Consider the following 142,404-nt stretch of genomic DNA (forward strand, 5'->3'; position numbering starts at 1 on the left):
GATATAAAGCCATGTATGCAATGTGCTATGTTTCAATTTGTGTAAAAAATAGGAATGTATGCACATGCTTGCACATGGCATTGGGTAATTCTGGAAAGATTTACAAGGAACTTGCAAGAACAGCAGACTGTAGCAAGGCTAACTGGAGGACTACAGGGAGGAGGAAACTTTCATGTCCTTTTTTTCTCTTTTTAAAATAGACTTTATTTTTTACTGCAGTTTTAAGTTTACAAATAAACTGCACAAAGTACAGAGGGTTCCCCGTACCCCCACTGCCCTCCTAGTTTCTCTTATTATTAACATTTTGCATTAGTTTGGTAAATTTGTTAAAATTGATGATTCAATATTGATACATTATTATTACCTGAAGTACAGTTTACATTAGAGTTTGGTCCCTGTAGCACATTCTACAATGAGGTGTAGCCACCATTACAGTATCATAGGAAATGATTTCACCCTCCTAAAAATCCTCTGTGCTCCACCTATTCATCCCTCTCTGTCCCCAAAACCCTGGCAAACACTGGTCTTTTTACTGTTTCCATAGTTTTTCCTTTCCCAGAATGTCTTATAGTTGAAACTATTTTTTACTTCCTTTTGAAATGCTTGAGTTTTTGTTTTGTTTTGTTTTGTTTTTTGAGACGGAGTCTCGCTCTGTCACCCAGGCTGGAGTGCCGTGGAGCGATCTCGGCTCACTGCAAGCTCCGCCTCCCGGGTTCCACGCCATTCCTCTTCCTCAGCCTCCCGAGTAGCTGAGACTGCAGGCGCCCGCCACCACGCCCGGCTAATTTTTTTGCATCTTTTAGTAGAGACGGGGTTTCACCATGTTAGCCAGATGGTCTTGATCTCCTGACCTCGTGATCCACCCACCTCTCCCTCCCAAAGTGCCGGGATTACAGGCGTGAGCCACTGCACCCGGCCAAGTTTGTTTGTTTTTTACCAGGTGTGTATGTTACTTTAATAAAAATTAATTTTTATTTTCATCAAACGAATACATGCTCATGTTTGCATGTCTGAAAATATCTTTATTCTACCTTACATTTAAATTATAGCCTTTGCCGGGCGTGGGGGCTCACGCTTGTAATCCCAGCACTTTGGGAGGCTGAGGCGAGTGGATCACTTGAGGTCAGGAGTTCAAGACCAGCCTGGCCAACATCATGAAACCCCATCTCTACTAAAAATACAAAAATTAGCCAGGAATGGTGGTGCACGCCTGTAATCCCAGAGAGTTGGGAGGCTGCGGCAGGAGAATCTCTTGAACCTGGGAGGCAGATGTTGCAGTGAGCTGAGATCATGCCACACTGCGCTCCAGCCTGGGTGACAGAGTGAAACTCCATCTCGAAAAAAAAAATACATATATATATATATCCTTTGTGGGTAAGATTCTAGGTTGAAAAATCATCTTCCCTTGGGATTTTGCTGGCTTTACTGTCTTCCAGCATCCCGGGCTGCTGGAGGGAAGTCAGGTGTTCTGACTCCTGGCCCTTTGATTGGGACGGGCCTGTCTGGACATTGTCCCATGCTGTTCCTCATCTCAGCAACTGTGGGCTTCCTCAGTTTGTACTCTCCTGGTCCCTAGCTCCAGGATGTATTTCTATGTTATTTCATTGACAGTTTCTCAATTAGCACTTTCATGTTCTCTAGCTGGAGGATGTGTCTTTATGTTATTTCATTGACAATCTCCTTGCCTCCATTTTCTCTTTCTAGAATTCTTTGTTTTTTTTTTTTTTTTTTGAGAGGGAGTCTTGCTCTGTTGCCCAGGCTGGAGTGCAGTGACGCGATCTTGGCTCACTACAAGCTCTGCCTCGCGGGTTCAAGTGATTCTTGTGCCTCAGCCTCCCAAGTAGGTGAGATTACAGGTGTGCACCACCATGCCTGGCTAATTTTTGTATTTTTAATAGAGATGGGGTTTCACTGTGTTGGCCAGGCTGGTCTCGAACTCCTGACCTCAGGTGATACACCTGTTTCAGCCTCCCAAAGGGCTGGGATTACAGGTATGAGCCACTGCGCCCAGCCTAGCTCTTTCCTTTTTAAAAGCTTATTCCTAGTTTTAAAATACCATCGTATAAATATAGGATTTCTTTTTTAAAGTTCCATTCATCTCCTTATTTCAGCTGTGGTTTTGGTCTGTCACATTGGAGTCATTCCTAAAAAGCCTGATTGAAAGCTTCATGGGAAGGTGGGGCCCTGTTCATTGGTGGGCTGTGTTGTAGGGTGATCAAGTAGCGAGGCTGATTTTTGGTTTATTTAAGTGATCCCAAATGTCAGTATTACCTACATGTCTTTTCTTTGGGCCTATACAGTTTTTCCAAAAAAGAATCCTCAGAGCTTTTGTCACCACCAGGCTGTTTGTGTTCTGGAGGCCAAGTGGGGTCAGGAGGCTGAGAGCCACCATTTAGCACACAGACTTTGACTTTACCTCCCTGTATGAGCCTTTTGGCCTTGCCTGTTCCATTCCTGCAGAGCACACTCTGGTTTCCTGCAGTGGTAGAGCATTTGAGGGGGCGTTCTCCAGTGTCCCCAGCTTCACTCCGTCTCTCCTGCACCTTGTGTCTCTTGGTTCAGAGCCTTTTCAGGGTTCAATCAATTCAATTCTCTTACCCCCCGCCACACCCCACTGCAGGGACTCTGCTCTGCTCAGTCCGTTACCACCATTGCTTCCCCACCATCTTTCTCCTTGTGAATTTATACGTTTTTATTCCTTTGCTGTTGTTTTAATGGGGTTTTAGGAGAGTTAAAAGAAAAACTTGGCCAGGCACCGTGGCTCGCACTGCAATCCCAAAACTTTGGGAGTCCAAGGCGGGAGACCAGTCTGGGCGACATAGTGAGACCCCATCTCTACAAAAAAATTTTCAGGCCAGGCACGGTGGCTCACACCTGTAATCCCAGCACTTTGGGAGGCCAAGGCGGGCAGATCACGAGGTCAGGAGTTCAAGACCAGCCTGGCCAACATGATGAAACCCTGTCTCTATTAAAAATAATAAAAAAAATTAGCCTGGTGTGGTGGCATGTGCCTGTAATCCCAGCTACTCAGGAGGCTGAGGGAGGAGAATCACTTGAACCCAGGGCGGAGGTTGCAGTGAGCTGAGACCGCACCACTGCACTCCAACCTGGGCGACAGAGCGAGACTCTGTCTCAAAACACATTTTTTTTTCAAAACTAGCTGAGCGTGGTGGTGCATGCTTGTAGTCCCAGCTACTCAGGAGGCTGAGGTGGGAGGATCACTTAAGCTTGGGAGATTGAGGCTGCAGTGAGCTGTGATCACACCACTGCACTTCAGCCTGGGCAGCAAAGCGAAACCCCATCTCAAAAAAAAAAAAAAAAGGAAAGAAGGGAAGCCTTAGATAAATTAAATTTAACGGAGCTAACTGAGCAGATGAGCAGAGAACAATTTGTGAATCCGGTGGCCCCTGAACCAGAAGAATAGGTTGAGAGAGACTGGAGCTGCCATGTGGCCAAAGAAGATTTATGGACAGAAAAAGGAAAGTGACAGAAAGAAAACAGAAGTGAGGTACAGAAGCAGCCAGATTGGTTGCAGCTTCGAGTTTGCCTCATTTGAACCTGGTTTGAACAGTTGGTTGCCTTTGATTGGCTGAAACTTGGTGTTGGCACAAGAGTAGGTTATAGTTTGTCTACACATCCAGTTAGCTCACTGTTCACTAGGGAGGAGAAACCTTTAGGCCCAACTTAAAACACATAAGGAGGCAGCTTTGGGCTAAACTTAATGATTTTCCCTTTTTAGTCAACGTCTCAAAACTTTAGGCATTGATGTCACCCTGTCACCATCATAAATGTACTTATTTGGTCCCAAATCCTACTGGGAAATAGTAGAACAGTGGGTTTTCTAAGGTGGATAAAGGTGAGAGTATAGGGGACCTCCTTGTGCGGGAATCTCCTGTTTACAATAGAAAAACAAAACCTGGTCTGTCTTAGGACCTATCTGCTTTCTTGAAGTTTCAGTTTGATTATGTCACATTTATCATGAATGACTCCATTTTGGTGCGGTCTGTTGAGGCCTAGTGCACAAGCTGAGTCCACCATGGCAAATGCGACAGGAGTGGGTGGGGATAAACATATGGATCTAATCCACCATGTTTAACCAGAGTCTATGAGTTACTTAGAAAGACAAATTACTACATTTATATATATATATACATATATATATATATGCGCACACACACACTTTTTGGGAGGAGGACATAATTTAGCCCATAACTATATCCTTCCCAAATTCATATGTTTAAACCCAGCTATGGTCTGTGTACTCTAAATTTCATGTGTTGGAAATTTAATTTCCAATGCAACTGTGTTGGGAGTTGGGGCCTAATGGGAGGTGTTTAGGTCATAAGGACTCCGCCCTCATGAATGGATGAACACTGCTATAAACAGGGCTTGTGGCTAACACCTATAATCCCAGCACTTTGGGAGGCCGAGGTGGGAGGATTACTTGAAACCAGGAGTTCAAGACCAGCCTCAGAAACATAGTAAGACCTCCATCTCTGTGGAAAAAAAAAAAAAAAAAAGCTTAGCTGGGCATAGTGGTGCATGTTACTTGGGAGGCTGAGGCAGGAGGATCCCAGCCCATGAGTTGGAGGCTACAGTGAGCTATGATTGCACCACTGCACCCCAGCCTATGATTGCACCACTGTACCCTAGGGTAAGGCAAGTGAGACCCTGTCTCAAAAAAAACAAAAACAAAAACAAAACAACCAACAAAAAAACTACCACTAGATGGAGACGCTGAGCACAACCCATGTCCATTACTCTTTAAACTTAGGGAGTTCTGTAGTTTTTCAAGTAACAATGCTGTGGAATTATTTTTCTTACCTACTTTCATCATCCCTTGTTGATTTGTGGTTTCATCCTCAGAACTTCTTGGCTGGTACTGAGTTATCAGGATTGATTCACATTAGTGTCACTAAAGTTGGTATACAATCTTCCACTGCTAAATTTGACTGCCTTTAAAAAAGATTTAAAAATAAAAAGAACTTCTCCTAATTTCATTCTAACCAGAAATCATGCCAATTTGTTGCACTGGTTTTATATGCCATGTGCCTATTTGTTAGAACCATAAACCAGCTCAGATCATAGAAAATGAGTGGCATCTTAGCCAGTGGAAGGCACTTAGGGTAGTTTAGATGCTGTGAAATTAAATGCCTTTCAAGTGTTCTTTTTAAAATTAATTTGTAGTGTATTATTGAATGTATCAATAATATAATATATTGTATATTATCATATTACACATAATATAGTATATTTAATATACTAAGATTTAGTATATTAAAATTTAATTTTAGCATATTATTTATAGAATGTAGTAATTTAATAGAACATTATTATGTAGTAAACGTGACATTGTTTTAATTTCTAATAATTTCCAAAAATAAACCTTCTTAAATCCCGTTAAGAAGATATTCTCTTCTCCTGTTTTAAGAAAGTGAAGGCAACCCAGTTAGGAGGCATCTGGGACTTTCCTGGCCAACTCTGAAGGCATCAAGTTGAACCATGACCCACATTCGGTCTTGGAAGCAGATGAGAGGGTAAAGAGTTGAAGCCAGGTCTACACTCTGAATCCTCCAAGTCACCAAGTGGTTTCATGTGAAAGGGGTCTGGGCAGGAGTGAGCTGAGGTTAGCGGTGGTATTTCAGTGATTTGGCAAATGTGCACAGATGGCTCGTAAACCGCCCCACATGCCACCCACAGGAAACTACCGCATGACAATACGCCTGCTTCTGCCGCATCACAGACTTAGCAGAGTCTGTTCAGAATCTCCTTGCATTTCCAAATGAGACTTGGATGTTAGCAGATATTAAACCCAAGAACAGGTACGCCTGGGCTCTAAATTCATCTTCTGACTTAAGTTGAAGATAAAACCTGATACCAGATTGGAGTAGAAAGAGACACAGTATTGTAATCATAAATGAGATTCGACCTTAAAACAGTAACAGAGCAAATTTCTAATTAAAGTGGAGCATGTCCTCTCTTGACTGAGGCACCAAGACGATTTGTTACAGATTGTTGCTGGCAGTGTACAGTCCCCAAGACCAAATCACCAAGAGGCACGGTGGTAAGCGTGGTCAGCAAGGGGCGGAGCGCCTTCCTCCCGCCAGCAGGTGACTCACCACGTCATGTCCTCCTTGGCGTAAGAGGCGCCCTAAAGGTTCTTGCGTTCCAGTTATCCTAACTGGAATACTGTTCCTGAAAAAAGAGTATATTTAAGGGCCTGCTACCTATAATCAATCCTTCAAGGAAGATAATCATAAACAACCTTTCTTCCAAGTTTTTGTTCTTTGCCTCACTTATATGCTCATTTAAATTGTTCTCTAAGAAAAGGTGGTATTTCCTCTCACTGCAGGTTCTACCAGACTCTCATCACCTGCTTGCCAAGCAGCAGCCAAGGGAAAACAGTTTGAAATTTACTGCTAACAATTGGTTCACATACATACCGGGTACGGGGGACTCTTGCCTGTAGTCCCAGGTACTCAGGAGGCTGAGGCTGGAGGAATGCTTGAGTCCAAGAGTTCAAGTCCAGCCCAGGTAACATTGTGAGATGCTGTCTCTTAAAAAAAAAAAAAAAAAAAAAAAAAAATTGGTTCACACTGCTGTATAACGCATTGGCAGTTCAGTGTGGTCTAATCAAATTAGCTAACCATGGGATTGCGCTTACATTTGCTCATTCATTTTAACCATAAACACTTACTGAATATGTACCACGGGCCAGACACCTTTCTAGAGACTGGCTATATTGTAGTGAAAATACAGGCCAAATCCCTGCCTTCGTGTGGCTTCTATCGTGGTGGGAACTAGACAAAAACTGTCCAAGTGAGTAAATGAATCAGTAATTTCAGGTAGGTGAGAATGCTATGAACAATATAGCTGGGTAGGGGCTGGAAGGTGATGGGGTAGGCTCAAAAAAGGGCCCCAAAGAGCCCCAAAGATATCCAGGTCCTAATCTCTGGAACCTGTGAATATGACCCTGCATGGCAAAAGGCACTTTGCACATGTGATTAAGCTAAGAATTTTGAGGTGTGGATATTATGGTGGGGAAATACAATTAAAAACAAAATCTCCTGTTAACCGAGAAAACCTCTCCACAAAAGTAGAAGAGATATAAAGGTTTTATTCTTGAATAACCATTAAACCAGGGTGAGATGCACATCACAGGAAACCCAATAAGAGAAGGCAAAGACAAAAAGAAACTTCACTCTTTTATACAGCCACCCACCACACACACACATGCAACTCACCACACACACACACAACCCACCACACACACAATCCACCACACACACACACGCAACCCACCACACACACACAACCCACCACACACACACACGCAACCCACCACACACATACACGCAACCCACCACACACACACAATCCACCACACACACACAATCCACCACACACACACAACCCACCACACACACACACAATCCACACACATACACACAACCCACCACACACACACAATCCACCACACACACAACCCACCACACACACAGTCCACCACACACACACAACCCACACACACACAATTCACCACACACACGCACCACACACACAACCCACCACACACACACCACACACAAACCCACCACACACACACAACCCACCACACACACAACCCACCACACACATACACGCAACCCACCACACACACACACAATCCACCACACACACACAATCCACCACACACACACGCAACCCACCACACACACACAATCCACCACACACATACACACAACCCACCACACACACACAATCCACCACACACAACCCACCGCACACACACACGCAACCCACCACACACACACAATCCACCACACACACACAACACACACAGCCCACCACACACACACAACCCACCACACACACAACCCACCACACACACACACAATCCACCACACACACACAATCCACCACACAACCACCACACACCACACACACCCACCACACACACACAACCCACCACACACACACCACCCACACACACACACAACCCACCACACACACAACCCACCACACACACACACACACCACCCACCACCACACCACACACACACACAACCCACCACACACACAACCCACCACACACACAACCCACCACACACACACAACCCACCAAACACAACCCACCACACACACACACAACCCACCACACACACACCACACACATACCACACACACACAACCCACCACACACACAATCCACCATACACACACACCACACACAACCCACCACACACACAGACAACCCACCACAACAACCCACCACACACACACAACCCAACACACAACCCACCACACACACACAAACCACCACACACACCCACCACACACACAACCCACCACACACACAACCCACCACACACAACAACCCACCACAACAAAATCCACCACACACACACAACCCACCACACACACACAATCCACCACACACAACCCACCACACACACACAATCACCACACACACACAACCCACCACACACACAACCACCACACACACACAAATCCACCACACACACAACCCACCACACACACACACACAATCCACCACACACACAGCCCATCACACACACAACCCACCACACACACACAACCCAATACACACACACACAACCCACCACACACACAAACCCACCACACACACACAACCCATCACCCACACACAAACACCACACACAATCCACACACACACAACCCACCACACACACACACAACCCACTACACACAAACACCACACACATACACAAACACACAAACGCACCACACACACTCCACACACACACAACCCACCACACACACACACAACCCACACACACAAACACCACACACACAAACACCACACACACAAAAATAAGTGACTCACCCTCGGTGAGCAGACTGGACAATGCCATTTGTCACACTTAGTTCATTCTAAATTCACTTGGTAATTAGGATAACCACTTGTGTTTGCTAATTGCCTTTATCCAAAGGAAAAATAAACTCATATCTTATGATAGAGGATAAGATTACAATTTAGAGCAAAAGTTAGGAGACTAACCCTCTCCCTCCAATGGAGACTGGGAGATAGGGACACTGTCTTCCTTGATGTTTACATTTCATATACATACACACACACATACACACACATATGTGTATGTATATATTTTAGAGACAGGGTCATATTCTGTTGCTTAGGCTAGAGTGTAGTGACACAATTATGGCTCTCTGTAACCTCAAACTCCTGGGCTTAAGCGAGCCTCCCACCTAAGTCTCCTGAGTAGCTGGGATTATAGGTGTGCACCACCACGCCTGGTTACTTTTTTTATTTTTATTTTTTGTAGACGAAGTCTCACTGTGTTGCCCAGGCTGGTCTTGACCTCCTGGCTTTAAGCAATCCTCCCATCTCAGCCTCTCAAAGTACTGGGATTATTGATGTTTGCATTTCAAAGAGCTAGCTCTCAGGTCCTTGAGAAAAACAGTTCTGAGTTGTAAAGCTGCCAAAAGGTTTTTTCTTTCTTTTTTTTTTTTTTTTTTTTTGAGACGGAGTCTTGCTCTGTCCCGCAGGGTGGAGTGCAGTGGCGCGATCTCGGCTCACTGCAAGCTCCGCCTCCCGGGGTTCACGCCATTCTCCTGCCTCAGCCTCCCGAGTAGCTGGGACTACAGGCGCCCGCCAACACGCCCGGCTAATTTTTTGTATTTTTAGTAGAGACGGGGTTTCACCCTGTTAGCCAGGATGGTCTCCATCTCCTGACCTCGTGATCCGCCCGCCTCGGCCTCCCAAAGTGCTGGGATTACAGGCTTGAGCCACCGCGCCCGGCCGGTTTTTTCTTAGCTTTTAAAAATATTTATGTACATCTCTGCCCAGTGTGGTGGCTCACGCCTATAATCCCAGCACTTTGGGAGGTCAAGGCAGGAGGATCACTTGAAGCCAGGAGTTTGAGACCATCCTAGGCAACATAACCAGACCTTGTCTGTACAAAATTTTTTCAAAAAATTAGGCAGGTGTGGTGGTGCATGCTTGTAGTCCCAGCCACTTGGGAGGCTGAAGCAGAAGAACCACTTGAACCCAGGAGTTTGGGGCTGCAGTGAGCATCACTGTACTCCAGTATGGGTGACAGAGTAAAACTCTGCCTCTAAAAAATAATAAAAATATACAATAAAATAAAATAAAAGATTTGCATATATCTCACATGGGCAGATGAAGATTCACAATCACAAGCTTTCTAATGTAAATGTGCTAAGAAAAGGGGGTGTTGGTGAGGAGCATCTCTGCCTTTTTTCACCAGGAGAAGAAAACTTATTTTTCTTCTTTTTGATTTGTATTTGCTTTTACAATCCTCCTGGCTATCTGGGTAATTACATGTGTCTTTGTGTTGGCGGGGGTGCAGGGGGAGATTCAGCTGCAGCACAGGCCGGCAAAGTGACACGTGTAGCAAGATGCTGTGCTGCGGGCTTGGGAGATAGAGGGAGGGGCCTCGAGCCCAGGAATGCCAGGGAAGCAACTCTTCCAGCCAGAAAAGGCAAGGAAGGATTCTCCCCTAGAGACTTTGGAGGGAGTAGGGCCCTGCCGACACCTTGACTTTGGCCCAGTGAAACATTCTGGGCTTCTGACTTCCAGCCCTGTAAGATAATAAATGCCAGTTATTTCAGGCCGAGCTGGTGGTCATTTGTTAGAGCAGTCCTAGGAATCTCATCTAGGTGTGAAGCTATTTTAGAGGAGTTTGTTGGGAAGCCTGTTTTGAGGCGAGGAGACTTGAGCCAAAATCTGAATACAGTGAAGAACGGAAGCCCATGCGGACCTGGAGGAGGATCGTCTAGGCAGATGCAGCAGCAACTCCAAAGGCCCTAAGGTGGAAATGAGTGGTGGCCGCTGGGGCAGTGTCTGGCAGGCCCATCCAGGTCTGCAGGAACCCTGCAGGCCATGGCTGCGGGTTGGATGTTAGTCCAAATGTTAGCAGGAGGCCTCAGAGTTCCCCAGCAAGGGAGTTGCCTGATCTGATTCATGTTTAAAGGGCCAAGCTGGTTAAGTGGAGACAGGACTTTATGGGGCCGGAGCGGTGGCAGGAGGAGTGGCTGGCCACTGCTGCAGAGTCCGGGTGAGGGAGACTATGGTGCAGGGGTGGGGGATAAGGGTAGGAAGCAGGCCTCACCGTTATGGGGCACACACATGTACCAGTTTCCTCTGCAGGAAATCTGAGCCATCTACCTGATACTCATTTTACCAGCTGGATTCTTTTAGCAAGAGACTCTGGGAACTAGATATGCGGCAGGAAAGCATCTTGTGTGGTGGAATTTGGGGACTGACATTTGATCTCAGCCCAGGGCTACTCTTACAGCGTGTGTCCCTGTCATGCATTATACATGTTTTCATGCACTTAAAGATATTTTTAGAACTGCAGAAGTAGAAGCACTTTGATCTTTTCCTGAATAATTTCCACATGACTTAGCAGGCCTCCTTCCACCTGAGATGGGAAACCTTAGAAAGTGAGCGGGCCTTCTTCAGTGTGTGCCACTGTAAGGGTTTTTCCTCAACGCCCCTAGATTTGTGGTTGGAATGGACTCCTGTTACAACAGACAGATTAACAGAGAAAAACCAGTGGAAGTTTATTAACATGTATATTTCACATCTGCCTGGGAGACACGCAGGAATTGAGTAGTTCTCAAAGAGGTAGCTTTGAGTTCCAGCTTGTATAGCATCTTCAACAAAGAAAAGCCAAGTTTTAGGGAAGTGACAGGACAAAGGAAAAGAACTTTGAGTGTCTAAGGGGAGAACTTGTAGGAAGGTAAGTAACTGGCAGATAAATAGAGTTAGTAAAGCGCCTTCATGTCGATTCCTCTGGTTCCAGTTCTAGGCCATGAGAGTCTAAAGTTGTCTTCAGTGATTAACTTTTCCCTGGTTGAGAGAGGGAGCAGACACCTTTTATCCTTCTAAATCTATATCCTGCATGTAGGCAAGTGGAGGGCAGAGAGCTTTCTTCCATTTACGTTTTCACTGCCTTCACTCAACAACGCTTCATCTTTCGGGGCCTCCCCAGCTGCGTTCTCTTGGTGCCCTCCAGCTGGGAAGGCTCAAAGGATGGGAAGTGTGCACAGCAGGTACCTGTGACTGCCACCAGTGAATTGCCCCTCCTCAGGGTCAGTGAGGGATGTGCTTTCTGCTTCCTCCCCAAACTGCAAACCCCTGGAAATTAGCTGCGTGAGAGTCTTGCATATTTGCCGTAGGGATGCGGCAGGAGGTAATGGTGATGATAGGAGGGAAGGTTCATTAGAGCGAAGTTTCCATCTCTCCTCACTTGATCCTCAGTCTCCTCCAGCTTTTCCATAGTCATCCATCCCGAAATTATCAACAAGCGCTTAGTTTTATTTTGTAGTAGGTACAAAACCAAGAGATATTTCTGTAGTTAAATGAGCGTTAAAAGTCTTCTCAGCACCCTCTCACATTGTGGGAAAACTGCACAGACCACCTCTGCCTGACTCATGATGAGGCCGGGCACCTGGCACAGTGGCAGATGGTGGGCACTGATTAAATATTTGTTGGATGTATGAGCAAGTCCTGTGGGGGGAGCTGGAACCATATGTCTGCAAGAAGTGGGTGCAGCTTTCCATCTTCCAGATACAGGGCCACTTCTAAACAATACTTGGGTGTCTTCATAGAGGATCTCTGGAGACACTGTTCCTGTTACCCCCTGGCATGCCAGCCCACTTTGCATCTAATCTGATAATGGGAGCCAGGCACTATTGGAGGGGAAAATTGATCCTCCCAGGGGCCCTATCAATATTCGCTGTCCAGTGGGCCCCTTCCTGTCCAGCCCTTTCTCCGGCTAGCTTGTCAAAAGCTGAGACCGTCTCCACTGGGCTGGGCCATTGGGCCATTTGGCTGGTTGCTGGGCCATCCTCTAAGACATTTTGAAGGGTGAAGTCTCAAATACCAAGGCCTTAAGCTTCCTGCTGGCATAAAGGCTCAGGAATCCCTTCACAACTCCTTCGCCACTCATTTTCTTTCTGGAGAGTGAAGGCACAGTCGTACTTAGTTTCCTCTGGCTATGCCTAAAGAGGAAGTTACAGCAGCTGGTTAACTCCTGACTGGGAGAAGAGACATTTCCTCTAATGGAGGCTGGGGAGAGAGAAAGAAGGTTAGGGCCTTGTTTAAATGAAGAACCTTTCTGCTATGAAAGACGGATTACAGACAAGAAGAAGATACTTCGTGAGTCTATGAAGGAATTCTCCTTCGCAGGCTCTTGCAGGAAGGTAGGAATCAAGTTGAATTTTAGGAATGGAGAAGCATTAGATGTCCAAACTCACTCGTTAACCCTGGGAGATCCCACGCTTACTCTGTGCCCGGGCCAGCACACATGCAACTTTAGTGGTTAACATTGAGGACAGAGGGGCACTGCTTGGGTTCAAATCAGCCACTATCCAGCTGAGTGGCCTTGAGTAAGTTCCTGAACATTTCAGTGTCTCGGTTGTTACATTTGTAAAATAATGACCAGAAGAGTATTGCATAGGGTTGTTGAGTGGATTAAATGAGATATGTATGTGAGGAGTTTATCACCCAGCCTGACACAAAGTAAAGCCTCCCAAAATGTTAACTATTAAATTACTAAGTATTTAGGTAAAAACTGGAGCATCTTCTTCTTGTACTGTTGGTAGAAAAATTCATTCTTCCATAACTACTAAACTTGGCCTGTATTCCACAATATGCTATGACCATATTTTCAGAACCCCCAAATTATATGATATGACAAAGATTTTTTTCATATTTGTGAATTTTATTTTATAAAGTATAAAAGTTGGGCTGGGCACGGTGGCTCACACCTGTAATCCCAGCACTTTGGGAGGTGGGGGTGGGCCAATCACCTGAGGTCAGGAGTTCAAGACTAGCCTGGCCAACATGGCAAAACCCCATCTCTACTAAAAATACAAAAATTAGCCAGGCGTAGTGGTGCATGCTTGTAATCCCAGCTACTAGGGAGGCTGAGGCAGGAGAATCACTTGAACCTGGGAGGCGGAGGTTGCAGTGAACTGATATTGTGCCGTTGCACTCCAACCTGGGTGACAGAGCTAGACACTGTAAAAAAAAAGAAGTATAAAAGTTAAGTAGTTAATGTACAGATCAGTCAACTTGACTCGGACAGGTAAAATAAGACCTGAATGAATGGAGTAGAGAGACATGAATCTTAAAGACAATCACGTTTTTAAAATATTGACAAGAAATTCTAAAGTTCATTTTGTTACAAAACTGAACTGGGGTCTACTTGCTCGGCGCAGTAAGAGGAAACACCAACACTGAGGTTTTGCATCTGGAGAAAGGACATTTATTTGCAGGGCACCAAGCGAGGAGAAGTGGGTCATACTTAAGATCCAACCTCTTCAATGGCTTACAAGCAAGGTTTTTTTTTTTTCCCCCAGTTGGAGTCTAGCTCTGTGGCCCAGACTTGAGTGCAGTGGCGTGATCTTGGCTCACTGCAACCTCCACCTCCTGCGTTCAAGTGATTCTCCTGTCTCGGCCTCCCGAGTAGCTGGGATTACAGGCTCCTGCCACCACGTCCAGCTAATTTTTGTATTTTTAGTAGAGACGGGGTTTCACTGTGTTGGCCAGCCTGGTCTCGAACTCCTGACTTTGTGATCCGCCCGCCTCGGCCTCCCAAAGTGCTGGAATTTCAAGTATGAGCCACTGGGCCTGGCCACAAGCAAGGGTTTTTAAAAGCAGGGGTAAATTTCAGGAAAGGAGAAGTTATGGGCAAAATTATGAATCGATACATGGAGGTTATGCACTGGTTTGGCCTCAAAGGGCAGGGTATCTTGAGGGAGGGGCCTTAAAGGTCATATGTGAATTCAAAGACTCTGATTTGTGGTAAGTTAAGGAAGCAAAGCTTTGTCTAAAACCTTGGGGTCAGCAGAAAGGAATGTTCAGGTCTGGCCCAACTTCCATCAGGATCCTCAGGAAGAAACGCAGAACAAAGAACAGCAGAGTTCAGTCCTCAGCTCCCTCTTGTCTGAGGTCTATAGTCCAGGGCATCCATTTGGGAGGGGGGCCCAGGTTTCTGAAGAGCAACTCAGGGACATATATTAAGATGTTATCTTTAGTTTCTATAGGGAACCAAACATTTTGTGACTCTAACTTCCTTGTTTTAAGCTACAGTTACCTTCTTGTTTATTAGGTTGCTAGCTGGGTGCCTGGAATTTCCCTTGAAGGAATTCAAGGTTTTCCTTTATTTCCATGCTTGCCCCCTCCCCACTTCCTGCAGGCCTCTAAGAGGGGTGCTGGCTCCACGTCAGTTTGGAAGAATAAATGAAGTGATTCTAGCCAAGAAGTTATGAAGAATAAAAAAACCCAGAATCTTTGTGTAGGGGAAGTACTTAAACTACCAGCTACCAAAACTTATTTTCTGTGATAAAACTAAAGACATTAAATGTAGTTTTAGGTTGGGGGTAGTCTCTGTAAACATAACTCTAAAGGCAGAAACTGTAAAGGAAGACTGCTAACTTTTGGCACATTAAAGCAAAACTTTCTCGCCGGGCACAGTGGCTCATGCCTGTAATCCCAGCACTTTGGGAGGCCGAGGCGGGCAGATCACGAGGTCAGGAGATCGAGACCATCCTGGCGAACAGAGGGAAACCCCGTCTCTACTAAAAATACAAAAATATAGCTGGGCGTGGTGGCGGGCGCCTGTAGTCCCAGCTGCTCAGGAGGCTGAGGCAGGAGAATGGCATGAACCCGGGAGGCAGAGCTTGCAGTGAGCCAAGATCGCGCCACTGCACTCCAGCCTGGGAGACAGAGCGAGACTCCGACTCAAAATAAATAAATAAATAAATAAAAATAAAACAAAACTTTCTCATGCTCACTTCGAGACTCAAAAAAAAAAAAAAAAAAAAAAAAAACTTCTCATGCTCACTTCGGCAGCACATAGACTAAAGCAAAACTTTCTCACATCAACAACTGAAAAGGTAGGCCGGATGCAGTGGTTCATATCTGTAAACCCAACACTTTGGGAGGCTGGGGAGGGAGGATCACTTGAGCTCAGGAGTTTGAGACCAGCCTGGGCAACACAGTGAGACCCCATCTCTACAAAAGAAAAACATTAAAATAATTAGCTGGATGTGGTGATGTGACCCTGTAGTTCCAGTTACTCAGAGGCTGAGGTGGGAGGATTGCTTGAGCTCAGAAGTCCAGGCTTCAGTGAGCCATGATAGTGCTACTGCACTCCAGCTCAGGTGACAGAGTGAAACCCTGTCTCAAAAAAAAAAAAAACTTAACAAGTATGAGGAAACACGTCTGCAACAAACATGACAAGTCTTTAATACCTGTACTTTATGAGTGCCCCCCAAACAATAAACCAACTCCCCAACTTTTAAAATGGGCAAATAGAAAAGTAGGCAAATGGACATAAACAAATTCACAAGAGAAAATAAAACTGGCAAAAAATAACCATGTGAAAAAACAATCCAGCTAACTAGTACTCTAAGAAATGCAAGTACAAAAGATGAGAAATAACCATTTCCAACTAAATTTTTTTTTTAAAAGTCTGTGTTGTCAAGTATATGGAAAATGGGCATTTCTCAGGGAAAACTAATAAATTTTCCTGGAAGATAATTTAGAAAACATTTAAAAAATATACTCCTTTTATACAGCCATAAATAATCATGTTTAAAAGAATATCTAATAAAATGGAAGAAAATTCACAAGATCGTGTTAAGTGAAGAAGGCAGAATACATCTTTGCAAGGCATTATTCCAATTATGCCAGACATGCCATGAATATACACAGAGAAAACACCGGAGGCAACATACCAAAAATACTAAACGTAATTGACTCTACTACTAGGTAAAACTGAGTTTTATGTTCCCCTATTTCCTATGTATGCAATAGATTTAAAAAGTGTTTTTACGACTAATTACACAATTCAAAAATTGCCTGTGTTGAAAAGCATGAAAGTACACGAAATTGTACTACCCTGGAAACCCCAGGAAATGTTTAGTTTGGAAAGCCAGGGCCACCTGCTAGTGGGTGAGTCATGGGCACAGGCTAGCACCTGCCACCGCAGACGCCACACAGGCTGCTGCGCCTTTCCAAGCGAAATGCCCCACGTGCGCCAACGGCCACCTCGGCCGTCGCCCTGCGCATGGCCCGCAGCCAGAGGAAGCCCAGCAACTTCTGCTCTTTCTTAATTTCTAGAAAAGAGGGAAGAGAGGCCTTTTCAAAGTTCGCAGGATCGGGCCTTTTTGTGCTCCACTTCGGAACAAATCGGAAGCCAGGGCCTTCCAGGTGCGCCACCGCCGTCCCGGGACCGCCGCGGCCGCAAGCGTCCGCACTGCGGCCGCGGTGCGAGGCCTGAGAAAAGCACGGGCCACGACGCTCCGGGGGCTTGCCGGAGCCCTCTTTGAAGTCTCCCGACGAGCTCCCAGCCTCTCATAAGCCAGCAAAGGCCGAACAGCCCCGGTGACCACAGGCCAGCCACGCGGTCGCCCGGGGACGCGCGTGCTCCGCAGGGACAAAGGGTCGGGAAACTTGAGCTCCGGCCAGTCCCAGAGAGACCCGGGCTGGTGGGTCGCCATGGCAACGGAGTCGGACCCTCCCAGGCCGGCCGCCCTGGCGCGGCAGCTGCTTGGGTGACCCGGCCCGCTCTCGGGGGGCCCCGCGCCCCGGCCCCGGTAGTCCCTCCCCGCCCCCAGGCCGCGGCCGCGGGAGCCGGCGACTGACCCTCGGCAGCTCCTGTAGTCACGTGGCGCTGGGAACCCGGCGGGGGGAGGTTGGGGACGGGCCTGGCAGTTGTGAACTCGAACCTGCCGCTGTCGCCGCGGCGGGGCGGGGAGCGGGAGTGGGCCGCGGAGGCCGGCCTTCGGGCTCCATGGACGGGCGCCGCGCCCCTGCACAGCCCGCCGCAGAGGTACGGCCAGGGCAGGGGCGCGGGGCCACCGCGGGCCCGTGGGGGGCCGCTCCACCTGCGGGGCGCGTGACCGTGAGTGTGCGCGACCGTGTGTGAATGCGCGGGGGGGACGCTGCTGGATCTGCGGGGGTGGGGGAGCGCACCTGCGCACAGGCTCCGCGAGCTGCGCCGTGCGTGGGACCCGAAATGGCTCACTCGCAAGAACGGGACCCGCGTGCCCGGGAGCGTGGACGGAGGACACGCATCAGTACAAAAGGGCGGTGTGGGGCTACTGCCACCCGCGGCCAGCCACGATGCGGAAGGGGATTCTGACCGAGTCCTGGTCACACCAGCTGGCCCTGCGCAGCCCCATGGGAAACAGGCCTGGAATTCCTGTCGGGAGGAGGCTGGGGGAAGGGGAGCCAGCAGGGATTCCAGAGTTCCTGCCATAGGCCGGCCTTTGGCCATCAGGGAAAGCCCAGACTCTGGCAACAGAATGGAGAATTCGTTCTGTGACCTTACCAGGGAAGAAAGTGACCCCTAAAGACAGCAGTGTGCTTCCTTGTTGAAGGGGCACATTCATTTATTAATCCAATGTCCATTAAGGTCACTCTGCCAGGCAGGATGTGGGGCTTATGGCTGGTGCGTGTGGCTTTGTGGGGGGAGGGGTTGTGGCTGGTGAGGACACAAAGCTGACTGCCCTAGAGGAGCTCAGAGCCTCACTTCTGTTTTCTCTCCCCTCCCCACAGGTAAGGCTGGCCTCTCTGCAGTCAGAGGTCTGAGCTCTGCCATGGGGATAGGGGTGTCTTTATTGCTGCAGTTTTCTCTGACACCTGGGGGCTACCAGAGTGTGGGCCGAAGCAGGCGCTGCAGCCGCGGAAGTATCCCCAGGAACATCCCCAAGAGGAGCTGGAAAAAGCCTCATCCCCAGCTCTGCAGTCTCCAGGGTAGAGTCTGGCCTTTGCTGTGCTCCCAAACCACGCCACAACTGGGGTGCACAAGCGTCCCCATCCTGGCGGAAGGAAATGGCCCTTTCTCATATCCTGGGGTCTTCCCTGTGCACAGTCTGACACTGGGAATGAGTGACCTTTGTGTTCCCTGAGAAGAGAGAGTGAGCTCTAGGGAATTTAGAAGGATGTGTCTGGAGCTTGTGAGCACGCACAGAAGGGCCCTTAGGAGCCCAACTGCTTCCTTCCTCCTTCCGCGGAGGAGGCTCCTGTGCAGGAATCTGGGGTCCCCTGAGCTGTGGAAGAGCTGAACATGAGGCAGCCCCTGGCGAGGTTGGGGCAGGACCGGGCAGGGGACTGAGATTGCAATCTCATCTTCCCTCCTCTTCTATTGCCCCAGTAATCTCCAGCACCCCAAGGGAGGCAGAGCTGGTGATCAGGCCCTGAGGGCAGCAGGCTGTGGGTGTTCCTTGGATTCAGGGAGAGCATTCCTTCCTGCAATGTCCTAATTTGTGTGGGTGGAAGAGGGCAGGCGGGCAGAATGTGGGCACAGTCTGGGCAGGCGGTGGTCTGGGGTTAGACTGCTGGGAGTAGCACCCAGGGCTCTGCTCCTGTTCCCTGAGAAGGGCTGTTCTCACTTGTCCTCCAGCCTCCTACGGAGACTGCAGTTAGTGATGCTGAAAGTGCCTCCCCTGTGGGGCTAGGAATGAAAAGCTATAGAAACTTTTTTCTCTGAGATCTTTGCAAACCCAGGCGTTTTAGAGGAAAGAACACTGGCCTGGGAGTTTAAAGACCTGTTCCCTAGTCTTGGTTCTGCTGTTGGCTTACTGTGTCACCTTGGGGAGGGCTCATCATCTTTGATGTCTCACAGTTGCTTCATCTGTTAAACAGGGAGCTCAGTGTCTGTTTGTCCAGCTTCACAGAGTTGCTGTGCAGCTCAGATGTGGCATAGGAAATAGCAGACACAGGGAGAGGGCAGCAGGAAAGTGCTTGGAAAAGCATAAGGCACTGTAGGGAGCTGTGGCCACATTTTCTGGTGAGTCCTGTGGCAGGAATGTTTGTGCATTCAGCACTGGAGCATTTACTCCCTGTCTGACACTGGGGTAGCTGCCATGAGTGGGATTCTAGTATCAGAGTCCCTCCCTTCTGGAAGTTTCCAGGGCAACAAAGACATAAGACAAACATCCTTGAAATGTTATCTAAAAACCCAAGATTGAAACAATACATACCACACAAGGAAACAGGAGAGTAGTCTAGCTCCATGAACAGGGCTCTAGGGGTTCATAGATGGCAGCTCCTGTCTGGGGCCGAGGTTGGGAGGGGAGAAACAGGGGCAGAGTGAGTTGGTCTCTGGAGTGACTGTGCTTTTCCACCCTCAGCAGAGGAAGAACCGATGCTGGAACGTCGTTGCAGGGGCCCCCTGGCCATGGGCCCGGCCCAGCCCCGACTCCTTTCTGGGCCCTCCCAGGAGTCACCCCAGACCCTGGGGAAGGAGTCCCGCAGGCTGAGGCAACAAGGCACGTCAGTGGCTCAGTCTGGTGCCCAAGCCCCAGGCAGGGCCCATCGCTGTGCCCACTGTCGAAGGCACTTCCCTGGCTGGGTGGCTCTGTGGCTTCACACCCGCCGGTGCCAGGCCCGGCTGCCCTTGCCCTGCCCTGAGTGTGGCCGTCGCTTTCGCCATGCCCCCTTCTTAGCACTGCACCGCCAGGTCCATGCTGCTGCCACCCCAGACCTGGGCTTTGCCTGCCACCTCTGTGGGCAGAGCTTCCGAGGCTGGGTGGCCCTGGTTCTGCATCTGCGGGCCCATTCGGCTGCAAAGCGGCCCATCGCTTGTCCCAAATGCGAGAGACGCTTCTGGCGACGAAAGCAGCTTCGAGCTCATCTGCGGCGGTGCCACCCTCCCGCCCCGGAGGCCCGGCCCTTCATATGCGGCAACTGTGGCCGGAGCTTTGCCCAGTGGGACCAGCTAGTTGCCCACAAGCGGGTGCACGTAGCCGAGGCCCTGGAGGAGGCCGCAACCAAGGCTCTGGGGCCCCGGCCCAGGGGCCGCCCCGCGGTGACCGCCCCACGGCCCGGTGGAGATGCCGTCGATCGCCCCTTCCAGTGTGCCTGCTGTGGCAAGCGCTTCCGGCACAAGCCCAACTTGATCGCCCACCGCCGCGTGCACACGGGCGAGCGGCCCCACCAGTGCCCCGAGTGCGGGAAGCGCTTTACCAATAAGCCCTATCTGACTTCGCACCGGCGCATCCACACCGGCGAGAAGCCCTACCCGTGCAAAGAGTGCGGCCGCCGCTTCCGGCACAAACCCAACCTGCTGTCTCACAGCAAGATTCACAAGCGATCCGAAGGGTCGGCCCAGGCCGCTCCCGGCCCGGGGAGCCCCCAGCTGCCAGCCGGCCCCCGGGAGTCCGCGCCCGAGCCCACCCCGGCGGCACCTCTGAAACCGGCCCAGGAGCCGCCGCAGGGGGCCCCGCCAGAGCACCCGCAGGACCGGGCCGAAGTGTCCCCCTCCCTCTACAGCTGCGACGACTGCGGCAGGAGCTTCCGGCTGGAGCGCTTCCTGCGGGCCCACCAGCGGCAGCACACCGGGGAGCGGCCCTTCACCTGCGCCGAGTGCGGGAAGAACTTCGGCAAGAAGACGCACCTGGTGGCGCACTCGCGCGTGCACTCCGGCGAGCGGCCCTTCGCCTGCGAGGAGTGCGGCCGCCGCTTCTCCCAGGGCAGCCATCTGGCGGCGCACCGGCGCGACCACGCCCCCGACCGGCCCTTCGTGTGTCCCGACTGCGGCAAGGCCTTCCGCCACAAGCCCTACCTGGCGGCGCACCGGCGCATCCACACCGGCGAGAAGCCCTACGTCTGCCCCGACTGCGGCAAAGCCTTCAGCCAGAAGTCCAACCTGGTGTCGCACCGGCGCATCCACACGGGCGAGCGGCCCTACGCCTGCCCCGACTGCGACCGCAGCTTCAGCCAGAAGTCCAACCTCATCACCCACCGCAAGAGCCACATTCGGGACGGCGCCTTCTGCTGTGCCATCTGTGGCCAGACCTTCGACGTCGAGGAGAGACTCCTGGCCCACCAGAAGAAGCACGATGTCTGAGACGGTGGGCGGGGCCGTGTTGGCTGAGAGAGGGCTGGGGTCCTTCGTGGTGGGAGTCGCAGTGGGCTGGGAGTGCCTGCCTGGTGCTGGAGTAGGGGACAATGTGAATCCCAGAGCGGATAGACGACGCGGGGAGTGAGCTGGGTGGGCCCTGTTAGCGAGAGAGGTCAACCCCGGTGGCCAGGGAACCCACTTCCAAGCGCAGGGACGCCGGCCTCCAGCTGGTGTGTGCTAAGGCTCCGTCCTGACTGCCCTGTGCCCTGGAAAAGTAGCAATAGCATCCGCCCCTTAGAGCCCTCTGGCTAGAGGAGCCACCAGTGGAAAGGAAGACCCTCCATCCTCTGGTATTAACGCCTTAATGCCCCTGTCTTTTACTGTAAGTTACTTCAGATCATTTTTGGAAGCAGGCGTGGTAGAGTCCTGTAAATGAATGCTCTGGGCTAGATACAGCTTGGAGAACCTGCTGGCCTTGTTAGACAGTACTTGGGCCTTTGCCAGCAGCAAGAGGTGAAGCCAAGCCACTCTTACCTCTCCCTTCCGCTCCCACCTGCCCCCTGCGTAGGCACCCAGACTTGGAGAGACCCATCTGCTGTTAGTACTTCCATCCTCTTCCTTCCCAAAGAGCAGACCCCAAGGCGTTTACTCCTTGGTCTGTCTCGCTTTATCTGTCGCCCCTCCCAGCGCTGAGAGCCTCCCCTGGCTGTCAGCAGCACTGTGTCCAGGCTCTTGTCTGAACACCGCAGCCCCTCCTTTGCTCCTTGCAGAGCTCAGCATGTCATGGCAAGGACTGCCGCATTGGTGATGGAGGGCCAGCTGAGGGGAAGTTACCGGTGAGTTTCCTTTTCTCCATTTCTAGCATATGGATGCCTGGCCTCTGCTTGAGCACTTAGGTGACAGGAACTTCCCCACCTCCTGAGGCCCTGGATGATTCTAATTGTTAGAGATTCTAATTGTTAGAAATCCTTCCTTATAATGAATGAATTCTGCTTTCCTATAATTTCTACCTATTGGGCCTTGTTCTGTTCTCTGGAACTAAACAGAACAACCATTTACCCCTCCTTTTCAAACTAGAGAATAAAGATTTGGTTTTAGAACTGGTGGCTAGGGAGTGTTCCTTTTTCCTGGGGAGCTGCGACATGTCAGGAGGAGCAGCATGCTCTCCTCCCTAGAAGGACGGGGGGCTGTGGGTGGGGCTCTGGCCACAGGCCACGTGCCCAGCTTGCTGAGCTCTGGCACCCTGCCTCAGTTCTTCCCTGAGCATACCCAGGCAGTTGGGCTAATTCTCTGGGTGGTGGGCCCAGGCTCCAGAGAACTGTGGTGGGTGGAATGCTCTCAGCTTGGTTCCAAGATTTATGTTCTTGGTCACTTGCCCTCCTAGGTGGGCCCAGCGACACCTAATCTTTCTCACCACCTGGGCCTTTATGAAACTCCAGCAAGCACTATGAGCTCTTTTGAGGGGTGCTGGGTGTTAAACAGACTTTGGTTATACCTGGACTGTGCCTCCAGTAGTTCTTCAGAGGCTGGACAGATGAAGGAGCCTCTGGGAGGAGAGGCGGTTCCCTGCAGCTAAGACAGCACGCAGCTTCCACACTCCACACACCAGGGGTTCAGCCTTCTTTGAGGTTGTTGTCAAACCCAGCCTGGGTCCACTTGCCCAGTGTTTGCAAAGCCTAACACGGACAGTGAGATTTGCAGCCAGAGAAAGTAAGGCGTTTATTGTAGAGCACCAGGCGAGGAGAATGGGCAGTGAAGGCTCAAACTCCCTGATGGCTTATAAGCAAGGGTTTTTAAGGCAGGGGTGGGGAGGTTTCAAAGTGAGTTAGAGGCTGAGGAATTTCTGGAACTTCCTTATCCATTTTCTGGTTCCAGTCTGTCGGAGGTCTACGTGCTGGCATTGTCACGTAGTGACATTGGTGGGGGTCCTGGCTCCTGAAAAATAACTTAAGGATATATATGTCAAGATGTTATCTTTAGGCCGGGCATGGTGGCTCATGCCTGTAATCCCAGCACTTTGGGAGGCCGAGGCGGGTGGATCACCGGAGGTCAGGAGTTCAAGACCAGCCTGGCCAATGCAGTGAAACCCCATCTCTACTAAAAATACAAAATTAGCTGGGTGCGGTGGCGGGCCCCTGTAGTCCCAGCTACTAGGGAGGCTAAGGCAGGAGAACTGCTTGAACCTGGGAGGCAAAGGTTGCGGTGAGCTGAGATCGTGCCACTGCATTCCAGCCTGGGCAACAGAGTAAGACCTTGTCTCAAAAGAAACAAACAAACAAACCCAAAAAAACAAAACAAAACAAACCAAAAGATGTTATCTTTAGTTTCTATGAGGAAGCTAACATTCTGTGACTATTAACTGAGTGACTATTGTTTAAGCTATTATTACTTTCTTGCTTAGCGGGTTATTCATTCATTTCCCCAATTGCTGGTTGCAGAGCTAGCTAGGTGCCTGGAGTTTCCCTGGAAGGGACTCACATTTTTCTTTATTCTCATGCTTTTCAAGTGATTGGCAGAACCCAGCAGACTCCTAAGTGGGGTCTGTGAGGCTGGACGTGGTGGCTCACGCCTGTAATCCCAGCACTTTGGGAGGCCGAGGCAGGTGGATCACCTGAGGTTAGGAGTTCGAGACCAGCCTGACCAACATGGAGAAACCCTGTCTCTACTAAAAATACAAAATTAGCCAGGCATGGTGGGCATGCCTGTAATCCCAGCTACTCGGGAGGCTGAGGCAGGAGAATCACTTGAACCCAGGAGGCAGAGGTTGCAGTGAGCTGAGATTGTGCCATGGCACCCCAGCCTGGGCAACAACTCTGTCTCAAAATAAATAAATAAATAAAAGAAAAGAAAAGAAAAAAAGAGGGTCTCTGCTCCATCTCAAGGTCAGGTCAGACTTTTCAGGTGCCAGTTGCTAGGCAGGAAAGGGGGGCTGATTTGATTCTGTCCTACAGTGTTCCTGGCCTGCCTGCTGTAGGACTCCAGATTTCTGTGAGCAGTCACTCTGTATGCGTCCCTGAATTGGTGGTTTCATACAAATTTGAGTACCTCTTTTTACCAGGCATTAATAGTTCTTTTCTTGCCTGTGTTAGTAATTTCTGCATATATCTCCAGCATTTAGCACAGAGCACATAGGAATAACCACAATTTGTTGACGCGAGTGGCACCTGGTGAAGTTTACCTAAATTATCTCATGTGTCCTTGTGTGGGAGGGAGTCTTCTTTTACATATGAAAACATTTGCCCATAGTCATATAACTGGTAATCACCAGAGGCAGATTCAAATTCAAGTCGTCTGATTCCTGAAACCTGTGCTCTTGACAACCGCTGTGTGCTTAGTGGATGAATGCTGTGTGCTGCTGTTTTTGGTTAAGTATTAAATGCCAACTGTGTGGGTGGGGCTTAAAGTGTGTAGGATGGAAAGAACAGCTTCAAAGCTTCATATTGATTTATGGGGTTATGGAGCCACTTAAAAACCTGTGTAATTGATGGCAAATTATCTGTCAAAGCCTGGGAGCAGAGGGTGTGGTCTCAAGAAAGCCCCAGTTACATTTTTTCTCTTTGTGGGAACACAGGGTTTCCAGGGAAGGGGAGATGGCCAGGAAAAACTAGGTCGATGTCTGGAAATGATGGGCAGGGAACAGGGGCAGGTCCTTGGGTTGGCATCTAGGTTAGTATTGGAGGCATTAGGAACAAGGATGAGGGTGAGAGGGGATCTGACCAGGGGTCCTAACCTTTTGAAAAGTCCCGTTTAAAGGAAATAGTCTGGGATATGGGGAAAGTGGGGTGTGGGTGTCCTCAGTGCTTTGCTGCCCACTGCTTGTTGTGGGGATGGGAAAGAGAGGTCCAAAGGACAGAAAGGTCACACAAGTGGCCTTGAGGGGGCTGGTAAAGCAGGAACGGAGTCAAATTGTGCATGGTTCCTTCCTGAGTTCCTTGGTGGGTGGCCTAGTGGTTCTCAAGCCCTTGCTCTGCCTGGTTCGTCACCACAGCAGTCACTGGGGAGGACTGCTTGGGTTGTAGGAGTCTGCTGGCAGGAGCTGCCCATCTCTTCTGAAGAATCCACAATTTTTCTTTGTTTTCTTCTACAATTACAAAAGCATTAAATTATCTTTAAAAATAAATAATTCAGATAATAATGTGAACGTTCTCCTTCATTCCCCTATTCCACTCCCAAAATCCTTTTTGTTTACACGGTGAAAAGTTTTGAGAAGTATTCTCCTAACATTTTTTTTCCTGTGTATTTGCAAACACATATACAGCCTCTCCCCCCGGTTTTTTTTTTTCTTAGTGGAAATAGGATCCCAGAGGTTCTCCATTCTTTCCACCTCTGAAATACCCTTGGTCATGGGATGCCAATCTGGAGGAAGTCTGCTCTGTAAGGAGGAAACAGGCCCAGAGGGTGGAAGTGACCCCCACCGGTGGGGGTCCTAATTTCTGAAAACCAACTCAAGGACATATGTCAAGATGTCATCTTCAGTTTCTATAAGGAAGCTAACGTTTTGTGACTCTTATTTGGGTACTATTGTTTAAACTATTACTACTTTCTTGCTTAGCAGGTCATTCATTCACTTCCCTAATTGCTGGTTGCAGGGCTAGCTAGGTGCCTGGAATTTCCCTTGAAGGAACTCAAATGTTTCTTTATTTTCGTGCATTGAATGGGGGGCTGGTGGCAGACTCCTAAGAGAGGTTCCTGCTGTGTCTCAACACTTGTAGCCAGTGGCAAATCTGGAACTAGAATACTGGTCTCAGAAACAGGAATGTATTCCACAAGCCTTTGTAGGACCTCTTCTAGGTACTCTTCTAGAAAATAAGCCAGGTGTGGTGGTGCATGCCGGTAGTCTCAGGTGTAGTCGAGGTGGGAGGATCCCTTGAGGCCAGGAGTTTGAGGCTGAAGTGCGTTACGATTGTGCCTGTGAATAGCCACTGTACTTTAACCTGGGAAACATAGCAAGACCCCGTCTTTAAAAAAATAAACAGGAGAATGAGACTCTAAAGTGTTGATAGCTAGTGATGTGTGGCCTCTTTATAGGGTGTGTATGATTTTGTATTTTACAAATCCTTCCATATATAACCAAATTAACGGTAAAAACTCAGTAAGGTATGCAGGCAACTAGAAAATTATTAACCCTATTTTATAGACGAATAAGTCAAAGTCCAGAAACAGAGAAGTATCTTTTATAAAAAGTACACATGAAGTTAGTGACAAAATCGAATCTCAGTCCCCAGTTCCTGCTGTGCTACCGAGGCTAAACCGCAGCCGGGCCTGTGGCAAATGTTTAATCCGCTGTTGACTGAAGAAAATAAGTTCCGCCTGCCCAACAGCAACCATTTGCAGAGTCTCAGGGGCCCAGCTTCTGTCTGTATCTACCTCGTGCCCCAGAGGCAGCTTCTAGCAGCTCCGGAGAGCATCCTGCCAGTGGGAGTTGACCCAGCTGCGCCCCCCTTGAGGGAGAAGTGTGAGGAATTTCCTTACAATGGGGTGGGGAGTTGCGAAGATACTCCTTCCTGAAGTTCTGGCAGTCTGGATCGGGTTGGCAACTGGGCGGAGATGATTCCGCTCATGGGAACCCTACCTAGTAACCCGACCTAGTAACGTAACCTCAGAGCGGTTCCTCAGCTAGAAAACAAAGGGATTAGGCCGGGCGCGGGCTTGTAATCCCAGCACTTTGGGAGGCCGAGGCCGCAGGGTCACTTAAGCTCAAGAGTTCGAGAGCCGCCTGGGCAACATGGCGAGACCCCCGTCTCTACAAAACATTTAAAAAGTTATTAGGTCGGGAGGATCGGTTGAGCCACGGGTTCGAGGTTGCACTGAGCCATGATCGCGCCACTGGGGACAGAGCGAGACCACCTCCCCGAAACAGAAAACGAAGGGGTCGGGTATAATGATTTCTAAGGTCCCTCGTAGTGACCCCTAAAAGTTATCACACCCCACGGTGGGGCTGTCGCGGCTGAGGGCAGCCACAGCCTCAGCCGGGGTTTCTGTCCGGGCCATGATGGGTCCCCAGCAGGGAGAAACAGCGTCCGGCGCTCTGTGGCGCTCGGCGAACGTGCGCTGAGTTCAGGCGTTACAACGGGGTCGCAGGCTGAGTCCAGGCCTGGCAGGGGTGCCAGGACGCCGCCGGCCATCTGGGGCCCGACTTCCCAAGGTCTCCTCCCCGCGGGCCAGCGGCCCCGCAGCCGGCGGCCAGCGCGTTCACGGCGCCCGGGCCTTGCGCGCCCGCCGGGGGCGAGGTCAGCCCTCCCCCCTCGGCTATTGGCTCCAGAGAACAAAGGAGCCGCCCCGCGGGCTGCTCCGATAGGGCCGGGCGGGTCATCTGAGCGGCGCAGCCAATGGGGTGGCTGGGCGGCCCCGGGGATGGCTAGGCCCGCCAGCCAATCAGACACCCGTGCCCGCCCCGCCTGCCCCGGGAATGGCCAGGGCCGGGAGCCCGGTGCCCAAGTCGCCCTCGGGGTGGCAGTTCCCGTTAACCTTAGCCACAAAGTCAAAGGTATTTATTTCCCCGTCGCCTCCCTCCGAGTCCCTCTGCATTTTGGGCGGGGAGGGGCGGTGCGAGGGATGGACCAGCGCCCGGTCCCGCTCCTCCCGTGCTGCCTCCGCCCTGCCCGGGCTGGAGCGGAGGGATGGGGCGGGGGTCTGGGGTGCCCCGAGCCCCGCGTGTCCCCCGAGCCCGCGCGTCCTCCGAGCCCCGGGTCTCAAGCGTTTCCTCTGCCCCCACACAGCCGAGGGGAAAGGGGCGCGGCCGAGGGTGGGGAGGGCGCCAGGCCAGGGCAGCGAGGTTAGGAGGGAGGCTAGTGAGGACGGAGGGAGGACGCGGTAGCGTAGAGGGTCGCCCGCGGGCGGCCCCTCCTGGGCTGTCCCGTTGTTCCGAATTCCCCGTCCCTGTCCGCCTCCCTGATAGATCAGTTTCTGGGGGCAGGAACCTCAGTGCTCGCTGCAGTGACAGACACATAGTAGGTGGCCAATAAATGTGTGATTAAACGAGCGGGGATAAGGATTGGGGGTGGAGATAAGTGAGAGGGAAGCACCGCAGAAGTTGGAAGTGTGTGGTGTCGGGTGTGGCGGAGAACTCTCCAGGAAGATGGGCACAGCAGCCGCGAACTCGGTGGGGCGGGGTGCGGGCATCCCCTCTGTGAAGAAGGTTGAGGATATCTACATGTGGAAGGTGTGGAGATGGGTCCTCCTTCAGCCCTTTGAGCAAGACGATCTGAGCTGGGGCTGGGTGTGGTCAGAGCCCCAGGGGTTGGAGGCGGGACGACAGTCCAAGGCTTCACAGCTAACTGTTCCCACATTCATCTGTAAAATGAAGAGATTAGATGGCAGTTGTCTCCTTTCAGCTTGAAGGTTCATGCTTCCGTGCTTCAAATCTGTTTTGTACTGAAATTTCTTTTATTTAAGTGTTCCCTTATGACAGTTTTTATTAATGGATTACTGTGTGTGGGGCCTGTACTGGGTGCAGGGGAGAGAGAAGGACCCTGTGTTAAGATGCATGTAGTCTTGTGCAGACTAACAAAATATTGATGACAATGATGATTACATGTAGATGGTCCTAGGTGCACAGGTTAAACAGAGAAGGGGTTCCTGGCTGAGCCTGGTGTGTCCAAAAGGCTTCCTGGTCAAAGCGATCCCTAATCTGGGCTGGGAAGGGGAGAATTGAGCAAGGGCCTTCCAAGGTTGGTCACAGGGTGCGAGGACACAGTGAGTTCAAGAGCCATGAGAGGATGAGGCGTGTCGGGGTGCAATGGGGAAAGATGAGCAGAGTTGAGTTCTCAGTTCCCTCTTATCCGAGGTGTGCGTGCCAGCAAGTCCATTTGGTGAGGGTCTGGGTTTCTGAAAAACAGACATATGCTAAGATGTTACCTTTAGTTTCTATAGGCAACCACACGTCTCGTGTGGTCTAACTTCCTTGCTATTGTTTTAGCTACGATTACCTTCTTATCAGGCTGCACATTTACTTCTCAGGACCAGCTAGGTGCCTGGAATTTCCCAGGAAAGAACTCAAGATTTTCCTTTATTTTCTTGATTGGAGGGCACAGCAGGTGCCTGAAGGGGTCCCTGCTCCATCTCGCTTTCCTTTCCCAAGGTCCTTTGAATGCAGCAAGGGATGGAAACGTGTTTATTAATTGAAATGTGACACCTGTTCAGAGATTGTTAGCAGCTGGGTTTATCCTCGGCCTTCAGCTCAGATCCAGGCCCTGACAGGTTCCTGAATATTAGAATTGGGGCCGAGGAATGTAAGTGGAGCTCTTGCCTCTGAAGGGAGGTGGGTGAGGAGGAGGGGGCCAGGCTTGTGGGGCAGGGGAGGTGTGGGTGGGACAGTTCCAGCAAGGGTGTTTACCTCTGGCCGGTGAAGGAAGTCTTGGAAGGAGGTACCTCAGGATCATGGCTGGGGTTGAATTGGGGACCTCTGGGAGGTGGGCAGGCATAGTGGATAAGGCAAGTGACCTGGCTGCATGCAGATCAGGTCTCCTGGGAATGTTGAGGGGAGCAAACTGAAGCCATGAAACCAGGCTGGCTGTTCATACCCTGAGGTACAGTTCTTATAACCCTGAGTGGGGAGCGGGTGATGGCAACAGCAATGACCTAAATCGAATTTGTCTTGTACCTTGGGAATGTCTCTCAGAGTCCTCTCACACTGTTTGTGTCCCACCATCCCCACCCCCCACCGCCCCCGCACCACTTGATATAATAATTCTGTACCACGAGCAAGCGTTATTTCCATTTTCAGGTGGGGAAACTGAGGCCCAGAGAAGGAAAGTGGTTTGCCTGGGATCACGTGGCTAACCAGAAGCCAACTCAGTCTCAGTCCCTGTCTGGGGCCTCTCAACGGCTTTTTCCACTATGGCCTGCTCTTCGGGTTGGACAGTGGCCTGCCCTTTCCCTTGCTCCCCTCCTCTGTTCCCTCCCCAGATTGAGGGCTGGGGTGTTTGGGAGACTGAGGTCTGAAGATGGTGGAGTAGGAAGAGGGGAAGGGTCAGGGCTGGGAGAGTGGTCACAGTGGGGGTGGCCTTGTGCTGAGTGGGATCCGGGAAGTTGGAGAGGAGCAGGGTGGGTCATGGGGGTGGGACAGGGGAGTTGTGGGAGGCTTCAGGGTGCCTGACGCTGGGTGTGGGGATGGAGGCCTCCAGGTGGGGGAAGGGATGCCCACCTGGTTTGGGCTGGGACCTCTGGGAGGGGCATGCAGAACCACCCTGGTAAGTGGAGGGCTCTGGAGACAGTGCCACAACCAGAGCCGTGGCAAACCCTCTTCCTCCTGCAAGGTGGAGTGTGGAGGCTCCTGTGTGGCACTGGGGGCCTCTGAGATTCCCAACTGGCTGGAAGGAGTGATGGCTTAGGAAGAGTGAGCGGCAGCGGGGACACTGGCAGAGAGGCTTGTACAGACACTGCCCAGTGCATCCAGTTCAGGCTTGCCGCCCTTTGGTACTCCTCCCAAACTCAGGGAGCAGGTATTTCCGTTCACCTGCGCTATCAGGAACCTGAGCTCAAAGCGCTGCAATGACTGGCCAGGGACTAGCAGTGGCTCAGTGGTGGCTGGGCTGGGACTTGGGGCTCTTGATTAAGACATGGGGTCCTGAGGGGAGGGACCAGGAAGGGTGGCTTTGAGAAGGACATCCCTGCCAGCCTCAGGCAGTGGGCTTCTAGGGAGAGACTAGGGCTGAGGAGCCAGCCAGGTGGTGGCTCAGGGTCACCCAAAGATGGCTGAAGGGGAGAGGGCCCGCTGCATCCCCTTGGGCCAGAGCCCACAGGCCAGGCCCTGGAGGATCTTAGGCTGCACCAGTCTTGCTGGACACAGGCTCATTGTCTCTAGGGCTTTCTGTCTTGCTGTAACGTCTCTCCAGCCAGCTGCAGCTCCTGCTGACCTATCCCACCCCAGCGCAGGTCATCGACGGTGACTCATGGCCCCAGCTTCCTGGCTCGATGAGGGTATCTTGCTTCTGTTTCTACCTCTCTGAGTTCTTTTCCTTGGAGCAAGTGGCCCTGATGGGCTGGCCATGGATATACAAGGATACTTGTGGCTTTGCATTTCTGTGTTCGTAAGTGTGCTGTGCAGTGATTTGTGCTGACCTGGTTCACAGTGGCACATTTGTGTGTCTGTGGATCTGTAGGTGTGTCTGTGAGTTTTAAAAAATATCTCACATTCTTTGTATTTGCATAGACAGTTTTGCAGGTGTTCTCATGTAGTTTTGTGTCTTTGAACTTTTGTTTACTTAGCTGTATTTAGATACGATTGTATCTGGGTGTGTTTGTGTGTGGTTTAGCATTTACATCAGTTTCTCATGTCCCTATGATCATATATTTAAATTAAAAACATCTGCTATTAATTGAAATCAGAGGCAGAGAATACCATTGCCTGGTCCTGAGGGATTTCTTAATAGTGACAGAAGACTGGAGCCTGAGGAGCCACTTCTTGGGTCGTCCATTGTTTCATTCACTCATCCGTTCATTCTTTCAAGACACATTACACACCTTCTGCATGTGAGGGACGTGCAGGCATGGGAGCAAGCCCCCGCTCCCTGGGGCTAACCTGAGTGAGGGGTCTCGCAGGGAGAGAGAACTAGGTGAGGACATAGCAGTCAGGTATGGGCTGGGGGAGAGGGCAGGGAGGCGCTGGGGACCAGGTGGAGTTGGGAAGGAGGAGGCCATAGAAAGGGGCAGCATGGCAGGGAGGCATTGGCTGGGCATGGGCTGGGACTGGGGAGGCCAGTTTCTGTGGGGATCGCCTATGGAAGACCAGCTGAGCTGTGCCCAGCAAGTGAGGATCTGCTGGGACCTCAGGGCTGAGAAGGGCCTGATACTGGGCCTTTGGCTGGGGTTTGGAGAGCTGCCCCCACCCCCAAAAGCCTTAGCTCCTGGTGGCGGATCCTGCTCCCGCTCCACTAGCAGCAGATAATACCTGCGGCGTGGTCTGCTTCTGACTGCCCGACCTGGGGCGCTGAGGCTGTGAGAGCTGTGCTGGGCTAGTGGGAGGTTCCAGGGGCCGCGATGGGGAGGACCTTGCCTCTTTCTGGCCTGTGGCCTTTCTCCTCCCCCAGCTGCTGTCTGGCCTTCCCACCGCCAAGTCTCTGCCACAACCAAAGCTCCTTTGTTGCCTCCCCCTGCCCCGGGCCTCTCCACCTGCTGCTAGCTCAATCCCCTCTTTGTGTGGTTGGTCCTCAGTTGTCATGGCAGCTGGGCCCAGGCTGAGGCCTGCCCACTGTGGGGCTCTTACTGAACTGCAGCCTGACCCGGTGCACGGAGGGCCGGGCCAGAGCCAGGCGTGGGAAGGGGACCCCTGTGTGTCCTGCTCCCCTCAGAGCCCGAGGGGCAGCAGAGAGGAAAGGTGGTCCGTTAGGGGTCCGGGGGCCCTTGTGCGATAGACAAAGCAGCCTTCCAAGACTCGGTGTGGGCACTGGTGGCAAATGGCGCATCTGGCCCTTGATGCCTGTCTTCCTGCTGGGGCGCTTTGCTGGACAGCCTGCTCACCTGGCTCCTGGGTGTCTCCAGGTGGCCGAGGACGTGTCAGGATGGTAGGTTAGGAGGGGCCCGCCATGCGCAGAGCAGAGCGAAAGGCAGAATAGGAGAGAAGCTTAGGGTGGGGACGTGTGTGTCTGGCCAGCCTGGAACATGTCACATGGAGGGCTTTCCTGGATTTTGTCTGTAGGACACTTGCCGTGCTATTTCCCAGACATAGCCCACCTGAGCACACAGGTAGAGGCGGGTCCCCAAAGACTTGGCCTCCCCTCATTCCTGTCCTCTGTGTTTCCCCCTTGAATTTCTCACTTCTTCCTCTTGGGTCCTCTTCCTTCTGTCTCCACTTCTGTTCTTACATAAGCCACAGGCTGCTTCCCCTCGAGCCCTGGTATGGCCCGAGACAGAGGCACCGAGGCTCGAGGGAGGAGCTGCTCTGGGAGGTCCCGCACAGTGGAAGGCCTGCTACTACCTGGAGTGGCTGTTAGGTCCTAATACCTCTTGGGAGGCAGGGTGGGTGAAGTAGGACTGTCTTTGATTTGCCTTGGGGGTCTCGCTCTGTGGAGACCCAGGCCCATCCTTCTGTCCTCCTGAATTTCTGGCCTGGGATCTGCCCTCCTCGGTCTGAGTTTCCCTTACCAAGGTGGCTTCTCTGTCCACTAGCCCCTCTGCGCCTCTTTAGGTGGATGTTAAGTCCAGTTGGTGAGAGGTTTCCCAAGATGTGGCATGTGGAAGCTCACAGAGTGGCCCCAACGGAGGAGGGTGGCGTGGAGGAGCCCCCAGCACCCATCAGAGCCCCACCAGGGGCCCCTCCCACCCCCTTCCCCACTGCTCACCTTTTCTCTGCACCACAAGCAGGTTCTAGTGTCTGTAAGAAACCGTGGTAGGCATGCTTACAGACCCCTGTTAGGGAAATAGAATTGAAAACAAAATCTCTTGCCAACCCAGAAAAGCTCTTTGCAAAAGTAGAAGAGAAAAACAGCTTTTAAAAGATTGAGTGTGCATGAAACCAGAATGTGGTGCGCACCATAGGCAATCCCCTGAGAGACTGCAAAGATGGGGAGCTCTCAGCCTGCAATCCCTGAGCGACTGCAAAGAGGCGGCCCGTTACAGACATGTTCTCAGGATGAACAGCAACCAGCCCTCCAGCAAGAGGACTGGACATTACCACTTGTCACACGCAGGCAGGTCGTCCTAAATTCACCTCGTAATTGGAGTGACCATCTGTGTTAGCTAATTGCCTTTACCCACAGGAAAAATAAAGTTCTCATATTTTTATGACAGGAGATAGGTTTGTGATTTGGAGCCAGACGCCTGCTGAAGTTAGGCTCCTACCCTCCCATGGAGACTGGGAGGCAGGGGTGGTGTCTTCCTTGATATTTAAATTTCAAAGAAATGGCCCCCAGGACCTTGGGAAAGACAGTCCTGGGTTGGAATGTTGGCAGAAGGCTTATTTAGCTTTTTTTTTTTTGAGACAGAGTCCCACTCTGTCACAGTCTCAGCTCACTGCAACCTCTGCCTCCTGCGTTCAAACAATTTTCCTGTCTCAGCTTCCCAAGTAGCTGGGATTACAGACATATGCCACTACACTCAGCTAAGTTTTGTATTTTTAGTAGAGACGGGGTTTCCCGACGTTGGCCAGGCTTGTCTCAAACTCCTGACCTCAGGTGATCCACCCACCTCAGCCTCCCAAAGTGCTGGGATTACAGGCATGAACCACCACCGCGCCCAGCCTTATTTAACTTTTGAAAAGATTTATTTCTACTTGAGGAGCATTTACTGCAAAAATAAAAAATAAAAAAAGATTCACATACATCTCAAAAAGACAGAGATAGAGCTTATTAATTAGAAGTTTGTAAACAAAATGCTCTTGAAAAAACGGGATGTCTCTTCTTCTCTTTGCACCAGGGAAAATGACTTTCTGCATTTTCTAGATTCATATTCACCCCTCCCGCCACGTCTCTTGTCAGGGTCCAGATTCCCAGTCTGGGTGTGTGCCTCCAGTGTCTGGGCTCTGAAGGGGACCTAGGAGAGGGAGTCTGGGTCTCTGTGAGGCTCTCGGCGCCTGGGGTGGGTGTTTCTGTGAGGGTGGCCGAACCAGGGGCCCTGGGAGGAAGGGCTGACTGAAATCTGGAAGAGCCCCTCCCTGAGGCAGCCGGAAGGATGAGCTGCGCATCTCAGTGGGGCAGCCATGTCTTTCCTCTGCTGGGGGTACAGGTGCACGGGACCACATCCCCGTCCTCAGGAGAGGTGCACCCCCAGCGAGGAGGAGATGAGTCTTCAGCTGCACAGCTCCTGGCCAGGCAGGGCAGCACATTCCTGCCACCTGCGTTTGTTACGGGCCCTCTGTGTGCCCGGCTCTGCTCTGGGCCCTGCGGATCCGGCGGCAAGCATGAAGAGCTCCTGATCTTGCTGTGGTGGGGAACAGACAAGTTAAGATCATGTCAGGTGGCAAAAATGTTAGAGAGGAAACAGGAGGTGGAGTTAGACTGTATATAGAAGCGCCAGGGGCCGGCACGGTGGCTCATGCCTGTAATCCCAGTACTTTGGGAGGCCGAGGTGGGTGGATCACAAGGTCAGGAGTTCAAGACCAGCCTGGCCAATATGGTGAAACCCTGTCTCTACTACAAATACAAAAATTAGCTGGGTGTGGTGGCGCACACCTGTAATCCCAGCTACTTGGGAAGCTGAGGCAGGAGAATCACTTGAACCCGGGAAGTGGTGATTGTAGTCAGCTGAGATCGGGCCACTACACTCCAGCCTGGGCAACAGAGAGAGACTCCGTCTCAAAAAAAAAAAAAAAAAAAAAAAAAGCACAAGGGATGCCTGCTCTGAGAAGGGGACATTTAAGCTGGGAGCTGATTCAAGCGAGGGGGGCAAGCCAGGTGGGGATCTGTGGTGAGGGGACAGCCAGGGCAAAGGCCTGGGGCATCCACACAGCAGTGTGATTTATCCCGTCATGTTCCAGGCACAGAGTGAGCCATTCAGGAAATGCTCAGAAGACTTGGGCATAAAAACAAAAAAAGAAGGCCGGGCGCGATGGCTCATGCCTGTTATCCCGGCACTTTGGGAGGCCGAGGCGGGTGGATCACGAGGTCAGGAGATGGAGACCATCCTGGCTAACACGGTGAAACCCTGTCTCTACTAAAAATACAAAAACATAGCCGGGCGTGGTGGCGGGCGCCTGTAGTCCCAGCTACTCAGGAGGCTGAGGCAGGAGAATGGCGTGAACCCGGGAGGCGGAGCTTGCAGTGAACCGAGATCTCGCCACTGCACTCCAGCCCGGGCGACAGAGCGAGAGACTCTGTCTCAAAAAAAAAAAAGATGAATCCTAGATCAGTGAACTGGGCATGGGCTCAGCAATGTCCAGTTGACCCTGTGTGTTCTTGTATGGAGATGGCTGGCCCCGAAGCTCCCTGGAGGGGTTTGTGCTAGAACATGGATGGGGAGTTTGAAAGAGGGGGCTGGTGACTGAGGAAATGTGTAGGGCCGTTCTATGGATGGGGACTTTGAAAAAGGGGGCCGGTGACTGAGGAAACGTGTAGGGCCATTCTGCCTTCCGGGTGCATCCCTCATGGCCAGTCCCAGACATGTCTCTAACCTTACTCCAGGCTCCTGCTTCTCAGGTGTGGCGTCCATCACATACTGCCCTGCGAATGTTAAGGGTGTGGGCTCTGGTGTGGGAGTTAGAAGACCTGGGTTTTTGTCCAGCTCTGCCGTTCATCACCTCCATGACTCTGGGCACATCGGGGGTCCTTCGTGGTCTCAGTTTCTTCTTTTGTAAAATGGGAATTATGGCTGTTTTACCTTCTCGGCAGGTATGCATACAATGAAAGAACCCCTGCCTATGTCGAATGTGGCTATGGATAGAAAAGCTCTTTGGAAAAGAGAGTGCTTTATGGGATGGGAGGGGGGCTGGGGACCCTGGTTTTGTCCTTGTCCCACAGGCCCATTCTCTTTCTTCTGTTTCTTTTTCTGACAGATGGCAGGAAAGGGACACAGCTGGCGCTGATGCTGGGAGGTCTCCAGGGATGGAGAGTGGCCTGGCTGGCGACGGCACAGGTAAGAGAGAAGAGAGAGGAGGCAGGGGAGCCGGGGTCTCCTCTGCTGAGGTCGCGTGCCCTTATCTTTTCTGAAGCCAGGTGCGAGCCAGTGCCCTCAACCAGTAGCTAGTACATCCCATTGATGCAGAATTTCAGGGTGGGGACCAGGGCTCAGACAGCCATGTCAAAGAATAGAACAATGTCAGAGGGTATGGGAGCTCAAAAAATGGCAAAGCCTGGTCCATTAACTTGCCTGGCAAGGGGACACATGTGCACCCATGCCTTGTAGAAATTGAGGTGTTTTTTACGTGCTAGAACAGGGAGTTTGTGGGTTACACTAATTAGACATGGAAAACTAGCACTCTAGGTAGGACGGTTGGAACAAACCTGTGGCTCATCAGTCAGGACATTGTCTTCAGTCCATTAACGCTTCCTGGGAGTCACTCAAAGTTCAGGGTCCTTATTGGCTAAGCCGCTTAGAGCTGGTTGTGATGAAATACATGCTGCCAGTGGAAAATTTGCCCGCATAGCCATGTGCTTTTGGCTGGAGCCCCTGCTCAGCGTCCCTGTGCCTGGGGTGGAGCAGCCCCTGGCGTCTGTGCGTAGCACTTGCAGCCCTTCCTGGCATGCCCTGTCGCGTGTGGCATGTGGCCCGGCTGTAGAAGGGCTCTAGGCCCTTCGGCAGGTTTGAGTCCAGAGCACGCCGGCTACTCTTGGGAGCCCTGCCCTTTGGCAGAGTGTGACTCGGGTTTCTTTACCTCCCTCTCCCCTCCCAGGGGCATTGCCCCATAGACCCCAGGGCCCCTGCCTCATTGCCCCTGTGGGAAGAGCCGCCTCCCCTCCCAGGAATATCATGTCAGGAGACCCAAGACTGAGACGAAAATCAGGCAGCGGGATAAAAGAGAAATGTGGCCGCAAGTGCAAAGCATGGCAGTGTGGTATGTGCACACAGGCCCTCAGGGAGCCTAGCCGTGCAGCTGCGCACCTGCCCGAGGAGCCAGGTGGTGGCAGGAGCACCCTAGCTGCATTTGTGTTTTGGAAAGTCCATTGGAACTCAGAGCTCATGTGCCCAGCGTGCTATAGAAGGCCCTTTCCCCAGATAGACTCATATGTGGGATCCTGAGTCATTGTGAGGTTGCTCTGGTTGATGTGAGCTGTGGAGTCTTCTGGGGCCCTCTCTCCTCTCTATGGCAGCTTCTGGGGAACCCTGTGGTTTTACAGAAGAGTTTGAAAAACACTAGCCTAGACTCCTGGAGACACGGAGGCACGTGGGGACTGGCCAGACTGAGGGAACCACTCATCTGGAGGACCCCATTTTTCAGACAATTGACAGCTTACCTCTTTGAAGCAACTTTTAATTTTTATTTGTGTGTGTGTGTGTTTTTTTATTATGGCAAAATATACGCAACAATTACCATTGTAACCATTTTTAAGTGTATGGTTCAGTGGCATCAGTACATTCGGTGTTGTGTAGCCATCACTGCCATCCATTTCAGAACATTTTCATCACCTGGGAAACTGTACTCATCAAGCAATAATCCGTGCTTTGCACCTTCTAATTTTATCTGAACCATTAAAACCTAAAACATGATCCTTTGCATGATGACTGAGGAGCGCTGCCATTATTTTGGGACTCTCCACGGGCAGGCCAGTGGCTGCGCTCTTCATAGGATACCTGAACCCTTGGGAGTGTGCCTGGGGCTGCTGGAGCCCCAGCACACTCCACCTCAGCTCCAGGGCCTCCAGGAATGTGTGCTGGACTTAGCACCTCGCCCAACCCAGTCATTTGCATCCGCCAGGGGCCCTTCAGCAGGTGGATGTGACAGCACTGTCCTGGCATCCTGGGGCTTTCTGGCCCACAGTCATCTTTCTGGCTGGATTGGGCTGAGGGGGAGCCAGCCATCAGCCACCTGATGGACACAGCACAACCACTGGTCTCAGATTGGTGTGACTCATCCTGGATCATGCCTGTGTGTATACATAGAGACATATGGTTTAATTTTTTATGAATTCAATCAGATGATTCATATGGTTTTTCAACTTGTTTTTTGTTTTCTCTTAAAATGTTTTGAGAATCTTTTCATATTGGCATACATAGTTCTTTTCCATTCTTTTTACTTGATGCATAGTATTCCATATTATGAAGGGAACTATTTTTTAGGATAATTAAGTTATTTTCCATTGTTTGCTGATTACAAAGAACACTTCAGTGAATATTCCTGGACATTCCTCTTTACGCTTGTATGTCAGTATTTCTTAGGTGAACACGTGGGATGGAATTGCTGGCTGGAAAGGGTCAGAAGGCTCTCCACACTTCTAATTTTAATAAACACTGTCAGATTGTCCTCCACAAATTCTGCCTCAGTTTATGCTCTCAGAATACCCATGTGTATACTTGTTCTCCTTGTAGTGTCCACGCATATTGTAAAGTAGAGAGGTATTATTGATTTTTTAAATTTTTGTTGGTATGCGGGGTTGAAAGATGCTACACTTTTAGTTTGCAGTTTGTTGATGACTAGTGGGGTTGAACCTCTTTTTATCACGTATAGGAGTCTGTTTTATAGTCTGGATACTAAGCGTTTGTCTATTCTATATCTGCACATATTTTTTCCTGGACTTGCACTGTCCAGCACGTGGCCTAGCCACACAGGACTCTTCTAGTTTAAGTTTAGGTTTAAATTAACTTAAGTACGGCCAGGCGCGGTGGCTCATTACTGTAATCCCAGCACTTTGGGAGGCCGAGTTGGGTGGATCACCCGAGGTCAGGAGTTTGAGACCTGCCTGGCCAACTTGGTGAAACCCCATCTCTACTAAAAATACAAAACTTAGCTGGGCGTGGTGGTGGGCACGTGTAGTCACAGCTACTTGGGAGGCTGAGATAGGAGAATCACTTGAATCCCAGAGGTAGAGGCTGCAGTGAGCCAAGATTGCGCCATTGCATTCCAGTCTGGGTGACTGAGGGAGACTCTGTCTCAAAAATAAATAAATAAATAAATAAATAAAAATTAATTAACTTCAATATAATTAAAAATGTCATTTCTTAATTGCACTAGTCACATTTCAAGTGCTCAGTAACCACGTGTGGCTCAAGAGCTCAGATGTAAACTGTTTCTGCTATTGCAGAAAGTTCTGTGGGAAAATGCGGCTCTAAATTCCCATTTCTTTTTTCTTTCTTTCTTTTTTTTTGTTTTTGAGATAGAGTTTTTGCTTTTGTTGCCCAGGCTGGAGTGCAGTGGTGTGATATCAGCTCACTATGACCTCTGCCTCCCTGGTTCAGGTGATTTTCCTGCCTCAGCCTCCTGAGTAGCTGGGATTGCAGGCACGTGCCACCACACCTGGCTAATTTCTTTGTATTTTTAGTAGAGACAGGGTTTCACCATGGTGGCCAGGCTGGTCTTGAACTCCTGACCTCAGGTGATCCTCCCGCCTCGGCCTCCCAAATTGTTGGGATTACTGGCGTGAACCACTGCACCTGGCCGGAATTCCCATTTCTATTGGACTTATGTTTATAGTATCTTTTGTCATACAGATGTTTTAAATTTAGTTTTTATCTTTTGTATCCTGTTTAAGAAGGCTTTTAATTACCTCTGGATTCTAAGCAAATTCTCCTAATTCTTCTAATACTTTCATTTCCTTTTTTTAAGCTGGCACTTAAGTCCATCTGGAACTGATTTTTATAAACAATCTGCACTATGAATCTAACTTAAATATTTTCCCCAAAGAGAGAGTTGGTTCTAAGTCGATGAATAGCCTTTTTCCATTCACTTGGAATATCTCTTGTATCATGTATCAAACGATTCTGTTCCATTGGCCTATTTGTCTATTATGTGTACTGTACATTATTGTAATGATTGTATTTAGCATTTTTACTTTTACTTTTATTTTTTTGTGGAAAGGAATCTGACTTGCAGCCTTAAGTCACCAGGCCCACCATGGAAGAGCCATGCCAATAACAATAACAACTGTGTCAGTCGAGAGCTGGGTTTTATTTTCTTTTTTTCCCAAATAGATCTCTCTTTCTCTCTCTCTCTCTCTCTCTCTCTCTCTCTCTCAGTGCAGTGGCATGATCAAGGCTCACTGTAGCCTCAGCCTCCTGGGCTCAAGCAGTCCTCCCACCTCAGCCTCCAGAGTAGCTGGGACTACAGGTGTGCACCACCATACCCAGCTAATTTAATAAATTTTTTAGACAGACAGGTGTTGCTATGTTGCCTAGGCTGGTCTTCAACTCCTGCGCTTAAGCAATCCTCCTGTGTTAGCCTCCCAAAGTGCTGGGATTATAGGCAAGAGCCACTGTGCCTGACCTAGACTTTATATTTTAGAGCAATTTTAGCTTTACAGAAAAATTGTGAAGAAAGTAGAGTTCCCCTATACCTTAGCTCCAGTTTCTCCTATTATTAACATTTTGCATTCATGTGGTACATTTGTTATAACTGATGAACCAATATAGATACATTTTTATTACCGAAAGTCTATAGTTGACATTAGGGTTCTCTCTTGGTCTTGTACCTTACATGGGTTTTGACAAAGGCATAATGTCCTGTATCACTATTACAGTATCATACAGAATATTTCACTGCCCCCCAAGTTCCCTGTGCTCCACCTGTTCATCTCTCCCTACCCCCGCAACCCCTGGCTACCACTGGTTTTTCAATTCTCTCAGTAGTTTTGCCCTTTCCAGAATGTCATATAGTTGGAGTCATACAGTGTGTAGCCTTTTATGTTGATGTCTTTCACCTAGAAGTTTGCATGTAGGGTACCTCCATGGCTTTTTTGACTTAATGGCTTACTTCTTTTTATTGTCGACTAATATTCCATCATGCGGAGTTATCCCTTCACCCACTGAAGGACACTGTGGCTCTTGCCAAGTTCTGGCAGTTAGGAATAAAGCTATACAAATCCATATGTAGTTTTTTGTGTGGACAGAGGTTTTCAGCTCTTTTGGGTAAATACCTAGGAGAGCGACTGCTGGAATGGATGGTAAGCCTGTATTTAGCTTTGTAAGAAACTGCTGAACCGCCTTCCAGAGTGGTGGCAGCATTTCACATTTCCACCAGGAAGGAAAGAGCCCCTGTTGCTGCTCAGCCTCACTGTGTGCACACGCCAGCGATCTGGATTCTAGCCACTCTCATTTATTTTGTTTTTATTTTTTTGAGACGGAGTTTTGCTCTCATTGCCCAGGCTGGAGAGCAAACGGTGTGATCTCGGCTTGCTGCAACCTCTGCCTCCTGGGTTCAAGTGATTCTCCTGCCTCAACCTTCTGAGTAGCTGGGACTACAGGCATGTGCCACCACACCCGGCTAATTTTGTATTTTTAGTAGAGATGGGGTTTCACCATGTTGGCCAGGCTGGTCTTGAACTCCTGACCTCAGGTGATCCACCCTCCTCGGCCTCCCAAAGTGCTGGGATTACAGGCATGAGCCACCGTGCCCGGCCAATTGTAGCCATTCATATGTGTACAGTGGTAGCATTTTTGCTTTTAATGTCATATAAGCCAAATTCTTCTTTGTTCATTTTTAGGATTTTCTGGGCAATTTGTATAGATGATAAATTTTACAGTTTACTTAAATAGGATTACACTGAATTTAAACATTATTTCAGAGTGAAGAACATCTTTGGCTTCTCATCTAAGAATATTATATATTGCTCCTTTTCTTTAGTTTTCTTTATCTCTTTAGTAAAGTTTAATAGTTTTCTTTATATAAGTTTTGCATGTTTATTAGGCATATTTCTAGTTACTTGTATTGCCATTTTTTAAAAAGTGATTTTTGTATGTTTTTGTACTGGGCAATCTTGTTGAACTCTTATTTCTATTTCTCAGTGGATTCCCTTGCACGTTCCAGGTTGTTAATAATCATAAGCAAATGGCAGCTTCCTCTCCTTTCCAATGTTCATGCGTTTCTCTTTGTTTTCCCCTCTGCCTTGGCTAGTTCCTCAAGGACAGCCGACTGATTTCAGGGATGGTGAGCATTGCATTTTGTTGCTACCTGTAATGGGCTTCTAATCTTTTGCCTTTGGTTATAATGTTCGCTGTAATTTCTAGAGTACATTCTTTGTCAACTTAGTTTCCTCTATTCTTAGTTTGCTAGGAGCTTTCTTCTCTCTCCCTCTGTCTCTCCCTGCCTCCCTCCCATCTTCCTCCCCTACCTTCTCCCTCCTTTGATCCTTCCCTTCAGAAATAATGTTGAATTTTATCACATGACTTTCTCACATCTATTGGGAGTTTTTTCACTTTTAATAAGGTAATGTTATAAATTATATTGGGCCATCTTTGCTTTCCTGGGGAAAATCTCAGCAAGGTTAGGGTATGTTATTATTTTAATACCACTGAACTTGCTTTGCTAATGTTTGTGTCTATGTTCAAAGAATGATAAACCTTTTGCCCACCTCCATTCTTGTCTTGATACTGGAGTTGTGTTAACCTTGTAGACCTTTCTTTCCCTTTGCTCCTATTCACTGTAATAGTTCATATAAGGTGGAAAAAGTCCTTCCCTTGAGGCTTTAGCAGCACCTGTTTATATAGTTACAGAGCCTGTTACCCATTTTTGAGGTACGCTGAGATGTTCTTCTAAGTCTCTTTTAGTTGTTTATGTAGTCAGATTTTCTACCTACTCTTGGGTCAGTTTTAGTTTACATTTTCTTGCAAAATCTTCTATTTCTATAGATTTTCAAAGTTATTTATATAAAGTCCATATTTGAGGATTTTCAGAATCCTTTTTGCGGCTACATGTCCCTTATCTATAATCTGTTTTTATCTTTATTAATGCCGTTCTTCTACTTCCTTTGGGTTTATTTTGTTGTGTTTGTAACCTTGACATCTGTTTAAAGAGTTTTCGCTTTTCTTTGTTCACAGCTGTTTTATTTCACCTACTTTTGATTACATGTAAACCTTTTTGGAAAGGTGCGTAGATCACAAGCTCTATAAATTCTTATAAAGCAAACATTCCCCTGTAACTAGCACCCACATCAATGGAAAACATTGCCAGAACCTCAGAGCCCATGTTGCCTTCCACCCACAGTGCCCTCTGTAATAGGGCATTATCCTGACTTCTAACGCGTGGGTTCGTTTTGCCAGTTTCTCCTCTTCACATAAATGGAATCACACAGTATGCATTCTTTAGTGTCTGTGGCAGATGGTTTCTTTATGGCTTCTTATTCTGTGAGCTGGGAAAACAAAGTGCCTCTGTAGACTTGTGCATGGCCCAAGGTGTGGGCTGGGAGCAGTGGGTGTGGGACCCCCATGAGTAAAGTGGATTGGATTTAACACAAAGGCAAGGCGACACCTCTTTTGGGTGCTGAGGTCTTTCTGGCTCTTGGTTTTATTGAAGGAAGATGAGTTGCCAGACAGCCAAGGTCCCAGCTGGTGAAGGGCTCCCCCACCATGGCTTCTGCCTTGGAGCAGGGGCCCCGCCAGTATAGACGGTGCTGCAGTGACCCAGGGTTTGGTCTCCCCGACCACTGAGGGAGTGGGCATGCCTTTGCTTAGAAAGCTTCCAGCACATCGATCCTCTTAGAAAAAGAATGGTATGTTTTACAGCTTGGCCACTTTCTCCTTGCCCCCTGGGTCAGCAGATTTCACTGGATCGGTTTCTTTAGCCGTCTCTGCATCTCCTGGGCCTCAGGGTGGAGAAGGCAGAGCAGCCGGTGCCTTGGGGATCCTGTGGCCTGGGCACCTGAGTGATTCACTTACGGTTTCTTTCTTGTATTTTTCTCCTTCACTCCTTTCTATATCTTAACGTGCCCTTGTTGTCCTTTCTGCCTTCCCTACTCTTTTTTCTTCTCTTGCCCCTGTTTTCTTCTGTTCGTTTAAAAATCTTTCCCTTCTGCCTTTTCTCGTGCCCTGTTTTCAGCCCTTCTCTGCCCTCCCGCACCCCTTCCCTCTCTCTCGCTCCTTCTCTCCATCCCACCCAGCGGAGCAGCAGTGACCTCTCTCCCTCCTCTCTCTCGCTTGCCTCTGGCAGGAGCTGGGCTGGTGATGAAGGTCAAGCAGGAGAAGCCGGAGCGGCTGCTGCAGACGCTGGCGCCGCAGGCCATGCTTGTGGAGAAGGACAAGGAGAACATCTTCCAGCAGCACCCCGGCCTCCCGCCACGCCAGACTATGGGGCGGCCTCGAGCCCTGGGGGGACAGGAGGAGTCTGGGAGTCCAAGATGGGCCCCTCCCACTGAGCAGGATGCGGGGCTGGCAGGCCGGGCTCCCGGGTCAGCCTCCAGCCCCCTGAGCCCCTCGCTTTCCTCCGGTGAGGGTCACTTTGTATGCCTGGACTGCGGGAAGAGGTTCAGCTGGTGGTCGTCCCTGAAGATCCACCAGCGCACCCACACCGGGGAGAAGCCGTACCTCTGCGGCAAGTGCGGCAAGAGCTTCAGCCAGAAGCCGAACCTGGCGCGCCACCAGCGGCACCACACGGGCGAGCGACCCTTCTGCTGCCCCGAGTGCGCGCGGTGCTTCAGCCAGAAGCAGCACCTGCTCAAGCACCAGAAGACCCACTCCCGGCCCGCCACCCACTCGTGCCCCGAGTGCGAGCGCTGCTTCCGTCACCAGGTGGGCCTCCGCATCCACCAGCGCGCGCACGCCCGGGACCGCCAGGGCTCCCGCGCCGGCCTGCATGAGCTGCTTCGGGACGCGGCGGCGCGCCGGGCCTGTCGCCTGCGGCCGGGGCCGCCGCGGGGGCGCCCCGAGTGGGCCTGGCTGGGGCTCTGCCAGGGCTGGTGGGGCCAGCCCGGGGCCCGGACCACGGTCTCCGGCCCGGAGGGTCCGGGCGAGCCGCGCCAGTTCATCTGCAATGAGTGTGGCAAGAGCTTCACCTGGTGGTCGTCGCTGAACATCCACCAGCGCATCCACACTGGCGAGCGCCCCTACGCGTGCCCTGAGTGCGGCCGCCGCTTCAGCCAGAAGCCCAACCTGACGCGGCACCTGCGCAACCACACAGGTGAGCGCCCGCACCCCTGCCCGCACTGCGGCCGCGGCTTCCGCCAGAAGCAGCACCTGCTCAAGCACCTGCGCACGCACCTGCCCGGCGCCCAGGCCGCGCCCTGCCCCAGCTGCGGTAAGAGCTGCCGCAGCCGCGCTGCGCTGCGCGCCCACCAGCGCGCCCACGCTGTCGCTGAGCCCGCCGTTCCGGCCGGGGAACCGGGCGACCAACCGCAGGCCGAGGCCATCCCGGGCTTGGCCGCGAGGCCGCGGAGCTCCCAACGGTCCCCGGGGGCCCGGGACGCGCTGTGGGGCCGGGGACGAGCGGGCCTCGCTGGGCCTGGCGAGCCGCGCCAGTTCATCTGCAACGAGTGCGGCAAGAGCTTCTCTTGGTGGTCAGCGCTCACCATCCACCAGCGCATCCACACGGGTGAGCGGCCCTACCCGTGCCCCGAGTGCGGCCGCCGCTTCAGCCAGAAGCCCAACCTGACGCGGCACCGGCGCAACCACACGGGCGAGCGGCCCTACCTGTGTCCCGCGTGTGGCCGCGGCTTCAGCCAGAAGCAGCACCTGCTCAAGCACCAGCGCGTGCACCGCGCGGCTCCTGCGTGCAGCCCCAAGGAGGAGGCGCGCTAGTGGACTGGACCTCAGCGGACCCGTGGTGGTGCGGGGGATGTTTGCAGGGTGTGTGTGGGGAGTGGGGGTGGCCAGGATTGCTGGCTCTTAGAACCCCTTAGAGCGGGACCAGTGGATTCCTTAAGGCTCTGAAGGGCTGAGAACAGTTCTAGAAGCGTCCCAAAGGGTGCTGGGAAAGGTCCCAGCGTGGGTTGAGGGAGGAGGGAAGATCAGAGTTCCTCACCGCGGGCCGGGATGTGATCACCCTCTTCAGAGGTTGGACCTCAGGCTTCAAGCACCGAGTGAGGGGTCTGTTGGGGACGCTGGGAGAGTCTCTGGTGTGAAGTTGCTTAGGTCTGGACTGGTCAGCTGTGGCACCAGCCGGTCCTGCCCACGCTTCAGGATGGCCGGGGGCTGCCCCTGTGGGAGAGTTGCCAAGACTCGGTGATACCAAGGATGGAAGCCAGAGGCTGTGGCAAGGGAGAGCCAAGCAGATTCCCAGCACCAGGGCCAGTGCGGGCACGTCGTAGACATCCAATAAATATTTTTGGAAGGAGTGAATGGTTCGATGTCCTTCTCCATCCCTGCCAGCCCCCTGCCCAAGGTGTGTGTGTGGTTGGGCCCGACTCTAGAACTGGTATGCGTGTGATGGTCAGGCAGGCATGAGCGGGGTGCGCTCTGCTGAGGCTTGGCTGCTTGAGGAGGTAGCTGTGCAGGAGAGAGCCAAACATACTGCTTCTATTCCTGTCTGGGGCATGTCTGAAGTGGGCTGGCTGTCTTGACTGGCTTGGATCCTTATCAGTCTGGTGTTGCAGAAGAGAAAATGGACGGAATATTCCACATGGTCTCACTTTCCTTTCTGAACCACCCTTGCTGAAGCCCGGGTCTGTGTGTGCTTAGACATCCGTTTGCCCCAGGCTAGGAGCACAGCACTCCCCACACCCAGTTCGTGCCGGGGGTGTTTTCTCTCTTCCCCTCTCCAAGTCAGTTTAGTGTCTTCCCACATAGCCTCCTCGGCCTCCTGCCCCCAAGAGGTCACCCCTCATGCCCTTCCAAAGCAGGGTTGGCTAAGTCCCTGGTGCTGGCAGAAGAGCCCAGGACTCCAGCCCAGGCTGTGACCTCAGATGGTATCTTCCCAGAGGAGAGGAGGGAATTGGAGAGGGTGGTAATGGGTATTGGGGTGCCAGGGTTGGGTAGCTGGGAGGTAGGAGGAAGAAAGGACTCCAACATGGCTCTAGAGAAGGAAGAAGTGCACTTGCCCCCTTCTCACATTCCAGATCCTTCTCTGCATGCAGAGAAGTGTTACCTTCTGGGAGCTGCCATGGTTCAGCCTGGCTTCTGGTCACTGTTCTTTAATCCTCTGTTTCTGGAAAATACTCCAGTTGTAGATCTATGGAAGGACATATGAAGGTGACGGGTGGATCCGGAGGACCGCCCTGACTGTTATGGCTTACCAGGGTGACAGTGCTGATGATGGTTAGCACTCAGCCAGGGCTGCTGCATCCCCGTCCAGTTCTTTGATCACAAACCATGCAGTGTGAAATCACACGGGGTGTTGTACGCCGGGGTTGCTACCACCTACTTGAGCATTCAGCACTTAGGACCACAGGAAACCAAACCAGAAGGGTTTTCCTGGGCACCCTCCACCCGACACCAGCCCTAGGGGCTCCACTGACTCTAATGTCCTGCCGCTCTCCTGGAACTCCCTTTCCATCCTGCACTGACCCCAGGGAGTGCTTGACTGCCTTGCAGCTCATCAAACCCTGCTTTAACCAGGGGGGAGGCTCAGGAGTCATTTGCTTTTTTCTCTTTGCCACTTGCCAAATTCTGAAATCAAGTTGAGCAAGTCCACCCACTTCAGGCCTCACTGAGTCCCGTCTTTCATTCCTGGGTTAGAGAAACACTGCCCGCAAGGACAGATCTGTGGAAACACTAGGTCCCTGTGAATCAGGTGCCGGAGGGTGCAGCAGATGCTGAAGAGATCAGTCCTGCAGGAGCATCTTTACAACAGAACGTGCTATTTTCCAAAAGCGGCCTGTTTAATGATCAAATCAGTCAAATAGCTGTGCTGGTAGGACTTGGGGTTAAAAATGAGGCCTAATTGCAGCTTTTTTCTCCAGCACCAATTCAGGAGAATGCCTGCTTGCTGACCCCAGGTGACTGAACCTCCCACAAATGGGTGCTTTGGGTCACAAAGGGGACAGGGTCAAATCCTTCAGGCAAAGAATGACTGAGGTGTGTGACTCACTGACCAGGCCGGGACTGCACGGCATTCATTCACTAAAGAAGCCTGCTGTGTGCCAGGCATCATGCTCAGATGCTGCCCGAGACACAGCCCCTACCCTTGAAGAGCTCAAGGACCTTTATGGAAAATCATTTTGATACACACAGGGCTTGGGACCAGCTATATGTTCAACTATTTAAAAAATGGTTCCCAGCCCCAGCTCTCTTAGCAAGGCTTTCTAATTCATTATCTCATTTAATCTTGCCATGAGTCAGGCAGGGCAGTAACACATAGGAAAGGAGGGTGGGGGTGGGGATAGTGTGACCTGTACACCAGGTCCTGCTGCAAATTGACAGCAGATCCCAGGCCTCATGTTAGCCCAAGCTGCTTCTCCTGTCACATTGTAGCCTTCTGCGAGGATGGGGTGGTACTGTCCTCCTGTTTTCATTCTCTTTCATTTTAAAATGATAAACCTGGGTCAGAGGATATTTAGGAAGAGGCACTGTCATTAAGTCCAAGACAAGATGGTCAGATCTGTTATCCTAGTGGGTTACAGTCCAAAATACTCTGGAGCATGCTGAGATTAAGGTGGTTGCCAAGGGAACAGAAAACCGCCATGAGTAAATAAATCAAGACTTTAAAGGATTTAGATCGGGTCTATGGCCAGGTAAGTGCAGACCTTTGTATCCTTTCCAAGGCCAGGTAAGTGCAGGTCTGCCGTGGGGATCTGTAGCCACGTGGTCACAGATGTGGAAACATCCTGCAAACGCAGCCACGCTGCTTCGTACAGGCGGTGCAGTGGCTGGCATGGGGAGCCAGGTGAGCTTGGTGATGTTGGGGCTTCTGGAACTGCCTGCATCATCCTTGTATTTCTTTGTTAGGAGCAAGTCTGGAGCTAAGAAAAATGGTGTAGGTTCTCGGAAAATGGTTGTTTTTTGGCAAGGGACATGAGCTTCAAGTCATCTGGTAAGGCGGTCAGCTTCATTGAGAGGGTTTGGTGTCCCACTGCCGAGTCCCAGGGGAGCTGCCTGACGGAGGGTAGACTGCAGTGACCAGAGGCAGCCGCTGAGCCATGCAATACACAGGCCGAGGGAGAGGGCAAGCCCCTAGTGGACTTGGCAGAGAGAAACTGGTGGGAGTGGGGGATGTGAAACCTTTTGTTATTATTTTTCAGTGGTTTGAATTTAGTAAAGAAATATCTTTGACCTTTAGGCAGGAGGAGGAGTATTGGGGCCAAAAATAGTGTGTGTTCACGTATCACTGTTCTTCCTGGATTGTGGCAGGGGCAGTGAGAGAAGGAAATGAATGGACTCCCTTAAGTTATGTCTTAGGCTAAAAAGAGAACAGCCTCTCTTGGGTTGATTGGGTTTGGAGGAGGTGTCCTGAACAGGCTGTTCAACAGAGGACTTTTCGTGATGATGACAGCGCTCTATTTCTGTGCTGTCCAGACCATAGCCACTAGCCACATATGGCTATTGAGTATTTAAATGTGGCTGGTACAGCTGAGGAACTGAACTTTATTCAATTTTAATTAATTTAAATAGCCCCGCATAGCTACTGGGCAGTACAGCCCCAGGGATGATAGGATGACACTCCTATTGATAAGAAGCTAGAAACATTGTTTCTTTTCCCTTCACCTTCTCCCCTCTGCTCACCACCTCCAGCAGAGCCAGATAGTTCTGGGGTTCAATTCTGGCTTTGTCATTTAAACCATAGGTCCTTGGGCAAGTAACTTATGTAAAGCATGCGGTATAGTGCCTGGCACACAGCAAGCACTCAGTAAATGGTAGTTATTGTTGTTTTAATAAACTTGAGTGGTTACTTGCAGAGCAATTGTGCCCATGGAAAGGGAGAAAAGGGTTTTTCCCTTGTTTAGCTTAACCCACATAAAGAATTAACCATCCCCAGTGTGAAGCAGGCCTGCTGCAAGTTTAAGGGTTTGAATTGATGTCATAGGTCACATCCTGGGTTTTAATTCCAAGGAAAGAGAACTTTGGAGCAGAGGAGGCCTCACGCTGAGCCTCACGTCTTCATCTAGGTCTCTGCAGAGCAACTCAGCCCTCAGTTATGGCTGGGGCGGCAGCTTTGCCTGCACCTCCTCGTTCCTTGCATTGCATCAGCTCTCCTTCTCCTCCAAACCCTTGGGGCCATCTTTTCTCTCTGCACTGCCTGAGCTATCAGATGTAGCTTGCAGAGGAGCATATGTTCATTCAACAGACGTTGACTGAGGACCTATTATACGCTCGACGCGTGGGACAAAGAGATGCTAAAATAGTCCCTGCCCTTTGAAGTTCATAACCTGGTGCGGAAAACAAAAGTATGCTAAATTCCAAATCTGGGATCAGCATAAGGTGCTTTGGAGAGAGAGATCAGGCTGCTGTCCAGTCCTGGGGAGATGGGAGAGGCTTGTCAAGGGGGAGGTGGTTGCCCTGCTGAGTGAGGAAGCCCTGGGGACGCAGCCCCGCAGGTGGAGCTGGAGCATGCGGGGAGCAGGGTCTGGAGCTGCTCCGAGGAGGCCCATGGGGTGATCTGTTTGTCCACCTGTTGTGCCCCAGGGTGACTACAGTGCAGAGTCTGGGACAGGGTTCACTTGAGCTACACGTCTACCCATGGTCTACAGGAGCCATGAGCTACACGTCTACCTACACTGGAGCCATGAGCTACACGTCTACCCACACAGGAGCCATGGTCTGCTGTTCTCCAGGACGCCTTGGTTGTGGGCAGTGCAGGCCTTTGTTAGGGTCCAGAGTCCAGCTGCCATATGGATCTGTCAGGATAGTGGTGATCCCTGTGCCAGCCACTGCGCTGCCTGTATGAGGAAGCATGAGGCAGGGCTGTGTTTGCAGGGTGTTTCCATATTGGCACTCTATCGTGCTCACTGCAGCACCTAAGAATGGGGTGAGGGGGAACCTTGGGGGAGACAGGGGAGGGGGGTGTATGTGCACGAAACTAGAGAAGTGAAGTGCCTGAGCTCAAACCACCGTGGCAGAGCAGAGAATGGAGGCCTCTGGGAGCCCTTGGCTTCCCCGTTGAGACAGGGCAGGTTTGAGGTGGTACTGCCCGTGTCTGTGTCCACCCCCATCCCCTAGCTGTGTTCTTTTCCTTTCTATTTTGGTTCAGCTTACCTAGAAATGCTGCTAAAAATATGGGAGACATCCTCAGGCATATTATTGATTTTGCTTTTGAAAAACATGGTGTTCACCGAGTGTCCCCATTTCTCTTATGGTCTGCAAAGGAGATGAACACTGGGGGCTCTGGCAGGTGACAGCAGGGGCTGGAAAGCTGGGCAGTGTTGATGTGCTTTGAGTGGAGGCACGGGTGGGGTTGGTCATCAGCACCTGGGGTGCTGGTGTCACTGCATGAGAACTCAACATCTGTCCTATGCACTCATTTCTTTGTCTTCCCAGTATTCCCTCCCCGTTGTCTCTGTTTAAAATGCCAATTTCCTTGGGACGTGGAACTCCTAAAGTCCAGCAGTGAGGTGTCTCCAGGAGCAGTGAAGGGATGGGGTGGGGGTTGGGGTAGGAGTGGATTCTCCAGAGGCCACAAGCCAGACGGGTGGGGCCTGGTGGGGCAGACTGGTCCACCAAGCGAGCTGTGAAAGCAGGCAGGCCTGACCTCCAGGCCTTGTGTTGGGAGGAAGGGGCTGATTTTACAGCCTAGGGCCTGCCATCTGGAATTCTTCAGTTCCCAGGCTCCAGAAGGCACAGTGGGCACCTGCAGAGCTGCAGAGAGGACCCTATGATATCGGGAGTCCCGCATCTCTCAACGCCCTCCATCAGGGACAGCGCCACCCCAACTGCCACATCCACTGTCTGCTGCAAGGATCCCTGCCTGGGCCTTGGAGAGAGAGTCACGTTTCTCTACCTGGCAGCTATAGAGAGGCCACAGAGAAAAAAGCCTATTTAATGTTCTTCTACCACTTGTGACTTTTAAAATCACTTTTCCTCTCAGGCCTCTGTTTTTTTGTCTGTCAAATGTACACCCTCAGGCACGTTCTCACTGGGGCCCAGGTTTTTACTTCCCTGTAGTCACACCCTATTTATGTCTGAGGGTCTCAGTCCCAGGGCAGGTGCAGTGGAACGCAAGCTGGGTCACGGTGCCGTGTCCCCATCTGGGCTCTGCTACTTAGAGCTGTGAGTGTTGGAGGAAGCCACTCTGTGTTTCAATTTTATTTTCCCTTCTATAAAATGGGATAATAATACCCACACAAGCTAGGGCGCACATGGTTATTGGAAGGTTCCCACGAGATCATACATGGAAAAGGGCTTTGTAAAAGGCAAAGTTATATCCGAGTAAGGGACAGTATCATTAAATGGCAGCTGGAAGCTGTAATTTGGTTCTGCCCTCTCACGCCCGCTGCTACTCCAGACGTCGTAAGTTGCTCTTTTATGGGATATCTCTGGCTTGACTGCGGGTTCTGAGGAGGTGGGGTCAGCAGGGGCCTGATGTCTTCTTCCTTTCCCTCTGGTCACTCTAGTGATATAACCCAGGCCGTATAGTCAGGCAGACTGGCGAAACTGTCAGCGAGGGCAGCTCCTCGATTCGGCCCCTTTGACTCTTGTCTCCAGTCCTGAAACCCTCGCCCAGGGCCGCTCCGCCGCCGGGCTCCGGCGCTCAGCCCCTATCACCCGGGGAAAGGCCGGCGCCTCCGTCCGACCCTCTTTCCTGGTCGCTGGGGGCGGTTTGTGGGCCTGGCCTTGGGATTAGGAAAACAGGGATGGTGCTATAACGGCCGAATGCAGGCCTCAGGGAATCCAGAAAGGGGGAATGTCTGGGTCGGCGGATCGGGGGGCTTGAGAGGGCCCGCTCCCTGGGACGTTCAGGCCCCAGAACCGGCCTCCGCATGGTCGCCGCTCCGGCCCGGGCGGGCGCAGCACTAGCAGCCCCGTTTTCCGCCAGCCGGGCTGCCGAAGAGTTAGACCTCCCAGCCTCACGGGGCTGCTGTGCGGCTGCGACGACGCCGGCGACTGCGGCGCTGCAGCGAAGACGCAAGGCTCGGGAGGCGGCGCCATGTGAGTCCGCGCGGGGCCGCGCTGGGGCCGCGGCGGGAGGTTACCGTATTTACCGAGGCCAGAGCCGGACCCTCGGGGGCGGGTCACTGCGGGCGCGCTACCGTATTTGCCGGGTCCCGCGCAGCTCCTTTCCGGGAGAGGGAGCGCCGCGACTTAATTACGTATTTATCCAGGGTTGCGTGGCTCCGCGAGGGGGCGCTGCGGCCGCGGGGGGTGGGCTGCATTCATTCCCTCTGGGAGCTGGGGCTTGCAGTCGGGCGGGGTGGGTTGCGGCAGCAGGGTGGAGGCCTACGTATTTTCGTGGGGGTGGGGTTGCGACGCAGAGTTTACCATATTTCTCCGGGGTTGCTCCGGCCGCAGAAGTTGGCAAGGTTGTGTGTAAGGTCGGGTGGGGTGGGGTGGGGTCAGCTCTCCCGATTAATGCAGCTATTTGATAACAGCAACGTCGCGGGAGGCTTGCCGTCTTTATGGGGGAGGGGAGAAGGGGCGCGGGAGTCGCTGCGGGAGAGTTACCGTATTTGCGTTGAGCAGCGCAGACTGTAGAGCAAAGATCTGCGGCCGGAGACCGGAGGAGCAGGGGCTCAGCTGGGCTGTGAGTGTGGCATGGGATGAAAGAACTTGGGGGAGAGACGGGGGGCCTCTCGGCGTGCAGGCGGGGCCTCAGTCAGGGGTATAGCTGGGGAGAGTGAGGAGGCTGCCCAGTCACAGGGCCAGGCTGAGATTGGCCAAGGGGACTTTGATGATCTGTCTTTGCAGATGTCAGTGCAGCTGCCTGTGGAAAAGACTTGTGGGTGGGGTCTCTTGCAAGTAGGACTTGTCTCCTTCCCCAGGGTCAGTTCCACCCTGGCCTCGAGGGTACGGGAGACAGAGGAGGTGGCCCTGAGACCCCACTCTGCAGATAGGTTGACTGAGGCTGGAAGTGAAGAGAGGCCTTCGGGGAGGTCCAGTGGAATATTCAGCCGGCTTCCCTGATGGGGTTGGGGAGAATGGATGAGGCAGGCCTTAGGGCCCTGCAGGAGCCCAAGTTTTGGTGGGGGTCGTGGGAGTGGTTGCAGTAGACAGTGCGTCTACAGGAGAAGTGGCCCTTTGGAATGCATGGCTCTGTGACTGCTGCGATGGTGGCAGTGGGGTGTGTGTGTGTTTTGAGGAGTGTTTAGTTGTTGAGCAGCTAGTACATTGAAAAGAGCTTTCAACAGTGAGACAGGAGACTTGAGGCCTAGTCCAGGCTCAGCTTGCTCTGTGACCTTGGCAAGGATGTTGACCTCACTGAGCCTCAGTTTCCCCATCTTTAAAGTGGGGCTCAGTAACCCTGCTCCGCCCCTTTCTCAGGGCTGTTGTGAGGACAATGGGAAACAATTTAAGAGGAACACAGTGCCCTGGGAAGAGGATCCTTGGGAGAACCAGCATGAAGGGAGCTGGGTTTGGGGGTGTTGGCTGGGCACTGAGTGTGCTGCTCAGCCCTGGGCCAGGCTTTGCTGTGAGGATACCAAGAGGAATCACGCTGAGACCAGTCCCCCTGGGAGCCCACACCCTGGTTCAGTGACTTGGAAACCTTTTGAACACATGCCTCATTTCGATAAACAAAGAGCTGCCGCCTTTAATGTTTAACTGAGGTCACTTTCAAGTTTACAGGGTTGTGTTTTTTTTCCTGTTTTAAGCTTCGCAAAAATATCTTTAAATCATTGATAATGCCACCCTTTTCTCCAAGTTTGGGGTGCACTTCCCTACCTCCCCCTGTCCTTGAGATCTGGTTGGAGGGATAAGACAGTCTAGACGAAAGTAACTGAAAATCCTAGCTGAAACTGAAACTGAAAATCCTAACTGAAACTCATCACCATCTGTCTAGTGTCTTGTGTGGCTGGCTGGCATGGTGCTAGGTGCTGGGGTTGAAAGAAGGCAGCTCTGTCCTTAAGGTGCTGGGAGTCGGGGTACAGAGGTGGCATGACTGACCCTCGTGCAGTATGATGAGTGAGAGCCACATGGTTGTGTCACACGGTGTTTAAGCCTGGGGTGGAAAGGTCAGGGAAGGCTTCTAGAAGGTGCCCTTGGGAAGGGACTGGAAGGAGTGTAGGCCGTGCTTAAAAGGCAGTGGAGGAAGAAGAACACCAATTCCCAGCAGGGGAACTTGAGCTTGAACAAAACGGGGCGAAAGGTGGAGGTTGTGGAAGGTGAGTGTCCCTGCCAGGCTGGGGGCTGGCTAACCCTCGGGTTCCCCGACCCCTCTCTCTCCACCCCCCACCCCCGCCCCCGCTTCTGTCTCCCTAGGGACTGGTGATTGCAGCTGGAAGTGCCCATGACCGAGCTGGCGTCCTCCGGGGGCGGGTCCCCTGCGGGGGACGGGGAGGAGGGTCTGGGGGACGAGCGAGGCCTGGTCATCCACCACCCTGCGGAGGAGCAGCCCTACCGCTGCCCGCTGTGCGGCCAGACCTTCTCGCAGCAGCCCAGCCTGGTGCGGCACCAGAAGGCGCACGCCGGAGCGGGCCGCGCGGCTGCCTTCGTGTGTCCGGAGTGCGGCAAGGCCTTCAGCGTCAAGCACAACCTCGAGGTGCACCAGCGCACGCACACCGGGGAGCGGCCCTTCCCCTGCCCCGAGTGCGGCCGCTGCTTCAGCCTCAAGCAGAACCTGCTCACGCACCAGCGCATCCACAGCGGCGAGAAGCCGCACCAGTGCGCGCAGTGCGGCCGCTGCTTCCGCGAGCCGCGCTTCCTGCTCAACCACCAGCGCACCCACGCGCGCATGCCCGCGCCGCACCCGCGCCGCCCCGGCGTCTTCGGGGAGCGGCGGCCCTACTTCTGCCCACGCTGCGGCAAGAGCTTCGCACGCGAGGGCTCGCTGAAGACCCATCAGCGCAGCCACGGCCACGGGCCCGAGGGCCAGGCGGCCCACTTAGGACGCGTGCTATGATGCGCCCGGGGCCTGCTGCCGACGGCTGCTTCCCGCCCCGCACGTGCGTCCCAGACCCCTGGAGATGGCCCTGGGCCGCGGCTCCCTCTCTGGATGGGATCCCGGGAGAGGGGCAGCGCTGGCTTGGGCTCTTGAAGGTGTGGGCCGCCGCCAGGCTCCTGCCGCCCGCTTGCGTTCCTCCTTCGGGACCCTCTGGCTGGCTGCACACAGCTGCTTCGGGCTCCTGCCATGGTTCTCCTTCTCTAGCCCATCTGGCCTAGAGCAGGTGAGACCTGCGGGGCTGACCAGAGCCCCTCTCAGGGCTGGGGGTGGTGCGGGTGGGGTGGGTGGTGTTGATTCTTGATGGCAGGTGGGGCGGTCTGGGTACCGGGCTGTAGGTTTCTCTGTGATGAGCTGCTTACCGGATCTTCATCCCCAGAATGTCAGAGTTGAAAGAGACTTGGAGAGGCCACTTTCCACAATCCCCACGCCCAACCTCAGCCCCCAGGCCTCCTGGCTCCTGTACACACTCTCTGCTGTCCTTGAGATGTCATTTCACTTCATGTTTCAGTTTGCTCATCTGTAAGTTTGGGATATAGATGAGGGACTCTTCCTCGCTGGGATATATTGCAGCTACTGGATGAGAGAGGGTGAGGTCACTGGTGCACAGAGCCTTAGTTGATTCTGCCACACCATGTGACACTGACTGTGCCACGCTGGGCTCTCCCAGAGACACACATGAGGACTACAGGCCCTGTCACGGGGTGCTCACACTCGGTGTGTGACGTGGGGCCAACCTACAAAGCGCTCTGGGGTGAGACCGAGGAGGGTGACTGGCTTCTCTTTGTCACCCAGGAGAGTTTGATGGTTTGAACCAGGTCATGGGGACAAATAAAATTGTTCTAGGAAGGGCAAGTGTGTAGAAGGATGTTTTCACCAGGGGGGGTTCCTGATAGTTTAGTGACTGACTCCAGGTGTCCCAAGGGGAGGTTTGCCCTACAAAGGACGTCATGGTCAGGGGGCGGGGACACTGAGATTTTTAATGAGATGAATGCTATGATCTCAGACTTATGCTTTAGGAGGAGAATCAGAGGCACTGTGAGGGCAGACTGATGTGGGAAGAGCTGGAGCCTCGAGGGACTTGGGTCATCTGGGCGAGAGAACATGAGGCCCGCAGCTAAGAGGCCTGGTCAAGGTCTGGCAGTGAGAAAGGGGGCAGCCAGGACTCTGCTCCAGGACCTCTGATTCCAAGCTGGCGCTCTGAGGCACGGGCCTCTTCAGCCTTTTGGCAGATGAGGAAACAGGTTTGCCAAGCTTGCCTACGCCACAGTTGGTACTTAGGGGTACAATGGGTGGAAGCCAGGGCTTTGTTTTGGATTCTGAATCTCAGAACCTTTTAGCTTCACTGCTAAAAAGTGGACGATGGAGCAGGGAGGATTTGGGGCCATGTGATAGGAGCTGGGGCAGGGATGTCAGGGGTGGTACGGGTGTTTGAAGGGGACGTGGCATCCCTGGGAGTGGTTTGGGAGGAAGGGAGCTGGGGCTTCGAGGGGACCTGCACGTTCAGTCCTGTGCTGGGTTCTGGAGACTCGTCCCTCCCCACTACCCCCTCTGCCCGTCCTCAGTGCTGTGTGGCTGTGTGGCTGTGTGGCTGTGGCTCCTCAGAGACTGTCCTCTGCCTACCACTCCCAGGTGCTGTAGACTAGCATTGGTGGCAAAGATGAAATTAAACAGAGACTTGGGACACCTGGAGTCAGTCACCAAAATGCCCTGAACCCAAGGTGTCTCATCTGTAAATGGGATTAGTAATCCTTGCAGTGCTTGGTAGGGGACAAAGAGGATTCATTCAAACCCTAGGACAGATTCAGGGTAGGCCAGCTGATCGCTCCCTCATAGCCCCAGGGGGTGGCTGGGCAGGGCCATGTCACGGCTCCATACCTGATCCTGATCTCTTTGTTTCTGTGGACAGTTGCGGAGTGGGCAGGATCTTATGACCCGATAGGTGCAGGACCCATCTGGACACAGAGACCAGGAATGGGGTTCCATGGAGGCCTGGCTGGCACTGCACCCGGGCATCAGGACACATCCAGTAAGAAGACCTGCCTCAAGAGGTGCACTGCGGTGACCAGTGGAGGTGACTGGTTGGAGCCTAGAATTGGAGGCAGATTCCAAGCTCTGGTGGACAAACTCCCCAGGCCTGGTGGGAATCACAGCTGGGGCAGACCTCATCCTGGCTGTCTGGCTACAGGCCCCCACTCTCTGCCACTGGTGGTAGGACGATGCCTGTGTGGAGAGCTGGCTTCTCTGCTCCTGCCTGGTCCACCACTTGGCTAGAGTTCAGAGACAGGAAGTGATTGGTCTAAGCTAACACAGCAAGTTGGTGGCAGACCTGGTTCTAGAGGCAAAACCTTCTGCCAGATGTCAATGAAACCTGCAGGCTTCATTTTCCTTTCTGAGCGGTGCTTCTAAGCACTTTGGAGACACGAAGCCCTTGGAAAATCTGATGAAGGTTACGGACCTTCCCTAGGAAAACAGATAACTGACGTGGACTCAAAAACCCCAAGCAATTTCAGGAGCCACTGGGCTCCCTGAATGAAACCCATCCCTGGACTCCAGGCTAAGAACCTCAGCCCTGGGGACTTCACCTGCTGCCCTTTCCTTACCTGTCACACATTGAGCCCTGAGTCAAGGCCACTGTACAAGTAGTGCCCCTCCCTCCCCCTGGCCAAGCCTCCTTCCCGTGTTCAGGAATAAAGAATTCTGAGGAGGAGACCTTTTTAGTCAGTCCCTTCTCCCAGACCTAACGAATGATGCATTAGGTTTCTGGAACCTCATTTCCCTTCCCCAGACATTGGCAGAGGTCCCCTGGGCTAGATTTTCTCTTTTGGTTTTGTTTCTTGTTCTGCCTGACTGGCCGCTGGCTTCCACAAAGGAGCCCTTTGCTCCTGGCCTGGGCTCTGATTTCACTGTGTGGTCTCAGGGGAAGCTGGACTGCTGTGGACACTGGTGGGAGCTTGAGTTTGGTCTGAGTCTGCCCCAGGGAGAAGGAATCCCGCTTCCACCAACCAAGCCCAGTCAGCGGTACCTCCCAACTGGCCAAGTGTTCAGCCCAGCGGGCTGGGGAGGAAGAGGATGAGGGCCTCACTCCTGGTGCCTGTGGCTCTGGGCAGGGTGAGAGGTCGGTGGAGGAGCTTTCTGTGTGTTCTCTGAGTGTGCAGCAGTGCAGTTGAAGGGAACAGGGCCCAGGCTGGCAGCAGGGCGAGGACTCCTCCCATCTTCACACCTGAACCAGTCAGCCTGGAAGCTCCAAGTTCTCACCTGCTTCCCCAGAATGAACATGAGAAAAGGCAAAACTGACCAGGGCTGGGATGGGTTTGGGTCAGGGTGGTTGGAGGGCAGCCTGTGGATCCCTGCACTGGAGTCTTGCTGTCTTCGATGCAGTTTGGATCATACATTCTTACCTCCTACTGTATGCCTCACCCTGGAATAGCAGAACGCTCAGGGGGAGATCCGAGAACAAGAAGGTGCTCCCAGCCCCAGGAGCTTCTGATCTGGCTCTGATCCTTGGCCGACCTAGAGGAAACCTCCACACACTCCCCTTCTGTGCTAATGGTGCAGTTTGTGTCCCCCTCTGCCCATCACTGTGCTGTGCTTGTTCCTGCCTCTGTGCCTTCCCCTATATTGCTCGGACATGACCCCTTTCCTCTCCTCTACCCAGCTAAGCCCTTCTGATCCACGGGGCCCGGCTTCCCAAACCACCCAGCCCACATTCCTCCTCCCCGCTCCAAACAGGCCCTGTGTGAGCCCCTGTCCCTGAACTGCGTGCTGTCCCACGGACGCTCCAGTCTCTTCCGTGTGTGTCTTGAGTCCCCAACTAGACAGTTAGCTCCCTGAGGGCAAGGAACTGTCATTTCCTCTTGAGCCCTACCAGGGTCTAGCACAGGACTGGGCTCCTAACTCTCAGGAAACACTTGTCGACTGACTGGTGCCTCAAGCGCTGGAAGCTTGTCGGTGGCCGGTAATGGGCAGTGCACATGGGGAGAGGGTATGTGAGTTAACTCAAGGGTGCCTTTTACTGGGCTGTGGGCTGGCTCCCCTGGGTCAAAAGTGGATGTCGGAGGCCTCAGGCTCTTACCTCCTTGGGGCAGTGGGAGCATCAGGGACCCCCTCCACCTCGACTCTGCAGGAGTGCACGGAAGTGGTCGTCCAGCCCGGATATTTCTACAGGTTGCTGACACCTGCGGGAGCTGACTGAGTGGAATAAATGTTCTCTCAACATCAGCTGGTGTCAGGAGTGGTCATTTGGGGCTTAGCGGGGACAGGGTGGTGGCCTCTGTCTCTGCCTCCATCATCTCTTGAGGAATTATGTTTCAAGGTTGCCTGGTGACTAAAGACCCTAGAAGACACACATCAGAGCCTCAGTGATGGGCTAATGTAGGCTTCCGGCACCTGCACAGTGACTGCCCTTAGCATCTGACTCACAGATACAGGGGCTGCAGCCCTTGCTGCCTGCTAGTAGTGGACCGCTAAGAGTGCTTGAGTCAGGAGACCAGGCCCCTGTGCTGGCCTGTCTCCAACGGGAGGTCTCGGCCAGGCACGTGCCTCTCCTGATGTTAGTCCCCTTCCCTGCTCCTCTTCCTTATGGACTTGTGAGAAGCGAACAAGTAGATGTGTAAAGGACGCAAGTGCACAGCGCAGCACAGAGACTCTACCATTCCTCTTTGGGCCTCCCCCCCGCAAGTAGGACCTGGCTGCAGACCACCTCTCGCAGAGCGCTCTGGACAGCTGACCATCTGTCCTGCATGCCACCGGGTGGCCGTGAGACCTGGGTAAGTAACTTCCTTCCCGTCAATGGAAGGCCTGGCTGGAGTGCGGTGGGCTCACTTCGGCACCGTGACCCTGTGCTGCGCCGTCTGACTCTGACTTCTTCTATGGCCTCTGTCAGCCAGGAGGGTCCTGCGAGTAAGGAACTTAGGGGCTGCACCTTTGAAACGTGGGTGGGTGATGTTGGGAGTGAATCAGGCAGGGCTCTGTGTTCAACTCAGATTTCAAAAAAGGAAATGATGAGCTCGTGTAAATGAAAAGTACAGTGACTCGATGGTCACACAGACCCAGCCAGGAAGAAGAAGCCGGCAGCTCAGCCTTCTGCCTGGCAGCGTCCGGTCCTTCTCTAATGGATCTGAGACAGCGGAGGGTCCTACTCTTTTTGGCCTGAATCGGGTCAGTGCCTGTTACTAGACCTGTCTCAGTGGCCAGGGGAGTGCAGGGTTCTGAAAGGCCTTGTCACACGCACATCCATGGCCGAGGGGGCTCAGCTGCAGCTGGAGTTCATGTGCTGGGAGTGGGAAGGTATTGTTCAGCAGAGGAAAGCCAGAGACGAGAAGATGGGTGGATGGACTCCAGGCAGCAGACCCACACTCTTGCTATGGGGACAGGGTGGAAGTGGTGCAGGGAGAAGCCGGGCCAGCAGCGTTGGGGGTGGAAGTGGTGCAGGGAGAAGCCGGGCCAGCAGCGTTGGTGTCACCTGGGAGTTGTTAATGCACAATTGCAATTCCCACCCCAGACTCCAGTCAGAAACTGCATGTGCTCAAGATCCCAGGTGGTCAGCATCTGCTGTCAGACCCAGTGCCACTTTGCCATTGCCCTCCAAGGAGGGCCTTTGACTCAGACATTCCATTGGCCTTGCTGCTTGCAGGGAGAGCAATGATGGAGTTTCCTTTTAGGCGAGCTGGTAGAGACAAGAGGCTGCTGCCTTCCCCAGGGCCCAGATACTAGCCACCGCCACCCCCACCCTCCAGGACTGGTGCACACATCGGTGGGGCCCATCCTGACCTGGCCTACCCAGCCTGGCTGTATAGGAATTTCCTGGAGTACAGACGCAGTACAGGAGGGAAACACCAAGGGAAGGGCCAGTCCTGGGCACAGAAGCAGGTGGCTCACACAGCATGGCTCCTCCACCCGCTGTCTGGGACCCTCCCCCGGTTCCCATCTCCACCCTCCTTAAGGCCTCCTTAACTTTTTTTTTTTTTTTTGAGATGGAGTCTCACTTTGTCACCCAGGCTGGAGTACAGTGGCACTATCTCGGCTCACTGCAACCTCTGCCTCCCAGATTCAAGTGATTCTCCTACCTCAGCCTCCCGAGTAGCTGGGATTACAGGTACATGCTACCACACCTGGCTAATTTTTGTACTTTCAGTAGAGATGGAGTTTTGCCATGTTGGTCAGGCTGGTCTCGAACTCCTGACCTCAGGTGATTCACCTACCTCTGCCTCCCAAAGTGCTGGGATTACAGGCATGAGCCACAGTGCCCAACCCTCCTTGACATCTGAGCCTCACCTTTCTCATCATGCCCATGGTGGAGACACCTGCTGTGATGCTCTCAGAGCCCCAGCCCAGCCACCTTCCAGCGGTTGTGAGTGTGGGCCGCTGATGGCCTACAGCTGCCCAGCCTGGGGGCTGCCCCCTGGCAAATGACTGCCCACACGAAGGGATCAGACTGAAGCTGCTCTCCTGGGGGAACACAGCTGGCTTCTTTCTCTGCCCTGTGCTGCTTCCGGCCACTCTCCCTCTCTAGAACCCTTCCCTGACAATTCTCACCCTCCCTGCCTGAACAAGAATCCTTGTCTCAGGCTCTGCTTCTAGGATCCCCACCCTAAGGCAAGGTCTTTGAAGAACACAAGCTGAAAGCATCTTGCACACAGTAGATCTTGACCTGCCCCTTTCTTTGGCGGTTCTGTGTGACACTGGTTACCTCTGGGCCTTCAGTGAGCTGCTGCTGGATGAATGGACTGGAAGTGACCATCTCCTTGGTGAGAGGCCAGACCAGAGGACCTAAATGCTGGTGGCCCTCACCAGCTGCGCTGAAGCCCCTCTCCACTGGAAACAAGGGACAAGAGTCAAATTCACAGGTCAAGGGTTGGGGTCTAGTCTGACCACAAGTCTTTGGTCAAGGTCCTTACCATCTCGAGGCTCAGTTTCTGATACATGAAGTGAATGGGGTGGACTGGCCGACCTCAGGTTCTTCTCGGATGCTTCCCCGACTGCTTATGCAGGCCTCTTTTGGGTGGTGACCCCCAAGCTCGGCTGAGTGGCCAGGCCTCATGGGGCAGGCTGGAGAGGCCCCTGGGACGCTGCTCCTGCTCCTCTGGGCTTGCCACCATTCCTGTGACTCGGGCCTTGCTCTGCGCTAGGCTACCACCATCTCTGCTCTGTACAGATGCTTGGTAAACTGAAACTGCATTTTTTTTCTTTAAGCAGGAGAACTGCAGTTGCTAGCAGTTTCTAGCAGCAGACACAGAAAGTCACCTTGGAGCAGAACTTCTTTGTTTCTGGAAGGTCATCAGGCCCTTGCAGTTAAACCAACGCTAAACAAATACACACTGCTACTCTTGCACTGGCCTTGGACTTGGAAAGCATCTCAAACATAGACACTTCAGGCCAGTGTGTTTGCTCTCCTGTTTCATAACAATCACTGTCAAAAGGCTGTTGTAAGGCAGAGCATCAGGGACAGGGGCCTCTGGGGTGTGGAAAGGACCTGAAAACCTCTCAGTGGGGAGGGGCTGAGCTAGTTCTTCCCCTGGCACATGGAAACCTGCTGGGGGATGGCAGGGTCCCCTGAGATTGGGTTTAAAGCATGTGGGTTCAAGAGAATCTGAGTTTATAGGAGTAGTGAAAACCGTGTCCATGTGTAGGGCGAGAGAGTCTTTGGAGAGGGTGACATGATGGTGCACAGGCGTTCTGAGAGGTGGAGGAGGGACTGGCTGATGGACAGAGGTGACACAGCTTCCGCTGCACGTGAGCGCTTTCAGAAATTATGGAGCAGGAGGAAGCATGTGGTGCTCCTGGAGGGAAAATGGACTATATATAGTCCCAGGGACTGCGGAGAGTTCCGTCTTTATGAGATCGTGAGAACCATATTTCAGGCTGGCAAGGCCCGATGCACTGGCTGCTGCTTTTCCCACCTCTGGCCTGGTGCTCACTCATGGGGTCTGCTGCGCATGGCCAATACCTGTTCTTCTCCTTTCTGCCACTGCTCTTGGCTTTAACAGGGTTCAGGACATACCACCCCAAAATATAGCACCTTGGCATCAAGAAAACAGCAGAAGCAGGAAGGCCACGTTCCCCTTCCCCTGCCTGTCTCCCCTGAAGCAGGCCATAGAAGAGTTCTCGGATCTTCCTCTAAAGAAGGTCATAAGACCCTCATTCCAGAAGCATCCTCCCTATCCCTGGAGAAGAGGAGTGCCCTACAGAGACCCCAGGAAGAATCTGAACAAACAGGCCTTGCTAAGTCCCCCAGTTTATTAGCATAAGTCACACCCTCTTGTCCTCCAATCACACGTCTGCACGACTGTGTAAGAAGACAGTTTCTCCTGTTTCTTTGGGTCTTTATTTCTTTTTCTTTCTTTCTTTCTTTTTTTTTTGAGACGGAGTTTCACTGTTGTTGCCCAGGTTGGAGTGCAATGGCTCGATCTCGACTCACTGCAACCTCTGCCTCCTGGGTTCAAGCAATTCTCCTGCCTCAGCCTCCTGAGTAGCTGGGATTACAGGCATGAGCCACCACGCTCAGCTACTTTTTTGTGTTTTTAATAGAGACGGGGTTTCACCATGTTGGCCAGGCTGGTCTTGAACTCCTAACCTCAGATGATCCGCCCACCTCGGCCTCCCAAAGTGCTGGGATTACAGGCGTGAGCCACCATGCCCGGCTGGGTCTTTATTTCTGAAGGTTCCTGTGTCACATGAAATTTATATTAAATACATTTGTATGCTGTTCTCTTGTTGAGCTGGCTTTTGTTATGGGGGTCTCAGCCATGAACCATTTTTTTTCTTTTTTAAGACAGAGTCTCGCTCTGTCGCCCAGGCTGGAGTGCAGTGGTGTGATCTCGGCTCACTGCAACCTCTACTTCCTGGGTTCAAGTGATTCTCCTGCCTCAGCCTCCTGAGTAGCTGGGATTACAGGTGCCTGCCATCATGCCTGGCTAATTTTTGTATTCTTAGTAGAGGTGGGGTTTCACCATGTTGGCCAGGCTGGTCTCGAACTCCTGACCTCGAGTGATCCACCGCCTCAGCCTCCCACAGTGCTGGGATTACAGGCGTGGGCCACCGCACCCAGCAGCCATGAACCTTTCCATAGGAATTGCCTTCTTCTTCCTCTAGCTTCCTCAGCACTCTGCTTTCTGTAGGTGCCTCTCCTTATGCCACATGCGGACCCCGAGGGAGGTTGTACTGTGGCTGCTCACAGTCTTGTTTAGAGAATCTCTTAGGCAGAATCCTTTCTCCTGGCTCTGCTTGTGTCATCTGTGAGCCTTGAGGTGGCTTCCCTAGGCTGGGGCACATCCCCTGGTCCCGTAGCTATGGCCTGAGTGACAGAGGTCCCAAGCATCAATCCCAGGGACTTATTCACAAGGGCATAGTGAGCGTTATTCTCAGAGGGGGTGTCTATGGACAGGCCTGGGGCGCTCTCTGGCTTGCCTGGCTGCTACTCTGTGGTTTTTCCCTGCTCAGAGCCCACACTTTGCCGTGCAAACTTGTCATGTGGTAAATTATCACGCATGCCCTGTGTTCCCTTTTCTCTCATTTTCTTGAGATTAGTTTCTCATGTGTTTTTGGCTTGATCTCCAATCAATGACAAATCATATTTGTGCAACATTTTCTGGTTCACTTTCACAGGTGTAACTCGAGGTCGTGGACGTGATCTTGCAGGCCTGAGGCTCCCAGTGTGTCTGACACAGGGTGCTCCCGATGAAGAGATGGCTGGCCTGGTTGCATGAAGGTTGTCTTGATGGGATTCTTGTTCTGGGCATAGAGCTGGACTCTTGGACAACCAAAATATCACTTCTGGAGCTCCTGAGGTTCCATAGTGCCTCCCCCTGGTGGGTAGGTATTTATAGTGACTTCTCCCTCGTGTCTGGAGAGTATTATAAAATGGGACTGTTTTCTTGGCCATTGTCGGAGCATATTCAGGACATTTTACAATAAGAGAAAATCAAGAAACAGGGCCAGGTAAATATGGGGGTCTTATTTTAGGCAATAAGGCAAGTCCCACATCACTGGTAGGTCACATTCTGTGAACGCAATGCAATAGAAGTCATTCACAAAAGACAGCAAATAAAAGCTTCTATACATTCAGAGTTTCTTTCTTTTTCTTTTTTTTTTTTGAGATAGGGTGTCACTCTGCCACCCTGGCTGGAGTGGTATAGTGGTGTCATCATGGCTCACTGCAGCCCCAAACTCCTGGGCTCAAGGGATCCTCCTACATCAGCCTCCCAAGTGGCTAAGACTGCAGGCATGTGCCACCATGCTCGGCTAATGAAAACTTTTTTTTTTCCTGTACAGACAGGTTCTCACTTTGTTGCCCAGGCTGGCACATTCAGGGATTTTGAAAACACATTTATTAATAATTCAAATCAAAGAAAAAATTGTGATGGAAATAATGAAATATTTATGAATTAATGACTACTGTGAAATGCTACATTTCAAAACTTGTGGATACAACTGAAATCAATTAGAGGAAACGTTTAGCTTTAAATGTATTCATCAGAAAAGAAGACGTTTTGAAAATCAAAAAGTCAAGAGTTCAATTTAAGGCCAGGCATGGTGGGATGGTTCACACCTGTAATTCCAGCACTTTGGGAGGCCAAGGCAGGAGGATTGCTTGAATCCAGGAGTTTGAGACCAGCCTGAGCAACGTAGCGAAATCCCCTCTAAAAAATTTTTTTTAAAATTAGCTGGGCATGGTGGCATGCACCTGTAGTCCTAGCTACTCGGAAGATCCCTTGAGCCCAGGAGTTCGAGGCTATGTTTGCACCACTGCACTCTGGCCTGGATGACAGAGTGAGATGCTGTCTCTTTAAAAAAAAATTCAACTTAAGAAGTTAGAAAAATAATGCAATATATAGCCAAAGAAGGAAAAAAGATAAGGATAAAAATTAATGGACTGCAAAACAAAAATAATATTAAAGAGACTCAGTAAAACCAAAACCAGTTCTTTGAAAAGACAAATAAAACAGACAAACCTCTGCAAAAAGAAAAAAAAGAGAGAAGTCACACATAAACAATGCTAGGAATGAAAAGAAGATGATAACCATGGATACAATCGAGATTTTGAAAAATCATGATAAAATACTGTGAATATGACTATTTTACATTTATATGAAATGGGTTATTTTCTAGAAAAATATAAATTACTAAAAGAAACTTAAACCAATCTGAATATATCTATAAGCATTAGAGTACTTGAATCAGTGGTCAAAAATATAACCTTCATTCCCTCACGTTAATTAAGATAGGAGGCCCAGATAGTTTTACTGAGGAGGTTTGTCCACCTTTAATGAAAAGATAAGCTCTCATGTATAAACAGTTCCAGCGAGTAGGGGGAAAAACACATCCAAACTCATTTAATGAGGTAGATTAGTAAAAGTTGAAGATGAAACCAGAGCAGAACAGCACCATGTAGAGAAATTTTCAGCCAGTCTCACTTAGGAACAGAATTGTACAAATCCAAAATAAAATATTAACAGATTAAGACCAGAAATGTATTTAAAAGTATAGCATGGCTGGGCATGGTGGCTCATGCCTGTAATCCCAGCACTTGGGGAGGCTGAAGAGGGTGGATTCCTTGAGGTCAGGAATTGGAGACCAGCCTGGCTGTCATGGCGAAACCCTGTCTCTACTAAAAATACAAAAATTAGCTGGGCATGGTGGTGCATGCTTGTAGTCCTAGCTACTTGGGAGGCTGAGGCAGGAGAATCGCTTGAACCTGGGAGGCGGAGGTTGCAGTGAGCCAAGATCATGCCACTGCACTCCAGCCTGGGCAACAGAGCGACACCCTGTCTCAAAAAAAAAAAAAAAAAAAAAAAAAAAAAAAAAAAAGTGTAACATGACCAGGAAGGTGTTATCCCACAAATAAAAGGTTGATTCAACATCAGACAATCCATTAAAGAAATGTACCACTTCAGCAGATTAGTGGAGGAGAAAACATGATTATCTCAACAGATGAAAAAAAAAGCATTTGCTATAATTTGATTCAATTTAATTAAAAGACAGAATCCAAAACAAAGAAAACAAAACAAAAACCAAACCACCCTCCTTTCCATGATTACCTCTGTTCTCTGCTCCCGTCCATTTCTCCCTTTCCTTGTCATACTGTATCTTTCCTGCTCTTCTTTTTCCTTTAGAAACTCACACACCGTCATGGGTAATGCCTTTGCCTTGTTACCTCTGCGTGGAATATTCTGTTCTCAGAGCTTCCCAGGGCTCCCTCTTGTCACTTAGGTATCAACACAACTGTCATCTTTTGGGGCCTTGCTCAAACCCATCTCTAAATAACCAGCCCTCTACTGCAAGTTGCCCAGTTTTATTTCCCCCTGAACATTGATGATGGACATTGCCTTGCTTATTTACATGTTTGCTTATTCAGGATATCCCGCTTCAAACGTGAGTGTCCAGGACAGTGGGACCCTGTCCCTCCACTGCCCAGAACAAAACTGGGCACATTTCAGGTGCCAAGGAAATGTTTGCTCTATTAACTGGCTCTGTTTCCTTGGCCGTTATGGGCCTTCTCAGGAAATTTTATGTGAGCAAATCAAACCGATTAATTTTTCAAATGTACTGTAATATTTGGGACTACATTTAACAGCAAAGTTGATAGATTGCACTTTGTAGACACGAGTTTCAGATTTATTGATTTTGATTTTGCAGTTTTCTTTTGGTATTTTGGGTTGAAAACAACCTTTAACCTTTTCATAATTTTACCAAACTTGTAAACTAGGCCCTTTGCCTGTCATCTCTAATGGAAAATGGACCTGTTTGGGGCAATTATGCCATGTTTGTCTCTCTCTCTTTGTTTGTGCTTCCAATAAATGGAATTTATTTCATTTTAAAAGTGCGGGTTGTGTGAGATTCTTCATTCATTAGACCGCGCGGGTAGGTAGAGACGACCTAACGGCTTAGTATTACCGGTGGTGCGCGGCTGCACCACTTTCACAGGTGCCGGGAGGAGAGCGGCGCCCTCTAGTGCACATTTTGAGATCTGACGTTGAGTGAATGGATGGACCCGCAGCCAGGGCTGTTTCTCCAGTGCCCTCAGGGGCCGCATTGTTGTTAGACTGCAAATCAGGGACCATGTAGGCGTCCAGTTAATATTTGTCGAATGAATTAATGTCTAGAACCATGAGCTTTTCGGACTGCCCTAAAGAAGTGAGTCCGAAAAACAGAGTCATAAAAATAAATGGTCCTGTTAGAGATGAAAGGAAGGTTGACAGCTGAGGTAGAGGAGACAAGCAGGTGGAAGGCATGCAGTTAGAAATGTCTTTCTTGGGCCGGGAGCGGTGGCTCACGCCTGTAATCCCAGAACTTTGGGAGGCCGAGGCGGGCATTACCTGAGGTCGGGAGTTCGAGACCAGCCTGACCAAAATGGAGAAACGCCGTCTCTACTAAAAATACAAAGAATGAGCCGGGCGTGGTGGCAGGCGCCTGTAATCCCAGCTACTCAGGAGGCTAAGGCAGGAGAATTGTTGAACCCAGGAGGTGGAGGTTTTAGTAAACCGAAATCCCGCCACTGCACTCCAGCCTGTGCAACACAGCAAGACATGGTCTCAAAAAAAAAAAAAAAAAAAAAAAAAAGAAAGAAAGAAATATGTTAATATGTTTCTTTTCTTTTCTGATTTAAAAAGGAAATAAGAAGACAACGTAGGGTAACTTTCTAGCGAGAATTAGCCCAAAAGCCAGCAGTGGAAGCTTGCTCACTAAGACCTACAATACCGAACAGGCCATGCATCAATCGGGTGAGACACCAACTCCCAGTCGACTGCAGGAGGAGAGAGGCCGCTTGGAGAGGCAGTGGGAAGCCGACGACGCCAGCTGAAAAGCTGTGGCTGCTTTTATCTGTAAGCACATGTTTCAAATGTAGATGTTTACTGGGGAAATTTGAACGCCAATGGGATGTTTGATATTACAGAATTGTTAATTTTTTTTTTTTTTTTTTTTTTGAGACAGGGACTCACTCTGTCACCCAGGCTGGAGTGCAGTGGCGTGATCTCTGCTCACTACAAGCTCCGCCTCCCGGGTTCAAGCGATTCATCCGCCTTAGCCTCCCGAGTAGCTGGTATTACAAGTGCCCACCAACATGCCCGGCTAATTTTTGTATTTTTAGTAGAGACGGGGTTGCACCATGTTGGCCAGGCTGTTCTTGAACTCCTGAGGTCAGGTGGTCTGCCCGCCTCCACCTCCCAAAGTGCGGGGATTACAGGTGTGAGCCACCGCGCCTGGCCGGGATTATTAATTTTTCTCAGTTATGATTATGTTGTGCTTATGAAATACGAGGACGCTTATCCTTCAGAGACATGTGCTGAATGAAACGCTGTCTGGGATTTGCTTCAGAATCATCTGGGGTGTGGGTGAGGGTGGGGGTAGAGGTGAAATAGCACTGACTCTGTGTTGATAATTTCGAAGGGGGGTGATAGGGAAAGTTCATTACACATTGCTCTACTATCATCATGTGCTAGAACTTTCCCGTGACAAGTTAATATATGTTTGTATATGATCTTTTTGTTCCTTTTGAAACTGTCTCTCCTAATACTCCTAAAAAAGCAAATGTGTTGGGAGGAGGAGAGGAAATGTTTTTGGTTGAATTGAAGTTTTGGTTTTGGGCTATTTCCTTTGGCCCAAGACACCATGATGGCTGAGAAGGGGGAGGGGCTAAGAGGACTGCTTGCTTAATTTATATATGGGGTGATTTCAAAATAGTCCCTTCAAGACTGAGAAAGACTTCAGCTGGGTGCGGTGGTGCTTGTAGTCCCAGCTACTTGGGAGGCTGAGATGAGAGGATCGCTTGAGCCCAGAAGTTTGAGGCTGCAGTGAGCTGTGATCACATCACTGCACTCCAGCTTGGGCAACAGAGTGAGACCTTGTCTCTTCAAAAAAGAAAGATTGAGAAAGGCAAACTAATGAGATAATTGATCCAAATAATTTTTTGTGGTTGAATTGATGGGAGGATGAATCCACTTTTCTTTTATTCTTCTCTTTTCTTTTCTTCTTCACTGCCCCAGTCAAGGGAGAAACTACTTTTCTGTATTCACTAGAAAATATGAAAAAGTTTTCCAAATAATACTGAATAAATAGAATTACATCAAACACCTCTTTGCTGTCCATTGATAATTGAGTATGATGCAACTTTTGTTAAAAAATAGACTTTATTTTTTAGAGCAGTTCTAGGTTCACAGCAAAATTGAGCAGAAAGTACAGCAATTTCTCATGTACTCTTGATCCCCACAAGCATAGCCTCCTCCACTATCAGAGTGGTACACTTCACACAATCGATGAATCTGCATTGACATATCATTATCACCCTAAGTTCATAGTTTCCATTAGGGCTCACTCTCGGTGTTGTATATTCTATGGGTTTGGACAAATGTATAATGACATGTATCCACTGTACAGTCTTTCCACTGCCCTAAAACTCCTCCATGCTCCACCTATTTATCCCTCCCTCTACCGAAACCCTTGGGAACCACTGATGTTTTTACTGCCTCCATGGTTTTGCCTTTTCCAGAATGTTCCAGAGTTGGAGTCATATGGTATGTAGCCTGTTTGGATTGGCTCCTTTCACTTCATAATATGCATTTAAAATTCCCCCATGTCTTTTCACAGCTTGACATGTGCCAGTGTTTGACTCTCCAGAATGACAGTTCTAAATGGGAATGCTTTGATGGTCTTTGCTGTTGTTTTGAACTAAATGCTTTTTAAAGGAAAAATGATATAAATAATTTTTGAGAATTCTAGCTCTTTAAAATGACTATTATCTTCACTTGATCTCTCAGTCGCTTGGATACTAAATTGGGGGTGCAGGTGGGGAATGCCCAGCTCATGCCAGCACTTCAGATGCTGATGCCCATCTGTAACAGAATTGTCAGAATTAAGGCTAAGTGACTGCTCTGCTGAATTTTTGGAAGTAATTTCTGTGTTTGCCTGAATTTGGAAAAATTCCGAGGGACACTGGAAATGACTAGAGGTTGTATGAAGACATGCAGCATTAACGTCAACTTCCAGCCGAGACTGGCCGTGGTTTCCAGGCAGACGTGGAATCCTCTGGGTCTTCTTTCTGGAAAAGGGTGGGTGAGGGGCACATAAGACAAGATTGACCATGCGCTGACGATTTTGAAGCTGGATGAGAGGTAACTTGGGGTTCCTTATGCCTTTCTTTCTTTTTTTTTTTTTTTAAAGATTGTGGTAAAATACACGTAACATAACATTTACCATCTGCTACGGTTTGAACGCTTGTGTGCCCTCCCAAAATTCATGTTGAAACTTAATCCCCAATGCAACAGTATTAAGAGATGGGGACTTTAGGAGGTGATTAAGTCCTGAGGGCAAAGCCCTTATGAATGGGATTAACAACCTTATAAAAGGGCTGGAGGGAACTAGCTAGGCCTTTTTTTGCCCTTCCATGTGGGGATGCAACAAGAAGGCACCATCTTGGAAGCAGAGGGCAGCCCGCACCAGACACTGAATCTGTTGGCGCCTTGATCTTGGACTTCCCAGCCTTCAGCATTGGGAGAAAATTTCTGTTATTTATAATTTTATAAATGTTTGTTCTTTATAAATTACCCAGTCTCAGGTATTTCGTTGTAGCAGCGCAAACAGACTCAGACATTATTGTTTGAGGGGATGGCTCAGTAGTGTTAAATACATTCATACTGTGGTGCAACCAATCTCCAGGACATTTTCATTTTGCAAAACTGAAATTCCACACCCATTAAACAGCAACTCCCCATTTTCCCCTCCCCACAGGTCCTTGCAGCCACCATTCTACTTTCTGTTTCTATGAATTTGACTACTCTAGATACCTCACATAAATAAAATCAGGTGGTATTTTTAATTTTGTGACTGGCTTATTTCACTTAGCATGATGTCCTCAAGGTTTATCCATGTTGTAGCATGTTGAGACTGGATTTCCTTCCCTTTAAGGCCTGCACAATATTCCATTGCATGTATATACCATATTCTGTTTATCCATTCATCTGTCAATGGACATTTGGGTTGCCTCTACGTTATGGCTATTGTGAATAATGACGTTGTGGATATGAGTGTACAAATGTCTCTCGATATCCTTCTTTCAGTTATTTTAGATGTATACCCGTCATTACACTCCTCAATCTCCAGCTGGAATACAATTAGTTTTGTGATTTGTTTCCTGCCACTGTGGGAGGCTACATGGTCAGTGCTGTGGATGGGTCAAACCAGAGGGTTAAAATTCCTTGAATTTGACAAAGTCATACACGTTAAAAACTTGTGTGTGTGTGTGTGTGTGTGTGTGTGTGTGTGTGTGTGTTTGAGATGGGGTTTGTCCTTGTTGCCCAGGCTGGAGTGTAGTGATGCAATCTCAGCTCACTGCAACCTCCACCACCCCGGCTGAAGTGATCCTCCCACCTCAGCCTCCTGAGTAGCTGAGATGACAGGCGTGTGCCACCACAACCAGCTAATTCCTTCCTTCCTTCCTTCCTTCCTTCCTTCCTTCCTTCCTTCCTTCCTTCCTCCCTCTCTCTCTCTCTTTCTTTTTTATTGTAGAGATGGGGTTTCAACATGTTGCCCAGGCTGGTCTGGCACTCCTGGACTCAAGTGATCTGCCTGCCTTGGTCTCCCCCAAAACATTTGGTTTTTGTATTGACTAATGGCTCTTCAGTTGTTAGTTGTATAGCATTTAAGTTTGAGGTATTTGAAAATGGATGAAATAGAAAATTAAGCAGTATTTCTCTCAAATGCAATGAGCCAGTATTTTTTTCACATTCTCCAACATATAGATGCAGAGATGAGGCTAAAGAACATGGAGAGCCTTTCCCATCTGGTAGCTATATATATATATGTTTTTGAGATGGAGTCTGGCTCTGTCACCCAGGCTGGAGTGCAGTGGCATAATCTCAACTCACTGCAGCCTTCACCTCCCGGGTTCAAGCGATTCTCCTGCCTCATCCTCCTGAGTAGCTGGGACTACAGGTGGTTGCCATCACGCCCAGCTATTTTTTTTTTTTTTTTTGTATTTTTGGTAGAAATGGCATTTCACCATGTTGGCCGGGCTGGTCTTGAACTCCTGACCTAGGTGGTCCGCCCACCTCGGCCTCTTCAAGTGCTGGGATTACAGGCATGAGCCACCTTGCCTGGCCTCGTAGCAATATGAATTGAAGGTAAGTGATTAATTTTGGCCACATCCATTCCATGGGAAGGCAGGGAACCTCTTTTTGGGAAAAATAAACCTGCTTAATGTTTTCCAGAAAAATAGTTTGTAGTATCTTGCCAAGAACACAATTATTGCCAGTTGTACCGGGAGGCACAGAGGTCGTGAAAGGCGCCAATGTCATCTGTTTTGTATAACCTTGAATACCTTATGTGTAAAATGACTTTGTGTGTTTAAATGTGTAGGGCTTTTTGATATGGGGTAATAACCCATATATTAGGGTTGCCAGCCTGGGCAACATGTTGAAACCCCATCTCTACAATAAAAAAGAAAGAGAGAGAGAGAGAGAGGGAGGGAGGAAGGAAGGAAGGAAGAATAACATATTCTTCATGTATTCTGCATATTATGGTATGTTTGGTGAACCCCAATCTTGTAGAAGAGAAAGGAAAATCAGCACTGCTGGTAGCACTAGAAATTCAATAGGTGTAGAGATTATTATTATTAACAAAGTGACTAAAATAGGAGGACTCAGTTTGGAAAATTTGAGACGTGAAGCCTTACTGGTTAAAAAGAAATCAATAGATACAAGGTCACTAATTTAGTACTTTCATTTTTGTATTTTTTGAAAAAGAGGCCCCTCAAGTTCTATAAGCTTCAAGCTCCACAAATCCTGGATCTGCCCCTGGTGACGGCTTGGCCCCTTCACTTGCTGAGAGGGGAAGGAAGTTTTATCAATAGAACATTCCCTTTGCCATGTTGAATGCCACTTGATTGTCTCCCCAAGGACAGACCCTTCTCCTCAATTTCAAGGGCTCCGTGTGTGTGTGTGTGTGTGTGTGTGTGTGTGTGTGTGTGTGTGTGTGAATCATGCAGTCATTTTCCCCTGTGTCTCGTTCTAAAGCAGCAGGGGCTTGAGCACAGGCACAGGTGTCTCTGAAATAGTTGTGCGCTGGGGCCTCCTCCTGCCCTGTCAGGGAGAATGTGCTGGTGGTAGGGGGAGGAGCCATTATGGTGGTAGTGTGTGTGTGTGTGTGTGTGTGTTTATGTGTGTGTGTGTGTATGGCTCACACCGACCCCTGACTTTGCAGTGTCTGCCTAAAGTACTTGGTATCTTCGGTGACTCCTCATGTTGCTGATTTGTTCCCTGGGGGCTGCACCGTCTGCCTTTCCCAACCATGGTGTCTCTCTGCCCTTCCCATCAGGTGTGTGGGCCCACTCTGACCTTCACTGGGCAAATCCTCTTAGTGGGAGGCCACACCTGAGGCAGGAAGGGCTCTCAGCCCTGCAGCATGGGCTGCGTCAGTGCCCAGCAGGGCTCCCAGCTCTCACCACCTGGCTGCCTGTCAGGTGCCCTGACGCTGCAGCTGCATGCTCTTGATGCTTATGGGGCCGATTTTCCATCCTCCATCCACCACAACTTATGTATCCCGCTGTCCCATGTCCCTGCAGGGCTAATGAGAACTTCTCCAGGCCAAGCAGTGGCAAGTGGTGCCAACAGCTCCATGCATATTGGGGCTCCCAGGTCACATGAGGGTGCTGAGGGCCTTGAACGCCTTTCACCAACGGCCTGACTAGTGTGGCAGGTCAGGAAACAAGAAGAGACTTTAGAAGAGGGAGGCCTTGCCTTGTGTGCCTCAGAACCAGGACACTTGGTCCTCACCGGGGTGAGGCTGGGCAGAGTGCACCCACCAGCCACCTGTACCTCCACAGCCCTGCAGGCCGAGAGATGCAAGATAAACTGTGGACGGCACCCACTTTGGAGTCAGGAGGCCTGAGACTCTCCCCCAGCTGGTTCCTTCATGACCTTGGGGAAGTCACTTCCTTTCTGGGGGCTACAGTTTCTTCACTGAAGAATGAGGAGGTTGGATGAGAAGTCACTACTTCCAAAGTTTTTTTTTTTTTTTAATGAAAGTAAAATCTTATTTTTTCAAAATCTCACTGGGAAGACCCATGGATCACCCCAAGAGTGTTCCAGCTACAGCATGGGAGGGGTCTCCCTCTCCCCAGCAACCTTGTCTGCTGGGCCCGCCCCTTAGGTGTCCGGGGGCCCCCACCAGAAACTGCAGAAAACATTTGGAACCCACTGGACTTGCTTGCAGGTCCCATAGAGTCCCACCCTCCAGGATTCTCTAAGGAATTCACAGGTACCCTCTCCGACCCCCAACCACACTCTCCACAGACACAGGCACAGAAACGTAAGCACTGCCTACAGCTGTGTGCACACACAGGGACTTCCAGAGGCATGATTCAGAAGCCACACTGGGCAAAGTGCCCTCCTGCTGTTTGTGTTCACTCATGCAGCCCTTGGCCGCCTTCTTCCTGTCTTCTTTATTTGCTGCTGTTGCTCCCACCTCCTGTGGAGTAGACCAGATGGCCGCACCTGCCCAAGGAAGTGTCTATAGAGGGAATGGCAAAGTGCATTCCAGCCAAGGTAGAAATCACTGGCAGGCAAGCTCTTAGGGCCAGGGCACTGGGGCTTTGGAGTCCTGGCCTGGGTCCCTACCCAAACCCTTGTCCCCTCAGATACATCCCTAGACCCCTTCCTGAGCAACCTGGAAAGAACCCGCAGGCCCATTTTCTGCACATTCCTCAGCTCCACAGGGAGAGGAAAATGCTCCACCTCCTCCAGTTGCTGCCCAGGCTGCCAGCTCGGAGGGGCTGTGACTTCCACATTCCCTTCCCCAGTGCAGCCAGGCTTGACCTTTCAGAAAATCCTTGAAGATGGGAAGGACTCCCAAGGGTGGTGTAGAATAGCCAGGCCCAGCCCCTGGGCCTGCATAAAGCAGTTGTTTGGAGGCAGAGTCAGATGCCTGGTGAATGGGGGGGCTGGTGCTCAATATAGTCAGAGAAGGCAGTGTTCTTACTCAGCTGCTCTCAGAGCGAAGGCACTTGCCTTCTGCAGGCTGCCCCAGAAGCCAAAGGAAAGCAGCTAGAGGCTAAAGTGAAGGTTTGGGGACTTTAATATCTGATATAGTTTGGATATTTGTCCCTGCCCAAATCTCGTGTTGAATGAAATGTAATCTGCGGTGTTAGAGGTGCCTGGTGGGAGGTGTTTGGGCCATGGGGGCAGATCTCTCATGAATGGCTTGGGCCATCCTCCTGGTGATGAGTGAGCTCTCGCTCTGAGTTCACATGAGATCTGGTCATTTAAAAGTGTGTGGCACCTTCTACTTCACCAGCCCCCCACCTCTCCCTCTTTCTCTCTCTGTCTCACGCTGAAGGAGACAAGGAACAGTGAGATTCTCCCTTGGAACCTCCAGAAGGAACCTGCCCTGTGGACACCTTGATTTTAGCCCTGTAGGTTCATTTCAGACTCCGGACTTCCAGAACGCTAAGAGAGTAAGTCTGTGTTGTTTAAGCCACTTTTTGTGGTAGTTTATTATACAGCAATGGGGAACAAATACACCTGGCGTGTCCTGGGACAAAGCCTGGGGACAGAGGAGGGGACTGAGCTGGATGCCCATACCCCGAAGCACGAAGGGAAGTGACCAGCAGCTAACACTCGAAGAGGCCGACTAGTTCTTAAAAGGGAGAAGAGGTATGGCCTGAAATCCAAGGAGCAAGGGAGATGCTAACTCTAACTGCATTATTTTTTTTGGAGACAGGGTCTCCCTTGGTCACCCAGGCTGGAGTGCAGTGGTGCAATCACGGCTCACTGCAGCCTCGACCTCCTGGGCTCAAGCGATCCTCCTGCTTCAGCCTCCAGAGCAGCTGGGACCACAGGTGTGCACCACCACGCCCTGCCCCCAACCCCATTTTCTGTCCCTGGGGTGCATGGGGTGTGAGATAAGAAACAGTCCCCACTGGAGAGAGATTATTTAATCCTCATCCTAGTCCCCAAGACCATTACCGTTATGATCTTCCTTCTACAGACCAGGAACCTGAAGTACTTGAGGGAGGAGGTCACTTGCTCAAGTTCAGGCAGTTAGGAAGGGCAAAGCAGAGGTTTGAACTGTGCCTGCACCTGTGAAGTTTAGAAACCATCATCACATTCCCCCAGGGGAATAGTCTAGGCTCTGAGTTCCAGCTTCTCCATCTGAGGCAGTGGTCCCCAGGCGCTGGCAGCAACGTGTGGCTGCTGGGGTAGGAGGCAGGTGCCTGCAGAGACCGTGCCTTCCCCTTGGTGCAGGCGCAGTGGGCAGCCTGCACGTTGCTGCTCTTGTGTCCGACTCCTTGGGGTTCTGTTCTGGAGACAGAGCTCAGTGGACTCACAAGATGGTCACTTTCTTCTGTTGAGTCCCTGAGTTTATTTGATGAAATCCAGAACTGAAGTTCCTGGAATAAGTCATCTTACCACAAGTGTTTTGAATTAACGAACTCAAATGTCATTTCCTCCCACTCAAACATTTCTCTTTAGACATACAAGGATGAAGATGAAGAGAAAAAGTGAGGCCATACGCTGGGCTGTGGTGCGGATAACATTCTGTGTCCGGGGTGCTTGTTCGAATGACCTACTTGGACAAGCTATTTGTGGGGCATAAGCAGAGAACCCAGACACAGATGACTTGGGTGGGGGCTCAGGACGGTGCAGTTTCCCCAGACACTCCTGGCTGTGCCGTTGCTCTGCCCACTGGGAACAGTTTATATGATTCTCAGATAAGAACCACATCAGCAGAGAAGCCAAAAAGGAGATATGACCCTTGTTTCATTGTCCCTTGGTTCCAATTTCCTCAGGGGATTGGGCTACTCTAAACTTTTCTTGAAATGAACAAGTCTTGAGATACATTTTTTTTTTTGAGATGGGCATCTCACTCTGTTGCCCAGATTGGAGTGCGGTGGTGCAAACACAGCTCACTGCAACCTCAACCTCCTGGGCTCAAATGATCCTCCCACCTCAGCCTCCCAAGTAGCTGGGACTACAGGCATGCACCACTACACCCAGCTAATTTGTTATTTTTTGTAGAGATGGGGTCTTGCTATTATGCCCAGGCTGGTCTGGAACTCCAGAGTTCAAGTGATTTTCCTGCCTCAGCCTCCCAAAGAGTAGGAATTACAGACGTGAGCCACTGTGCTGGGTCATGAATATTTTTTTAAATGACATGCATTCCAAAACAGTTTCACAGGGCTATAAGGAAAAGAAGAAAATTAGGCAACTATTCTGTATACTGCTTATAAAACAATACCGTTGATTTTCTTTCCTAGGTGTAATTAACTTTTGAGTGGGAAAGCTTGTATTCCCACTTTGAAAATTCTATTCAAAGTCGAGGACAGTCAAGTACCTCACATTCTAGAGAGAACATCAACAGTCCTCTTGGCAGTTATTGAAAAGGGACAGACCAACTCTGTCACCCCACTCTCCCTTCATCAGCCCACACTCAATACCAATACCAGTCTGGAGTGCATACTTGGAAGACTTGGAGGGGGAAAAGGAGTGAGAAGGAGGGGCTGTTGGAACCTTGAGCTGTGGGGAAGAGAGGCTTTGCTTAGGTGCTGGGGTGACTCTGGCTCCCGCTTCAGCCCTGTGTCTGGGCATGCTCCATGGTGGTGCTGAGGCCCTTCTGTGCCTGTGAAGCTGGACTATGAGAATTTTGTCTTTCTTGTGACTCCCTTTTCCAAAGATCTTGAAGTTCAACAGGACACACAAGTCCTAGAACATTTAAAAACATAAGTAAATCCCCCTCCTCCTCCCACCTGGAGAACTTAGAATCTTCATGCCAACTTCTGGAGGCAATGGTCTTCAGATCTGCTTGGCTGTGGCCAAACTACAGGGTGTCATGGAGAAACATAGTCTGGTGGGAGGGGGCTGATGACGAAAGCAGAACGCAGGAAAGACAAAGACTTCTTGGTGTTATCTTCCATGGTGAGTGTGCAGTTTCCATATTCTCCAGCTATGAACTTGAACTCAGTAGGAGAAATCTCCCAATAAGGTGTTATGTGGGTGGTGGTCGAGTAGGGGTGGGTTGGTTGCTGGGAACTGTCTGAGACTCTCCTGTCTCCCATTGGAGAAATAGGACTTGAAGAGGTGAAGCAAATTTCCCTAGATGACTTGGGAACACTGGGTTGTGGGGAGTTGGGTTTGAACTTGGACATTCAGTTTTGAATCCACGTGCTCATAGAAGGGTAGAGAAGGCTCTAGGGCATGAGAATCAATTACTCAGCAGAGAAGGGAAAGGGAGAAGATTTCACAAATTCCTGCCCTTCTGAGTTGATTTCAGTCCTATCTGGGTAATAGACATCATTATGGTTAATATTTGTCTCTGATTGGTCATCCTTGTTTTGATTCCCCCTAAATTAACGATTCAAGGGCAAGTAGTTTATTTGAGAGTGGATCCCAAGAAACCCTGGTGGGGGAGTGGGAAAGTAAGAAAGAGAGGAGGCCACTGGAGGGTGACTGGTGAGCTCATTTCCACTTTGGGCCACTGAGATTGATCCTGCTGGGGAACCCTGGCAGGTGCGTCTCAGATGCCAACCATGGAGCAAGAACACAGGGGTGTTCTTTCCATCTGGCCTTGGTGGCAGCATCTCCCAGGGGCACTGTGTCCCTGGTGCTCTGGTCTGTGGAGGGTCATAGGTGCTCTTGTTAAGCATCTGTGTGCATGTAGACGAGAGTGCTTGGGAGGGATAGGGGGCGGCATCAAGGGCATCTGCAAACCTTAGGCAGCTGGAGGATGGCCAGGTGGCTGCCTCTCTGTAGCTCGTGTCCTGAAATGTCTTTCTGTGCCCACTTATTTGTGCTCGACTTTGGGCCGCAAGTTTCTGGATAGTTACAGGGGGTGGCTCCAGTCACCCTGTTGGGTATCTCACCCCTGTCCAACCCCTGATCTTTATTGTGGACCAGGCTATAGACAGATCTTCATCAGCTGCCCCTGACAGTCTTCTGTGCAGACACCTTCCTGTGGAAGAGTTGGTCTCTGGTCACTGTTTCAAGTCTCTGCTGCAGCCACAGCTTTCTTATCTCTCACTTTGGGGATCTCAGGAAACGAGACACCAGGAGGTGTCTGCTGTACAAAATCCTATTTGCTCAAGGCACCTGCATATCTCAGCTCATGTTTCTTAATAATTTTTCTGATTCTAAAAAGTCCATGACAAAACTTCGATAGGAACACAGTTCTAGCATTTGGGATTGGAGGAAGAAGTGTATTCAACATTCTACCTTCTTCCCGATTCTGTGAGCTTAGACCTGCTTCCACTTTCAATCTCTCTCATTGCAGGCCGAAGAGGACTGGCCTTTCGGTGGCCCTCGTGGAGCGGTAGGAAGCTGAGCTGGACTCTCTGCCACATCGTTCGGTTCCCACAACAGCCTGATAGGTCGGGGTAGTCACTTCCATTTGGGAGATGAGGAAGTCGAAGGAGAGAGCTAGAGTGAGTCAGAACTTAAGGCTGATCACAAATTGGATGAGTAATTGAGATAACTAGGATGGCCCCTAGCTAAGGCTGCAGGCAATGCCCCAAGGAGACAGTCACCTTTTTGTTACGATTTTCCAGGGTGTGATAGGACTTAGGAGGATGGTGTGTTTGTCCCTAGGACTGTAGGTTGTTCTGCAGAAAAACAAAATTTTAAGGACTTTTTCTTCGTGCATATGCCTCAGGTAGGCATCATGTGGGCCTAGGCAATAGGACCTAGGAAGGAGACTCCCCTGTTCCCAGGCCTGCTGCTCCTACTCAGGAGGCTGAAGGTTCCCCACCCCGACTAACCACAGAGTCAGACGCATTCTTCCTAATACACCTTCCTCCCAACCCCCCAGCTTCCCTCTTTGTCACTGAAGTCATAGACTTTTTTTTTCGAAGAATTATCAACCTAAATAACAAACAGAAGCGATTCTCCAAAGATGATGAATTTATTTGGAAATGAGCAGCGTGATTGTGATGTGGAGTGCCCGTGCCACGGCAGCCGTGGGTGCATCCAGGAAGCTGAGGCAAGGGGAAGCTTTTAAGGGCACGAGGAAGACTGGGTGTGGTGACTCACGCCTTAATCCCAGCACTTTGGGAGGCTGAGCCAGGTGGATCTCTTGAGGTCCGGAGTTCAAGACCAGCCTGACAAACATGGTGAAACCCCATTTCTACTGAAAATACAAAATTAGCTGGGCATGATGGCACATGCCTGTAATCCCAGCTACTTGGGAGGCTGAGGCAGGAGAATCGCTTGAACTTGGGAGGCAGAGGTTGCAGTGAGTCAAGATCGTACCATTGCACTCTAGCCTGGACAACAAGAGCGAAACTCGGTCTCAAAAAAATAAAGGCAAAAGGAGGAGTGCACAGGAGTTGTTGAGTTGTTTTTGAACAAAGAGAACATTGGTTACTGGGGCTCAGGAGTTGAGGTCAGTTTCTTAGTGGAGACGGCATGTGAGGTGAGAGTGCTCCAACACGTGGCTGGCCGTCCAGTGACTCCTGTGGCAGGCTGCAGTTTGGAAAGCCCTTGGAAATAGTCCTTATTACAGGCATATGTGTGTCGCAGCCTTCAGAGAGTCTTTGTAATAGTTCTTTTTTTTTTTCCTTTTCTTTTTAGAAATGAGGTGTTGCCTTGTCGCCCAGGCTGGAGTGCAGCAACTTGATCATAGTTTACTGCAGCCTGGGCTCAATTCCTGGGCTCCAGTGATCCTCCCGCCTCAGCCTCGCAAGTAGCTGGGACCATAGGTGCGAGCCACTGTGTTTGGCTGTAATTGTTCTTATTGTAGGTGCATGTGCATGAGGACCCTCCCTTCCTAGGCTCCTGACTCTACTTTGCTTGGGTTTGACACAAGTGACTCCATCTTGAAATGGACAACTGGCACAGAATAGAGCATTTCAAGGGTAGATTAGATGGCAACTTAAAAAAAAGGTAAAGAAAAATTAAAGAAAAAATTAAAGGTAAGGAAAAATTTACACTTTCTAGGAACTTCAGGAAGGAAGGGAAACATGAGACCAAGAAAGAGAAGTGGTTATCAGAAACTAAACTGCATGAGGCTTGTGAGGTTTCTCATGTTCCTCCTGGAACTTCCTCACAGTCTGTATTCTGCCGTCTGCTCTGGGGTCATGAGGGAAAGGGCCCCTCTCCTTTCGTGGCCTAGAAAGTGTGGCTCTGAGCCATTCTTTGGGCTGAGGTAGGTGTCTGGGGTGCTGGTGGGGACAGCCAGGCCCTGCCTTCCTGGGTACCTCTTGCTGCTTGTCAGCAGGCCCTGCCCTCCATACCATGAGGGATTGAAGGATTGACTCCAATTCTTTCCTGCCCTCCATTCATACCCATGCCATTGTTCATCTTGGGTGGACTGTATTTCGCTGCCCATTGAGTTTGGGTTTGGTCTTGTGACTTGCTTTGGCCACTAGAATGGGGCAAAGTGAGAGGGTTCCCGTTCTCAGCCTGCCCCTTCTAAGACCCTGCAGGCTTCTGCTGGCCTCCTAGGTTTCTGCCCTTGCCTGGGGGGTTTCCCTGGTTGACTTTGTTTCCTTCTACTTGGTACCTGAAATGAAGACACGTGGGACAAAGCCACTCCAGCTGACCTAGAGATCAACAAGATGAAGCCAGTGGACCCACAGATGACTGAGAAATGTGTTTATTGCTGTATCTGTGGATGTCAATTTTTGTGGTTGTTTGCTGTATGTCACTATTTTGGCAATAGCTATGTATTCCCTTTTCCTTCTTCTCTGTACTCTAGTCTGAATTAATGCCTCTTTATTTCATGTCATTTCCCATTGCTTTTCACTTTATTACAAAAGTATTGCAATTTATGCACTAAAGCAGAAAAGAAGGGTGGAATCCCCGTAATTCCATACTCTTCTGTGAATACACTGGTGTCCAGACTGTTGGAATATATTCATTTATTCTCTCTTCATATGTACATTTAAAAGATGAATCAATTCTTTTTTTTTTTTAAAAAGCAAATTGTTTCATTTAACAATACATGATAAATACACTTGGTGTTAGTGCTGTCCTCAGGGTTCCGTGGAGCGTTTTACAGTCTTCCTTTTAGCACCCTCCTAAAGATGTTGAAGGAGGCGGGTGATGGGGTTGCCTGACTCCTTCACGGGGAGCATCCTCACATCCATCTCTTTCACACATTGGGGTTTCACATGCGCGTTTATTTGCAAAACAGGGCTCTGCTACAAAAATCACCAGTTGAAAATTACCAATCTAAAAACTCCTTTTTATGTGTTTTAATGATATACCATGCAACATTATTATAACCAATGCCTTATTTGAAAATTTAGGTTGTTTTGGGTGTTATAACTAAAATCACATGCTTATGGCATATATTTGTGTATACTCTTAATTATTTCCTTACAATAAATTATTAGAAGTGGGCATATAATTTCTACAAGTGTAGGTATAAAATCCTGGCAGTAGAATTTCTAAAAGTGGAAAGCATATGTACACATAAAGGCTGCTAAATTGCCAAAATACCCTCCCAAAACCTTATCAGTTACTCTTCCACTGGCAGTGATGCCGGGTAGAATCTCTGACTGTTTGGCAAATGAACGTTTGTATCTTGTGGTTTTAAATTACTGTTCTTTACTAATTAAATGAGGCTATTTCTTCATATAGTTATTACCATTTGCATATCTTGTCTTGTGAATTTTTTGTTTATGTGCTTTGAGCATTTTTTTTTTGACTAGGATGTCATCTTTTTCTTATTGATTTATAATACCACTTATATATGCTATGTTAGAAAGAATGCTGGATTATAATTTGATGTATTAAGATGGTCTGGCTGGCATTACAGATTAGTAGAGAGTAGAGGATGAAATATTCAATAAGCAGTGCTAGGACAATTAATTATTTATATGAAAAAATAAAATTATATATATAATTTTTTTAATTATAAGGTTTATAATTATAAATAATAAAAATAAGAACAGTCTGTCGCTCAGGCTGGAGTGCAGTGGTGCGGTCTTGACTCACTGCAACCCCCACCTCCCAGGTTCAAGTGATTCTCCCAGCTTAGCCTCTTGAGTAGCTGGTAGGTGTGCCCCACCATGCCCCACTAATTTTTTGTATAGAGAGGGGGTTTTACCCTGTTGGCCAGGCTGATCCCGAACTCCTGACCTCAAGTGATTCACCCACTTCGGCCTCCCAAAGTGCTTGGATTACAGGCATGAGCCACCCGGCCCGGCCATAAAATTACATTTTTACCTCACTCTATTCACAAAAAATTCCACTGTGGAAAAAAAATAAAGCTTCCAGAAGAAATATGATGAAGATTTTCAGTTTTTAAGGTACACACAAAAAGCACAAATCATGAGAAAATATTGATAATTTGTGCCAGATCAAAGTTCTGTATAACAGAAGACATTATAAACTACATCAAAATACAAGCCACAGACTTTGAAAAGACACCTGCAAAGCATAAAATAGTGAATTATTAGCACAGATGCTCCTTAATTTACGAAAGGATTATGTCCTGATAAACTCATTGTAAGTTGAAAATATAAATGGAAAAGGCATTTAATATATCTAACCTATGGAACATCGTAGCTTAGCCTAGCCTACCTTAAACATGCTCAGAACAACCACCTGAGCCTATAGTTGGGCAATAGTCATCTAACACAAAGCCTATTTTACAATAAAGTATTGAAAAATCTCATGGAATTTATGAAATACCGTGGAGCGTTATGAGAAAGTATTGTACCGCGTATTGCTAGCCTGGAAAAAGATCAAAATTCAAAATGCAAAGTACAGTTTCTACTAAATGCATATCACTTTCTACTATTGCAAAGTTGAAAAATTGTAAGTCAAACAATCGTAAGTGTAAGTCAGGGACTATCTGTACATAGAACATAGAAAAATGGATGCGGTGGCTCATGCCTATAATCCCAGCACTCTGGGAGGCCGAGGTGGGAGGACTGCTTGAGCTCAGGAGTTTGAGATCAGCCTGGGCAACATGGCGAAAGCTCATCTTACAAAAAAATACAAAAATTAGCTGAGCATGGTGGTGCAAGCCTGTGGTCACAGCTACCTGGGAGATTGAGTTGAAAGGATCACCTGAGCCCAAGAGGCTGAGGCTGCAATGATCTGAGATTGCACTACTGCACACTAGCCTGGGCAACAGAATGAGATCTTGTCTCAAAAATAAAAAAGAAGAACATATAAAAATGTGGAACACAAAATATAAGATATAAGAAACATACAGCATATCAAATGCCTATAACTTAATAAGGAATGGGCAGACAACCCAATAAAAAATTGGGCAAAGGATACGAACAGGCAAGACACAGAAGACATTTAAACATTTAAAGGATGCTCAGCCTCACAGCTAATCAAACAATCTGATACCATCTCACACCCACCAGTCTGGCAATAAAGTCTGATAATACCAATTATTGGTGAAGATGTAGAGAAATGATAACTATCAATCACTGTCAAACAGAAATGTAAGTTTTTATAAACAAGAGAGCAATGTGATAATATCCAGTGAATTTAAAAATGTGCATTCCCTAGGACAAAGAAATTTAATTTTACAGTATAGACTCCAGGGGAACTCTCATCTGTATTTGTGTTAACTGTAACCTTATTTGTAGTAGCAAAAATTGGAAGCAGCCTGTAGGTTCATCACTGGAAGGGTATATAAAGGGCTACAGCTGTATCTGAAATATTTTCACTTAAAAAATCTGGAGCAAAATGACAAACTGCTTAGACTTAATGAGCTGGGTGTTGAGTACATGGGTTATTTTCCATGCTTGTTCACACACTGTGCAATATCTTGTTTTAAAAAGATGATATTGTATTAGGAACCCAGGAGTACCCCGATCCAGCTCCAGACCACAGTCAATCCTCCTTATTTTGTCTAGGCTGACCCTGGGGCTGGAACCTGTGGCACCTTCAAAGAGAGTGATATGGAGGGTAGAAAGAAGGGTCACCTGTGGCAGGAATTGCAGAGCAGTAAGGAAAATGGCCATAGGGAAGTCTCATTTGTTTTATGACAGTTTTGAGATATAATTCACATGCCACAAAATTCAACCATTTAAAGTGTACAAGTCAATGGTTTTTAGTATATTCACAGATATGTGCAACCCAGCACCACAGTCCGCCTCATAACATTTCTATCGCCTATATAGAAACTCTGTACCTTAAGGAGCCCTCTTCATCCTCCCATCTCCTCCCAGCTCTAAGCAACCACTCATCTACTTTCTGTCGCTATAGATTTGACTAATCTGAACATTTGAAGTAAATGGAATCATATAATAGGTGGCCTAATGTTTTCAAGGTTCATCCATGTTGGATCATGTATCAGTACTTCATCCCTTTTTAGGGCCAAATAATATCCTCTTGTATGGAAATACTGCATTTTGTTTATCCATTTATCAGTTGATGTTGAGTTGTTTCCACTTTTTGCCTACTATAAATAATGCTGCTACAAACATGCATGTACTAGTTTTTGAGTAGACATGTTTTCCTTTCTTTTGGGTAAATACATAGGAATGTCATTGCTGGATCATTTGATTATGTTTCACCATGTGAGGAACTGCTAGACTGTTTTCCAAAGTGACTGCACAATTTTACATTCCCACCAGCGATGTATGAAGATTCCAATTTCTCCACATTCTCACCTCTTCCACATTCTCCCGATCCTCACTCTCTTGTTATCTGAACTTTCTGATTACAGCCATGCTTGTGGGTATGAAGTCATGTTCTCTTTTGGTTTTGATTTGCATTTCCTTTATGACTAATGATGTTACACATCTTTTCATGTGCTTATTGGCTATTTGTGTGACTTCTTTGGAGAAATGACTATCCATATCATTTTCCCATTTTAAAAAATTGAGTAATTTGTCTTTTTATTGTTGAGTCATAACATTTCTTTATATAGTCTGGACACAAGTCCCTTATGAGATACGTGATTTTCAAATGTTTCTCCCATTCCATGGGTTGTATTTTCACTTTTTAAGTAGTGTCTTTTGAAGTACAAAAGTTTTGATTTTGATAAAGCCCAATTTATCTATTTTTTCTTTTGTTGCTCATGCTTTTGATGTCATATCTAAGAACCTATTGTCAAATCCAATCATGAAGATTTGCCCCTATGTTTTCTAAAAGTTGTATAGTTTTAGCTCTTATGTTTAGGTCTTTGATCCATCTTGAGTTAATTTTTGTATATGGTGTGAAGTGAGAGTTCAATGACATTATTTTATATGTGGCTATCCCATTATCTCAGTATGATTTGTTGAAAAGACTATGTTTTCCCCCATTGAATGGTTTTGGCACTCTTGTTGAAAATTAATTGACCATATATGTGAGGGTTTATTTCTGGACTCTCAGCTCTATTGTACTGATTTATATGTTTACCCTTATCTCAGTATCACACTGTCTAGATTACTGCTGCTTTGTAGTAAGTTTGGCAGTCAGGAAGTATGAATCCTCCAGTTTGTTCTTTTGTAAGAGTACTTTGGCTAGTGTAGGTCCCTTGAATTTTTATATGAATTTTAGAATTAGCTTGTCAACTTCTACAAAGAAGCCACCTGGGATTCTAATAGGGCTTTCTTGAATGTATAGATCAATTTTGGGAGTATTGCCATATTAACAATCTTAAGTTTTTTTGATCCATGAACATGGTATATTTTTCATTTATTTAGACCTTTAATTCTTTCAACTATGTTTTATAGTCTTTAAAGTATAAATTTTAAACTTTTATTAAATTTATTTCTCTTGTTCTTTTTGGTGCTATTATAAATGGAATTGTTTCAACTTTATTTTCAGATTGTGCATTGTTTTGAGATATAATTGATTCTGTATATTGACCTTGTATCCTGTAAGCTTGATGAAATTATTTATTAATTCTAATAGTTTTATTTAGTAGATTCCTTAGGATTTTCTGTGTAGAAAATTTCTATGTAATCTGTGAATAGAGATAGTTTTATTTCTTCCTTTCAAATATGGATGCTTTTTTTTTTTTTTTGTGCTCAATTGCCCTGTCTAGAATATCTACTTAATGCTGAATAGATGTGGCAAAAACAGTCACCCTTGGCTTGTGTCTAATCTTGAGGGAAAGCATCCAATCTTTGACTAATAAGTATAATTTTACCTGTGTGTTTTTTGGTAGATTCCTTGTATCAAATTGAGGAAGTCTCCTTCCATTCCTAGTTTATGAAATGTTTCATTACAAAAAAGCATTAGATTTTGTCAAATATTTGTTCTGTATCTGTTGAGATGATTATGCGTGTGTGTGTGTGTGTGTTCTTAAAAGTCTTTTGATATGGTGTATTACATTAATTGATTTTCAGATGTTAAACCAACCTTGCATTCCTGGGGTAATTCCCACTTTTTCATGGTGTATAATTCTTTTTCTATATTTATGGATTTGATATGCTAGCATTTTATTGAGGACTTTTGCATCCACACATCTATATTCATTAGAGATATTTTTTGTTCCCTTCCCTTCCCCTTCTCCTTCTCCTTTCCCTTCTCCTTCTCCTTCCCCTTCCTCTTCCCCTTACCCCTTGCAGGTCTTCAGGAGCGCCTCTCACCAGTCCTTGGTCCAGGCCCATTGGCCTCTTGGGTCTGCCTTTCTTTTCAGCTTCCACAGGGAGCTTGGGGTGTGGGAATCTGCTCTGAGGCCCCTGTGCTGCCTGCCCAGGATCCCTGGGGAGCCACTTCTCTCAGGGGTCTCCCCAGCACCTTTGCTTTGCTGCTGGGAAGTGGGATGTGGCCCCTTCTCTCAGGGCTTCCTGGCCTGCCTCTCACTTGCCTTTCTCCTTCCATCAGGTATGTGGGTAGCAGGAAGGGGAAACTCTGGGGCCTGAGGGTACCCCCTACCTTCATCTTCCTGGCCATGTGTGTTCTCATATCCCCTCCTCCAGCCATCTCTCTGAGGCTGATGCTGTTGGAAACAAGGTCAAGGCACCTCTCAGGCCTTTTCTTCTTCTGATTCTATCCCTCTCTTCCAGCAAAGAGCAGGGGACTGCTAGTGCCTACATGGGAGGGCAGGGCCACCAGGGCAACAGTGTTGTGTGTGTGGGTGGAAGCCTCAACACAGCACTCAGCCGCACAGGGAGTTATCTACTGTGATGAACCCCAGCAAGGAGGGAGGAATGTGGCCACGAGTGATGCCTGGATTGCTGCTTGATTTTTCTAACACTTTCCTACTTCTCACCTGCAGATGAAGAAGCAGCAGAAAAAAATGGAAGCCATTTTGGTTAACAGGTCACATCTTAGCAGTTGGCAGTGTAAGAAGGGGAAGGATCCACTGGTCAGAAATGGAGATTGAGGAGAAGCTGAGAGCACGGAGGGCTTCAGGGGAGAGCCTGTCCTTTGGAAAAGCAGGCAATTTGAACTCGTGGTAGATGAGTGGGGAGGCCACTCAGTCTCTCTGCCCCTTTGCACATGCTGCACCCGTTTCCATTTTGATGTCGTGGAGAGCTCCCCCAGGCATGGGCTGTGTGAAAGGGTTTAAAAGTTTGGGGGCATGGCTGGGGGTCCCCACATGAGGGGTGCTGTGTAGGCTCCCATCTTTCCTGCCAGTGATGCTGGGAGCCAATAGCACCGGCTCCTCCTGACGTGGGGACTTGCCCTGTGCCATGACGTGGGGACTCGCCCTGTGCCCTGCGCCCCGGTTCCTGCTGGTTCTGTGCATTCTGGACCCATTTCCTTTCCAGGGTCCGCAACTGCTTCCGACACGATCACTGTTTTGGCTGCGGTCACAGCTTCATCTGCTTCAGCTCCGAGATTTTCTCAGATCAGAGAGCACAGGGAAGCTGGGAGGAGTCCTCCTAGATGGGTAAGGACGGTATTTTTAGCAGCAGTTCCGGGGACCCTCCTTGATCAGCCTGCACTTCCGCCCTGGGTTGAGGGGAGCATTTCCAGCGAGGGGGTGAAGAGGTGAGAGCAGCTGGGCAGAGCCAGGGGCTGAGGGCCCCTTGCTTTCTGAAGTGTGGCATTTTCACGGGTGCTGAAGGAGACACAGGGTGGCTGGGTGATCAGTCTCTGCCCTGGAATCTTTGTGTTCAGCCTGTGTCATCTTCTCAGGAGTGATGGAAGCTCCCACTGGAGAACACTTTCTGGTCTTGAGCCCCCCAATCTCTTGATCCCTATGGCAGTGAGCCCCGACTCTTGCTCTGGTCGCCACTGGATCATCTGTGGGTGTTGGCAGGAACCTGAAGGTGTTGGAAGGGGTTGAGGATAATGCGTAGCCTGTGCTAGAATATGTGGGGGAATGTCCACAGGAGACGGGATGGAAGAGAGAGAAGAGGACGCCCCTGCTTCCAGGGGCAAGTGGGCACAACCAGAGGATGGGACAATGTTCCCCTGGAGAATGGCCCAGGCTCTGTCTAGACCTGGCTGGTCCCAGCCCCAGGCTTGTCCTAGGTCCTTGGCATCCATGCTGGTAGCAACCCCAGGGCCACCCTCAACGTCTCATGACTTCTACCCTTCTCTGGCCCCTGTAGAAATTACGTTCAAGAGAAAACACCAGGGGGTCACAATGATAACAACAATAACACCACCACCTGTTCCCGGTGGATGTGAGGCTGTCATGGAGAAAGCAGATATCCTGAAGGGGCCTCAGCTGAGAAAGGGCTAGAATTTCCTGTGTGGGTTGTGGGGAGTGACTATGGAATTCAGAGGCAGAGTGAAATCTACTTGGGCTGTTGCGGCAGGAACCTAGACTCCAGAGGGACCCCGGTGAGGCTCTCAGAGGAGAAGGAAGACCCGGAAAGGGGCCAAGGAACAGGCCTTTGTCCCCAAGGCTGGAGCCACAGGCTCTGTTTCCCTGGCCAGAGGCAAGGGGGGCCCTTTGGGGTCTCATGGTCTCATCGTTCAGGTGGCCTCTTCTCTCTTAGGCCTCTTCCTCCAGATCCCCACTCACCCCACAGGGCACAGCCCCATGTGTGGAGTCGGCCTTGACTCTGCCATTCAGTCTCCCTGCCCAGAGCCGGCTGCACCGGTTGTCATTCCCCAGTCCCGCTTCCCGCAGGCCGCTACCCAGATACTGATGCTGTGGCATCCACCACCACATAGGGGACCCTGGGCAATGCGTTAGTGCTTGACAGACATTGGGTCCTCCGGTCCCCCTCCAGTGCAATGAGCTAACGGTTCTATCCCCATCACACAGATGACAAAACTGGGAGGCAGCATGGTTCAGGAGCTTGTGCAAGTTCACACAGGGCATGATTGACGGGGCTGGGATTCAGATGCAGGTAGGACACTGCCTTATCTCAGGCTCTGCTGCTCCCCAGACTTCTTGGCCCTGAGGCTCCTTTCGAGGTTACGGAACTCTCTTGAATGTCTCTGTTGGCTGCAGCCAGCCAATTAATTACCCTGCATGAATGGGGACTATGGGTGACAGTTTCCTCTGTCCCAAGTTCTGGCTGAAGTCCCCATTCTATTGGATTAGGGGCCAGATGCCTGAGGACCTGCAGGAGGCCAGGGCTGCATGCTAAACGAGAACTTTACCTGGGCCACCAAGTCCTTCTGAGCACAGGTGCTGCTCCCTGCAGTCAGGACATGCTGGCCGGGGTCTCTGACCTTCACCTGGAATGCTCCTGGAAGCCCCTGTGTGACAATCTCCACCACAGTCAGCTGCAGCCTCACAGGCCTTGTGTCATTTCCCGCTATAGGACCAGGGAACCAGGCTGACCAGAAGACCTACGAGGAGAAATAGAAAGCTCGGGAGGTTGAAGTGGAAAGCCAGGTGTCCATTTCTCTGCCTGCAGAATGAGTCCCCAGGGAGCCCAGCGGCCATGGCAAGGTGTCAGGGGCCCCGTCACAGCTGCGGGAAGGCCACATAGGGGGCAGCTGTGGGCATGGGGCCAGAGCCCAGGAAGCTGTGGCTCTGGGGGAGGGTTTGTGCCCCTGGGATGTCTGAATGCAGCTCCGGGGTGGGGCCAGCCTGGGCCTGGAGCTCCTGCAGCCTGGTCTAGTGCCAGGCCCGGGGGAAGGCAGAGTCAGAGACTGCAGGACTTTGCTTCTGCTCACTGTGTCCCCCGTGTCAGGAGCTGGCTCAGGACTGGGTGAATGTCCACATCAGAAGAGGGGCTTAAGCCATGACGATTGAGGCTTCCCTCCAGACCTGAGTGGGTGGGGAGGAGGGAGGGTGAGGGCAATGGCCACACCTGCTCCATCCACTCCCTGGAATAAAGGAGTGGTGGTGTTTTCATTCCTCACTCACTCATTCTTCCATCCCTGGTGTGCCAGGCCCCGTTTTGGTGCTGGAATAGAGTCATAAGCAAGACAGACATAGTCTCCACCTTCAGAAAGCTTTTGTTTGGTGCAATGGTGTGGAAATGCATCTTGAATATTACAGAGGAACAATTTGGAGTGGAGCTCAAGTCATTCCAGAAACTCTCACTTTTTAAAAATTTTATTTTATTCTGTATTTTTGTATATATTTTTTGAGACAAGGTCTTGCTGTGTTACCCAGGCTGCGGTGCAGTGGTGCAATCGTAGCTCACTACAGCCTATGCCTCCTGGGTTCAAGTGATCCTCCCACCTCAGCCTCCCAGGTAGCCGGGACCACAGGTGCATACCACCAAGCTCAGCTAATTTTAAAACTTTTTTTGTAAAGATGGAGTCTCTCTCTGCTTCCCAGGCTGGTCTTGAAATCCTGGCCTCAGGGGATCTTCCCTTCTTGGCCTCCAAAAGTTTTGGGATTACAGGTGTGAGCCAACACATCCAGCTGTCCTCACTTAAACACATTTTTTTTTTTTTTGAGACAGTCTCACTCTGTTGCCCAGGCTGGAGTACAGTGGTGTGATCTTGGCTCACTGCAACATCCACCTCCTGGGTTCAAGTGATTCTCCTGCCTCAGCTACCTGAGTACCTGGGACTACAGGAGTGCCCCTTTAAGCCCGGCTAATTTTCTATTTTTAGTAGAGACGGGGTTTCACCATGTTGACCAGGCTGGTCTTGAACTACTGACATCAAGTGATCCACCTGCCTTGGCTTCCCAAAGTGCTGGGATTACAGGGGTGAGCCACTGCACCCAACCCTCACTTTTTATAGGTGAAAAAATATGGAGAATTTGGGAAAATCCCAGGAAGAAGAACCAGTAGTGAGGTGCTGGGAAAACCCTGGGATCATATGAAGTTGCTGTGGAATTTTACAGGAATTGCCCCTCCCTCTCTGTTTGGGTGATCCTTCTCTTCTGGTGGATTTTTTCATTTCAAAATCAGGTCTCTTGCCAGCTTTTAACTACCATTGACTCATAGTTTTTACCTTCACAAAGCTGTTTGCTACCACTATCAATCACTCAGAGTTTAAGAACTTTCTATTTCCACTCCTGATTATTGTCTATGGGCCTCTTGTGCCTGCCTATATCTCTCTAGAATCTTCCAGAAGCAACTTGACTCTTTTAGGCCTTTGCTGCCAGCTAAGAAGGTGAAGAAAAGTCACCATTGCAATAAAAAGAGGGCACTTTGTCTTACTTGGCAATAAACCACCACCAGCAGCAGCAGCAGCAATAGCAGCACCCCCACCCTCACCAAACCCAAAATAAACAAGAAAAGAAAAAGGAGGCCGGGCGCGGTGGCTCACGCTTGTAATCCCAGCACTTTGGGAGGCCGAGGCGGGCGGATCATGAGGTCAGGAGATCGAGACCACAGTGAAACCCCGTCTCTACTAAAAATACAAAAAAAATTTAGCTGGGTGCGGTGGCGGGCGCCTGTAGTCCCAGCTACTCGGAGAGGCTGAGGCAGGAGAATGGTGTGAACCCGGGAGGCGGAGCTTGCATTGAGTTGAGATTGCGCCACTGCACTCCAGCCTGGGCGACAGAGCGAGACTCCGTCTCAATAAAAAAAAAAAGAAAAAAAAGAAAAAGGAAACCTGTAAGCAAAGCCCGGGGGAGCTGTGTTGAATGTAGGTAAAGAGTGGGGTTGAGGGCTGCAGCTGGGCACAGGGTGCCTGCGCTCCAGCAAGAGTACAGGCTGGAAGAAAGTCATTCTTTATTATCTCATTGGCCGTTGGATGGTGTCGAGAAGATTTAGAAATATTTTTATCTTCTTTATTTTTAGCTGTTTTCAGTGAGAGCATTGGCATGAAGAATCCTTGGGACACAGGAATCAATCAGGACCTTTGGATGCCCCTGCCTGCTCTGTCTCTAGAAGCCTCAAGCCCAGCATCCCCACGCCGATGTGCTCATCTCTAGCAAAACACCAGCCTCTCAGCCCTCTCTCCATAAAGGCCACTAGAAAGTACTGTGATGCCAGGCTGCTCCACATGCAGGCAGCCTGGGTGACCACTACCCTTTATGAGAATCAGAAAAAGGTGTCTCCCGAGTAGTTGGAATTACAGGTGCATGCCAACATGCCTGGCTAATTTTTGTATTTTTAGTAGAGATGGAGTTTCACTATGTTGGCCAGGCTGCTCTTGAACTCCTGACCTCAAATGATCCACCTGACTTGGCCTCCCAAAGAGCTGGGATTACAGGAGAAGCTAAAAGTTTCAAAATAAGTATATTATTTCTGAATTACTATAACAAACATGGACTCCATTTGAACAAGATACTTAATTCCATCAAAAAATTGTCAAAATATACAAATATAGTCACAAGACACTTTACTACCATCTGCCAAAGCTGTAGTAAACACACACATTTTCCATCTTTGAAATGAAACAACGTATAATAATATTTTCCAAAATAACAAAGATGCCTCTGCAGTGAATAGCACTCCCTTTGATGTGGCAGCTGGGCCAATCGTGTTAACAACTGTGAATTCATCTTTTTAAAAAATTCTTTTATTGTTTGTTTTCTTTTCCGAGACAGTCTCACTGGTGTCGCCCAGGCTGGAGTGCAGTGGTGCAATCTCGGCTCACTGCAGCCTCTGCCTCCCGGGTTCAAGCAATTCTCATGCCTCAGCCTCCCGAGTAGCTGGGATTACAGGCACCTGCCACCACACCCAGCTAATTTTTTGTATGTTTAGTAGAGGCGGGGTTTCACCATGTTGGTTAGGGTGGTCTCGAATTCCTGACCTCAGTTGATCCGCCGACCTCGGCCTCCCAAGGAAGTGCTGGGATTACAGGCATGAGCCACCAGGCCCGGCCTTATTGTTTCTATTTTCTAAATTTGTAATAAATCTGTTCCCCTTGCTGCTGTCTCTGTTAGTTCTCCTCGTTTCTAGCTTGGGTGCTGCAGCAGCGTCCGACTGGTCCTTCCGTCTCCAGCCTGACTGCGTTTTCCCACACCTGCGGGGCTGTCTTAGGGTCCCGATGCCGGTGGCGTTTGCCATTCTCCATCTGCCTGAGGCGTCCTCCCTCCGTCATCTGACAGGCAAATGTTTACAGCCCTTCAAGACTTAGGCATTACCTTTCCCGCGCGGCCTTCCCTTCACTGTGCCTTACAATCTTCTCCATGGCAGGACATAGTGAAACTCCGTTCTCTACCACTCTGTCAGGACCTGCCACAGGAAATGGCGGGTTTACGGATTTGTTTATAAGTTTATTTCCCCAGTTGGTTGTTTTTCCATCTTGTGAGGTTTACATCGTCTCCTCTTCACTTGCGTGGCAGCCTGGATGCATCTCTATCACAGCGCATTACCTCGTTTCGTGACCACAGCGTGGTCCCTTCCCCATCCTCAGACTGAGTTAGGGCCGCTTGAGTCAGGGATTTGCCTTGCTAATCTTTGTGACCTCTGTGTCTCATACGGTGCTTGGTCCTGGTAGATTTCTCCTTGCTTGCATAACATGTGTCTTCCTGGCTTATTCGATTTCTGGAAGTCCAGAACTTCTCCCCAGTGTTTCACCTGCCTGCTGAATCAGGGCTCTCAGCCCGCTGGGGAGCATTTTGCTGCACTTGTCATTAGCCACAAAGCCACTAGGGGGCAGGGAGCCCCCATCCTTCCTAAGATCGGTGCCAAACCAGAACCCGGCAGCCTGCCTTCTGCACGGAAATCAATTCTCTAAGAGCTGATTTGCTGAAAGATCATTTTGCAAAATGGTCAACTCAGCAAATAATCGACTTGCTGAATCTTTGAGGAGTTATTTGTAGCTTCAGTTTTACTCAGAGCAATCCCTGGATGCTTAATATTTCATTTAAGAATGAGTGAGCCTTTTCTTCTCTATTTTGGGGAAAGAGTTTCTTGCTGAGCCCCTGCCTCTGTTAGTACCCCAGCGGGGATGAACTGCAGTACCTGGCTTAGGGTTTTTGTCTTTTCATTATCATGAGTTGGTTTTATGTGCGTTGACCTACTGTAAAGGAAGGGTGGGGGTTCTTCCAAAATAGATCCTCTTTTAATGAGGAGGCAGGTGGAGTGGGACATGGGAAGGGCTTTGTCAGCTTTCCCCATCAACATGTGTCCTGTGTGTCCCCAAACCTCTTCTTGAGCCATCCCAGCATAATCAGGGTTTCCCTCAGGTTCATAACGAGGTAGAGCAGTCCTCAAGGCTGGCGCATGAAGACCAGTCCAGGGGGAAGGTCGATCCCTCAGGATGTGATAGGCTGACAGCAGCTCCCCAAAGCCTGTGGTTTTGACTACTGTAGAGACTTCATATCTGAAGCATGCCCCTCTACTTCAGCCACCTCCACTGCTCCTCCTTCTTCAGGGTCCCTTTGGAAAGCTCAGCACCACGTCAGACATTTGGAAAACCGACGTGAGCTCCAGTCCCTCGAGGCCCCAGCCTCTGCATCCTGTGAAGAGGGCCCTGCTGTGCAGAGCGCAGAGGGTCCCTCACTCACTTGGATGAAGCCTCGAGGGCATTCTGCTCAGTCTCAGAAGGGCAGACACTGTGGGACTCCACTCACATGAGTATCTGACGTTGCCAAAAATCATGGAAACAGGCCGGGCATGGTGGCTCACACCTCTAATCCCAGCACTTTGGGAGGCCAAGGAGGGGGATCACTTGAGGTCAGGAATTCAAGACCAGCCTGGCCAACATGGTGAAACCCGATTTCTACTAAAAATACAAATATTAGCCATGTGTGGTGGTGGGAACCTGTAATCCCAGCTACTCTGGAGGCCAAGGCAGGAGAATCGTTTGAACTCGGGAGGTGGAGGTTGTAGTGAGCTGAGATCACACCATTGCACTCCAGCCTGGGCGACAGAGCAAGACTCTGTCTCAAAAAAAAAAAAAAAAAAAAACCATATAAACGGAAAGTAGAATGGTGGTTACCTGGGCTGGGGTTCGGGGAGGGGAGTTGGGGTGTAATGGGGAGAGTTTGGGTGCTGCAGGATGAAAGTCCTGCAGATCTGGCACACAACCATGTGAATGTACTTTCTACTGTGGGCTATACACTTAGAAATGGTTAAGATGGTACATTTAATGTTACATCATTTTTACCCCAGTAAACATGTTTTAAGAAGTCTTCCTCCGTGTTTGACTTCCTTATGAAGTAGAGACCAGGGAGTTTGGACACTATGTTCTTTCACAAAAGGGATTTCATTTTGTGAAATATTTGAAAGCATCGAAGTCTAGCATTTCACGTTTTGCAAGCTGGGGAAAGCATTCATTCCCCGAGAAGCAGCGTTGATCGGTCAGGCTCCGAGTTCCCCGGGTTGTGGGTTTTAGGGAAGGGAAGGGAAACGAGGAAGGACTTGTTAGAGGAAGTCCTGAAGGCCACTTCAGGGCACACAGAGGCCGGGAGCTGGCTTTGCTCAGAGCCAGTAGCGACGCCACAATCTCTGTCTTCTCAGGAACAGGAATCGGCTTGACATCCTTTTCCTGCCCTATCCAAGCCCTGTTCTTGCGGCCCTTCTGAAGCTCAGCCTGGCTCCTGCCCCGGCGCCCCAGCCCCTGGCCAAGCCTCTGCTGTCATTTCTCCTCCCTCCTCTCGGTCAGCAGCTGCTGGACGGGCCGGGCTCCTCAGTTTCTGCTGTGTTGTGACCCCACAAGGCGCTCAGCACCCAGGGAAGGCGGGTGTGTCCCCGATGCTGGCTCCTCCCTGAGCCCCGATGGCTCTTGACGTTCTGAGCCTGTGGCCTGCACACGGAACTTCCTCTCCGACTGCATTTATGCCTCTGCGGATGTGAAGGCTATTTCTAGAAATCTCTTCCTTTGCAGAAACACCCGAAACCCTCCTGCCAGGAGGACCAGGGCCTGGGAAGAGGGTGGCTCTCCGGCCGTTCTCCCCTCACCCTCCTCGCCTTCCTCACATCCTGTGCCCTGGGGGACCAGCAGCTGCTTCCACCCAGGTGAGAGATCGAGGGATGGAGCCAGGTGGATTGCGGAGCCTTGGAGACTGTGGGACGCCATGGGACAGGACCGCAGTGCATGTGTGACATGTGCACACGTGTGTAGATGTGTGTGCGCTGGTGCATAGCTGTGGGGGAGGATGGGCTTGGCACCGGGAAGGCAGCCTACTCAGCCATGGGAGAGGAGGCTGCCTGTGGGATTGAATCGCAGGGACCCTGGGAAGCTTTCCTCCTGATCCAAAGCGTGTCTCCCCAGCCTGCTGGGGAGTAGATTCGGCAGGACGGGGACAGAGGCGCATTCCCAGACATCTGTGAGAGTGGCTGTCCTAAGAGAAGGCGTGTCGGGGAGTGGGTGTGAGCCCTGAAGAGGAGGAGGGCTGAGACTGGCAGAAGGGAGGAAGAAGCAGGCAGAAGGAGCCTGTCAGAAGCCCCATGAAGCTAGATGGTGCTGCAGAGCAGCCCCCAGGAGGAAGCCAGCGGAGCTCCTCCCGCAAAGCGGGGGGTGGGGGATGCTGATTTTTCCACGTCTGCTTTTCTGATCTTTCCTGCCCCTTGCACAGTTAGGATTCTGTGAACTGGGCATTGGAGGGGTCAAGACCTTACCAAAAGCAATATTTCACCTACATTTCAGCCAACCTGGTCCTCAGCAGTTAACCCCTTCCCTTCCTCTTGATGGTTGCCCTGCTGGGCTGGGCCTAAGGTCTTCCCCACGCCGGGCTCTGGAGGAATCTCCGACCACCCTGCTCTGTAAGTGGGAACTGCGATTAGATGTGGGATGAATCCTCGCATGGCTGGACGCTGTGCTCAGATGCCTGAGTCCACGTTTGCCTTGGGCTGTTTCCTGAGAAGGAGGCGGAGGCTGCCTTTACAGTCTTCAGTGAGTTATAGGAAGAACGCTCTCTTTTTCTCTCAGTTGCTCTGCTGGGGTCTCCAGAGTGGCCTGGGAGATTGAGCAGAGGGAAATGTGGACTGGCAGAGTGTGAGGGAGGGTGAGTTTGGGTTCCTTTTTGTCCTTAAGTGCACTTTCCACATGCTGGGGTGAAGTGCTACCGGCTGGGAAGCTGTATGTGTGGCAGGAGTGTGCATGTGTGTGTGCGTGTGTGTGTGCGTGTGTATGCATGTGTGCGTGCGTGTGTATGCATGTGCGTGTGCGTGTGGGTGTGTGTGTGTAGGTCCTGACATCATGTGGAGCTGCAGGCAGGAGTCCAGCCAAGACTCATCGGTTTGGTCATACTCTGCCTGGGAACCATGCAAGGCTGTGTCGCTTAATTGGGAAAGAAATTTCTTTCTTCTTCAGACCTGTGGGAGGCCTCTGCTTCCTTCAGCTTGCTGTTTACTCACTAGTGTCTTTTTTGCTTAAATTAATTTGCAGAGACATCTCATTTCACTTGCATATATATGTGTGTGTGTGTGTGTGTGTGTGTGTGTGTGTGTGTGTATATATATGCAAGTGGAACTACAGGCACCCACCACCATGCCCGGCTAATTTTTGTACTTTTAATAAAGATGGGGATTTCATCATGTTGACCAGGCTGGTCTCGAACTCCTGATCTCGAGGGATCTACCTGCCTTGGCCTCTGAAAGTGTTGGGGTTACAGGCATGAGCCGCTGCGCCCGGCCTCCCTCTCAGTTCTAAAAACGGTTTTTCTTCTTTTCTTCACATTTCTGTCTCTCCTGTGATCGTTCATTTGTTTACCTCCACGTATTAGGCATATACCACATGCCAGGCACAATGTTAGGGCCTGGGGACACAAAACAAAACAGGCATGTTTGGAGTTTTAGCACATGCTGTTATGGAGCTTTGTACCAAGGGTAGTACAGAGAACATTTAGACATTTAAAAATAAAATTAATAAATAATTATAAAATATAAATAATATCAGACAGAATCAATGTTATGAAGAAAATTGAGGAGAGAGAAGAGATAGGGCATTAGTGTGAGAGCTTCTCTCCAGAGGGTGTATCTGGGTGAAAGATGCTCTTAGAAGACCCCCGGTGCTGATTAGGTTTGAACCCACCGGAAGTATTTTTCCCATGGTGGACCAGTTCTGAGGTTCTGAGGTGTTTGAGGCTGCGGTGGGATCTGCCCCGTGCCGTGCAGCCATCCAGATGATTCCAGAGAGAGGCCTTTGTCAAGGCCCTTGTAGGCTTCGCCTCGCCCTTTCCGAAAGTGGGCCCTGCCACTGCCTTTACTACCTCCCTGGGTCATTCCCTGCAGTGAAGCCTCTCCCCTGAGTGCCACAGACCCCATTTTTTGAAAAGGTATGAATAACCAAATCACTGCCCAGAAAAAGGGCTTTCCCACTCTTCACTTTCTTTGGCGTATCTGCTGCATTTTGCTTGTTCTTCAAGTCAATAACCATCAACTCGGAAACAAGTATTTATCAGATACTTTATGTTGTAGATACAGTGGTGAGAAAAACAGAGCAAGTCCTTATTCCCATGGAACTCACCTGTAGTTGTGGGAGACTAAAAAGCACTAAGCAAGTAAACACAGATGTGAAGGGTGGCAGTGGTGGGTGCTGGGTATGGGGCGGGGTGCCAGTGGGGCATAGAGGAGTCACGACTCAGGGTGGCAGTAGTGGGTGCTGGGTATGGGGCAGGGGTGCCAGTGGGCATAGAGGAGTCACGACTCTAGGGTGGCAGTGGGGTGCTGGTATGGGGCGGGGTGCCAGTGGGGCATAGAGGGGTGACAGCTCTTAGGGTGGCAGTGGCGGGTGCTGGTATGGGGGGGGGTGTCAGTGGGGCATGGACAGCTCTTTAATAGCTGGTGGAGGCTGGAGAGGGCCTCCTGTACCAAGGGGACAGTGTGATAGAGACCTAAGGGAAGTGCTCAGGCACATGTCTTGCACATGTCTGCAAGGGACAACGCCCCAGTTCAGATGAACAGCAAGCATGTTTGGAGTATAGCGCAGGCTGATGTGACTGCGGCACACAATGTGAGGGGAAGGGGGTGGGAGATGAGGTCAGAGAGCAGCTGGGCGCAAGGTAGGGTCTCGTGACCACTATAAAGGCTTTGTCTTTTACGTTGAATGGGTGGAGAGTCACTGGGGGGTTTTAGAATGAAGCGTGACATTATCTGTATCTTGTTTTAACAGGAGAGGAGAACTGTGGCTGTTGATGGACAATAGACAGCTGGAGAAGGGTGGAAACAGGGGAGCAGTGTTAATATTACTGCAGAAGTCCAAAGAAGAGCTGATGACCAGTTCAGTCTGGAAAAGTCAGGAAAGGCTTGACATGGAGCCTCAGAGTCCTTGGGCTAAGTGATGGAGAATGGGTAGGAACGTTCCAGGCAGACAGGAGGATGGGGTGCAGGCAAGGGTGTGCTGGACCATCTGGGAAGCTGTAGCTAAGGTGTCAGTGGAGAGATGGGGCCTTGATTGTGGCAGGTACCACAATAACAGGCTGCACATTCTTTTTGAGCCTACAGGAACACTTACAAAAATTTCACTGAGCCAAAAAGTAAATCTCAACCAGTGACAAATAGTTTATACAGACATTGTTCTCTGGCCACAATGCAGCATTTGAAACAAAAAGGTAGTCGATGTCTCAATACATTTTTAAATTTAGTAATCACTTCTCTTACCTTTGGGTCAAAAAGAAATCATAATTGAAATTAGAACATATTTAAAACTGGTCAACAGGCCGGGCGCAGTGGCTCACGCCTGTAATCCCAGCACTTTGGGAGGCCGAGGCAGGCGGATCACCTGAGGTTGGGGGTTCGAGACCAGCCTGACCAACATGGAGAAACCCCGTCTCCACTAAAAATACAAAATTAGCCAGTGTGGTGGTGCATGCCTGTAGTCCCAGCTACTCAGGAGGCTGAGGAAGGAGAATTGCTTGAACCTGGGAGATGGAGGTTGCAGTGGGCTGAGATCGTGCCATTGCACTCTAGCCTGGGCAACAAGAGCGAACTTCTGTCACAAAAAAAAAAACCAAAAATAAAAAACTGGTCAACAAAAAAGAATGGAGGAAAAGACAACAAAAAATGGAGGGAAACACAACAAAGCTATACATGCAATGTAATGGCATTCAGCATTTCAACAGGACTTAAAGAAATTGACAGCTGATTCTAAAAGTCCTATACCAGATTAAAGAGCTGAGAGGAGCCAAGACAGTTTGGAATAATAGCAAGGTGTTGGGAGTTGCTCAATCAGTTAACTAAGACTTATTTTAATGTTATACTAAAGTTACACTAATTAAGTAATATTGGCGTTTAGAAATGAAGATGTTCTGGTTCAGGAATACAGTAAGAGTCCAATGGACAAAACAGAGAACCTAGGGATAGAACTGTGGACCTACGGGCACTTGGCGTCTGATAGAATCATTGGAGAAAGCGTGGACTATTCAGTAAATGGTGCTGGGAAGCTTGGCTCTTCATGTGGGATCATTTAGGAATGCTCATTTTTAACTAAAGGTGGCTTAAACCAGAGCTTGTTAAATTTGAATGCTCACTAGAATAACCTGGGTCTTGTCAAATTGTAGATTCTGATTCAGTACATCTGGGGCAGGGTCTGATTCTGCAGTTCTAATGAGATCCCAGTTCTTGGCGATGTTGCTACTCTGTGAATTGCACTTTGATTAACAAGCTCTTGAATCATCAGAATATTAAGTGCTCATTTAACAAAGAGTTGGTCTCCGGGATGTTCTGGGAGCTCAGTGACAGCAGCAGAAATCCAGGTGCCTTTTATGTTTCTGCTTGGTGGCACAGGTTGACTTTTTGTTTTAATATTTGTGACCTTATTGCCCCATACTATCTGCCACAATTCCGGATATCACACTTCAATCCCATGCAAGAAGGGCGAGGAGATGACAACAGGAGCTGTCTACTTGAGTCTGTCTCTATCACCAAGGAAATAGTACTAATATTCCCAGAAGTTCCAAGCAGACTTTCATGTAAATGTCATCTGGTAGAGCTGGGTCACATAGACAACCCTAGTTAGAAGGGAAGCTGGGAGAGAGAGTGTATTAGTTTCCTATTGCTGCTGTAACAAATTGCCACAAACTTAGTGGCTAAAATCCCACCAACTTATTTTACAGTTCTGGAGGTCAAAAGTCCTGAAATCAAGGTTTTCTGGGCAGGAATGTGGTCCTTCTGCAGGTTCTATGGAATAATCCATTTCCTCAATTTTTCCAGCTTCTAGAAGCCACCTGCATCTCCTCGACTCCTGGCTCCTGCTCCTTCCCCTGTCTTTAAAGCTAGCAATGTGGCATCTTCAAGTCCCTCTGTCTCTGTGACGTCTGCCTCTGTCCTCACATCTCCTTCTCACTCTGACTTTCCTGCATCCCCGTTATAAGGACCCTCCTACAGACCACTGAGCCCACCTGGATGATCCAAGGTTATCTGTTTCAAAATTCTTAATAACATTGGCAAAGTCCCTTTTACCGGGTAAAGTAACACAGCCACAGATTCTGGGGATTAGCACGTGGACACCTTGGGCGACCATTCTGTCTACAACAGAAAGTTCTTAGATCCCTCTCTCCAGCATTTATAGTGGGTGATGTGTAAAAGAGAAGGGGGTTAGTTTGTTTAGCCAATCAACAATGTCATTTTTTTCAATATGGAAAAATGATAAAATTAGTTGCCTACCTCATACTGTACACAAAAGCAAATTCCAGAGAGATTAAAGTTCTAAATTGAATAAGAAATATTTAGAAGAAAATAAAGAATATCTCTTTGATATCATGATAAAAACAGAATTTTTAAATTAAAAAATGCAAATATGCCAAGACCAGCTCGGTCATGGAGACCCCAACCCAGTGGTGCTAGAGGAATGAAGACACAGACACAGAAACAGAGAGCAGAGTGGGATCAGGGGCTGATGGCCTTCACAGCTGAGAGCCTCGAACAGAGTTTCACCCACCTGTTTATTGACAGTAATCCCGTGATAAACATCTTTTCTGCAGTTTATAGATTAACTAAAAGTATTCCTTATGGAGAACAAAGGGACAGGCTCTGGCTTGTTATCTGCAGCAGGAACATGTCCTTAAGGCACAGATCGCTCATGCCATGGTTTGTGGTTTAGGAACACCTTGAGTGATTTTCCGCCCTGGGTGGGCCAGATGTTCCTTGCCCTCATTCAGGTAAACCAGCAACCTCCAGTGTGTGTGTCATAGCCATCACGAGCATGTCACAGTGCTGCAAAGATCTTGTTTATGGCCAGTTTCTCATGGCCTGTTTATGGACAGGCTTGGGGCCTGTTCCCAGCAACAATGCATAAATTATGAAAGAAAGGGTTGATAAGAGTGGATTAAAATTTAGTGTTTTTGTGTGTATGACAAAAGACATATTTAGAAACCTAAAAATAGGCCACAGACTGTGAAAAGATCTATGAAATGTGTAGAATCAACAAAGGTTTAGTAACCAGAACATATACATCATTTCTACAAATCAATAAATTATACTAAATATCCATAGGGACAAATGGGAAAAGAATATTAACTAAAAATTCACAGAAGAGCCAGTCCAAATAACCAACAAGCACATGAAAAAATGTAAAACATAAACTCTGACAGCTGAAGACATTTGTGAAATACTGTTTTACCCCTATCAGATTGGCAAGATCTTGAAGGTCTGATGAGATTAAGGTCTGAAGAGATGCAGACATCCTAAGGCCAAAGCCCCAGCAAGCCCCACAGGCTCCACCTTGCTCACGGGCAGTTCTTTGAGCTGCACTCGGCCACTCTCCACTCCAGCTGCACTGCCTTCCCTGCTCCTTCCCCAGCAGGCCCTGGCCTTTGAACTTGCTGCTCCCTCTGCCCGCAACACTCTTTCCTCAGAGAGCCATATGCCTGGCTCCTTCACCTCCTCACCACTTCTGTCTTGCTCAGATGTAAGGCACTGAGCACTTTAGCACCTTTCCCGTGTGTGTTAGCCAGGGTTCTCTAGAGAAACAGAATGAATGGTGTGTGTGTGTGTGTGTAAGATACTTATTTGAGGAATTGGCCTACATGATTGTGGAGGCTTGATGAGACCAAAATCTGATGGGGGAGGCTAGCAGGCTGGAGACTCAGGAAAGAATTGCAGTTTAGGTCCAAAGGCAACCTGCTGTAGAACCAGGAAGAGCCAATGTGGCAGATGAAGTCCAAAGGCCATCTGCCAAATGATTTCTTCTTGCTTGGGGCAGGTAAGCCTTTTATTCTAATCAGGTCCTCAATTGATTGGATGAGGCCCACCCTCACTAGAGCGGGTAATCTGCTTTACTCAGAGTCCACTGATTTTAATGTAAATCTTATCCCAAAACACCCTCACAGAAACATTCGGAATAACGTTTGCCTAACTATCTAGGCTCTATGACCCAGACAAACTGACTCATAAAATTAACCAGCACATGTCCTCACCTTATCCATCTGGAATCCATACACTTCTCCTTAAACTACACTTAATCTCCCAATTAAATACAATAACAAGATCATAAATCCATCTAACACGATACAACTGTCCTGCATACAACTGATACGCACTAATTCCTTCTCCAGAAAAAGAAATAAAGTCCTTTTATCCTTCTCTTTGATATCCTATAACTTAAGTACTATGATGTAAAGTTAACCATACTTAAATATTATAATATAAAATCAATACGTCTTATGTTACAAATTAGAGGGATAAGAGAGGGAAGAAAACAGAGATATTTTACACACACACGTTCATTATAAAATAATGAGGAAATACTCATAACAATTATAATCTTCATTCCTGTAACTAGTCATGTGGTCATAACTGGTATTGATAACTGCCTCCTTTTACCACCCATGCTGTTTTCCCTTTACCATCATCAATGAGCTCAGCTGGTTGTGATTCTTTATCTGGGGAGGTGGAGGGTGACCCAGACCTTTATTCCTTAAAAATCTGAGTTATTTGTAGCCCTGCCTGAATTGGGTTGTTGTAATTTTCCATTGACTTTAATCACAGGATGTGGCTACACTAAAAGATGCTCTAAGGGATTTCCTGTATTCCATATTCTTTCTTACCTCCATTGTGGAGTAGTAGTCCAGTTTCCCCTTGGTAGTAAGGATCAATCACCCCACCCAGTGCCAAAACTCCCTTCTTGAGCTGTTGATTGAGAGGCATGAGTAGCCCAAAGTGGCCAGGTGGCATTCTTAACTTCCAGTTCAATGGAGTCATTGTTGGTATCTCCAAGTGGAAGCATTATTTTTTTTTGGAATTAAGACCTCTAGGCCAGCATAAGGCCTTCAGGACGGGAAGCAAAAATGTTGCTAGTGGGTCACTAGGAGTAATAGTGAGTGGTACCACTCCTGTTTCTACCCCTTGATTCCTGGATCCATGAATCTTGGCTATGGGAGAAACAGCATCATATATTGGATGCTGATTCAGAGCATATGGAGTCTCCTGGAGAACATTGCCCTAGTCCTACAAGATGGTATTGTCACGTAACTGGTGCTATAACTGAATCTTCAGAAGGCCATTCTACATTTTTATCAATTCAGCTCCTTCAGGATGGCAGGGAACATGGTAAGACCAGTGAATTCCATGAACATGGGCCCATTGCCTCACTTTATTTGCTGTGAAGTGAGTTCCTTGGAGTGAGTTCCTGTGAAGTAAGCCTGTATGGAAAACCATGGCAATAGGTAAGGCATTATGTAAGCCCAAGGATGGTAGTTTTGGCAAAAGCATTGTGTGCAGGCAAGGCAAATCCATATTCAGAGTAAGTGTCTATTTTGATAAGAACAAAACACTCCCTCTTTCATGACTGAAGTGGTCCAATGAAATCAATCTGCCATAGGTAGCTTGCTGATAACCCTGGGGAATGGTGCCATATCAGGGACTTGGTTTTGGCCTCTGCTGCTAGTAGATTGGGCACTCAGTGGTGGCCATAGCCAGATTGGCCTTAGTGAATGGAAGACCATGTTGCTGGGCCCATGTATAATCTCCACCTCTGTCATCATGGCCACGTTGTTCATGAACATATTGGATGATGTCAGGGGGGCTGGGGGAAGAGGCTGACTGGGATCCACAGAATGGGTCATTTTATCCGTTTGATGATTATTTTAATAAAATCTTCCTCTGCTGAAGTCACCCTTTGGCAAGCATTCATATGGGACTAAATGTCTTCATGTTTTCTTCATGTTTTTCACCCAGTCTGAGAAGTCTATCCACATACTTCTTCCCAGACTTCCTTGTTACCAATTTTCTAATCATGTTTCTTCTAGGTCCTTGACCATCCAGCCAAACCAATGGCTACAGCCCATGAATTGGTATATAATTATATCTTGCCATATCTCCTTTCAAACAGAATGAACAACCAGGTACATTACTTAAAGTTCTGCCCATTGGGAGGATTTTCCTTGACTACTGTCAAGGAGATTATAAAGAACCTTCTTAAGGGTGGGGGAGATTACCAAGTACATTGATCAGTTAGGGTGGGGCAGAAACAAATCACAATGGTGGAATATCATCAGTTAAGGCTATTTTCACTTCTTTTGTGGATCTTCAGTTACTTCAGGCCATCTTGATGTATACGTGCAGGTCACAGGGGATATGCTGGCTTAGCTTGGGCTCAGAGGCCTGACACATTGTTCCTTTATTTTACTCTTATTGTTTATCCTTGAAATTTGGTGGTTTTCTGTAGTAACAACATTTGATTCCTTTGCCATTCTTATTTGTATATCTGCCCTACCAATGAGTTTTGTACTTTGTGCATTTTCATGGTGGTAGATACTCTCCTTTCACTTTCAGATGTAGGACTCCATTAAGCATTTCTTGTAGGGTTGGTCCCGTGGTAATAGATTACCTCAATTTTTGTTTGTATGGGAAAGGCTTTATTTCTCCATCATTTCTGAAGGATAGTGTTGCTGGGTATAGTATTCTTGGCCACATTTTTTTTTCCAGTACTTTGAATATATCATCCCGTTCTCTCCTGACCTGCAAGGTTTCTGCTAATAAAACATGGTGTTAGTCTGATGGAGATTCCTTTATATGTGACTTGAGACTTTTCTCTTGCTGTTTTTAGAGCTCTCTCTTTGTCTTTGACTTTTGACAATTTGACTACAATATGCTTCAGAGAAGATGTTTTTGGATTGGATCTATTTGAGAATCTTGAATTTCCTGTGTCTGAATGTCTATGTCTCCCACAATACTTTGGAAGTTTTCAGCTGTTATTTATTACATAGATTTTCTGTGACTTTTCCCATCTTGTATCTTTCTGGAATTCTCAAAATTCAAGTATTTGTTTACTTTATGGTGTCCCATATGTCATATAAGCTTTCTTTATTCTTCAAAAAGTTTTTTTTATCCAGACTGAATTATTTAAAAAGACCTGCCTTCAAGTTCAGAAATTCTTTCTTCTGCTTGATCCAGTCTATTTTTGAAGCCCTTGGTTATATTTTTTTTATTTTGTTCATTGAATTATTCAGGTCCAGGATTTCCATTTGGTTCTTTTTTTTTTTTATAATATCTATCTCTTTATTGAATTTCTCATTCAGATCATGAATTGTTTTTTTCTGATTTATTTGTATTGTCAATCTGTGTTCTCTTTTATATTGTTGATGTTCCTTAAGATCATTATTTTGAATTCCTCTTCAAGCGTTCCAAGATTTTCTTTTCTTTGGGATCTGTTACTAGAGAATTATTGTGTTCCTTTGGAGATATTATGTTCCCTTGCTTTTTAATGTTTCTTGTGTTTTTGCACTATGTGCATCTGGTGTAACAGTTGCTTCTTTCAATTTTATACATTGGCTTTCATAGGGAAAGACTTTTTTCTGTGCATATATCTCTAGTGTTGATTGGGTAGGGTGCTTTGGCTTTGATTCTGGGTAGGTGCAGTCGTGTAGTCTTCATATTTCTTTGGCTGTAATCAATGTCAGTGATGTCTGCAAGTTCCTCAGTGGTTTAGCTTGTGGTGTTAATGAAGGCTGTGGTAAGATTTTCCTGGGGATAGAGATACCAAGTGGGCTCACCCTTGGGCCCTGGGTGACGCACATGAGCACTAGTATTGGTGACTATGGGCTATGTGGGTCAGTACTCAGTCCTCTGGGTGGCATATACAAACACTGATAGTGGCAGGTGGAGGACCCGAGTAGGCCAGTATTTGGGCTCCCAGGTGGTGTGTGTTGGCCACAGCAGCAGGTTTGGTGGGCCAGTCTTTGGGCCCCTGGATGATGTATGTGGCATTGGCAGTGCCAGTAGCAGTGGTGGGCAAGCCCTTAGACTCCCAAGTGGCATGCATGGGCCCTGGTGGTGGCAGTAGTGGGCTGGGCTGGTTGGAACCTGGGCCCCTGGGCAGTGTGTATGGGTGTCAGTGGCAGCAGTGATAGGCAGGGTAAAGTAAATTATTTTACTACTACTTGTTATTTTCAATATTTGGAGTAATTTCTAGGGTAAACTTTCCTCATACAGAGTTTACATTAGCTTCAGATGGACACATAAGTATGATAAAAAGGAAAAGAACCTAAAATGCTCATTTACATGTAATAAAAACACTACAAATTGATACGATTCTTTGTAGACGGCAGATCACTTTCCAATCATCATTTTGCTTATTTTCCAACTTATTTTAAGGAATATGTTATTCTTATTTAATGAAAATATATTTTATGAGAGAAGTTATTGCCAGATGATGCAAATGTATGTGTGTATGAGGAAATTATGGGCTGAACATGGTGGCTAATGTCTGTAATCCCAAAACTTTGTGAGGCCAAAGCCGGAGGATTGCTTGAGGCCAGGAGTTTCAGACCCACCTGGGCAACATAGAGAGACCCCATCTCTACCAAAGATTTTAAAAAATTAGTTGGGTATGGTGGTGTGTGCCTGTAGTTCTAGATAATCTGGAGGTTGAGGCAGGAGACGACTTGAGCCCAGAAGGTTGAGGATGTAGTGAGCTGTGATCCCACCACTGCACAACAACCTGGGCAACAGAGAGAGACCTTGTCTCTAAAACAGAAAAAAAAGAAAAGAAATTATATGCATATTTTAACAATTTATGTTAAATATGCTATTTATGTATGATGGAGCCATAGATGGAGCCAGATTTTTTTCTTTAAAATTTTCTAAATATACCAAATTCTTTAGAATAAACACCAAACTTCATAATCAGAAAAATATAAAGAATGAAGAGGTTATGGCACAGAGTGATCAGACAATGAGTGTAGCCACATTGTGAATTGGCAGCTAAGGGATCTTTGCCCTCTGCTGGAGCAGTTTTGATGGAGTGGTACCAATCTGTCCCCAGTGACTGACTCCTCCCTGGACTCCCACAACATTGTCCTCATGTGTGTCACATTCTTCTTATCTGCTTGCTGCATCTCTGCCTTTTATTTGTTGTTCTTCAGTCTTTTCATACAAGTGACAAAAAGGATGCTGAAGAAGGCTTGGTGGGAACAGGAAGGAACCCATCAAGCGGCAGAGACACTAGAAAGGGTGTGAAATAACATGAATAACTTTCTGACTTCACCATGGACCATGGAGGGGTGGCCATCCGAGAGGGTGCTGTACGAAGGTTTCATAGGGAGAGCCACTCTCTTGTAGATCTGCATAGGTAAACCCTCATGGGTAAACCCCCAGGTGAGGGCATCATGGCCAGCTTTGCAGTCTTGGAAACTAAGTTTTTAAGGAGAGGAACACAGGATCCCAGGTGTAACCCTGTGTAGGAATCACAGCTAATTGCTGATGTGCCCTAAAGGGAAAACCTGTGATTATGGTGGAGGGGAGTTTTTTCCTCACAGCGACAGTTTTGCCATGAATTTCCAGGCCTCACTTGATTTCAGGTCAGGGTCTCTTGGGCAATCCAGAAGAAATTGTACAAGGCAGGATGACCAAACACTTATGGCAAATCAGCTCAAAACATATGTCAAACAAAGTGGGGCCTGAATAAATAAATACAGATGAGTAGTTCACTTGGCTGGAGCATACAGTGTGTTGAGGAGAGTGGCTACAAGTAGAGCTGACTCTGTGGGCTGGAAACAGATTGCAAAGAGCTTGGCACATTAGCTCAAGAGTTTTGGGCTTGACTTGCCTGGCAGGTGGAAGCCTTTGCAGGGAGAATATTAAATCCAAGCAGCACTATCTACATACTGAAATCGTACCACTTTGCATTTAGGTAATATGTGGAAACTCGCAAGGTACTTTTCTCATTTTTCATCTCATTTGAGTTTTATAAAAATATCCTTGAAGTAGGTAATACCGCTTCTGTCTTATGGATTAGGACACTGAGACTCAGAATGGTTAAGTGGCCTCTACAGATCTCAGCTAATGGGTGCAGAGCAGAAGGTGAACCAGGTCAGAGTCCATGACCATGGTCATACCCACCACATCATGCTTCTCTGTTAACTTCACCTGGCACTGGGTGCATCACGAATCCCACAAATGAAGTTTTCTAGTTTGTCTTCTGTGAGATTATTTTCAGAGTATCATGTATACCATATATTATATTTGCTTGTATGCTCTAGACATTACTACTTCATTGCATTTTATAGCGCAATGCTTCCCAAACTTGGCTACTCATTAGAATTACTGTGACATTTGATGAGTACAGATTTCTAGGATCCTTCCTTTGAGATTCTGATTTAATAGGTCTAGTTGGGTCCCAGAGATCTGTATTTTTTAAACATCTGACCATTACTATTAATGATGAGATTTCCTTCAACTTTGAAACATGCTTACTTACTATGGTTTCTAACATATCTGACTCCTTGTGGTTCCTAATGGTAAAAAAAAAAAAAAAAAATTTAAGGAACTAAAAGAGATCTCTAGGTTTGTCTCAGAGATGAGGGAACAGGAAGATCCTGGGAAAATGTTTCTTGTCCTAATCTAGTCTGGGTCTAGAACTTCAGTAGCTCAAATTCATTGGTGGCAATTTGAGTCAAAAAGAGAATGTCTTTTCTTGCTGTTTTCCTGTCCACTCTGTGTGGGAGTTGAACATTAATGTGTTGCTTTCTGTCCCAACAGAACCAGCGGGAGCCTGTGTCAGGAAAGCATGTCAGAGCAGAGCTGCCAGATGTCCGAACTGCGGCTCCTCCTCCTGGGGAAATGCCGCTCTGGAAAAAGTGCCACAGGAAATGCCATTCTGGGCAAAGATGTGTTCAAGTCCAAGTTCAGTGATCAGATAGTGACCAAAATGTGCCAGACAGAGAGTCAGATCCTGACAGAAAGGAAGGTTGTGGTCATTGACACCCCTGACCTTTTCTCCTCAATATCTTGTGCTGAAGACAAGCAACGCAACATCCAACGCTGCTTGGAGCTCTCTGCCCCCAGCCTCCATGCTCTGCTCTTGGTAATTGCCATCGGCCATTTCACAAGGGAGGATGAGGAAACAGCCAAGGGCATCCAACAAGTGTTTGGAGCTGAAGCCAGGAGGCACATCATTATTATCTTCACTCGGAAGGATGATTTGGGGGATGACTTGCTGCAAGATTTCATTGAAAACAACAAACCTCTCAAGCAGTTGGTTCAAGACTGTGAGGGCCGATACTGCATTTTCAACAACAAAACCAATAGTAAGGATGAGCAGATCACCCAGGTGTCGCAGCTCCTTCGCAAGGTTGAGTCTTTGATGAATACGAACGGAGGACCCTATCATGTGAACTTCAAAACTGAAGGCAGCAGGTTTCAAGTAAGAATTTTGTTAATATCTTGAAAGATCTCTATGTTGCTGAACTAGTGGGATGAAAATGGGTACAAATAAATGAAATATTGCATTGTGTGATGGAACATGGGTTTTGTTTAATAAGATATTTATACATAATTTGCAGGAATAAGAGGTATCAGATTGTAGGGTACTTTAAGTATCAGCCTAAGGACTTTAGGCTTTATTAGCAAATTAATGGACAAATTTAAGCCTTTATCTTACTTGGTCCCTCATATTATTCAACATACAATGATTTGTTAGACTCTCTCTTCCCCTGACTTCAACATAATTGCCCTCTCCTTGTTCATTTGGTTTTTTTTTTTCCGTCTTTTTCTGGCTATTCCAAAGATCACTGAGTTCTTCTCTAATCTCTGACCTCTAAAAATGAACATCCTCAGGGCTTGGTTCTGGCCTTCCTCAATTCTTTGTACTCTCTTCTCAGATGATCCCACAGTTTTATCACATTGAACTTCATCTACTACTAACGGTTTTCAAGTGAGTAGTAACTCTAGTCCAAATCTGTCCTCTGAGTTCTTCCTCCTTTACACAATTGCTGCTTGGGATCTCCACTTGTCTCTCTTATACTTTCTCACACTTAACATGTCCAAATTTTTGATTTTCTCTTTTAAATCTATAAGACTTCTCCTTCATGCTTCAGAAAAGGGCTGTGCTGTTCACCATGCTCTTTGTACCCACACCCCAGTGTCAGCTCTGCTACCCTGGTAGCTCTCCTTGGAGAGCCAAGAAATAATCAGGTCTTGTGGGATCAATATACCCAGAATTCACCTGCTTCTCTCCATCCCACTCCCACCACCTGGTCCAAGCCTACATCATTTCTTGCCTATCCTATTTTAACGTAATGATTTTCTCCTTATGTATTCTTGGGCTTTATCCCGCAATCCGTCTCACACATTACAGCCAGGGTGATATTTTATTTAAGCTTTTGATGTGAAAGGAAAGTGTATTTGCAACTAAGGAAGATATAAAAATGCAGTCTTTTGCCTTAGAGGTGCTTACACTTCAACTGGAGTGGCTAATGCATAAGAAGCAAAGCGCTCCTGGCTGAGTGTGAGGGGGATGCTAGCACAGAGGATTTGGCAAGGGGAAGCCCCAGAGGGTGTACAGCAGGCACACACTGAGCTTGGGGGACATTCTGGTCAGAGAGAGGCTGCTCAGAGGGAAAAGTAATAAGCCCAAGCAGCATGGAAATAAGAGAGAAATCATTTACTGTATGCCCACTAAATTCCAGACAAAGACATAAACTAATTAAGCCCTCGTGACCACCCTATGGACAGATGCTCTGCACATGAGGAAACTGAGGCTCAAGAGGGCTGAAGACACTTGCTCTCTTATCTCCTAGCCTGAGTGCTCCCACCTCTGTGACAATCTGTCTTTTCCTTGAGGGCTGCATGGAACAGGGATGTTAATAGAGAGAAGAATGGGCGTGTAGTAAGTTTCCTACAATGAAACCCTCTTGTTTAACATGCTCCAGTGACTTCCTGCTGATCATAAGGTAAAGTTCAGAACCCTTAATTTGGCTTGACTTCTTGCCCTGTGCTCCACCGTCTATGCCTTGGTCCTGCTGGCCTTCCTGTTTGCCCCTGAGTTACACTCACATCCACTCCTGAGCCTCAAGCCTGCGATTCTCTCTGCACTGACACTTGCCCTCCCCACTCCCACCCTGTACCAGGTTTGCTTTTATTTCTCCATCTGCATCAGCTAAAAGTCACTTCCTTAGGGAGTCCTCCCTGACCATCCTGGCTCTCAGGCCTTGGAATGAGCCCCACAGCTTCCTTTCCTCATGGCAATGTCACCACTACATCAAGTGATTTCACTGGTTGTCTCCCTACCAACTCCATGAGGGCAGAAGAAATCATATCTGTTTTGTTGACTATAGCATCTTAGTTTTGTCTTCTGTAAAGCAGAGATAATAATCACATGTATGTCAGGAATTGCTGTGAGAATTAAATGAAATGCTTACAAAGTTGTTAACAAATGTTCGAAGCTTGGTAGGTGTTCAGTAAAGCTGTTATTATTATGATGATGAAAATTCCTGAGGATTAAGTAAATTAAGAAATCATTAAGAACTTTAACAACCCAGAGACTGAGTTAGAGCCATACTTTTAGAACTCTATGCCCTGGAAATAAAAAAAATTAGTACACATAAAGATATATATACAAGAATAGTTAGCACAGCGTCATTTGAAACAGTAAAACCAGAAATAACCTGAAGATTGATCAAGGAAAAGATGGTTGCATCAGTTACACATGTCTGTACTATGGAATAAATTCTATCTACTTAAAGAATGATGTAGTTCTATCTATACTGACTTCTACAGATGTACAGAATGCATTATTAAGCAGATTGTAGAACAAATAACTTAATAAGTCTCCATGTGTTCATGTATGCTTGTATGTATTTGCATGAACACAGAAAAAGATAGAAGGATATATACCAGTTAACAACTGTTACTTTTCTGGTGGAGTGGGAATGCAAAGATCATTAATTTTTATATTATGGACATTTACCTCATAACAATCTTTTGAATTTAGAGAACACTAAAGAATTTGAACTGGGCTATGTAAGGTTAAAGAAATCTGATAATGACAGCTAAATGGAGAAGATGCAGGGAGAGGGATGGTTGAGGGTATCAATGATATTGGGCAAAGCCAGGCAAGAAAGCAGAGGGAAGGTTTCCTTGGCTGGCATGAAGATTTAACAAAGATAAGGTTAAAATGAAGTCTAGGAAGCTTCTAAGACTAGCAGGTTCATCAAGATTGCATACTGTTTTTTCACCTCCTTTCTTGATTCCACGACAATAAACATTTTGGAACTAAGTATAAGGATTCCCCAGGCAGGAGAAGGGGATGTCAGTTATGTGTTTGGTTCTCTATCCTGTTGTCTCCATTTGCCAGACTTGGGGGGGTGGGGGAAGGGATTCCAAATTATACTGGACAATTAACCTCAGGTTAGAAGAAGCTTCCTTTCCATACTGGGAGCAGTGAGGGAAGGAGACGTTGGAAACATCACCTTCTCCGAGAACCAGTCATAGCAGCATCAGGGGATCTAAGGATCCACTGCCATTGTGGACAGGTCCACAAAGAGCAACAAAGACCATGACCAGAGCCTTGATTTGACCACATCTGACTCAGCAGATCACTCTGAACTAATACTTCAATTTCCTTTTTTTTTTTTAGTTTGTGGAACATGAGGTTTTAGATCTGTGTGCACTATTTTGTTCCTTTATTTTCTAGGATTGTGTGAATGAAGCTGCATCTCAAGAGGGAGACAAGCCACATGGTAAGTTGATCTTTAAGAAACATTTAGCTCACACTTGTATTCTTTTGAATGCATTCTGCAGCCAAAGTGAAGCGGAAACATTATCCATATAAACCAGAATAAAAATTCACCCTGGGGACCTAGCTGAGGTTGGTTCCCACAACCTATCCCCTAGGAAACTCCTAACACTTGTGAGTAGGTAAAGCACCAGCAAAGTTCCTGGACCCAGCGAGGGTGTCCTTGGACTTTTCTGAGGTGTTACAGAGCTGGGCTTGCCTCTTGTATCTTCTTTCCTAACTGAGACTCTTCTTTCTGGCCTTGGATCCGGCCCTGCCCAAGTTTTGACTCCTCTTAGGAAAGCAGAAATCACTCCTTCATGGACAACACCAACTTGGAGAATTCTCTGATGGGGTGCGGTATTCATGTGATGATTGCCAGTAATGATAGATCCTGCACATCTGCATAAGTCAATATGTATAGATCTACCTCTTTCTGTATAGTAGATGCAGTTTGTTTCACAATGTGGACACACACAACAAATGGAACCATGCCTTTACTGATGGATTTGTAGGTTATTTCTGGGTCAGCCCCGTGCAAGCTCTGAGTATCCAGTCGTGAATAAGATACACAAGATCCTTTTCCTCATGGAAATCTCCCAAATAATAAAATCATAATTTTAATAGTATTGATAATAATTGTAGCTGAGGCTGGGTGCAGTGGCTCATGCCTGTAATCCCAGCACTTTGGGAGGCCGAGGTTGGTGGATCACTTGATGCCAGGAGTTCAAGACCAGCTTGGCCAACATGGCAAAACCCTGTCTGTACTAAAAATACAAAAATTAGCCAGGTATGGTGGTGCGTGCCTGTCGTCTCAGCTACTCGGGAGGCTGAGACATGAGAATTACTTGAATCTGGGAGCGCAAGGTTGCAGTGAGCTGAGATCATGCCACTGCACCCCAGTCTGGTCAACAGAGCAAGACCCTGTCTCAAAAAAAAAAATTGCAGCTGACATTATGTCCTGGGAAATAACTTTTGTATATATGTAATTCAATCTTCATAGCATATTCATATATAATCCTCTTAAAATACACAGTTCAATTCTTATAACAGTCTTGTAAAGAAGATGTCATGAGCCTCATCCTCATTTCACAGCTGAGTGCACTCAGCCAGAAATACGTGTACTCAGGCAGAAGGGTTTCAAAATTCTGGCAATGCCCTTTGGCCAAGACCCCAGGAACACACGTGTGACTGAACAAAAATGGGTTTATTGACCTGTGGTTGTGAGGGCTCAGCACACCATGGGGAGTCACAGGGCTGTCAGAAAGAGGGGGCAGGGAAGGACTTTTTATAGGATGTGGGCTCATGTTAGGTGATTTTGAAGAAGGTTCCAAGAAGTGGGACTTTGCTCCAGGATGGATGCGCTTAGGAAGTGGGGGGTAGTTCCACAATGAAGTGTTTGAATAATTCTTCTGTCCAAGGTGACAAGGGTGGAGCGAGGCTAAAGCTATCAGGAGGCAGCTGTCATCTATTTAGCCAGTGCAGGGGTGTTTGGGCAATGCTGTTGTTTCTGTGTTCTCAGACATGATTGTAGAGTGGTTGTGGTTGTGGAAGACTCGTGTCTGATTTTCTGTAATACGGTGGAAGAGAGACAGGAGGGTGCCATGGCCTTGCTGTGGAGGCCAGACCAGCTCCTGGCTCTCAAGGGCTACTTATTATCCCTTTTCACTCCTACTTTTAACCACTGCACTGTATGGTCTCTCTAAATTGAAGAGAGTCCATATTTGAAATTAATATAAAATTATTATTTTGGTAAGAATAGAGGAAATACACATGGCAGCTAATTTGTACAGTTTCGCGGGGAGCAATTTAGGTGAAGGTCTCTTGAAGAAGTTGTATTTGCACAGGAACCTGAGTAGCCAGTAGGAGTTAGGGCAGGAGGCAAAGTTCTGTCATATGGGCAAAAGTCCTGAAGGCTGTAAAGGAGAGTTGGGGGGGAGTGTGAGGGAGGGAGGGGCGCTTCCAGGCCTGACTCAAATTCCTCCTTAACTGTGAAGCCTTCCATGCACACTTCCGTGCTAGTCAGGTCCTAAGAGCTTCACAGGCACTGTTTTCTTTAGTCTTTTCAACCTCAACATGGGCATTAGATTCCCGTTCTACTAACACAGAAACAGATTCGCAAAGCAGTAAGTTTTCCAAGGCAATACAGCAAGGGCCTTTGATGCTGTGTCCATCCCACCTTCCCAACTTGCTGCTCAGACCCTTCCCACGAAGGCTGTTGATGACTCAGCCTCAGAGAAAGCTCCCTGCAGTTGCTAACTCTCCCTTTTGCTCAGTACATAGGTCTGGTGTTGATGCTGCCTCAGCCAGGGGATCTGTGGAGAGATAGTTGTAGGGTGCAGGTTTGCAGGTTTTTACAGCAATTTATTGAGGCACGATTTACACAGAGTAAAATGCACAAATCTTAAGCAAACAGCTTGATGCCTTTTTCTATATCTATACATATGGGATCCCCATCTAGATAAAGATATAGAGCATTTCCATCATCTTACAGATTCTTGCTGCCCCTCGCCAAAGAGAAACACTGTCCAGATTTCTATCAACATAGATTAATTTGGTCTGTTCTTCAACTTCATATGGTAGAATCATATAGTATGCAGTTTTTGTGTCTTGCCTCTTTTACTTAGCGTGTTTTTTGAGATCCATCTATACTGCATATCACTAGTTCACTTTTTTTTTTAATTGCTGAGTGTATTTGATTTTATACCACCAAGGGGCATTTGAAAATCGGATTCTCCCTGCTCCTGCCTTAGCCGCTGGGCTTACCTTTAGTAAGTACTTACCTTTGGTAGGCCCCAGTACTTACCTTTGATAACAAAATGAGGGGAACCCTGAGGACCAAGACCAACGAAGGCCAAAGTTGGCATGTTCATGTTCCTGGGGAATCTTAAGCTCCATGAATATCTGTTAGTTCACTCCTGCCCCTGTTTGTGGCTTTCACCTTGATGGAGAGCTTCTGGCCGAGAGTAGAGTTCTACTGGTTTACAGTGTTGTTGCCATTCTCTATATAAGTTGGCAGGGATGAGAAATCATAAAACCTGCCCACATCCATATTCAACTGCAGGAAGAGACTCTGAACTTGTCTATTTGTCCCACAGGCCCAAGGGAGAGGCAGCTGCAGTCCACAGGACCCAAGCAGAATCCGGGGACATCAGAACTGACAGTCCTCCTTGTGGGGAGACGCGGTGCTGGAAAAAGTGCAGCAGGAAACAGCATTCTGGGGAGACGGGCCTTTCAGACCGGATTTAGTGAGCAATCAGTAACCCAGAGCTTCTTGTCTGAAAGCAGAAGCTGGAGAGAAAAGAAAGTTTCGATCATTGATACTCCGGACATCTCATCTTTAAAGAACATTGACTCAGAAGTTAGAAAACACATCTGTACAGGCCCCCATGCCTTCCTGCTGGTGACACCACTGGGCTTTTACACTAAGAATGATGAGGCAGTGCTGAGCACCATCCAAAGCAATTTTGGAGAAAAATTCTTTGAGTACATGATCATACTTCTTACCAGGAAAGAAGATTTAGGGGATCGGGATCTAGATACGTTCTTAAGAAACAGCAATAAAGCTCTCTATTGTCTCATCCAGAAGTGTAAAAACAGATATAGTGTCTTCAACTACCGGGCAACAGGAGAAGAAGAGCAAAGGCAGGTGGACGAGCTCCTGGAAAAAATTGAGAGCATGGTGCATCAGAATGGGAACAAGCATTGTGTTTTCAGAGAAAAAGGTAAAACTGTGAATAGAATATATATTTTTATATATATCATTTAAAAATAGGTATAAAATACACAAGAACATTTTATTTTCTAAAGGGCATAGAGAAGATAAAAAGGACAGGTCTTCTGTTCCTGTGTTAATCTGCTTAGGATGACAGCCTCCAGCTCTATCTATGTTACTGCAAAGGACAGGATTTCATTCTTTTTTATGGCTGCCTATTATTCTATGGTGTATATGTACCTGCACCTAAAATAAAAGTTGAAATGAAAAAGAAAAGAAGTAGAAACTGGCAGAAAAATAAAGGAAGGATAGGTCTGTTCTATGGACTAACTCTTTTCTCTTTCTTTGCTTCTCAAATTGTACTGAAGTTATAGCCTTTCCATGCACATTCTCTTGAACTGGTCTTTAATTTTTTCATGATCTTTACTATCTCTTCAACTGGATGGTGTGGGTGTCTTGAGGAAAAGAGCTGATGCTTTCCAACCCTTTGTTTCCCCACAGTGTACTGTTGCCCAGAGCTTGGCACACTGCTATCTTTACTACTTAAGAAGGACTCCTCATCCACTTAGTGGTCCACGTTCAGTTGACCTATGCTGAGGTCCTTCCCATTCTTACCCATCCCGTTTTTTCTCCTGCTTCAAACATCCTCACCCAGGAAGGACATAAAACCCAAAGGAGCATATCTTCTTATTGAGACCTCCTTTAGAAGTACAGATACTTGGGAAAGTCAGGAGAGGCTGTGTGTGGAAAGCCGAATTTGAAACAGGTTTTAGAGAATGGGCAGGGATTAAATGGCTGAGCAGAAAGCTGGAAGATATTCCAGAGAGTACGCCAGCAATTTGAAGCAAAGAGGTAGGACTAAGCATGTCACTTGTTAGGAGACAAAAAAAGAATAATCTTGGTGGAGATGGGGGTTCACAGCTCTAAAGGACATCGTCCAAGAACATTGAAGATTAAGACATTGAGCATTAAGAACATTGAATTAGAGAATACGGGATGGGGAGTGAGGCTGGATTTCAGAGGTACATGAGAACCACACCCTCTGTAGGTACAGAAGTAGGGACTGAAATCTATGACAAATATGGGAGTGTTGGAAGATTAAGCTATTGTTCATCTGCTGAACATAACTTTGAAGTTGAAGTTTCAGCATAAACAGGTTAGTAATTTCCCCTTGAAGGAAGAGCATGAGATGTGCTTTCTTCCTCCTTTGCATTGAAGTAGATATTAGCTATTTGATACGAAATTCATAATGGAAGAGAACTATGAAGAGACTTGAATGAGCACTGGACTGTCACAGTGCAAGTGCAAAAGCATAAGAACAATCTCCAAAGAACGCATATTGTAAGGTCTCTATGCGTCTGTAAATTCCATTTATAGGGAAATTCATTCTCTTTCTCCATCATGGACACCACACACCCAACAGTGTTAGTGGATATTAATTATTATAACCATGCAGTTTCTTTTGACTCATCAGTGAAAGGCAATTAAGTTCAATGTGGTTTTAATGAGAAATGAATTTTTACATGTCCTAACTAAGGAAACTGGTAATCTATCAGTGGTATGTAGAGTTTCTTTTTCATGAAAGTCAATTTTACAGAATAATTCTTTAAATACTGTAAGGAGATGCTGCTATAGTTAGCAGTAGTTGGGAGTGAGAAGATGTAGTTGTAACAGGAACAGAAGACAAAGGGATGAGATGTGTAGACGGGACCCAGCTGAGGGGAGTAGAGAGTAAGAAGGCCAGGGGACACTCACAGGTGCCAGGGAGTCTGGAAGGTGCTGCAGAAAGATTCAGTGATAGGAACAGTGCCACATTGGTGGATGAACCCTGGACGGAGACTGTAGTCCAAGTCCTGCCATGAGTCCACAGACTGAGTGAACTGGGCCAAGTCATTCCTGTGTCTGGAGATCCCCCTGCTTGGGTGAGAAGGAGGCCTTGATGCTGTTTGAACATCCTGTTTACTTTAGTGATGTAACCTTGCTTCATGGGATAACTTTAAAATCCGATTTCAGATCAGCCCATGGTCACAAATCTTTCCCACTTTCCTTTGACAGAAACCCTGAACATTGTCCTTGTGGGGAGAAGTGGGACTGGGAAGAGTGCGACCGGGAACTCTATCCTGGGGAGGCTTGTCTTCACCTCTCGGCTCCGGGCCCAGCCAGTCACCAAGACCAGCCAGAGTGGCAGGAGGACCTGGGACGGACAGGAGGTGGTGGTTGTGGACACTCCTTCCTTCAACCAGAAGCTGGATGTCGAAAAGGACCCACCCCGGTTAGAAGAGGAGGTCAAGCGCTGTTTGTCTTGCTGGGAAAAAGGGGACACATTTTTTGTCCTGGTGTTCCAGCTGGGACGATTCACTGAAGAGGACAAAATAGCGGTGGCGAAACTGGAGGCCATCTTTGGAGCAGACTTTATGAAATACACGATTATGCTGTTCACCCGGAAGGAAGACCTAGGGACGGGGAATTTGGAAGACTTCATCAAGAATTCAGATAACAAAGCCCTTCAGAGCATTTTTAAAAAGTGTGGGCGGCGAGTTTGTGCTTTTAACAACAAAGAAACAGGCCAGGCCCAGGAAACCCAGGTGAAAGCTCTTTTAACAAAGGTCAATGATCTGAGAAAGGAAAGTGGGTGGTCCGGGTATCCCCATACACAGGAGAACGTCAGCAAACTAATTAAAAATGCCCAGGAAATGTCCCAAGCCAAAAAACTCCTTAAAAATTTAAAAGGTATTTTACAATAGGTAGCCGAAGTGCCTGGGGTCTCTTCAATTAGAGACACCCTCAGGTTGGGGGGAAGGGCGGGGCATGGTACAACTTGTGGGAAGGGAAGAGGGTTCATGACTTTGAGGGCCTGAGAGGCAAATGCGTCCCGCCTTGTGATGTATCAGCTATTTGTAGATAAATAAATTGCAGGCGGGGGCGAATAGTAGGGGATTATAAAGGAGAAAGAAGATACAAGGTGGGGAAATCTGGAAAAAGGTTTCAGACATTAGGCTGATAATAAGTGGCAGAATCAAGTCACAAGAATCACCTCACCTGTGTAGGTAGGTTGGAATCAGGATAGACACCGTGATCAAGGCTGAGGCCACCTGGGATCAGAATACACATAGTCATACAACAACCCAGGGGATCCAGATGCATGAGACCAGGGCAGCGTTCAGCACACTCCTGGGCATGGCGGAAGTGGGAAGCAGACTCCAGAGGGCCTCCCTGTTGTCCAGGGCTGTTGGCTTCCTGAGCTCTCCTGTCTCCTTTGGGATGCGACTCAGGGCTAGAGTGTTCCTTTCTTCACATGGTAGCCATTCCTTACGGCTCTTCACCTTCCACGCCTAGATGTGAAGTGGGACATAGTTTTCTATTGCTGGCTGTCCCTGAGGAAACAGACATGAGTCTTGGAGGTTCTGAATGATTTTATTGCTAATTATCACAGTGACATAGACTAGAACAGAAATTAGAAGCATAGTAAGATTGCCAAAATCAGAGAATCTTGCAAAGTTCTATAATTCTCAGATTTCCTCTAGAGAAGGTTATTAGAATCTCCATTGTGTTTCTCTTTCTCCCTCTCTTTCCCCTGAGGTGAGGAAACAGGTTAAAACTCAGAGAACTCCAATAATAATGGTTTAAAAACATCAGGGGCTTCCTGTATCTCCTGTCAGGAAGCCGAGGAGTAAGCAGTCTGGGGCTGGTGGGCGTCAACATCCCAGTTTTGTTCTATCTTTCTGTCCCACCTGCACTGGGATGTGGCTTCTACACTCGAGTTTGCTTCTTGATTTCAAGACAGTGGTGTTCTTTCCATAGCTGAGCAGATTATTTTGAGAGGTGGGTGATATGTGAGAGAGAAATCTGGAATCTTCTTCTGGGTAGATACAGGGTAAGATGTTTTAAATGTTGAGCACTTTGTACATGCCTTGAGAGCATAATCTTTGTCATCTGTTTTTTTCCCCTAGACAATATCAGGTTACCGTCAACATTAATCTATTTAAAAGGGCATGGACTGTTGCCATTAATAATTTTGGATTCCGTATAACCCTTAGGATGATAACTTCTAGAAAATGTGTATGCCATAGACACAAAGAAGGGAACAATAGACACCAGGGTATACTTGAAGGTGGAGGGTGGCAGGAGGGTGAAGATTGAAAAGCTGCCTATTGCGTGTTATGCTGGTTTCCTGGGTGACAAAATTACCTGTACACCACATCCCTGTGACACACAACTTACCCATGTAACAAACCTGTGCATGTACCCCTTGAACCTGAAATAAAAGTTGGAAAGTAAAAAAAAGTGTTTAAATATATTTAGTTGAATCAAATAATAAAGATGAATCAGATTATGAATTCATATTCTCTTTCTGATTTCTATTTTTCTGATTTAGGGAAGGAGCATACCTTCATGAAGAGACAATTGAGGTGTTTAGATACCTTGACTCAGGCGAGGTTTTTGTATCTTTGGTGCTTGAGGACCTTTATTTAGACTGGGTGACAGCCATTTGGGTGGCAGGTCCCTGACAGTTCAGTTATCTTTCACTCTGGACATCTTAGTATAGCAAGGACAAATAAATGTAACCAGTATTAGAACCAGAAACATGGGAGGAATAAAGTCTGAAAGGCATTTTGTGCTTCTTCCTTGAGCTTCCCTTCTGCTTGAAGGCAGAAACAAATGCCAGTGTGCTACCTGTGGGTGAGCAGGTGACACTGGGAGCTGCACAAGGTGGGTGATGTGTGGGCTAAGCAATGTGGCATCCTCTCACAGCTTGTCTCTAACATACCTTGCTGTTTTCCTTTAGGTCCAAGTCTGAGCGGGGCGACAATACTGCTGTGTCAGTTTCTCTGAGAAGTACATGCCGAGAAAGAGTTAGGAGCACAAGGGGTTTATTTGTGGGGAATGCTCATGAAAGACACAAGAGGGAAGAAGCCAAATTGGGCAGGGAAAGCCTTCAGACTGTCATTTAGACTGGACACTTGCAAGAGGAAAGTGGGGAGGAGCTGAGTTGGGCAGGGAGAGCCTGGCAAAGCCCAGGCCAACTCAATAGGGAATTCTGGGGCAAAGACAGATCAATAGCCAAGTCCTGCATTGGACAGACACTAGGAGCTCTGCTGTGCTCAGCTTTAGGCTGGCGACTGGCTGGAGAAAGCATGGCTTCAGCTCAGAAGCTCAGGTGGGGCCTGACAGTGTTGCAGCTGGAGCTGAATGGCAAGTTTCTTCTTGAAGTGAAAGCGTTCAAGAATGGCAACCCTTCCTCACTGGCATAATTGGCGGACATCCTCCATGTCTCACTGAAGACCCTCCTTGAGCTGGAAGTCCAGAATTGATATTCTACTCTCTCAAACATATGTGCCTTACCAAGGCCACTATCATGCTGGCCACCTATTGCTTGTCCTGCCCCTTCAATGTGATGTCATTGAGGTAATGTGCTAGTTTTCAACTGGAAACCATTTTGCCCTGTAGAAGACATTTGGCAATTCCTGGGGAAATTTTTTTTTTTTTTTTGGAGACGGAGTCTTGCTCTGTCACCCAGGCTGGAGCGCGGTGGTATGATCTTGGCTCACAGCAAGTTCCGCTTCCCAGGTTCACGCTATTCTCCTGCCTCGGGCTGCCGAGTAGCTGGGACTACAGGCGCCCACCACCATGCCCAGCTAATTTTTTTAAAAATTATTTTTAGTAGAGATGGGGTTTCACTGTGTTAGCCAGGATGGTCTTGATCTCTTGACCTCGTGATCTTCCCGCCTTGGCCTCTCAAAGTGCTGGGATTACAGGTGTGAGCCACCACACCTGGCCTCCTGGAGAAATTTTTAGTTGCCACAACAGGGAGTGGGTGCTACTGGCATGTGGTAAATAGAATCCAGGGATGCTACTGGACATCCTAAGATGCACACGACAGTCCCCCACAACAGAGTTATCTGGACCAAAATGTCAATAGTCCCGAGGCTGAGAGACCCTGATACAGTGGACCAATGTGATAGACTGCAGGATGTACAGATGGTCCAGACCTCTTTTGGTTAGAGAGTGAGAGAGGTAACTTCTAAGGAAATGTTTTTTTGCCTATTTACAGTGCCTCTGTTTTGCTAATGCACTAAGAACATGCTTATTTTTCTCAAACGGTCCTCCAGCACCCCCAGCCTCCTCTCCTTCCTCATAGCAATCCCTTTCACTTCATTTCTCTCTTTTCCTGCACTGAGAAAAATGTACTGAAGAACAAGGCTTTTGTGATGAATTTAGCATAAAGAGTAAAAAAAAAAATAGTTTCGTGATTCCATAACGACAGAAAATCCCATAAAATTTGGCTAAATTTCTGCAAGGGAGTCAGCTAAGTGGCTGACATGATCTGTGAAGCCTGCCAGCAAGCTCACTTCCCTAGAAGAATCCCCAGGCCACTTGGCTATGAGCCTCTTCTCCTCCTACCTCAAATGAAGCATCCACCTTTTCAGTAAAAACCCTCTCCTTCCTAGCCCATCATTACATTAGTTTGTTCCATAGGCCCATTGGTCCAGCTTCTACCACTAGCACACTATCATCCTCCCTAGCAGATGAAGGCATTAGCAGGCCTCACCTCCCATTCTCCCATGAGAGGCAGCTTGATGTTCATGAGAAAGCTCTGTGGCCTTCACTCTTGCACCTCTGTATTTCTGTGAATACACACAGGATGTGCTCAACAGACTGGTGTAAAATCTAGTTGTGAACAGCATGATCAGCATGATACATTTTCCTCTTCAGCTACAAACATTTCCTGTTTATTGCTCTTCACTTCACATCGTCCTCATTTATGTTGGTGGGTGGTAGTGTGGCGGGCTTGCATTTCCTGACCCACAGATTATAGGGCAGCGTGCAGGCTTGATTAAAAGAGTTCAAGCCAGGGCCAAGGTGTCATGCCTAAAAGACCCTCTGGGAATATATTTGTAATTTGTCCTTCGAAAATCATCAGTAACCTGAAGTTTAAAATGACATCATGTCGACAATAATTATGAATGTTTTCCTAGCTTGCAACCCACCTGCTCTTGCAGCACTATGGGCTGCCAGCAAGTTCCTGTTTCCCCTGAATTTATTTCTGAGATTTCCCAATGGATGAGTTACATTAGCTACCGAAAATTTGTCACTTGTCATGTGGTGTTTATCTTGGTTTTACTTTTGTCCTGATCCAAATCCTTCTCCACTGGGTGCTGCTTACTAGGCACTGTTAATTACAAAGCATGCCTTTCAATCCTGTTGGCCACCATAGTTTCAAGTCAACACTGCAAGGTCTACTGGGTATTGGAGCATGCACTAAATACCTTTAGTCTTTCTTCTATTTGTGTTTTCACTGTGTAATGAGGTTCTCACGGGCACCACTTTTGGCTCCACTGGCTGTTCATCCCTTCCTTCCTGGGTTTCCTGTTTTGCAAATGGTGCCATAATCTGTCCAGTTGTCCAAGCCAGAAGCCTTGACTGTTTCTTCCAATAAATAACAAAAGAGTTGTGTATTATAAAGGCTTCATATCTCTCTGGAGTATCCACTTTTTTTTTTCCTTATCTCTACTCGAGTTATGGTCACCATCATTTCTGGACTAGATTGTTGCAACTGTTTCTTTGGATTGAACCTGTTTCGAGGCTTGCTTCTCTCAAATTACCTTTCACACTGCAACTACAATGCTATATATTTATAAGACAAATATAATTGTGAGATGATGTCAGTGGGAGTAGCAGAATAATGCCCTCCAAAAATCTCCACAAAAATAGAGAACACTGTCAAAAAATAGTCAGAATCAACTCTTTTTTTTTTTTTTTTTTTTCAGAACTCTGGGTATCAACCCGACGCTTGAAGCAATATTGAGAGTGTTCATTCAAGAAAAATAGTAAGAATAGTGAGTTCTGTCATGTTTCAACTTGCCCCTTTCTCATTACCCCCAACTCTGTGGTAACCTTGAAAACCAAAAAACTAAAATCGCTATGAAAACTAGCAGCCTGGAAGCCACTGAAGGGAGCTGAATGGAGTTAGAGCCCCTTAAAAGTCCCATTTCTAGAAAAATGTCATTATTTGACCTGTCTAGTGGTGCCCTGGGCGATCCGACTTGCAACTCAGGAATGGAAAACCAAATAGTGTATTTTCTCATTTCTTAGTGGGAGCTAAGCTATGAGGATGCAAAGGCATGAGAATGATATAATGGGCTGAGGAACTGGGAGGGGGGAAGATTGGGAGGGGGATGAGGGATAGAAGACGACACATTGGGTCCAGTGTACTCTGCTTGGGTGACGGGTGCACTAAAATCTCAGAGATCACACTAGATAACTTATCCATGTAACCAAAAACCACCTGTACCCCAAAAACTATTGAAATAAAAATAAAAATTAAAAAAGGAACAAGGTAATGAAAAAGAATAAATATAGTACTAATTTAAAAGAAAGAAAAATCCAGAAATCCTCCCCACTGTTTCCAAGAGTCCCCTTTTTCGTCAGCCTTTTCTCTACCTCCTCAGTCCTACAGAATTATGCACTGTTTCTTTGCTGGTGCAAGACTCCAAAAGCCTAAAATTTGGTGTTTTTACTGTTACTTTAAAAAAAAAACACACCCTGGTATTCACCCACACAATTATTTTCCTATTTGACTTTTTCTTTACTGTTGTTTCAGTTTCAGGAACTCTTACTGGAGTTTCTGCAGAGAACATGCAGAGTCAGCATGCAGCCTTCCTTCCTGATTTTGATCACTGTTCCTTTTGCTCCTTCCTCTTTTAAAAAAGTGTAAGATGCTTTTATTTGTGTCTTTGAGAGACTGTTCTTTAGTGGATAATAATATCTCTTTTTTAGTCTGTCAAGCTTTGGTTAAAACAACTCATTCCTACCCCCTTCCACATTATATTGAAAGGTAGAAAAAGTCCAGTTTAATAAACATTTAAAAACCCCACATATTCAGAATATTGGATATGTTATAAATGATCATCAAGTATGGGCATAAGAATGTTTAGAGTACCCCATCAGGTTTAACAAAAAGTTAAATTTATACTGATTTCTGGCATTCAATTTATGTTCTTTTTTTTTTTTTATTATACTTTAGGTTTTAGGGTACATGTGCACAATGTGCAGGTTTGTTACATATGTATCCATGTGCCATGTTGATTTCCTGCACCCATTAACTCGTCATTTAGCATTAGGTATATCTCCTAATGCTGTTCCTCCCCCCTCCCCCCACCCCACAACAGTCCCCGGAATGTGATGTTCCCCTTCCTGTGTCCATGAGTTCTCATTGTTCAATTCCCACCTATGAGTGAGAACATGCGGTGTTTGGTTTTTTGTCCTTGCGATAGTTTACTGAGAATGATGTTTTCCAGTTTCATCCATGTCCCTACAAAGGACACGAACTCATCATTTTTTATGGCTGCATAGTATTCCATGGTGTATATCTTGTTCTTTAAATATCTAAAAGACTCGTTTCTAAATCTTCTAGCTCCTGGAGAAAGGCTGTCTCTTTTTGAATTTTCTCCAGCTGCTTTTTTTCCTAGTTGTTTGCCGGTTGCTGCTTGTTATTTCAGTTGTTTGATTGTTTTCAGTTTCTTAGGTTCTCATGTTTTCCCCGCTATCTTAAAATCTCTCAATGTTGGCTGAGAGAAGATATTTTGGGGTGTGTTTCTTGTTTTGCAGCGACCGGCCTCATGCTTCCTTTGTTCTTAGGGGATGTTTTGGGAAATGGCTTATCATTTGCCCTTGTAGTTTCACATTCTCTGTGGCCCCTCCTTATGCAGCTTAAGATCAATGACTTGTTCATTTCTTCTAACTGGAGTTCTAAAAGTCATTGCGATATTGGCTCCTCACAGGGTACTTAGAACTGCTTGATAAGTTATTGATTTTATTGGAAATACTATGTCCAGAATTTTTCGCTAAGGATTTCTGCATTTGATGGCATGATATTCTTGTGCAGGATAGAGCTAGTATAATGGAAAATCTCGCACCCATTATTAACACATAACCTGGGGGCACATGTAGTAGTTGTTGCAAGACAGGTTCAGTATACAAGTATCAGTCATGTATTACACCATATTAATAGAATGAAGGACAAGAATTGCATGATCATCTCACTGGATGCAGAAAAAACATTGTACAGCTCTTTCTCTGGACACCAAGCAAAGTATGTAAAATTTGAAGCCGTAGGTTTGGAAATAAGTTTGTGGTTTTTAACACCCCACAATTTGTCTCCTTGATTTCCAAACCCCTACAGTAGTAATATGTATGAATACAGTGGTAATATGTATGAAGGCTATAGTAGACTGTATTAAAAGAGCCAGTTCCAAAGTCAAGTTTACAATCGCACAGCAAGTAGAGAAGTGCTGCTTTGACAAGAGTTTTCCTAGAGGGCCCAACTCATTATAGATGGGATCACTCTTCAGTATTTACATTATAGCATTTTATTTGTTGCAATATAGAAACATGTTTGTTATTGCCAGTAGGAAACCATGGTTTTGTTGACATCTGCACTACCTATTACCAACTCACCGGTAGCTTTTAGATTGTATTTTAGTTTCACTACTAATGTTACTTTGCCTCAAACCAGGAAACAGATTCCTTCTCTTGGGTTCCCAGATCTCCCTGCACCCATGTGTAGGTAGCCTGCCTGGGGCTTCCTTTTTCCATGTTATAAGCTGACCGGGCAGATTCCGGCTCATCTTTCCTCTTCAGGTTTACTTTTCTCAGTGTAATGTGGTGTGGGTGTTAGCTGAGTTGTACTGTGGGCTCATGCTACTACTCCATTTAGAAAGATTTGGGAAGCCTCATTTTGAACTTGGATTCTTGTTGTGTTCTTCACTCCAACATCTTAGAGGGCTCTGTGTTTTGGATGAAAAGGTCATCATTTGCCCAACCGACTCCATTCTTTATGTATATATGCTATTTTTTTTTTTTTTTTGAGATGGAGTCTCGCTCTGTCGCCCAGGCTGGAGTGCAGTGGCGCGATCTCGGCTCACTGTAGGCTCCGCCTCCTGGGTTCACGCCATTCTCCTGCCTCAGCCTCTCCGAGTAGCTGGGACTACAGGCGCCCACCACCACGCCCGGCTAATTTTTTGTATTTTTAGTAAAGACGGGGTTTCACCGTGTTAGCCAGGATGGTCTCGATCTCCTGACCTTGTGATCTGCCCGCCTCAGGCTTCCAAAGTGCTGGGATTACAGGCATGAGCCACCGCGCCCGGCGTATATATGTTATTATTGAGAGCTATGGAGGAAAGAAGGGGCTCGTCGGCACTCTGAATCTAAACAGTAACACCTGGAATGTGAACAGTGGTTCGAAAAGTATTAACATGCTTACTTTTTGGAATTTCTAAGCACATAAACACGGCTAAATTCTGTTGGAGGCACCCGTCTGTCCTCAGGTGAAATTAAGATATGTTTGGTTATAAAAGAGATGCCAAGAGAAAAATAAAGGTAATATTCAGATTCAGATATTTTAAGAAAATGGCTTTGCATAAATCCAACAACATTGCAAGCCAAGATTTTGTCTAAGGATATCAACAGTCATGCCTGGTGGGGTAGGCAATCTGTTTTTCTGTTTCACTCCAAGAACATACCAAAATATTTCAATCACATTTATCTTCCCCAAAACTACTCTGATATTAGCTTAACATTACAAACGATTTCCCCTTTTAATGAATGAATGAATCACCTCTAGCTACTACTAACTCTTAGTACACAATTTTTAAAAACAATCTCTGGGGCTTCTGATATTTGTTTTAAGTTTTAATCATTAATGGATGACTGTTTCTGAAAATCCACTTTTCCCCTTACATTTGTGAGATAAAATAAAACAGACCGTAAACGTCAGATAAGGTTGAGCCAGAGAATTATGTTCTGTACAAATAATGGGACAACAGCAATCTTTGGTTGTTGGGGCAGCTGCAACACAGCACAGATGTTACCTTCAACTTCCTTTGTAAAAAAATAAAATAAGTTTAAGTGTAAAAAATATATTATGACTTTATGATAAGGAAGGCTGGGGACTCTTTTCACATCTAATTTTCGAATAAATCATATATTTACATGATTCAAAAAACAAAAGAATATGAAAAAGCTAATATTAAGATGTCTTGATTCCACCTTGCCTGCCCGGTTCTCCCACAGTTTTCTAAAAGTAAACATTGCTTCTTGGGTATACTTACATTGTTTCTTTCTAAAAATGTAAACAAATCACAGTACACGTTCTTAATTTCTTTCTTTCTTTTTTCAGATACAGAGTCCCCTCTGTCACCCAGGCTGGAGTGCTGTGGCATGATCATAGCTCACTGCAGCCTTGAACTCCTGAGCTCATGGTCCTCCTGCCTCAGCCTCCAAGTAGCTAAGACTACCAGCAAGTGTCATCATGCCCAGCTTGGTAATTTTTTTTTTTTTCAGAGACGGGGACAGGGAGGGTCTCACTATATTGCCCAAGCTGGTCTTGAGCTCCTGGCTTCAAGCAATCCTTCCACCTCGGCCTCCCAAAGTGTTGGGATTATAGTTGAGCCCATGTACCTGCCCATAGATTCTTAATTCCTTCTCTCTCCTTTTTTTTTTTTTTTTTAACATAAAAGGTAGCATACTGTTTATATATATGGCTCTATGTCTTGTTCTTTTCACTTAACAACATATCATGGGAATTGCTCCATCTCAGTATCTAGAGAGTCTCCTTATTTGTTTTATACAACTATATAGTAGTCCTTTGTGTATCAATACCTGCATTTGTGTTAACCTGTTTCATTTGGGATATTTCTAAAACTTTGCAGTTTCAAACAGTACTGCGTTGTTTGCCGTATTTCCCTCCACATTGGTTATGCCACTCTTTGTTTTCACTAATGAAGTGTAAAGGTGCATGTTTGTTCTCATATCATGGGTTTTGAAAATCTGATGGGGAGAAATCATATCTCATTGCAGTTTGAATTTGCATTTCTCTCCATGTGAGTGAGATTAAGCATCTTTTCTATATGTTCAATATCAGTTTTTTCTGTTAAAATGTTTTCATATATTTTGTCCGTTTTTACAATGAATTGTTGGACTTTTGCATCTTTACAATCAGCAAACTTTGTTTTTTAGAGCAGTTTTAGATTCATAGCAAAATTGAGTGGAAAGCACAGAGTTCCCATACACTCCCTATCCTCACACATGCCCAGCATCCCCAGCTATTGACATCGAGCACCACAGTGATACATTGGTAACAAACAGTAAGCACAGCCTGACACTCTACACAGTAAGAGCTTAGTCACTTGTCTATTCTGTGAGTTACAAATATTATTTTTCAGGTTGTCATATTTTAGTTTGTTTTTGTTATGTAGAAGTGTATCACTATTATGTAGGCAAATTAATCAAATTATGTGTATTTCTGGTTTTTGAGTCATATCTTCCACATGTATAGATTTTAATGGAATTGTTTTCTGTTTCTTTCTAGGACTTAAAAATTTTTTTTCTAGCATTTAAATGTTTTATTTATTTGTAATTCATTCTGGTGTTTATCAAGCAATTCTTCTCCCTTGCCTGCATAAACTGTTCTTCCAGCTACTAAACAATTGAAGAGGAAGAGAATATCTTAATAAAAAATATTCTAGCTACTTAACAGAAAGGACATGTTAGAATATGATATCACCATTTTGCAATATACAATAAGGTAATGGATCTATACAATGCTCATGAATAACTGCTAACATAAAAAGAGAAAAAGCAAGGCATCAAGTGCCCCTGATGAAAAGATACAACATCATCTATGAGTTGCATTGTCAAAAAATTGAACTTAATTGTGACCTGTCTGATCAAATCAACCACAGCTAAATTCCAGTTTATAAAAATGTATGAGACTGAGGAACATGGCAAGTGATATTAAACAGAAAAATTCAGAATGGAGAAAAATCAATAGTACAAATTATGTGGTATTTTTAAATAAATACATTGCAAGAAAAGAAATGGGGGAAGAATCTTTTGTTTCAGGCCATGATAGAGTAATGGGAATTGTTATTTACCCTCCTTCCATAAACAACCAGAAAAATGGTAAAATATATAAAGGAACTGTTTCCAGACACTGGACAATAGGCTGCTCAAGACTGATCCATGAGATAGGTCAAGTGGGTGGAAAATGAAAATAGACGTCAACTGAGATTTCCACAAAAGAATAAGAGATAAAAAATAGTAAATACTTGGATAAATATAAAATATTCTTTTTATCATTTAAAATTTCTTTGCTTTTTTTAATTACACTTTAAGTTTTAGGGTACATGTGCACAACGTGCGGGTTTGTTACATACGTATACACGTGCCATGTTGCTGTGCTGCACCCATTAACTTGTCATTTAATATTAGGTGTATCTCCTAATGCTATCCCTCCCCCCTGCCCCCACCCCACAACAGGCCCCGGTGTGTTATGTTCCCCACCCTGTGTCCAAGTGTTCTCATTGTTCAATTCCCACCTATGAGTGAGAACATGTGGTGTCTGGTTTTCTGTCCTTGTGATAGTTTGCTGTGAATGATGGTTTCTAGCTTCATCCATGTCCCTACGAAGGACATGAACTCATCACTTTGTATGGCTGCATAGTATTCCATGGTGTATATGTGCCACATTTTCTTAATCCAGTCTATCACTGTTGGACATTTGGGTTGGTTCCAAGTCTTTGCTATTGTGAATAGTGCCACAATAAACATACGTGTGCATGTGTCTTTATAGCAGCATGATTTATAATCCTTTGGGTATATACCCAGTAATGAGATGGCTGGGTCAAATGGTATTTCTAGTTCTAGATCCCTGAGGAATCGCCACATTGACTTCCACAATGGTTGAACTAGTTTACAGTCCTACCAACAGTGTAAAAGTGTTCCTATTTCTCCACATCCTCTCTAGCACCTGTTGTTTCCTGATTTTTAATGATCGCCATGCTAACTGGTGTGAGATGGTATCTCATTGTGGTTTTGATTTGCATTTCTCTGATGACCAGTGATGATGAGCATTTTTTCATGTATCTGTTGGCTGCATAAATGTCTTCTTTTGAGAAGTGTGTGTTCATATCCTTTGCCCACTTTTTGATGAGGTTGTTTGTTTTTTTCTTGTAAATTTGTTTGAGTTCATTGTAGATTCTGGATATTAGCCCTTTAAAATAAAGAGTTTCTGCACAGCAAAAGAAACTACCATCAGAGTGAACAGGCAACCTACACAATGGGAGAAAAATTTTGCAATCTACTCATCCTTTAAAATTTCTTTAGAAGACAGATGATAGGTTCTTGAAAGCATTTTCACTGAATTTACCTTTTATGTAAATGTAAAATGTTTGACAACAATAATGCAGAAGATGGAAGGAAGGGAGTGAAAGTATAATATAAAGGTCTTATAGATGAAGTGACATAATATTTACTTACGGTAGAATGTGATGTTACAGAGAATAAAATAAGGTGCAGATAATAAAGCAATAGTTGGAATAAAATGAAAATTTTAAAAGTTGCCATAAAAGGCCGGGCACAGTGGCTCACACCTGTAAGCCCAGCACTTTGGGAGGCCAAGGCAGGCGGATCACCTGAGGTCAGGAGCTCGAGACCAGTCTGGCCAACGTGGTGAAACCCTGCCTCTACTACAAAAAACAAAAACAAACAAACAAACAAACAAACAAAAAACAAAAATTAGCCTGGTGTGGTGGCATGCTCCTGTAGTCCTAGCTACTTAGGAGGCTGGGGCAGGAGAATTGCTTGAACCCAGGAGGCGAAGTTTGCAGTGAGCTGAGATTGCGCCACTGCACTCCGGCATGGGCGACAGAGCAAGACTCCATATTAAAATAAACAAAAAATTTGGCATCAAAAAGAATAGTTGGAACAAATAAAAACAAATAGCAAAATGATGGATTTAAACACAACCATATTGATAATCATATTAGGTGTAAATTTCTAAATGCTCCAATTATAAGACACATTGTCAGATTGGATAAAAAAGCAAGACTTCACTGTATGCTATCTAAAGGAAAGTCACTTTAAATATGAAAATACAAATGGATTAAATGTAGAAGAACTGTAAAAGATATATATCATGCATACATTACACATACAAAAATGGCAATGGCTATATTAGTTATAGGACAAAGTGGGCTTTAGAACAGTGCTATCTCTTCAGGGATAAAGAAGAACACTTCATAATAATAAATAGTATAAAAATAATGCTAAAAAATTAATTCATCAACAAGGCAATAATACTGGCTGTGCATCCACCTAATTAATAACTAACAGCTTCAAAAAATAACAGAACTTCAAAATTCAAGAAGTGAAAATTGACAGAAATGGAGAAACAGACAAATCCACAATTATAGTTGGAGATTTCAACATACCTTTCTTAATAATGTATACTGTTTCCAAACATCTATAAGGACCCTTTTTTTTCTTAAGATTGAGCACAGATGACCAAAGAGAAACTGTGTTTCATAATTGAGATTCCTGCACACCAACCTTTGACAGGAGGTTTCATTTCCCAATTTCCCATACTCTTATTACTAAGTAGGTGGGTTGGGATCTGAAGAGAAGCATGAAGGGACAGAAGGAGAATTAACCATTTTAGATTAGGGTTCCAGATCTTGCACAGTGGGTGGCTTTGTTTACGCATCTAAGCTTCCTGGGCCTCAGTTTTCTCCTCTGTTAGAAAATAATAGTAGTCTCACGTCACTGATGCAAAAATTGTCAATAAAATACTGGCAAACCGAATCCAGCAGCACATCAAAAAGTTTATCCTCTATAATCAAGTGGGCTTTATTCCTGGGATGCAAGGCTGGTTCAACATATGGAAATCAATAAACATAATCCAGCATATAAACAGAACCAAAGACAAAAACCACATGATTATCTCAATAGATGCAGAAAAGGCCTTTGACAAAATTCAACAGCCCTTCATGCTAAAAACTCTCAATAAATTAGATATTGATGGGATGTATCTCAAAATAATAAGAGCTATTTATGACAAACCCACAGCCAACATCATACTGAATGGGCAAAAACTGAAAGCATTCCTTTTGAAAACTGGCACAAGACAGGGATGCCCTCTCTCACCACTCCTGTTCAACATGGTGTTGGAAGTTCTGGCCAGGGCAATCAGGCAGGAGAAGGAAATAAAGGGTATTCATTTAGGAAAAGAGGAAGTCAAATTGTGTCCGTTTGCAGATGACATGATTGTATATTTAGAAAACCCCATCGTCTCAGCCCGAAATCTCCCTAAGCTGATAAGCAACTTCAGCAAAGTCTCAGGATACAAAATCAATGTGCAAAAATCACAAGCATTCCTATACACCAATAACAGACAAACAGAGAGCCAAATCATGAGTGAACTCCCATTCACTATTGCTTCAAAGAGAATAAGATACCTAGGAATCAAACTTACAAGGGATGCAAAGGACCTCTTCAGGGAGAACTACAAACCACTGCTCAATGAAATAAAAGAGGATACAAACAAATGGAAGAACATTCCATGCTCATGGGTAGGAAGAATCAATATCATGAAAATGACCATACTGCCCAAGGTAATTTACAGATTCAATGCCATCCCCATCAAGCTACCAATGACTATCTTCACAGAATTAGAAAAAACTACTTTAAAGTTCATATGGAACCAAAAAAGAGCCCGCATCGACAAGTCAATCCTAAGCCAAAAGAACAAAGCCGGAGGCATCATGCTACCTGACTTCAAACTATACTACAAGGCTACAGTAACCAAAACAGCATGGTACTGGTACCAAAACAGAGATATAGACCAATGGAACAGAACAGAGCCCTCAGAAATAATGCCGCATATGTACAACCATCTGATCTTTGACAAACCTGACAAAAACAAGCAGTGGGGAAAGGATTCCCTATTTAATAAATAGTGCTGGGAAAACTGGCTAGCCATATGTAGAAAGCTGAAACTGGATCCCTTCCTTATACCTTATACAAAAATTAATTCAAGATGGATTAAAGACTTACATATTAGACCTAAAACCATAAAAACGCTAGAAGAAAACCTAGGCAATACCATTCAGGACATAGGCTTGGGTAAAGACTTATGTCTAAAACACCAAAAGCAATGGCAGCAAAACCAAAATTGACAAATGGGATCTAATTAAACTAAAGAGCTTCTGCACAGCAAAAGAAACTACCATCAGAGTGAACAGGCAACCTACAGAATGGGAGAAAATTTTCGCAACCTACTCATCTGACAAAGGGCTAATATCCAGAATCTACAAAGAACTCAAACAAATTTACAAGAAAAAAACAACCCCATCAAAAAGTGGGCGAAGGATATGAACAGACACTTCTCAAAAGAAGACATTTATGCAGCCAAAAAACACATGAAAAATGCTCATCGTCACTGGCCATCAGAGAAATGCAAATCAAAACCACAACGAGATACCATCTCACACCAGTTAGAATGGCGATCATTAAAAAGTCAGGAAACAACAGGTGCTGGAGAGGATGTGGAGAAATAGGAACACTTTTACACTGTTGGTGGGACTGTAAACTAGTTCAACCATTGTGGAAGTCAGTGTGGTGATTCCTCAGGGATCTAGAACTAGAAATATCATTTGACCCAGCCATCCCATTACTGGGTATATACCCAAAGGATTATAAATCATGCTGCTATAAACACACATGCACACGTATGTTTATTGCGGCACTATTCACAATAGCAAAGACTTGGAATCAGCCCAAATGTCCAAAAAAGATAGACTGGATTAAGAAAATGTGGCACATATACACCACGGAATACTATGCAGCCATAAAAAAGGATGAGTTCATGTCCTTTGTGGGGACATGGATGAAACTGGAAACCATCATTTTCAGTAAACTATCGCAAGGACAAAAAAACCAAACACCGCATGTTCTCACTCATAGGTGGGATTTGAACAATGAGAACACATGGACACAGGAAGGGGAACATCACACTCCGGGGACTGTTGTGGGGTGGGGGAAGGGGGGAGGGACAGCATTAGGAGATATACCTAATGCTAAATGAGGAGTTAATGGGTGCAGAGCACCAATATGGCACATGTATACATATGTAACAAACCTGCACATTGTGCACATGTACCCTAAAACTTAAAGTATAATAATAATAAAAAAAAGATTTAAAAAAAAAAAGAAAATTTCCAAATAGAAGTTCATTCTTTGGCATTGGTAGTTATTTAATGCTGTTAGGCTCTGGATTTCTTGAGCAAGCTTAGGAAGGCCTATCTGGCTAATTAAAACTCTTGTTGTATATATGTAAATAACCAAGCTGTACATAATAATGGCATTGAGGGATCAAGAATAATTGTTGGAGATTATGTATGATCACAAGGTAGAAAATGACATTAAAATGATCCAACATGTGGAAATAAGCAAAAGAGATTATTGGGTATTCTTTCTGTGTGATGCGAGGCTTGACTACTGTCTAAGATACTCAACTCTGTTGAGAGGTAACTTGCAATTTTGCTTAGAGACAAGTAAATAATTTTTTTGTCTGGCAGAATGTATACTCCAAAATTACATTTTATGACTGATATGGTTTGGGTCTCTGTCCCTGCCCAAATCTCATGCCAAATTGTAATCCCCAATGTTGGAGGTGGGGCCTGGTCGGAGGTGATTGGGTTATGGGGGTGGTCCTTCAGGAACGGTTTGGCACCATCCCTTGATGCTGTTCTTGCGATAGTGGGTAAGTTCTCATGAGATCTGGTTGTTTAAAAGTGTGTAGCACTGCCACCTTCCACTCTTGCTCCTGTTCCAGCCATGTAAGTCGTGCATGCTTCCCCTTTCCATTCCAACATATTGAAAGTTTCCTGAGGTCTCCCAAGAAGCCATCATGCTTCCTGCACAGCCTGTGGAACTGGGAGCCAATTACACCTCATTTCTTTATAAATTACCCCGTTGCAGGAATTTCTTTATAGGAGTGCAAGAACAGGCTAATACAATGACCATCTTAGGAACAGTCATTAAATGGGCACACAGGAAATCTTATCTCCCTACAAATTACCCAAGATTCTCAAATGTCCTTTGAAGTAATTATGATATCTTACTGGTTTTCTCACTAATCAATAAGTTAAGTAAAATCTTTTACATGTATGTATTTTAAATTTGCATGAAAGTCATGACCTTGCTTTTTTTTTTTTTTTCTAATTTTACTTTAATAGGAAACACAGAGAAATACCACAAGCAAAGCCTCAGTAGTGGGACTATGAGACACAGAGAAGATTAAACGACTTGAGGAGGGATCTGCTGGGATCTGAATGTTTGTGTATCCTCTTCCAAATTCATGTGTTGAAACCTAATTCCCAAGTGATGGTATTAAGAGGTAGGGCCTTTGGGAGATACTTAGGTCGTCATGGTGGAGCCCTCGTGAATGGAGTTAGTGCCCTTATAACAGGCTAGAGAGTGGCTCCCCGCACCTTCCACCATGTGGGGACACAGCAAGAAGGCACCATCTGTGAATCAGGAAACAGGCCATCACCAGATAACAAACCTGTCAATACTTTGATCTTGGATTTCTCAGCCTCCAGAACTGTGAGAAACAAATTTCTGTTGCTTATAAATTACTCATTCTACAGTATTTTGTTATAGCCGTCCAAATAGACTAAGACAGGATCATTAAAAGCATTTGCTGAGCACCTGTGGTATTTCAGAAACTGCCTTTATACCTCTGTCTCCTTCAGCTATGTAAAATAGGTATTAACAGGAACT

General features: G+C 47.6%; 4 protein-coding genes across 17 annotated transcripts; all 4 read left to right on the forward strand.

Moving 5' to 3' along the window:
• The first annotated feature begins 17,715 nt into the window (after positions 1 to 17,715).
• Positions 17,716 to 22,994, forward strand: REPIN1 (replication initiator 1). 9 transcript variants are annotated; one of them, XM_003270896.3, is made up of 3 exons: positions 17,716 to 17,873; positions 18,602 to 18,799; positions 20,179 to 22,993. In XM_003270896.3, exons 2-3 carry the CDS (start codon positions 18,643 to 18,645, stop codon positions 21,894 to 21,896), a joined length of 1,875 nt encoding a protein of 624 aa, XP_003270944.1. In that variant the 5' UTR covers positions 17,716 to 17,873; positions 18,602 to 18,642; the 3' UTR covers positions 21,897 to 22,993. The 9 variants fall into 9 exon arrangements, with proteins under 9 accessions (XP_003270944.1, XP_030681987.1, XP_003270943.1 ...); XM_030826127.1 differs by having other exon boundaries at positions 20,182 to 22,993; XM_030826128.1 differs by having other exon boundaries at positions 17,743 to 17,945; positions 20,182 to 22,993.
• Positions 22,995 to 28,292: 5,298 nt separating this feature from the next.
• On the forward strand, positions 28,293 to 47,459 carry ZNF775 (zinc finger protein 775). Its single transcript, XM_003270901.2, has 3 exons — positions 28,293 to 28,377; positions 37,318 to 37,397; positions 45,337 to 47,459. The coding sequence occupies exons 2-3, from the start codon at positions 37,367 to 37,369 to the stop codon at positions 46,917 to 46,919; spliced, it is 1,614 nt and encodes a 537-aa protein (XP_003270949.1). The 5' UTR covers positions 28,293 to 28,377; positions 37,318 to 37,366; the 3' UTR covers positions 46,920 to 47,459.
• A 5,817-nt stretch (positions 47,460 to 53,276) lies between these two features.
• LOC100587757 (zinc finger and SCAN domain-containing protein 2-like) lies at positions 53,277 to 61,302 on the forward strand. Of its 6 annotated transcripts, none has more exons than XM_003270904.4 (3): positions 53,277 to 54,137; positions 56,403 to 57,307; positions 58,991 to 61,302. In XM_003270904.4, the coding sequence occupies exon 2, from the start codon at positions 56,431 to 56,433 to the stop codon at positions 57,040 to 57,042; it is 612 nt and encodes a 203-aa protein (XP_003270952.1). In that variant the 5' UTR covers positions 53,277 to 54,137; positions 56,403 to 56,430; the 3' UTR covers positions 57,043 to 57,307; positions 58,991 to 61,302. The 6 variants fall into 6 exon arrangements, with proteins under 6 accessions (XP_003270952.1, XP_030681994.1, XP_012367746.1 ...); XM_030826134.1 differs by lacking the exon at positions 53,277 to 54,137 and adding an exon at positions 54,226 to 54,298; XM_012512292.2 differs by lacking the exon at positions 53,277 to 54,137 and adding an exon at positions 54,308 to 56,305.
• Positions 61,303 to 99,605: 38,303 nt separating this feature from the next.
• On the forward strand, positions 99,606 to 126,123 carry GIMAP8 (GTPase, IMAP family member 8). Its single transcript, XM_003270906.3, has 5 exons — positions 99,606 to 100,150; positions 114,053 to 114,716; positions 117,987 to 118,032; positions 121,166 to 121,792; positions 123,838 to 126,123. Exons 2-5 carry the CDS (start codon positions 114,081 to 114,083, stop codon positions 124,524 to 124,526), a joined length of 1,998 nt encoding a protein of 665 aa, XP_003270954.1. The 5' UTR covers positions 99,606 to 100,150; positions 114,053 to 114,080; the 3' UTR covers positions 124,527 to 126,123.
• The last annotated feature ends 16,281 nt before the right edge of the window (positions 126,124 to 142,404 follow it).

Source organism: Nomascus leucogenys, chromosome 13 (genome assembly GCF_006542625.1).
Source record: "Nomascus leucogenys isolate Asia chromosome 13, Asia_NLE_v1, whole genome shotgun sequence".
NCBI lineage: Eukaryota > Metazoa > Chordata > Mammalia > Primates > Hylobatidae > Nomascus > Nomascus leucogenys.

Bases quoted from the DNA above. Each gene is read 5' to 3' on its own strand.
- GIMAP8 (XM_003270906.3), top strand. From the start codon at position 114,081: ATGTCAGAGCAGAGCTGCCAGATGTCCGAACTGCGGCTCCTCCTCCTG. The intron at 114,717-117,986 runs GTAAGAATTTTG...TTTATTTTCTAG, and splicing joins CTGAAGGCAGCAGGTTTCAA to GATTGTGTGAATGAAGCTGC. The intron at 121,793-123,837 runs GTAAAACTGTGA...TTCCTTTGACAG, and splicing joins TTGTGTTTTCAGAGAAAAAG to AAACCCTGAACATTGTCCTT.
- ZNF775 (XM_003270901.2), top strand. From the start codon at position 37,367: ATGGAGAGTGGCCTGGCTGGCGACGGCACAG. The intron at 37,398-45,336 runs GTAAGAGAGAAG...TGCCTCTGGCAG, and splicing joins CCTGGCTGGCGACGGCACAG to GAGCTGGGCTGGTGATGAAG.
- LOC100587757 (XM_003270904.4), top strand. From the start codon at position 56,431: ATGACCGAGCTGGCGTCCTCCGGGGGCGGGTCCCCTGCGGGGGACGGG.
- REPIN1 (XM_003270896.3), top strand. From the start codon at position 18,643: ATGGGGATAGGGGTGTCTTTATTGCTGCAGTTTTCTCTGACACCTGGG. The intron at 18,800-20,178 runs GTAGAGTCTGGC...TTCCACCCTCAG, and splicing joins CCAGCTCTGCAGTCTCCAGG to CAGAGGAAGAACCGATGCTG.